Below are 129,748 nucleotides of genomic sequence, written 5' to 3' on the forward strand. Positions count from 1 at the left end.
GGACCACAAGCATTCACTCAGCAAAGTCTAAATCACTGTGCATTTACAGGCCTAGGGAATTGTTTGGCTCAGAGAGACATGGTGGGTTGATTCTCACCTCTGAACTGTAGCAAAGCAGATACAGACTCTTCATGACAGATGGCCAAGGAAGATGAGGAAAGGCTGCTGCCCTTTCATAGAATCACAAGGTTGGAAAGGACCTACAAGATCATCTACTCCAACCATCCTCCCTTTACCATATCTACAGAAAAACACTAAACCGTATCTCCTAGCTCCCTATCTAGATGCTTCTTGAACACTGCCAGGGATAGTGACTCCACCACCTCCCTGGGCAGCCATTTCAGTGCCTGACCGCTCTCTGAGAGAGGAAGTTCCTTCTTATGTCCAGTCTAAAGCTCTTCTGATACAACTTGTGGCCATTTCCTCGGGTCCTTTTTGTTGCCTGGGAGAACAAGAAAAGCTCCTCCTCATCACAGTCTCCCTTCAGGAAGTTGTAGGGTGCAATGAGGTCTCCCCTGAGCCTCGTCTTCTCCAGGGCAAACAATCCCAGTTCCCTGAGCCACTACTCATAAGACGTGTGTTCCAGACCCCTCACAAGTTTTGTTGCCCTTCTCTGGACACATTCCAGCGCTTCAGTGTCTTTCTTGTAGTGAGGAGCCCCAAACTGAACACAGTACTCAAGATGCGGCCTCACCAGAGCTGAGTGCAGAGGGATGATCACTTCTCTGCTCCTGCTTGCCACACTATTTCTAATACAGGCCAGGATGCTGTTGGCCTTTTTGGCCACCTGGGCACACTGTTGGCTCACGTTCAGCCAAGCATTGACCAATACCCCCAGGTCCCTTTCCTCTTCACAGTCATCCAGCTACTCTGCCCCAAGCCTATAGCACTGTATGGGGTTTTTGTGGTCAAAGTGCAGGACCTGGCACTTGACCTTGTTGAACCTCATCCCATTAACCTCATCCCAGTGATTCAGCCTATCCAGAATCCTTTGGAGGGCCTTTTTACCCATTGGGCAGATCAACACCAGCTCCCAGCTTGGTATCATCTGCAAACTTACTTAGCTTGCACTCAATTCCCTCATCCAGGAAGGATGGGATATGGGTTTCCAAAGAAAGGGCATTTTGAGCCACTAAGAGATGGGATTTGGGGGACCCTGAGAAAAAATGAGTAGGGTGCAAATGGAAGAAATTTGGTTATGCCAAGTAGAGGGGTGGCCTCTACCAGGCTGGGACAGACCCCACCTGCTACTGCAGAGCTCCCTGCAAGTCTGCCCTTGGGCACAATCAGAGTGGCTACCTGGGCACTCACCACAGCATATTCCAAGTATGGAACTTGCACAAGTGGCTGTGGAGAGAGGAGTAGGAGAGAGTGAGAGAGACACGCAGTGGGGACCCCCACTGCCAATCACCTCCAGCCCCAGTCCACATCCCCCACAGATGCTTCACCTGAGCTTCCACTGTGTAGCACAGGGCAGCAAGGAGCATCATGAGGCTGATCACAGCTGCCTTCACCTTCCTCTGTGCTCCAGGAGGTGGTGAGGCTGAAGGAGGCAAGGTCTTCATTTATCCTCCCACAACCCCTCCCACTCCCCAAGTGCCCATGGGCTTGACAGACTCCCCTGGCATGGACTGGACCAGCATGCAGCCATCCCCTTCCCCAGCCCCAGGAAACAGGAGGAAGCCAAGGATCAGAAGAAGAACACTGAGTGTTGGGATCCCAATGGCATTGAGCCCAAAGCCCCCAGGTCCCAGCACTCAGCACACTTGGACTTTTTGTCCTCCAGGACCACCCAGAGATGACACTATCCCCATATCAAGGCTTTGTCCAAGGACTCATCCCTGAGTCCTGTCCAGTCCTGTGAGGCTGCATGGTGTGATGCTGATCCTTTGGGGAACTGTGACACAGCATTTGGGGACACTGGGAGGTAAAAGACTAATAGGGACATGGGCAGTGATGAAATTATAGAGATACTTCGAAGACAAGGGGTCACAGGGATATGGGGACATGAAGATACAGGAACATCATGGGGATATGAGTATATCATGGCAGTACGGAGACATCATGGAGATATGGGGAAATGGGGACATGCGGCCAAATTGGAGATGCTTGGTGACAGGGACCTGGAAGTTTGTAGATGGGGCAATCAAGGCCAGGCTGGACGTGGCACTGGACAGCCTGGTCTGGTGGCTTGTGACCCTGCACACAGCAGGGGTGTTGAAGCTAGGTAATCACTGTTGTCCTTTTTAACCCAGGCCATTCCGTGGTTCTATGTGGATAGTGGGTACAGGTGGGTGACAAGGACACATAGGGAGGTTACCAGTGTTCACTCAGTGCCTTTGTTGTCATGCTGAAGCTCAGGAGTGAATAACAGACCATGGCTATGGCTGATGGGTTTCCTCCTCATTTACTGCTGGAAAACCCAAAGACCACGACTTTTAGGATTGTGGAATCTCAAAATCATGGAATACCTGAACCACAGAGTCACAGACTCATAAAAATCAGTGAGTCATGGAATCACAGAATGTGAAATCACAGCACTATAGAACTACTGAATCATGGAATCATTTAGGTGGGACAAGACCTCTTAAGTCTCATCCGGAGATGTGTCATGTATTTTCTGCTCTGTTTACATAGCCATGAGCAGAAGTCTCCATGCTAGATCCAGATATTTGTATCTCATAACTCCGATGGCAGTAGTGCTGCTTCTGTCCTCGAGGACAGTTTGCCATTAGGTCATGCAGGCAGGAAATCCAAGGCTGGGGGTGAAAATCGGCTGGAGGTACCTGAATAGGTTCTGAAGTCACTGGGCTGTGTGCCTGAGCTTCAGCAGATCAAAGGTGGCCTATGGGTTTTGTTCCTGTGGTGATTCAGCAGCCAGTCATGGCTTCAAAGAGAATGAGTCGATGTATCCAGAAGAAAGAGAAGAAATAATAGAGTGCTGATAAATGTCTTAGAACTACAAACAACTCAAGGATTCTAAAAGGAAACACGATATGCCAATTTGAAATGCTTCATCTGACAGAACAGCCAGCTGGTCACAGCTTTCAGGGGGCATTTGCCATAAACAGGAGAGCTGCTGTAGGTCAGCTCTGAGAACAACACTTGAATGTTTACTTTGGAAATTGCGTGGGGAGCAACCAGCTGGAAGAGCTTCCCTTTCCTGACCTCCTCATATCAGTCATCTCATTAGGGGCAGCTTTCTGCCTAACAGCCTATGCTCCAGAATGGCTCCTGTAGGTGCTGGGTAAATTTTATCAGACCTTTGTGCAGGATTCCTCTGCCACAGACCATCCTGGAGGCAGCGACCACCTCTTTGTACAAAATGGAAGAATCCCTGAAGGAAGCTTGGTAACTTCTGACCTTATAACTCATATCTAAGAATTTGTCTAGTGCAGGGTCTCACAGGGAATGAGGAAGTGGGAACCTGACAACCATCGTGCAAACCGGCTGCTGCTGCTGGCTTCTCAGAGGCACTGACAGATGTGAGCCTGAAAGCACAGACCCCAGCCAGGAGCCCAGGGATGGCCCGTCAACTGTTGCAAGCTGAAGTCAGCTCACAGTTTGATGATCAGCCATGGGCTTCCTGCTGGACTGTGTGTTTCTGAGAACATCCAACCCCAACAGCTTTAGAAATGTCTCACAAGAAGGAGGAAAGACAGAGTGACTGCACGTCCTTTATTCTGTTAAGGTTCACAGAGAGTCCAGTTCATTATGTACAGTACGTCTGCGCTACACTACAAAGTTACAAGCTAAAGAAGAATTGGTACGTGTAATGATATTTTAGTGAAAAACATTACAATATTAAAAAAAAAAAAAAAGATTTAATACATTTCAGTTATAAAAACTGAACAAAACAAAACAACAAGAGCATGCATCAGTAAAACCTGCATTACATACCATAAATTCCAAAAGATAGGCAGCTCAGTGTTTTTGAAACACATTTGATCATCACTTTTTTCACTGCGTCCTTGACTTCCTGGTTTCTCATGCTGTAGATGAGGGGGTTCACTGCTGGAGGTACCACGGAGTACAAAACTGCCACCATCAGGTCCATAGAGGGGGAGGAGACGGAGGGGGGCTTCAGGTGGGCAAAAAAGGCAGTACTGAGTATTAGGGAAACCACAACCAGGTGAGGGAGGCACGTGGAGAAGGCTTTGTGCCGTCCATGCTCAGAAGGCATCCTTATCACGGCAAGGATGATCTGTACATAGGACACAACTATGAAAACAAAGCACCCAAGGACTAAACAGACACTAAAAATGATAAGCGCAACTTCCCTGAGGTAGGAGGCTGAGCAGGAGAGCTTGAGGATCTGGGGGATTCCACAGAACAACTGGTTCACAACATTCCCATGGCAGAGAGGCAGTGAAAATGTACTGGCAGTGTGCAGCAGGGAATTGAGAACACCAGTGCCCCAGGCAGCTGCTGCCATGGTGGCACAAGCTCTGCTGTCCATCAAGGTTCCATAGTGAAGGGGCTTGCAGATGGCAACGTAGCGGTCATAGGACATGACGGTGAGAAGGGAATACTCTGCTGACATGAAGAAGAGGAAGAAAAAGAACTGTGCAGCACATCCTGCGTAGGAGATGGCCCTGGTGTCCCAGAGGGTGTTGGCCATGGCTTTGGGGAGAGTGGTGGAGATGCAGCCCAGGTCGAGGAGGGCCAGGTTGAGGAGGAAGAAGTACATGGGAGTGTGCAGGCGGCGGTCGCAGGCTACGGCTGTGCTGATGAGGCCGTTGCCCAGGAGGGCAGCCAGGTAGATGCCCAGGAAGAGCCAGAAGTGCAGGAGCTGCAGCTGTCGCGTGTCTGCCAACGGCAGCAGGAGGAACTTGCTGATGGAGCTGCTGTTGGGCATCTACTTCTTTTCCTGGCCTTGGAGTCCTGTATCAGAAGTGAATGACAAGTAAAGACCGTTTTCAGAGACACTCCTTCTGCTGTAGTATGAAATGTTTTCATTCTCTTATGACAATGTTCATTCAGTTCTATTACATGAATTTTATTACATGGAGTTCTTCATTTCACAAGTAAAAGAAGCATATGGGGCTGTAACCTTCCTATCATCTTATATTCTTATCCCATCTCCCTGGATATTTTCATCAGTTTCATGTCTCATAACTTTACCCCAATGCTATTAGAGCCCCCAATCCCAGACTCTGTGTCTTTCAGTATCTGAAATATAAACATGCAGGATAAGTGAATTATTAATGCCCAAACAAAATTATGATAATTTCAAATAATTTCACAATTCGAGAGAAAAGAAGCTGAAAGAACATCATGTGTGAATGTTCACAAAAAAATCAATAGACTAAAGAATAATTCAGGAATCTCTGAGCTGTGTACAAATTTAACAGCCCCTTTTAGATGTCAGCCTCCAGTTCTTTCTGCTTTCCCTAAGAACAGGAAATGGAAAATCCCTGCCTTGGTTCTCCTCTCACAGAGGGCCCTCAGAAACATTTAGTTGTGCAGTGGAGCTGTGATCCCCTGCCCCAGGCAGCAGCTGTGGCAGCACAAGCCCTGCCGGGGGGCTCCTTCCCCCCACACATCTGTGTGCAATGCTCCTGCAGTGAGCTCACAGCCTGCTCACACCTCACGCATCCTGGAAGCTCTCTCCCCTTTCTCTCCTCTCCTTCTGTCACCTACATTCTATGCTGTGCACAAAAGCTGCTCCTAGGCACAGCTGTCTCTCTGCAGCACCGTCCAGTTTAATAAGCTCCCTGTATCCCAGGAGCCCGACCCAACTCAGCTCAACAGAGGATTTGAGTTTCTCTTCCTCACTGCTTCCTCTGGAGATTTCCCAGGGGCTGAAGAGCTGAAAGCTCCTGATAGACAGCAGGGTCATCTTTGAAAAAGGCACTTGGATGTCAGATAAATTATTCACCACTGGACAGGCTGATTCCAGATGCGCTGTTTTTAGTTGCAGAATTAAACTCTATAACCCGAGCTCTTGTGAGGCCCCATCTGGAGTACTGTGTCCAGGTGTGGAGCCCTCAGTACAAGAAAGACATAGAGATTTTGGAAAGGGTCCAGAGGAGGGCCACAAAGATGATCAGGGGGCTGGAGCACCTCCACTATGAGGACAGGCTGAGGGAGTTGGGCTTGTTCAGCCTGGAGAAAAGAAGGCTGCGGGGTGACCACATTGCAGCCTTTTAATACCTGAAGGGAACCTACACCCAAGAGCGGAGTAAACTCTTCAAAAGGGCTGACAATAGCAGGACTAGGGGAAATGAATCCAAGTTGAAGGAGGGAAGATTTAGGTTGGATGTTAGGGGGAAGTTCTTTACTAGGAGAGTGTTTAGGCCCCAGAACAGGCTGCCCAGGGAGGCTGTGGATGCCCCGTCCTTGGAGGTGTTCAAGGCCAGTTTGGACAGGGCTCTGGGCAACCTGATCTAGTAAATGTGTATGTTTGGTGGCCCTGCTAGGCAGGGGGGTTGGAACTACATGATCTTTGAGGTCCCTTCCAATGCAGGTCATTCTGTGATTCTGTGATTCTGTAATGAATGTATTTGGCACTGGGTGCACAACGGGTCACTCCTATCTTGCACACCAGCAAACAGAAGTATTATATATTTAAAAGCCAAGCCTATACATATTCAACCAATTTCCTGGAACTCATCTTCATATTCATTATTTTCCAGGAACTCATTTACATTCTGTCCCTCTGTTGCAGAATGGCTGCATGAACATGGCAGCCACAAAGATGTGTATGAGCATAGCCTGTATCGCAATACAGACTTTGTACTCATGGAAAAGTACTAAGCAGTAAGCAAAGGACACAATGTCCTTGAAGCAAGCTGTAAACAACTAAAAATGGAATTTGTATCCGCTAATCTAAGGAAGCCGTCGAGTGTCCTAACTGCAGTAGCCCACACATGGGTCTTGCTTGATAATTGCTTCATATGGCTATTCCGCCTAGCTTCTTATGGCTATTCTGTCTGGTAACTATAGGCTACTCACCAGTGAACAAATGACACATGTATTAGGAGCACTATATAAGCTGTGTAAGAGTCACAATAAAGTTGAAGCTTTATCACTCATATTGAGTTCGTATTGCTTCCCCATTCGATGGCAATCGCACAGTGAACCCCATCAGCAACACCCCTCCGTCTGGCATATGCGCTGTTTCTAGCTGGGTTCTTCCTGCAGTGGTCATGGGGATGAAATCAGACATCTTCCTTGCAAAGGCTCAAAGTCTTCCTCACTCTGTCCTTTTTACCTCATCATGTTTGATAGAAGTAGTCTGGTTCTGGTTGGCTTCTTCCATTTAGTGTGCAGGAAACTTCTCCCTTATCGTAACCTCACATCCTACTTGGTTATGGGCCCCGGTACCTAACTTCTAACTTTGAGATGCACTCTTTTACTATATTAGGTTGTCCTAACAGATCGTGTTTGCCTAGCAGAAATGTAAATGCCTTATCTGGAAAGCTCTGCTCCTGGCCCTTAATAAAAAAGACACACAGACAGGACAGGGACAATCTGACTTCCCCTTTGCAGGGCTGTCATTCAGCTGGGGCAGTCAATGCAGGTGTCTCATCTCCAGATGTAAAAGCCTGGGGTTGAATTGAGATTCAGTTCAGCACAGACCTATGGGAGATGGGACTAATCTTGGCTTGGAGCAGATGAGCACAAGGCGTTGCCTGAATGCGTGAGCCCATGGTCTGAATCCTTGGTGTTTCTTAAGGTGGAAGTTACTTGCTCAAAAACAGACACTCAATGAGCACAAGGTGCCTGTGGTACTCATGGATGTATGCAACAGTGCCTGCAATCTGTAGTAGACAAGATCTGTGAGAGCCACCTACTCCCTGAGCATCAGATGGGGGCCAGACAGGGCATGGGAGTATTCTTGGCCATCCTAAATGACATCAGATGTTTGAGTAATGGGCACCTGAAAATGCAGCGTTATTCAGCAAATTCCAGAGCTTAAGGCATTCTGAAGCTGTGACACAAGTACATTCTTTCACTGATGATGTTTGTTTGTTTTGGGCTCATGTTTGAATGGCAGTTCCCTGGAGTCTCCAGCACACCCCCAGCCAGCTGGAAAATGCAGCTGAGGACCTTCAGGAAAGCCATGCCCCTGGTAGCGTCAGCGCTCACTGTACAACTGTGAGTCCCACAATGGGTCTCGTGCCTGTGTGCCACTTTCTGAACACCAGTACCACGGTGTAGATCTGAGGCCCAGCCAGGCTAAATCAAATCATGCTCCTGGAATGGGATGCTTTCGGAAGAGTCTTTTCATTAATGAGAGGACCACAAGCATTCACTCAGCAAAGTCTAAATCACTGTGCATTTACAGGCCTAGGGAATTGTTTGGCTCAGAGAGACATGGTGGGTTGATTCTCACCTCTGAACTGTAGCAAAGCAGATACAGACTCTTCATGACAGATGGCCAAGGAAGATGAGGAAAGGCTGCTGCCCTTTCATAGAATCACAAGGTTGGAAAGGACCTACAAGATCATCTACTCCAACCATCCTCCCTTTACCATATCTACAGAAAAACACTAAACCGTATCTCCTAGCTCCCTATCTAGATGCTTCTTGAACACTGCCAGGGATAGTGACTCCACCACCTCCCTGGGCAGCCATTTCAGTGCCTGACCGCTCTCTGAGAGAGGAAGTTCCTTCTTATGTCCAGTCTAAAGCTCTTCTGATACAACTTGTGGCCATTTCCTCGGGTCCTTTTTGTTGCCTGGGAGAACAAGAAAAGCTCCTCCTCATCACAGTCTCCCTTCAGGAAGTTGTAGGGTGCAATGAGGTCTCCCCTGAGCCTCGTCTTCTCCAGGGCAAACAATCCCAGTTCCCTGAGCCACTACTCATAAGACGTGTGTTCCAGACCCCTCACAAGTTTTGTTGCCCTTCTCTGGACACATTCCAGCGCTTCAGTGTCTTTCTTGTAGTGAGGAGCCCCAAACTGAACACAGTACTCAAGATGCGGCCTCACCAGAGCTGAGTGCAGAGGGATGATCACTTCTCTGCTCCTGCTTGCCACACTATTTCTAATACAGGCCAGGATGCTGTTGGCCTTTTTGGCCACCTGGGCACACTGTTGGCTCACGTTCAGCCAAGCATTGACCAATACCCCCAGGTCCCTTTCCTCTTCACAGTCATCCAGCTACTCTGCCCCAAGCCTATAGCACTGTATGGGGTTTTTGTGGTCAAAGTGCAGGACCTGGCACTTGACCTTGTTGAACCTCATCCCATTAACCTCATCCCAGTGATTCAGCCTATCCAGAATCCTTTGGAGGGCCTTTTTACCCATTGGGCAGATCAACACCAGCTCCCAGCTTGGTATCATCTGCAAACTTACTTAGCTTGCACTCAATTCCCTCATCCAGGAAGGATGGGATATGGGTTTCCAAAGAAAGGGCATTTTGAGCCACTAAGAGATGGGATTTGGGGGACCCTGAGAAAAAATGAGTAGGGTGCAAATGGAAGAAATTTGGTTATGCCAAGTAGAGGGGTGGCCTCTACCAGGCTGGGACAGACCCCACCTGCTACTGCAGAGCTCCCTGCAAGTCTGCCCTTGGGCACAATCAGAGTGGCTACCTGGGCACTCACCACAGCATATTCCAAGTATGGAACTTGCACAAGTGGCTGTGGAGAGAGGAGTAGGAGAGAGTGAGAGAGACACGCAGTGGGGACCCCCACTGCCAATCACCTCCAGCCCCAGTCCACATCCCCCACAGATGCTTCACCTGAGCTTCCACTGTGTAGCACAGGGCAGCAAGGAGCATCATGAGGCTGATCACAGCTGCCTTCACCTTCCTCTGTGCTCCAGGAGGTGGTGAGGCTGAAGGAGGCAAGGTCTTCATTTATCCTCCCACAACCCCTCCCACTCCCCAAGTGCCCATGGGCTTGACAGACTCCCCTGGCATGGACTGGACCAGCATGCAGCCATCCCCTTCCCCAGCCCCAGGAAACAGGAGGAAGCCAAGGATCAGAAGAAGAACACTGAGTGTTGGGATCCCAATGGCATTGAGCCCAAAGCCCCCAGGTCCCAGCACTCAGCACACTTGGACTTTTTGTCCTCCAGGACCACCCAGAGATGACACTATCCCCATATCAAGGCTTTGTCCAAGGACTCATCCCTGAGTCCTGTCCAGTCCTGTGAGGCTGCATGGTGTGATGCTGATCCTTTGGGGAACTGTGACACAGCATTTGGGGACACTGGGAGGTAAAAGACTAATAGGGACATGGGCAGTGATGAAATTATAGAGATACTTCGAAGACAAGGGGTCACAGGGATATGGGGACATGAAGATACAGGAACATCATGGGGATATGAGTATATCATGGCAGTACGGAGACATCATGGAGATATGGGGAAATGGGGACATGCGGCCAAATTGGAGATGCTTGGTGACAGGGACCTGGAAGTTTGTAGATGGGGCAATCAAGGCCAGGCTGGACGTGGCACTGGACAGCCTGGTCTGGTGGCTTGTGACCCTGCACACAGCAGGGGTGTTGAAGCTAGGTAATCACTGTTGTCCTTTTTAACCCAGGCCATTCCGTGGTTCTATGTGGATAGTGGGTACAGGTGGGTGACAAGGACACATAGGGAGGTTACCAGTGTTCACTCAGTGCCTTTGTTGTCATGCTGAAGCTCAGGAGTGAATAACAGACCATGGCTATGGCTGATGGGTTTCCTCCTCATTTACTGCTGGAAAACCCAAAGACCACGACTTTTAGGATTGTGGAATCTCAAAATCATGGAATACCTGAACCACAGAGTCACAGACTCATAAAAATCAGTGAGTCATGGAATCACAGAATGTGAAATCACAGCACTATAGAACTACTGAATCATGGAATCATTTAGGTGGGACAAGACCTCTTAAGTCTCATCCGGAGATGTGTCATGTATTTTCTGCTCTGTTTACATAGCCATGAGCAGAAGTCTCCATGCTAGATCCAGATATTTGTATCTCATAACTCCGATGGCAGTAGTGCTGCTTCTGTCCTCGAGGACAGTTTGCCATTAGGTCATGCAGGCAGGAAATCCAAGGCTGGGGGTGAAAATCGGCTGGAGGTACCTGAATAGGTTCTGAAGTCACTGGGCTGTGTGCCTGAGCTTCAGCAGATCAAAGGTGGCCTATGGGTTTTGTTCCTGTGGTGATTCAGCAGCCAGTCATGGCTTCAAAGAGAATGAGTCGATGTATCCAGAAGAAAGAGAAGAAATAATAGAGTGCTGATAAATGTCTTAGAACTACAAACAACTCAAGGATTCTAAAAGGAAACACGATATGCCAATTTGAAATGCTTCATCTGACAGAACAGCCAGCTGGTCACAGCTTTCAGGGGGCATTTGCCATAAACAGGAGAGCTGCTGTAGGTCAGCTCTGAGAACAACACTTGAATGTTTACTTTGGAAATTGCGTGGGGAGCAACCAGCTGGAAGAGCTTCCCTTTCCTGACCTCCTCATATCAGTCATCTCATTAGGGGCAGCTTTCTGCCTAACAGCCTATGCTCCAGAATGGCTCCTGTAGGTGCTGGGTAAATTTTATCAGACCTTTGTGCAGGATTCCTCTGCCACAGACCATCCTGGAGGCAGCGACCACCTCTTTGTACAAAATGGAAGAATCCCTGAAGGAAGCTTGGTAACTTCTGACCTTATAACTCATATCTAAGAATTTGTCTAGTGCAGGGTCTCACAGGGAATGAGGAAGTGGGAACCTGACAACCATCGTGCAAACCGGCTGCTGCTGCTGGCTTCTCAGAGGCACTGACAGATGTGAGCCTGAAAGCACAGACCCCAGCCAGGAGCCCAGGGATGGCCCGTCAACTGTTGCAAGCTGAAGTCAGCTCACAGTTTGATGATCAGCCATGGGCTTCCTGCTGGACTGTGTGTTTCTGAGAACATCCAACCCCAACAGCTTTAGAAATGTCTCACAAGAAGGAGGAAAGACAGAGTGACTGCACGTCCTTTATTCTGTTAAGGTTCACAGAGAGTCCAGTTCATTATGTACAGTACGTCTGCGCTACACTACAAAGTTACAAGCTAAAGAAGAATTGGTACGTGTAATGATATTTTAGTGAAAAACATTACAATATTAAAAAAAAAAAAAAAGATTTAATACATTTCAGTTATAAAAACTGAACAAAACAAAACAACAAGAGCATGCATCAGTAAAACCTGCATTACATACCATAAATTCCAAAAGATAGGCAGCTCAGTGTTTTTGAAACACATTTGATCATCACTTTTTTCACTGCGTCCTTGACTTCCTGGTTTCTCATGCTGTAGATGAGGGGGTTCACTGCTGGAGGTACCACGGAGTACAAAACTGCCACCATCAGGTCCATAGAGGGGGAGGAGACGGAGGGGGGCTTCAGGTGGGCAAAAAAGGCAGTACTGAGTATTAGGGAAACCACAACCAGGTGAGGGAGGCACGTGGAGAAGGCTTTGTGCCGTCCATGCTCAGAAGGCATCCTTATCACGGCAAGGATGATCTGTACATAGGACACAACTATGAAAACAAAGCACCCAAGGACTAAACAGACACTAAAAATGATAAGCGCAACTTCCCTGAGGTAGGAGGCTGAGCAGGAGAGCTTGAGGATCTGGGGGATTTCACAGAAAAACTGGTTGACAACATTGCCTTGGCAGAGAGGCAGTGAAAACGTACTGGCAGTGTGCAGCAGGGAATTGAGAACACCAGTGCCCCAGGCAGCTGCTGCCATGGTGGCACAAGTTCTGCTGTTCATCAAGGTCCTGTAGTGAAGGGGCTTGCAGATGGCAATGTAGCGGTCATAGGACATGATGGTGAGAAGGGAATACTCTGCTGAGAGGAAGAAGAAAATGAAAAAGACCTGTGCAGCACACCCGGAGTAGGAGATGGCCCTGGTGTCCCAGAGGGTGTTGGCCATGGCTTTGGGGAGAGTGGTGGAGATGCAGCCCAGGTCGAGGAGGGCCAGGTTGAGGAGGAAGAAGTACATGGGAGTGTGCAGGTGGTGGTCGCAGGCTACGGCTGTGCTGATGAGGCCGTTGCTGAGGAGGGCAGCCAGGTAGATGCCCAGGAAGAGCCAGAAGTTCAGGAGTTGCAGCTGCTGCGTGTCTGCCAACGGCAGCAGGAGGAACTCGCTGATGGAGCTGCTGTTGGGCATCTACTGATCCTGGACATGAGCAATCACTCCAGCAGAAAGAAAGGCAAGTTAGGTGAGAGTTCTCTTGGCACAAACCTGTACTGTTTCTTAGTGACCTTCCTCCTGCCGTATGATCCTATCCTTTCTCTTCCTCTGAGGGTAATATTGGTTCAGATCCACGGCCTAAGATTGTTGTCATGAGTTGGAATGTGGATGGAAGAGGAGAGACCTCTGCCCGTGGGCTCTGGAGAAGACGATCCTGAGCCACCCAGGTGGGTACACTGTAAAGTGGCAGGAGTGCTCAGATTTACTTGTAGAATGTGACATGTCACTTAGCATCTCACCACATCATCTCCCTGGGCTTTCAGGTAACAGAGAGATGCTAAGGCAAAGATTTGCATCCTACAGGGCAGCTCGCAGCTTGGAAGGACATCTCTCTGAGAGAGAGAGACAAGTGTCCTAATGATGGAGTCTCATTAAAAGAAATTCAGCAAGTTTTCCAGCCGCACAGAGTGTGTTGTCCACAGCCCTGAGTAGCCGCTCTCAGACCTTGTGCTGCAGAAGGAAATGAGCTCACGCCTGGAGAGATGCAGCCCTGCTCTGCTGGAGCTCTGGCTGCAGAGGAGGCAGTTCAAACCTGCCCAAGTACGCAGTGCAGCTGTGAGCCTCCAGCCTCATGCAGCACCCCGAGCAGCAAAAGGCCCCTGTGCTGCTGGAGGTCTCCTTCCCCCGCCACATCTCCCTACAGATGCCTGTTCAGCTCCTCGGGCAGGCTGAGTGCTGAGCCTGGCTGGCGGTTGAGTCCCTGACCAGGCACACTGCCCTGGGATGCAGGGATTTTGGCTCTGCAGGACACCTTTACACTTCCATAGGGAAGGGATTCAGCTGAATCCATCTTATCCTGAGGTTGTAGTCCTGGCTCCTGGAGGAGACTCAGCTCCCTCCCATGCCTCCCACACACCCAGCTGGACCAGCACTGACCACATATCTGGCCACAAGCAACTGCCCACTTGCATCCCTCCTCTTGCACGGCCTTCTTTCACCTCCATCACCATTCATTCCCATCTTTGCCTGTTGCAGTCACTCTCCAGTTATCAGCTCCCATGGACTACATTTCCCTCTTGGATCCCCAGTGCTACCCCCATGCTGGCTGTACCTCCCTCTCCCTGACAGAGCTGCCATCTGTGTCACACGGGTTGTGCTGCGCTCGGTGACATCTTGGTGACTACTGTAAGACAAAATACCCTTAAATAGGACATCTCCTTTTTTGGATAGCAGTCTTTGAAACCTTCATTTGCAACACTGAGACCTCCCTAAGGAGCAGTTCAGGTCTTGAAGACTTGAGGGAAATTGCTCGTTAGGTCTTTCTGCACAGTAATGAGACCCACAGCATATGTGGTGTACGTGAACTTTGGGGGCCGAGAGAAGACTGCTGTAAGCAAATGACGGAGGTGCAGTCAAAATGTGGTCCAGAAATGTTCAAGAGTGTTGGAGCTGCAATTGGTCCCTGTGGAGCCATTACCAACAAAGCTTCCCCACAGCCATATTAGAGCAGATAATTGGAGGCTGTAATTACAGGCAGGCCTTCATCTTTTTGCTTAGCACCACTACTATGGGGAAGTGGGCTACAAACTTCAGTTCAAGATGATGAGCACAGCACCAAGAGATGGTAGCCTGGCAATCACACCTGGTTTGACTGTGATGTTGTTGGCTATTCTCTCTTCTCAGTTGGCAAAGTACGAAGAGAAGTTTGTTACTGTCAGACCTTCATGCTTTCTACTGCTACTGTTGATGAAGGGTAGTAAGTTACACCAGACACTCCTTGAATCACTTCTCATTTTGCAGTTTTTCATATACAGTCAGTTGGCCATGAAAACCATGGAGCCCACTGTCTGTGTGCTACACCATGTCAATTTCTAGGAAGCTGGTGAAATGTTAGGGCAAGTGAGGCTCTTCTTGAGATAATCCTTTAAAGAATTAAGAATAATTGGTATCGTTGTCCAGTCTGAGCAGCTTATAGTAGACTCCCACAGTGATGTCTACTTTATTTCTTTGTCCCTTAATCCGTATGAAAGTAGGAATCAGGTAAATAGGGGCCTTTCTTGAAGATTAAGTATCCTAGGCTTTGGGGAATGTCAGAACAAAAGGACCAGTGGGACACGTCAACATTCCTATAGTTACAATACAGCTGAGTCTATAGTTAAGACAATACAGCTGGGTATAAATAAAGGAAAGGTAGCCAAAGAAACTGTTTTTGACTGATTGAGTGGAGGAGCTGGGTCAAAGCAACCTGAGGAAAGCAACCTGACTTCATCCCAACGACCACCAGAGTGAGACACCCACTGTGGACTGCGCACGTGACAGTAGGAGGGACAGCATGATAAATGAGTTCCCTGAAAAACAATGAATGTGTTAATGATATCTTGGAAATCTGTTAAATATGTATACACTTGCTCTGTAACTTTCTAACGCTTCTGTCCACTGATGTGCATGATAGGAGGATTGATCCCCATGTGCCCACTGCTGAATAAACACGTACCTGCTTTATAACCTAATTCTGGATATAGAGTTTGATTCCACATGTCACAACCTCTACAGCCACATCTCCTACATCCGCCTCTGATCTTATGGCCCAGGTAATACAAGAGGGGGCACTGCATTTGAAGCAGATCTTATCTGACTTAAAAGTTGGATGGCCTGAGAGGTCACTTCTAACATAAATGATGCCATGATGGGGAGATCTCTGCAGGGGAGGCTGTTGGTTGAGCAGCCGGAGAACTCAGACCTCATTACATTTCAGTTGCTCAGAGTTTGACTGTTACAAAAGCCTGAGTATTTCTTTTTAGATGTCATCAAACCAACCAAGGGGGTTTCCTGAGGAGAACCTTTCATATGAAATTGCTACCAAGTGTCATCCACCTGCTTTGCACTGATCTCAGAGAATATTAGAGGTGATCATGGACTGGCCTGAAGGTAAAAAATTTGGAACATCACCAGAAGAAGCGGTGTCACATGCTAAAGAGGCCCTACCATTCAGTGAACTACTAGAAAATGAAAAGAAATATGCCCTTGAAACATACGCAGTACCCCATGCTACCGCACAAAACACCATATTGGGTCTTGAGAAACAAGAAACAAGACATTGCACCCCAGAAAGAACTGAGTCTGATAATGGGTCTTCTTTCAAACATTCCCTTATAAAAACTTGGGCCAAAAATTATGGCATTGAGTGGGTTTATCGTATACCCTACCATGCACCAGCCTTTGGTAAAGTTGAATGATACAATGTGTTGTTGAAAGCTATGTTGAAAACAATGGGTGGTGGAACATTGAAGCACTGGGAGAAGCATTGGTCAGAAGCCACTTGGTTGGTCAGTACTAGAGGATCTGTCACTTGTGGTGGTCCAACCCAATCCAGCCCCCTGCATACTGCAGAGGGAGATGAGGTCCCTGCAGTGCATGTAAAGAAAATGTTGGGAAAAGCAGTTTGGGTCTTTCCAGACTCTGGAAAGGGCAAATCTCTCCATGGAACTGCTTTCACCCAAGGAGCTGGGTGCACTCGGTGTGTGCTGGAGAAACACAGGGACGTCCAGTGTGTACCACAAGGGAATTTGATGCTGGGGGAGTGCAGTCAGTGATTCCATGTATATATATGCATACAGATGTGTGTATATGTAACACACGTTAATTATTGTTCCTTCCTATACAGATAGCCAGTTGAGGTAAAAGAAGCTCAGCAACTTCTCTCTTTGGATCATGACATCTCCTTTAAAATAAGGGGCTTTGGAAGAAGATCTGTGACCCCAAATTTGCCCAGATGACCCCAGAAGTCCCTAAATGACCCAAAAATGACCCCATAACTGCCCCCAAATGACCCTAAAGCCATGGCCACGGTGAAGCTGAGAAAACCAACACAGGAATGTGACACGCCAATAGATTCTGTTCCCTTTATTGCGGCGCTGGGTGCATGGGGATCGCTGCACCAACCCACACATCCAGAGAAAAAGCGAATACCCATAGATAGGCATAGCCTATTTGTGGTCATTCATTCCATTGATAGGCATAGCCTATCTGTGGTCATTCATTCCAAGGACATGGGCAGAAATTCTAAGCATTCTTGCTATAAATGCCCAACCAATTAAGGGGGGCTGCCCAGGCTGGTTTTCACTGATGCTGCCTCCAGCTGAGGCATCTGTTCTGCCATCTTATCTTCAACAGCAGCACATCTATTCTACTTTCTAATCTTCCCTTGAAAGCAAACTCTGTGACCCACTCCCAGTTCTGTTCCTTAGCTGACATTCACACCAGCCCCTTGTCCCCCAAGCTGTATCTGCTTAAGTTGTGCAAGAGGCTGTTCTCAAAATGTAGAACAGCTGCTCTCGTGATTCACAACCCTAAACCTGACCAAAACACTATCCCAAACCCCACACCAAACCCTAACCCTAATTCATTGCCGAAGCCTAACCCAAACCCAACAGAAACACATATCCAAACCCCAAACCTAAAACCAACCCTAAAGAAACCAAACCCAACAGAAACACATATCCAAACCCCAAATCTAAAACAAACTGTAAAGAACCGAAACCCAAAAGAGGCACAAACTCAAACCCCAAACCCAAAACTAACCCTAAAGAAACCAAACTCAACATAGACACAAACCCAAACCCCAAACCTAAAACCAACCCTACCCCAAACCCAACATAGACACAAACCAAAACCCCAAGCCTAAAACCAACCCTAAAGAACCCAAACCCAACATAGACACAAACCCAAACCCCAAACCTAGAACCAGCCCTAAAGAACCCAAACGAACAGACACAAACCCAAACCCCAAACCTAAAACCAACCCTACCTGAAACCCAAACCCATCAGAGAAGCACACCCTATACCCCAAAACTAAAACTAACCCAACCCCAAACCCAAAACAGCATAGACAAAAACACAAACACCAAACCTAAAACCAACGCAACCCCAAACATAAAACCAACTTTAAAGAACCCAAACCCAACATAAACACAAAACCAAACCCCAAACATAAAACCAACCCTAACCCAAACCCAAACCAACATAGACACAAACCAAAACCCCAACACTAGAACCAACCCTAAAGAACCCAAACCCAACATAGACACAAACACAAACTTCAAACCTAAAACCAACTCTAAAGAAACCAAACCCAACAGAGACACAAACCCTAAACCCCAAATCCTAAAACCAACACTACCCCAAAACCAAAACAACACAGACACAAACCCAAACCCAACAGAGACACAAACCCAAACCCCAAACCAAAAACCAAACCAAGACAAAACCCAAACCCAGTGGAGACACAAACCCAAACCTCAAACCTAAAACCAACCTACCCCAAACCAAACATAGACACAAACCTAAACAACAAACATAAAACCAAACCTATTCCAAATCCTAACCCAACATAGACACAAACCCAAACCCCAAACATAAAACCAACCCTAAAGTACCCAATCCTAACATAGACACAAACCCAAAACACAAACCTAAAACCAACCCAAAAGAAACCAAACCCATCAGAGACACAAACCCAAATCCCAAACCTAGAACAAACCCTGAAGAACCCAAACCCAACATAGACACACACCCAAACCTAAAACCAACCCTACCCCAAACCCAAACCACACACAGACACAAACCCTAAACCCCAAACCTAAAACCAACCCTACCCCAAACCCAACAGAGACACCATCTTAAGGTGCAAGTCCATCTGTGTTTCATCAGTCCAAAGGAATCGTTCTCTGATGGTCCTAGAGGCTTAGAATCTTAAGGAGAATAATACAAATGCTTCAAAGGTACCTGGAGAGGAAGATCCGCCCTCCAGGGCAAGATACAGGCCATATTCTTATTTTGGGTCAATACTTCTGCTTGTACTGGATTGTGTCCCGGCTTCCGATACCATACCCTCTGGCCAGATATCTGCGGCCGTATAACTATATTTGGCACCAGAGGAGGAGTCTTGATCTGCCATAGGGACATGATAGGTGTCCCTTTAGCAATAAAGACCGGAGTATTGACCACGATGTCAGTAGGCCACGTACCTATCACCGAGGGGGTGACTGAACCTCCCACCTCCAATAATCTCCCCCAAGGTGCAAGTAGGCCACACCACTTGGGTCCTACCTGCACCTTCCAGGGCCAATTTATCTTATGGATTCCCAGTTTTAAATTCTCAGGGGCAGGGAGCAGAAGATTATTTTCATTACCAACCTGCGGTTTTACCTCACTATCAGTACCTGTAATTTGGATCCTTAGAGGGGAGGTCCATATAGTTTGTAACATTTTCAGGTCACTGGGTCTGCCATCCCGAGGTCTTTCATTCAGGTCCCGCAGGGTTTCATATAATGTTTTCGTCCACCCCTGCAGGGACTGGGAGTCTGTCTTCAGGGCAGTCTTGAGGATACCATTGTAACATACAGTAAGGCCTGCCCCTGTTGGATTATATGGTAGGTGGAATCGCCATTCAATGTTATTTTCTTCTGCCCAGCGCTGTATCATTGCACCAGTAAAATGAGTCTCTTGGTCACTCTCAATAACTTGAGGTGTCCCATAGGTAGACATCAATTTAGTAAGTGCCTTGATGGTATACGCCTGATTTGCTTTTGGCACTGGATAGGCTTGCAGCAGTCCTCTTACGGTGACAACGCAGGTCAGGGCATATCTCGCCCCCTCAGATCGAGGGAGGGGCCCAATGTAATCAACCTGCCATCTTTGGAGAAGACTGTATCCTCTAGCAATGTGGGATGTTGTTTTGGGCAATGGTCTTGGTCTCATCTTTGAGCAAGCGTCGCAATCCTGACATGCTTGAATGATATCAGATAGTTGTACAGGCAGCCCGCATGCTTTAGCGGCTGCCCACATTATCTTCTGTCCAACATGCCGTAGCTTCTGATGTAACCAACGGGCAACATTTTCAGACTGTGAATTCTCAATCCATCGGATTTGGGCCAGTGTGTCAGCTTCATCGTTTCCTGGTGACTGCAGGGGTTGATGACCAGAGACATGGTAGACACGTACCATCCTGTGTTTGACTGTATTCCAAATGTCTACCCACATGTCTTCACCCCAAATCGGTCAGGTGTGGATAGTCCATTCCTGGGTAGCCCACTGTGTAATCCACAGAGTAAGTCCCCGGTACACAGCCCAACTATCTGTACAGATGTTCAGGACGCCGTCACCAGGTTCTTTAGTTATGACCATCCACACGGCTCGCAATTCTGCCCATTGGCTGCTCTGACCATCCCTCTCATCAAACCAGATGGTCTCAGTAGAGGGATGATATGCTATTGCTCGCCACTTGCTCGGGTTGCCTCTGCTGGACCCATCCGTATACCAGGCATCTTCAGGAATAGGATATCTTCCTTCCTGAACAGGTCTCTTCTCTGGTGGAGCAACCATCGGTTCTTTTGGTGTATCACTGTGATACGTCACTGGGCCTAGGATCTTCTGTAATTCTTCTTTAAGTGGAGATGAAGACAGGCTGCTTCTCTGGCTTAGATAGGCGACCCATTGTGCTACTGTTTGTGCTTGGGCCACCCCTGTCTTAGGAAGGTGAGTCAAATCTCTTACACACCCCTGGATTGGTAATGTAGTTTTAACTATGACCTCTGCCATTTGTGTTATCTGTTCTACCGCTTGTAATGCCGAATAGGCAGCCAATAACTGTTTCTCGATCATGCTGTATCTTTCTTCTGCTCCGTGCCAAACCTGAGACCAGAATCCAATGGGGGTTCGAACAGAACTCTGGCATTGCCACAGGCCCCAGACAAAACTATCCTGGGTAACATGAACATCTAGTTCAGCTGGGAGGGTCGGATCAAATATACCCAGTGCCTGAGCTTGTTTAACTGCCAGTTTTGCCTGTTGGAAAGCATCCTGTTCTACCTTCCCCCAATTCCATGATTGACCCTTCTTCATAAGCTTATACAATGGCCTCAATATCTGAGCTAAATGAGGTATAAAGGAGCGCCAATACCCCAATATACCCAAGAATTCTTGCAACTGTTTTGATGTTGTAGGAACTGGAAACGCTTGGACTTTATCTACTACCGCACTGGGTAGTACTTTGGTTTTCCTGGACCAAATTACTTCCAGGAATTTTACAGATAACCCCGGACCTTGCACCTTCTGTGGGTTTATAGCCCACCCTCTTTTCTGCAGATAAGCTGCCAACAAATCTGCTGCTTGTCTCACTGCCTCTAATGAATCAGATGTTAACAGGAGGTCATCAATCTAATCATATAAATTGACATTATTTGGTTTTTCCTACTTAGCCAGATCACGTGCCACTAAATTATGACAAAAGGTGGGCGAATGCACGTACCCTTGTGGTAGGACCTGGAAAGTCCATTGCCTATCCTCCCATGTAAATGCAAACTGATCTTGCGATTCTTCACTGATTGGAATACTGAAGAATGCATTCGCTAAATCTAGGACACAGTGATATGTTTTAATTTCCCTGCTTAGTGTGTCCATTAGGGAGGCAATATTGGGTATGGCCACATGAACAGGCAGCGTGACCTTATTCAATTCCCTGTAGTCTACTGTCATCCTCCGTGTTCCATCCGGCTTTTGCACTGGCCATATTGGGGAGTTGTATGGGTTATGTACAGGCCTTATAATACCCACTCTTTCTAATTCCTGTACCATTTTTGTTATTTCATTCTGCCCACCCGGAAGTCTGTACTGTTTTACATTAATAATCCGGCGTGGCTTCGGCAGACAAATAGGCTCATGTTTTGCATGGCCTCTCAATATTGTCTGAATTGCCCGGATACTAGTGTATCTCTGCTGCAGCTGGAACTCTCCCACTTTTGTGTGGAGAGCCAGACCCCACAAGATATCAATTCCTAACATATACTCTGGAATTAGAGCAATGGATACCTTGTACTCCCGTGGTGGGAGGTGCCCAACCCCCAATTTTACCCAGGTTTGGGTGACTGGAATGGTCTGTCCCCCAAAGCCTCCAATCATCATTCTATTACCTTTGAATTTGTTTGGGTCTTTATATATTATAGATGTCTCTGCCCCAGTGTCAACTAGGGCCATAACCTTGTGTACATTCTTTCGGGACTAGTATATCGTCAGCTCTACATAGGGTCTCCGGTCCCGTCTGGAGGCCCTAGGGGGACTGCCGTCCCTCGTCACACAGTGAACTGAGCCAGGTTCAAGTCTTATACCTCTGATGCCTCTGGTATCGTGACCCGAGGCACCTGAGGCGGCTTATTTTTCCTACTCAGAACTACAAAGTCTTCTAAATTCCATGTTGTTGTTGGTCGCCGCTCTATAAGTCTTATCCTTGGTCTTTTGGGGTTGATCTGAAATTTTTGTTCATCCTTCAGCTGCTTCCACAGCTGAAGGAGAACGTGATTAGGCTGACCATCAGTTTTTGAAAATTGAATGCCTGCCCGGAGTAGATCATTGAACATTTGTTTTCGGGACACTCTAACAGGTCCTGCCGAGGGGTTTGAGGGGCTGATCTTCTGGCTCACACTATTGGAAAAGCCTCGGCATCCTCAATCACCCTGATATTGCACTTAGTTCGTAGGCGCTCAGTTTCCCCAAGGTCTGCTACCAATTGGGCAGCTTGTTGGACTGCTGCTTCTGCGGCTACTAATGGGTTAAGTATGGAAACCAGTGTTCCATACATATGTGAGGGAGCATGTTGTAAAATTAGGTCCCTCATTCCTGCGGAGAATCTTACCATATCAGGGCTATCAAATGTATCTTCGTAGATAGCCTCTCACATGCCTAATCCTTGTATATAGTTTTGAAGGTCTTTCATAGAAGACAACATCCCCTTATTTACTGGCATATCCGTTTTATTCGGCCACACCATGCAGCAGGCAGCCATTATCCAGTCTACGATTGAATGATTTTCCTCTGGGAACTGGGTCCCTGCATACAATCTCTTCCTAAGGGCAGGATGGACTGTTATCATTGCCAACTTGGATACTTCGGGGCCACTAACCAGTACACTTTCTGCCCCCGAATCCCATAACTGTAATAACCAAGCTGGAACACTTTCCCTCGGCCTTTGCTTGAATTGTTGCACTAGGTCCATGAGTTCAGCGGGTGTGTATGGACAGGCTGTTACATGTTAATAAGACTCAGCAGGGGGCCATTGTTCGGGGGGCACCCCTGCTGGTCGATCTTGAGTTTTCTTTGTTTTTCGAGTTACTACCGGATGGACTTCTAGTAAGTCCGTCTTAGGTGGCTCCTCTAGGACAGATTTAGTAATCTTATTTTGATCCGTTCTTTCAGGATCCTGATTGTCATTTAACAAAATATATCTAATTTGAGGGTTGGATGAAAAAAATGATGGATTCTTCCCTGTCAACAGATTGATCTCGCCCTCCAGTTTTTCAATGCGGGCCTTTAATAATATATTTTCATGTTCAATATTGTTTGATTTTATCTCTGCCTGATTTAAGGCATTTAGTAATGTCCAGGCTGCCATAGATGCAGCCATTCGTCTTTCTTTTGCAATCAAAATATCTTTTTGCGGTCCCTGGAAATATGCAGTTAGATGGTAGGGGCCCATATTATTTATTACTCGTAAAGAGTCCCATTGCTCAATAATTGTTGCCAGTTGATAATATGGGGATGCCTCAAACCCTGGGATTTGTCCAGGGAGGATATTTCCTAAAGGAGTGATCTTCTCCCCCTTGAACCAACTAAAGATATTCAAGACAAAAGACATTTTTTCTCTTATATTTATAGGTGCTGAGTCAGTGACTACTGGCTGGCTCACCAAATGTATAGGTGTTAACCATACGGATGTTTACAAAGATGGTAAGAAATGTACAGAAGGTATAAGCAAGAGAGGAACTCACCAGTGGTGATGCCTTTGCTGAAGAAGCTGGGGCGAGCTTCACTGATGAGCAAACTCCAACAGATGCTGCCTCAGTGAGGGTCAGCCATTAAATGAGGTCTCAGAGGAGGTGGAGTCAAACTCCACCCCTTCCAGAAGCACAGCTACATTACTCTCACCTGTGCTCTTGCAGCTGACCCAACACTTGCCTCAGCTGATTAATCAGTGGTTCAGGCTGTGATTACCAATCTCCCATACAGAGGGTAACCTGCACATGCCATGGCAGCATTGGGTTGAGCTTCAGCTGGCTGGAGGGCACCCTGCACATAGCATGGCAGCATTGTGATGAGCTGCAAAGGGAGAGCATCCTGCCCATGGCATGGCAGCATTGGGTCACAAGTTACTTAGATTTACCTATGCCCGTGACAGGGGAAGCCACCCCATAGGGCCCCCCGGGGCCCGGAAAGGAGGGGGAAAAGGGAAATGGGATAAAAACAGCGGCAATCTAAGGAGGAAAAAACTTATTTTACTAAATATGATATCAGAATACAAGATAACACAATATAATTGAGGCTAATAAATCAAACGAAACACAGAGAGAGAGTCCCCGAAAACAGAGAGGCCTACTGTGAACTCTAGGTGACATGGCTGGAACGCTTCCCACTCTCCGAGAAGTTCGAGAGAAGAAGGAGGGCACTCCAGCCTGGGAACAAGATTATATAGCGTCCTGGTCCCGTGACTTATCACTGACCATGTTGTTCTCTGGGATATGTAGTCTTCTTCTGTGGACTGCACATTCAATTGAAGTATCCATGCTTTACATGATGTTATGTTGTGGAATAGTGATAGCAAAATTACAAATTACAAAACCATGACATTCCACCCCTTATTCTACATTATTACATCATGGTTAATATATACACACATATATACACATATGTAAAACTATGATAGCTAAATAGTAGAATTGCGTGTAACATAACTAAATGTATAACTATAATAACTAAAATACACCACACATGCAAACATATATATATAGATACATAAAATTATTGACTGCACTCCCCCAGCATCAAATTCCCTTGTGGTACACATTGAACATTCCCATCCTTCTGCATTACCCACCAAGTGCACCCAGGTCCCTGGGCAAAGTCAGTTCCACGGATAGGTTTGCCCTTTCCAGAAGCTGGAAGGACCCAAACAGTTTTTCCCAACATGTTCTTTACATGTACAACAGGGACCTTATCTCCTTCTATAGTGTATAGGGGGCTAGATTGGCTAGGACCATCATGACTGACAGATCCTCTAGTATTGACCAACCAAGTGGCTTCTGCCAGATTCTTCTCCCAGTGCTTAAATGTTCCACCACCCATTGCTTTCAACATAGTTTTCAACAAACCCATTATATCATTCAGTTTTACCAGATGCTGGTACATGGTAGGGAATATGAAAAATCCACTCAATGCCATGATCTTTGGCCCAAGTATTTATAAGGGAATTTTTGAAATGTGTCCCATTATCAGATTCAATTCTTTCTGGGGTGCCATGTCGCCATAGGACTTGTTTATCAAGACCTAATATGGTGTTTCGAGCAGTAGCATGGGGTACTGCGTATGTTTCGAGCCACCCAGTGGTTGCCTCTACCATAGTGAGTACATAATGCTTACCATTGCGAGATCGTGGCAAGGTGATATCATCAACCTGCCACTCCTCCCCATATTTATACTTTTGCCATCGCCCTTCCTCCCAGAGAGGTTTCATCCTTTTGGCTTGTTTAATTACAGCACATGTTTCACAGTCATTAATAATCTGCGCAATAGCGTCCATGGTTAAGTCCACCCCTCAGTCTCTGGCCCACTTATATGTCACGTCTCTTCCTTGATGACCTGAGGTCTCATGGACCCATCGAGCTAGAAATAATTCGCCCTTATTCTGCCAGTCCAAGTCGATTTGAGCCACCTCAATTCTGGCAGCTTTATGTTTTGTTGCATGTTGCATGTTTTGCATGTTTTGCTGTGCTTCAGTAGCCCGACTTTTGGGCAAATGTGCATCCAGGTGACACACCTTTACAACCATATTCTTTGTTCGGGCAGCAATGTCCTTCCATAGTTCAGTTCCTTCATAGTCCAATTTTGTTCCTGCTCACCTAGGTTTGTTTCCACTGTCCCGGAGTGAGCTCTAAAGAAAACTCCGTGGCATTTTTGGTGGAGGATGCGGGCAATGCTCTGGGCAATATTTTGGGCAGTAATTAGGTGGCTTTTTCAGCAGCCCTGTATGTAGGACTGACGGTCCTTATGTTCCTGTGGTCCCGGTTTCAGAGCATCGTGTTGGTAGGGATATGTGTAGATGTATTAAGCCAACGGCTGCCAGGGATAGGGATACCTGCCTGGCTTCCTTCCAGACTAACGAACATCACTGTGCTTTAACTGGCTCACGAATGCTCTGAATTCCTTAAGTATGACTGGGGTGTCAAATTGGATACTGTGTTGTTAGTCTCTCTAATTGTAGTAGTTTACTATAAAGTGCAGAGAGACTTGCAAAGAATAGTGCAGAGAGACTTAGGAAAAGGGGCAGAAGCATCGGGACCCCCGGTATCAGGCAATCTCACCCTTGAACACCAGAAGGACCTTGGGAAATTAATAGAACTTTTGAGTGAGGGATTAAAAGAACTGGTGAGTGAGGGTCGAAGATCGGGGGGATCTCAGAACGAACGGCTTATGAAGAAGATAGAGAGTCTCGAGAATGATATCCAAACCCTAAGGGGAAGGCGCCAGGTTAATCTCAGCCAACCACAGGAAGCACCAGCATCAGTGTCAGTCGCCCCAGTGGAAGGCCAGAGATGGGAACGTGTGTCCTCACGTCTGCAACGGACGGAGGAAGTAGAGGAAGATCCGGGGGAGGGACCCTCCACAAAACCACCAAGGAAGACAACTCAGAAGACTAACAGACATGGAGAAGATAGTGACGATGAAGGCCAGAGATGGGAACGTGTGTCCTCACTTATGGAACGGAAGGAGGAAGTAGAGGAAGATCCTGGCGAGGGACCCTCCCCAAAACCACCGAGAAAAGCAACTCAGAAGACTAACAGACGCGGAGAGGATAGTGATGATGAGGAAAAAGTCACTGCTTCCTCTACTCGTAAACCTATGAAAATTACTGAAATTGAAGGTACGAGAAGGGAGTTTACCCGACTCCCAGGTGAGCGCCTTGTCACTTGGCTACTCCGGTATTGGGACAGTGGGGCTGCCTGCATGTCTTTCCTGGGTGTAGTAGGCTTCTGGAGGATGCACATCCCAAATTATAGCCTCATTGTGAGCCCCCTCTATCAGGTGACCCAAAAGAAGAATAACTTTGCGTGGGGCCCTGAACAGCAGCAGGCCTTTGAGCAAATCAAGCAAGAGATAGCCCGTGCTGTGGCCCTGGGGCCAGTATGGATGGGACAGAATGTGAAGAACATCCTTTACACTGCTGCTGGGGAGAAAGGTCCCACTTGGAGCCTGTGGCAGAGAACCTCAGATGAGACCTGAGGCCGACCCCTAGGATTCTGGAGTAGAGCATACAGGGGGTCGGAAGAGGGCTACACTCCAACTGAGAAGGAGATCTTAGCCACATATGAAGGGGTTCGGGCTGCCTCTGAGGTAATTGGCACCGAAACACAGCTTCTCCTGGCACCTCGACTTCCAGTGCTGAATTGGATGTTTAAAGGGCAGGTTCCCTCCACTCACCATGCCACAGATGCCACATGGAGTAAGTGGGTTGCACTAATCACACAGTGGGCCCGGATGGGGAACCTCAGCCGTCCAGGGATCCTAAAAGTGATCATGGACTGGCCCGAAGGTAAAAAGTTTGAAGCACCACCAGCAGAAGAGGTGTCACACACCAAAGAGGCTCCACCATACAATGATCTTCCGGAAAACGAAAAGAAGTTCGCCCTGTTCACTGATGGATTGTGCCGCATTGTTGGGAAACATCGCAGATGGAAAGCTGCAATGTGGAACCCCACACGACAAGTTGCAGAGGCCGCAGAAGGAAGAGAAGAATCAAGTCAATTTGCGGAGGTAAAGGCTGTCCAGCTGGCCCTAGACATTGCTGAGCGGGAGAAATGGCCAGTGCTTTACCTCTATACTGACTCATGGATGGTGGCCAATGCCTTATGGGGGTGGTTGCAGCAATGGGAGCAAAACAACTGGCAGCGGAAGGGTAAACCTGTTTGAGCCGCTGAAGTATGGAAGAACATTGCTGCCTGAATAAAGAATATAGTCCTAAAGGTGCGTCATGTAGATACCCACGTGCCCAAGAGTCGAGCGACAGAAGAGCAACAAAATAACCACCAGTCAGATCGAGCTGCCAGAATTGAGGTAGCCCAGATAGACCTGACTGGCAGAATAAGGGAGAGCTATTCCTAGCTCGGTGGGCCCACGAGACCTCAGGCCATCAAGGCAGAGATGGAACACATAAGTGGGCTAGAGACTGAGGGGTGGACATAACTATGGACGCTATTGCGCAGATCATCCATGATTGTGACACCGGTGCCATGATCAAACAGGCCAAGAGGATGAGACCTCTCTGGGGGGAAGGGTGATAGCAAAAGTATAAATATGGGGAGGCATGGCAGATTGATTACATCACCCTGCCAAGGACTCGTAATGGTAAGCATTATGTACTCACCATGGTGGAGGTAACCACCTGGTGGCTTGAGACATATGTGGTGCCCCATGCCACTGCCAGAAACACCATATTAGGCCTAGAGACACAAATCCCGTGGCGACATGGCACCCCAGAGAGGATCGAATCAGACAATGGGACTCATTTCAAAAATTCACTGGTGAGCACTTGGGCCAAAGAACATGGCATCGAGTGGATCTACCACATCCCCTATCACACACCAGCCGCTGGTAAGATCGAGCACCACAATGGTTTGCTGAAAACCACGCTGAAAGCGATGGGTGGTGGAACATTTAAGAACTGGGAGAAACATCTAGCAGAAGCCACCTGGCTGGTAAACACCCGAGGATCAGCCAACCGAGACGGCCCTACACAGTCCAACTCCCTGCATACTGTGGAGGGAGACAAGGTTCCTGTGGTGCATGTAAAGAATATGCTGGGAAAAGCGGTTTGGGTCCTCCCAGCCTCTGGAAAGGGAAGGCCCCTCCGCGGAACTGTCTTTGCACAGGGACCTGGTTGCACCTGGTGGGTGATGCAGAAGGATGGGGATGTTCAGTGTGTGCCACAGGGAAATCTGATGCTGGGGGAGTGCAGCCTGTGATTCCATGTGTGTATATATATATATATCTGTATGTACATATGTAATGCATGTTAACTACTGTTCTGTTTATATGTTGATAAAAGTTAGGCATGATGTAGTGATGTGTAATAAGGGGTGGAATGTTACGGTTTTGTAATTTGGTTGGTGTTGGTATTCCACATCAGAACACCATGCCTAATAATGGGAATAAAGGGGACAAGTTTTTTTTCTGTGGACTGCCTTAAATGGGCATGTGGGGAGTGGCACCGGAGGGGAAGTGGGGAAGGGGACGGGGTTGCTGGCCAGACTCCCTGCGAGGAGACAACGTGGTCGTAGCTTCCCGCCTTCCACAGTTCCATCGGTGAGACTGGGGACTTGGTATTCTCTTTGTTGAAACTCTCTTCTTCTTGTTTAGAGTTATTAGGTTATTAAACTGCCGTTCGTTCTCAGATCACCTTTTTCCTCCTTCATTTTTTGTTAGACCCAATCGCAATCTCCCTTCCCTTCCCCTCTCCCGAAGCGCATGTGGCTGGGCCGCGCAGCACCGCGCCGTGCCATGCCGTACAGTGCTGCTAGAGAAAGGGGGGCACTTTTGTTCCTGCTCCCCTGGGTTTGTTCTCACTGTCCCAGAGTGAGCTCTAGAGGGAACTCCGTGACAAGCTGCCACTGTTCCTAACTCCCCCCCTACAATTCCCCCTCAATACGATTTCCAAGCGCCATCAACAAGTCCTTCCAAGTCCCCTACCCTAGTTCCCTAAATGTGTATATTATTGGGAGAAATTGAAGACATTCTTGCCTGGACTAGCAGGAGATCTTCAGAGATGCAAACAGTTCTGCAGACAAGGAGGGAGAAAAACCAAAAGACTGTATCAATTCCTGCCAGACAGACCATCTTGGCATGATCACGGGACGTCTAGCTCGTGCGCCTGGCATAGGTGTGAGCAGATACTATAAAGACCATTGGCAAGACCCGCCAAACCTGAGGCAGCTTGGAGTGAGTGACAAGAGACCATGGGTTCCCGTATGAGCAAGGACCAAATGACGAATACAGAAGAGCATACAGCGGATAGCCAAATCATAGAAGAGGAGCAGAGGGAGCAGACCGCAGATTTTCAAATCATGGATGCCCCCATAACCTACGCGTGGAACCCGCTCTATGACGTCCCAGCCTGGAACAGACAGGGGAGACGACCTGCGCAGAGGGAGATGAGTGCCAACATCAATCTGCATCTGACCCAGGAATGGTTCCATGGCAGGATGGGAGCAGGACGCAGTGGGAGGCACATTGCTGAGCAGCTGATGACGCCGTACTGCACTGTGATGAGGGCTCCCGATGGCTCCTTCCTTGTTAGGGAGAGCGGGACATTCATTGGGGACTATGTCCTGTCCATCTGGAGAAATGGAGAGGTGCAGCACTGTCGCATCCAATGGTGGCAGGATGCCAGCAGCCACAGGTACTTTCTCATTAATAACCGAATATTTGACAGCCTTTACGACCTCATCTCCTATTACCGGGAGACACCGCTGAGGTACAACAACACGGAGATGAGACTGACAGAGCCTGTGCCTCGTTCCAATGCTTGTAACAAAGACTGGGTGCCACGGGATGGCACCGGATGCACGAGCGCAGCTGGGGTCCCACTAATGGGTCACACATATGGGACTGTGTTCACAATTATGGGATTGGGGTCACACTTATGGGGCTGGAGATGCAGTTATGGATCTGAAGCCCCACTTATGGGGCTGGGGTCACATTAAGGAACACAGTTATGGGGTTTTAGGTCCCACTTATGGGTCCAGCCCCCCAACTTATGGGTCCAGCCCCCCACATATAGGCCTGGGTCCCCACTTATGGGTCTGTGGTCCAACTTACGGGTCTGTCGCCCCACTTATGGGTCCCACTTATGGGTCTCAGGTCTCACTTATGGGTCCAGCCCCCCACTTATGGGTCCGATCCCCCCCCCATCTTATGTGTCCCACTTATGGGTTTGATCTCCCACCACTAATGGGTCCCACTTATGGGTCCAGTCCCCCACTTATGGGTCATACTTATGGGTATAAGCCCCCCCCACCACTGACCCATCCCACTTATGGGTCTATGGCCCCACTTATGGGTCCGGTCCCACTTATGGGTCTGATCTCCCACTTACGGGTCTGTCCCCCCACTTGTGTGTCCGACGCCCCACTTATGGGTCTGTGTTCCCATTTATGGGGCTGGGGACACTCCCAAATGGTTTTAGGGTCCCACTTATGGGTCTGGGGCCCCACTTATGGGTCTGCCCCCCCAATACTTATGGGTCCCACTTATGGGTCTGGCCCCCCCACTTATGGGTCCCACTTATGCCTCCGTGGCCCCACTTATGGGGCTGGCCCCCCACTTATGGGTCCCACTTATGGGTCCAGCCCCCCACTTATAGGGCTGGGGTCCCCATTTGCCTCTATGGGATCACAATTATGGGTCACACTTATGGGGTCTTAGGCCTTACTTATGGGTCTGGATCCCCACTTACGGGTCTGTGTTCCCACTTATGGGTCTGGAGACTCATTTATGGGTCACACTTATGGGGCTGGGGATCCACTTAGGAACGCAGTTATGGGTCTGGGGACCCACTAATGGGGTTAGGGATGCACTTATGGGGCTGGAGTCAAACTTATGGGGCTGGGGATGCAGTTACGGGTCACACTTATGGGTCTAGGGCCCTAGCTTATGGGTCTGGCCCCACATACCCGTCGTTACCCTCCAGGTTCATCTTCTGCTCCAGCTCCTTTGTGTCGGGCCCCCCGACCCTGTCCAGGAAGCACAGACTGGGGTCAGCCCTCATCGTGTTGTACCTCTCATACCCTACAAATAAACCCCCCAAAACCACCCAAAATGACCCAAAATCCATATTTTTAAGCCCAAAATCAGCTTCCCCCCCACCCCCTTATTAAATACCCCCTTTTGAAACACAAAAAAGACCCAAAAATGCCGTTTTTAAGCCCAAAATAAGACCCCCCCCATATTACATATGGTGTTTGAAGACTCCCAAAACCCCATTTTTAAGCCCAAAAAAACCCAAAAATCCACATTTTGAAGCCCAAAATCCACTGTCCCCCTATACTATATATAACCCCTTTTGAAGCACAAAAAAGCCCCAAAAACCCTGTTTTTAAGCCCAAAATACAACCTCAGCCCTCATCATGTTGTACCTCTCGTACCCTGCAAAAAACCCCCCAAAAACCACCCAAAATGACCCAAAATCCACTCCCCCCCCATATTATATACCCCCTTTTGAAGCACAAAAGAAGACCCCAAAATGCCATTTTTAAGCCCAAAATACAACACCGTCCCCCCCCCCCCATTAGATATGGTCTTTGTAGACCCCAAAAACCCCACTTTTGGGCCCCAATAAAGCCCCCAAATCTGTTTTTAAGACCAAAATCCCGTTTTTCTGCTCAAAATCCACACCATATTTCATATCATATTTAAAGACACCAAGATGACCCAAAATCTCTGTTTTTCAGCCCAAAAATACTGTGTTTGAAGACCCCGATGAGGAGGGACTTGTCGGCCTCTGTGTCCCACCAGGACGTGGGGGGCTCCAGTTGATCCAGCAACGGGAACAAGATGGACACGGCGCTGTGGGGAACAGTGTGGGGCACAGTGTGGGGCAGAGGGATCTATGGGGCTGGAGTGGGAATCTATGGGGCTGGAGGATCCTAATATGGGAATCTATGGGGCTGGAGGGGCTTAATGTGGGGCTGGGGTGGGAATCTATGGGGGGCTCCAGTTGATCTAGCAACAGGAACGAGATGGACACGGCGCTGTGGGGAACATTGTGGGGCACAGTGTGGGGCAGGGGGATATATGGGGCTGGAAGGGCTTAATATGGGAATCTATGGGGCTGGAGGACCTGAATATGGGGCTAAAGGGGTTCAGTGTGGGGCACGGGGGGATCTATGGGGCTGGAGGACCTTGATATGGGAATCTATGGGGCTGGAGGAGCTTCATGTGTGGGTGGAGGGGCTTAATGTGGGGCAGAGGGGGGATCGATGGGGCTGGAGGACCAGAGGGTGGGAATCTATGGGGCTGGAGGGGTTTCATATGGGGAGCTATAGTGCTGGAGGGGCTTAATACAGGGATCTATGGGGCTGGAGGGGTTTAATGTGGGGCTGGAGGTCCTCAATATGGGGCTGGAGGACCTTAATGTAAGGCAGGAGGGGGAATCTATGGGGCTGGAGGACCCTAATATGGGGATCTATGGAGCTGGAGGGGATTAATATGGGAATCTATGGGACTGGAGGACCTTAATATGGGGCTGAGATGGGAATCTATGGGGCTGGAGGGGGTTAATGTGGGGCTGGAGGACCTCAATATGGGGCTGGAGGACCTTAATATGGGGCTGGATGGGCTTAATGTGGGGTGAGGGGGGGGAATCTATGGGGCTGGAGAATCCTAATATGGGAAACTATGGGGCTGGAGGAGCTTAATGTGGGGCGGGGGGGGAATCTTTGGGGTTGGAGGAGCTTAATATGGGGCAGGAGGACCACACTATGGGGCTGGAGGACCTTAATATGGGAATCTATGGGGTTGGAGGACCTCGCTATGGGGCTGGAGGACCTTAATATGGGGGTGGAGGACCTTAATATGGGGGTGGAGGACCAGGGGGTGGGAATCTATGGGGCTGGAGGACCTTCATATGGGGCTGGAGGACCTCAGAGACGCCTATATTTGGTCTGGGGGATCCCAAATGACCCCAATGTGGGGCTGGAGGACCAGAGGGAGGGAATCTATGGGGCTGGAGGACCTTAATATGGGGCTGGAGGACCCCAAAATGGGTCTACAAGGGTCTGGAAGACCCCCAAAATGGGGCTGGAGGACCTCACTATGGGGCTGGAGGACCTTAATATGGGGCTGGAGGACCCCAAAATGGGTCTACAAGGGTCTAGAAGACCCCAAAATGAGGCTGGGGACACCAATATGGGGCTGGAGGAACTAAATATGGGGCTGGAGGACCTACATATGGGGCTGGAGGACCTTAATATGGGGCAAGGGAGTGAATCAGTGGGGCTGGAGGACCCCAATATGGGGCTGGAGGACCTCGCTATGGGGCTGGAGGACCCTAATATCGGAATTTATGGGGCTGGAGGACCTTGCTATGGGGCTGCAGGAACCTAATATTGGAATCTATGGGGCTGGAGGACTCGCTATGAGGCAGGAGGACCTCAATATGGAGCTGGGGGATTCCAAATGACCCCAATATGGGCCTGTGGTCCCCAATATGGGGCTGGAGGACCCTAATATCGCAATCTATGGGGCTGGAGGACCTCGCTATGGAGCTGGAGGACCTAGTTGTGGGGCAGGAGGACTCACCTGGCTATGGCTTCAGCCAGCACCTTGTCGGCCTGGTTCCCCATCACCTCCTGCCTCAGGTTATAAAACATACGACCTGGAGCAGAACCCTATGGGACCCATAAGTTATGGGTCAGGAATGGATGGGGCCTCATAGGCAACCCCATAAATTGTGGGTCAGAAAGGAAGGGACCCCATAAGAAAACCCATAAGTTGGGACTCATAAGTTATGGGTCAAAAAGGATGGGACCCCATAGGAAACCCCATAAGTTGGGCCCCATATGTTATGGGCCAGAAATGAGGGACCCCATAGGAAACACCATAAGTTGGGCCCCATAAGTAACCCCATAAGTTGGGCTCCACAAGTAACCCCATAAGTTATGGGTCAGAAATGAAGGGACCCCATAGGAAACTCCATAAGATGGGCCCCATAAGTTATGGGTCAGAAATGAAGGGACCCCATACGAAACTCCATAAGTTGGGCCCCATAAGTTATGGGTCAGAAATGAGGGACCCCATAGGAAACCCCATAAGTTGGGCACCATAAGTTGGGCCCCATAAATTGGACCCCATAAGTAACCCTATAAGTTGGGACCTATAAGTTATGGGTCAGAAATGAAGGGACCCTATAGGAAACCCCGTAAGTTGGGCCCCATAAGTAACCCCATAGGTTGGGCCCTGTAAGTTATGGGTTAAAAATGAGGGACCCCATAGGAAACCCCATAAGTTGGGCCCCATAAGTTATGGGTCAGAAAGGAAGGTGCCCCATAGGAAACCCCATAAGTTGGGCCCCATAAGTTGGGGGTCAGAAAGGAAGGGACCCCATAGGAAACCCCGTAAGTTATGGGTCACTTATGGGGCAATTTGTCACTTATGGGGCGATTTGGGACCCACTTATGGGGCTGGAGGTCACTTATGGGGCACTGTGTGCTCCTCAAACTCACTTATGGGGCCCATTGGGACCCATTGAGACCATCAGAACTCAGTTATGGGGCAATCTGTGCCCCCCAAACCCACTTATGGGGCAATTTGGTACCCCAAACCTTAAGAAATGGGGTTTATGGGGGGATTTGGGACCCACTTATGGGGTGATTTTGACCCACTTATCGGGCTGGAGGTCACTTATGGGGCACTGTATGCCCCCCAAACTCACTTATGGGGCCCATTGGGACCCATTGGGACCATCAAAAGTCAGTTATGGGGCAATCTGTGCCCCCCAAACCCACTTATGGGGCAATTTGGTACCCCAAACCTTAAGAAATGGGGTTTATGTGGGGATTTGGGACCCACTTATGGGGTGATTTTGACCCACTTATGGGGCTGGAGGTCACTTATGGGGTTAAGTGCCCCTCAACTCACTTATGGGGCAATTTTGAACCCACTTATGGGGCTATTTATCACTTATGGGGCGATTTGGGACCCACTTACTGGGCTGGAGGTCACTTATGGGGCGATCTGTGCCCCCCAAACTCACTTATGGGGCAATTTGGGACCCCCAAACTCACTTATGGGGCAATTCTGACCCATTTATGGGGCGATTTGGGACCCCAAAGACCCCAACCCTTAAGAAATGGGGTTTATGGGGGGGTGATTTGGGACCCACTTATGGGGTGATTTGCCACTTATGGGGCAATTTGGGACCCACTTATGGGGCGATTTGTCACTTATGGGGCGATTTGGGACCCCCTAAACTCACTTATGGGGCGATTTGTCACTTATGGGGCGATTTGGGACCCCCTAAACTCACTTATGGGGCGATTTGGGACCCCAACTCATAAGAAATGGTGTCTATGGGGGGATTTGTGCCCCACTTATGGGGCTGGAGGTGACTTATGGGTTAATATGGGACCCCCAAACTCACTTATGGGACCCATTAGAACCCCCCAGAACTCACTTATGGGGCGATTCTGATCCACTTATGGGGCTGGAGGTCACATATGTGGTGATTTGGGATGTCCTAACCCACTTATGGGGCGCTATGGGACCCACTTATGGGGCTGGAGGTCACTTATGGTGCGATTCTGACACACTTATGGGGAGATTTGACACTTATGGGGCAATTTGGACCCGAAAGACTCCAACCCATAAGAAATGGGGTCTATGGGGGATTTTGTGACACACTTATGGGGCTGGAGGTCACTTATGGGGCGATCTGTGCCCCCCAAACTCACTTATGGGGTGACTGGGGACCCCCAAACTCACTTATGTGGCGATTTGGGACCCACTTATGGGGCGAGTTGTCACTTATGGAGCTGGAGGTCACTTATGGGGCAATCTGTGCCCCCAACTCACTTATGGGACCCATTAGGACCCCCAGAACTCACTTATGGGGCGATTTCAGACCTCCCAACCCCCAGAACACACTTATGGGGCAATTTATGACCCCAAAAGACACTTATGGGGCGATTTGGCTCCCACTTATAAGTCTGGAGGTGACTTATGGGGCGCTCTGTGCCCCCCAACGCACTTATGGGGCGATTTGGGACCCCAACCCATAAGAAATGGGGTCTATGGTGGGATTTGGGACCCCCAAACTCACTTATGAGGCGGTTTGGGACCTCAAAGACCCCAACCCTTAAGAAATGGGGTTTATGGGGCGATTTGGGACCTACTTATGGGGCTGGAGGTGACTTATGGGGAGATTTGTTCTTCCCAAACTAACTTATGGGGCAATATGAGACCCCCTGACTCCCCAGAACTCACTTATGGGGCGATTTGGGACCCAATTATGGGGCAATTTGTCACTTATGGGGCGATTTGGGACCCATTCAAACCCCCTAAACTCACTTACAGGGCAATTTGGGACCCACTTATGGTGCGATGTGTCACTTATGGGGCGATTTGGGACCCCCAAACTCACTTATGGGGCGATTTGGGACCCACTTATGGGGTGATTTGGGATCCACTTACGTGGCTGGAGGTCGCTTATGGGGCCATTTTTACCCACTTAGGGGGCGATTCTGATCTACTTATGGGTCTGGAGGTCACTTATGGGGTGATCTGTGCCCCCCAAACTCACTTATGTGGCAATTTGTGACCCCCAACTCACTTATGGGGTGATTTCGGACCCACCTATGGGGTGATTTGTCACTTTTGGGGCTCTGTGTGCCCCTCAAACTCACTTACTGGGTAATTTGTGACCCCAACCCATAAGAAATGGGGTTTATGGGGGGATCTGTGCCCCACTTATGGGGCTGGAGGTCACTAATGGGGCGATCTGTGCCCCCTAGACTCACTCATGGGGTGATTCTGACTCACTTATGGGGCGATTTGGGACCCCCAAACTCACTTATGGGGCGATTCTGACCCACTTATGGGGCTGGAGGTCACTTATGGGGCGATTTGTGACCCACTTATGGGGTGGTTTTGACCCACTTATGGGGCAATTTGGGACCCAATTATGGGGCGATTCTGACGCCCAAACTCACTTATGGGGCGATTCTGACCCACTTATGGGGAGGTTTTTACCCACTTATGGGTGCTTTGGGAGTCACTTATGGAGCTGGAGGTCGCTGAAGAGGTGATTTAGGACCACCAAAGTCACTTATGGGGCGATTTTGACCCACTTATGGGGCTGGAGGTCACTAATGGGTCAATCTGTGCCCCTCTGACCCCCCAGAACTCACATATGGGGCGATTTGGGACCCCCTAAACTCTCTGTCATGGTTTTGTAATTTTGTAATTTTGCTATCAGTATTCCACATCATAACATCATGTAAGGTATGGATACTCCTACTGAATGTGCAGTCCACAGAAGAAGACTAAGACTAAGAATACTAAGTCATGGGACCAGGACGCTATATAATCTCGTTCCCAGGCTGGAGTGCCCTCCTTCTTCTCTCGAACTTCTCAGAGAGTGGGAAGCGTTCCAGCCGTGTCGCCTAGAGTTCACAGTAGGCCTCTCGGTTTTCGGGGACTCTCTCTCTCTCTGTTTCATTCTATTTGTTAGCCTCAATTATATTATATTGTGTTATCTTGTATTTCGATATCATATTTAGTAAAATAAGCTTTTCCTCCTTAGATTGCCACTGTTTTTATCCCATTCCCTTTTTCCCCCTCCTTTCCGGGCCCCGTGGGGGTGGGCCCACGGGGTGGCTTCCCCTATCACGGGCATAGGTAAATCTAAGTAATCCATGACAGATTTTTTTGGAGGAGAATGTGGGCATAGAGCTTTTTAGCTTTTAGAACGACTCTCTCTTTGCTCTTAAAGAGCTTCGTTAGCTTCGTTACGGGAGTGTTATCTTTTTTTTAGCTGCTCACTGAGAACGTGACCTTGAAATACCAGACAAATTGTCAACATTAAGTGCAGCTGCACATTCTCAGCATTGCTATCTAACTTTTGTGTAGAAAACAAAGGGATTTTTTTCTCCCTTAGAGCAAAGCTAGCTAGCTCTGACTTTTACAGAGCCTGCCAGCTATGAATCCACTCTTCATCCCAGTTGCTCTGTTTAAGGGATTGAAAGCAATTATGATCTTCTCAAAGTACTGGTCAACTATTAACACCATAATTTGGTGTTGTGGAATTGTGCAGGTATATGGCATAATAAGGTGGATACTGATGGAGACACCTGCCTGGTACTTTTATGAGATGTGGTATGGTCCGAATTTTGTCATCTACACCCCAGATGGAATTGCGAATCTTACAAACACTTGCATCCCAGATGGAATTGGGAATCTTACAAGTACTTGCATCCCAGATGGAATGGGCAATTTTACAAACACCACCATGTTTAATCCATTGTACAGGCTAAAAATACCTGCTTTTTTTAGGTTGTACTCTCAGATTTCCTTTCAATAACTGAGATAGCGCTCATACTTGTATCCATGTTATCACTATCAATGAATGCATATGTATTCCTATGCATTCGTTCTATGCGGAAGTCTCCTCCAGAACCAGAGAAACCAGAGAATGATGACTGGCAGGGAATATGGAAAGGTTTAGGAAAAGTCTTAGAAGCATGGGGACCCACAGTGTCATGGGATTTCACGTTTGAACACCTAAGAGGTATCTATGGGCCTTTGGAATAGCTGCTGTAGATATGGACAACATTAAGCAGCTGTCTGTTTTGCCTGGCCTGTCAGAGGACCCGTCTGTTGTGGGGCTGCTACGAGTAAAAGAGCAGCAGGTACCGATTACTACAAAGACAGTGCACAGATGGCAGTATCGCACCAACAGGGATTCCTTGCTCCCCATTCATGATTTGATTCGCCAGTTGGAGAATCAGGAAGTGATCAGTAAAACTCACTCACCTTTTAACAGTCCCATATGGCCAGTGCGTAAAGCCAGTGGAGAATGGAGGCTGACAGTAGACTACCGTGACCTGAATGAGGTCACACCTCCATTGAGCGCTGCTGTGCCGGACATGTTGGAACTCCAGTACGAGCTGGAATCAAAAGCAGCCAAATGGTATGCCACCATTGACATTGCCAATGCCTTCTTCTCTATTCCTTTGGCTGCAGAATGTAAGCCACAGTTTGCCTTTACCTGGAGAGGTATTCAGTATATTTGGAACCGTTTGCCCCAGGGGTGGAAACAAAGCCCAACCATTTGCAATGGGTTGGTCCAAACTGTACTGGAACAGGGTGGTGCTCCTGAACACCTGCAGTACATTGATGACATTGTTGTGTGGGGTGATACAGCAGAAGACGTTTTCACAAAATGAGAGCAGATAATCCAAATTCTTCTACAAGCTGGCTTTGCTATTAAGCGAAGCAAAGTAAAAGGGCCTGCCCAGGAAATTCAGTTCTTAGGTATAAATTGGCAGGATGGACGTCGTCACATGCCAACAGATGTGATCGACAAAATCACTGCCATGTCTCCACCAACTAGCAAGAAAGAGACACAGTCTTTCCTGGGTGCAGTGGGCTTTTGGAGGATGCACATTTCAAACTACAGCCTCATTGTAAGCCCCCTTTATCAGGTGACGCGGAAGAAGAATGATTTTGCATGGGGCCCTGAGCAGCAGCAAGCTTTTGAACAGATTAAACAAGAGATAGCTCGTACTGTAGCCCTGGGGCCAGTACGGACTGGACAGGATGTAAAGAACATCCTCTATACTGCTGCTGGAGAGAAAGGCCCCACTTGGAGTTTGTGGCAAAGAGCCTCAGGAGAGACCTGAGGCCGACCCCTGGGATTCTGGAGTCGATCATATAAGGGGTCTGAAGAGTGCTACACTCCAACTGAGAAGGAGATCTTAGCCGCGTATGAGGGTGTTCAGGCTGCTTCCGAAGTAGTTGGGACTGAAACAGAGCTCCTTTTGGCACCTTGACTGCCAGTGCTGAACTGGATGTTCAAAGGACAGGTTCCCTCCACCCATCATGCTACCGATGACACCTGGAGCAAGTGGATTACGCTGATTACACAGTGAGCGTGAATGGGAAACCTCAATCGTCCAGAAATCCTAGAGGTAATCATGGACTGGCCTGAAGATAAAAAGTTTGGAACATCACCAGCAGAAGAGATATCATGTGCTAAAGAGTCCCCACCATAAAACGAATTACCAGAAAATGAAAAGAAATATGCCCTATTCACTGACGGATCATGTCGCATTGTAGGGAAGCATCGCAAATGGAAAGCTGCTGTGTGGAGCCCCACACAACAGGTTGCAGAGGCCACTGAAGGTAACGGAGAATCAAGTCAGTTTGCAGAGGTAAAAGCTGTCCAGCTGGCCTTAGATGTTGCTGAACGGGAGAGGTGGTCAATGCTGTATCTTTATACTGACTCATGGATGGTGGCAAATGCCTTATGGCGCTGGTTACAGCGGTGGGAACAAAATAACTGGCAACGGAGGGGTAAATCTGTTTGGGTCGCTGAACTATGGAAGGACATTGCTGCCCGAACAAAGAATATGGTTGTAAAGGTGCGTCACGTGGATGCACATGTGCCCAAAAGTCGGGCTACTGAAGAACAACAAAACAACCATCAGGTAGATAAAGCTGCCAGAATTGAGGTGGCTCACATCGACTTGGACTGGCAGAATAAGGGCGAATTATTTCTAGCTCGATGGGCTCATGAGACCTCAGGCCATCAAGGAAGAGACGCAACATATAAGTGGGCCAGAGACCGAGGGGTGGACTTAACCATGGACGCTATTGTGCAGATTATTCATGATTGTGAAACATGTTCCATAATTAAACAAGCCAAAAGGATGAAACCTCTCTGGGAGGAATGGCGATGGCAAAAGTATAAATATGGGGAGGAGTGGCAGGTTGATTATATCACCTTGCCATGATCTCGCAGTGGTAAGTATTATGTACTCGCCATGGTAGAGGCAACCACTGGGTGGCTTGAAACATACGCAGTACCCCATGCTACTGCTCGAAACACCATATTAGGTCTTGAGAAAGAAGTCCTGTGGCGACATGGCACCCCAGAAAGAATTGAATCTGATAATGGGACACATTTCAAAAGTTCTCTTATAAATACTTGGGCCAAAGATCATGGCATTGAGTGGATTTTTCATATTCCCTACCATGTACCAGCATCTGGTAAAATTGAACGAAATAATGGGTTGTTGAAAACTATGTTGAAAGCAATGGGTGGTGGAACATTTAAGCACTGGGAGAAGAATCTGGCAGAAGCCACTTGGTTGGTGAATACTAGAGGATCTGTCAATCGTGATGGTCCTAGCCAATCTAGCCCCCTATACACTATAGAAGGAGATAAGGTCCTTGTTGTACATGTAAAGAACATGTTGGGAAAAGCTGTTTGGGTCCTTCCAGCTTCTGGAAAGTGCAAACCTATCCGCGGAACTGTCTTTGCCCAGGGACCTGGGTGCACTTGGTGGGTAATGCAGAAGGATGGGGATGTTCAATGTGTACCACAAGGGAATTTGATGCTAGGGGAGTGCAGTCAATAATTTTATGTATCTATATATATATGTTTGCATGTGTAGTGTATTTTAGTTATTATAGTTGTACATTTATTTATGTTACATGCAATTCTACTATTTAGCTATCATAGTTTTACATACGTGTATATATATATGTATATATATATTAATCATGATGTAATAATGTAGAATAAGGGGTGGAATGTCGTGGTTTTGTAATTTTGTAATTTTGCTATCAGTATTCCACATCATAACATCATGTAATGTATGGTTACTTCTATTGAATGTGCAGTCCACAGAAGAAGACTAAGACTAAGACTAATATCCCAGAGAACAACAGGGGTAATAATAAGTCACGGGACCAGGACGCTATATAATCTCCCAGGCTGGAGTGCCCTCCTTCTTCTCTCGAACTTCTCAGAGAGTGGGAAGCGTTCCAGCCGTGTCGTCTAGAGTTCACAGTAGGCCTCTCGGTTTTCGGGGGCTCTCTCTCTCTGTTTCATTCTATTTGTTAGACTCAATTATATTATATTGTGTTATCTTGTATTTCGATATCATATTTAGTAAAATAAGCTTTTCCTCCTTAGATTGCCGCTGTTTTTATCCCATTCCCCTTTTCCCCCTCCTTTCTGGGCACCGAGGGGGGGCCCACGGGGTGGCATCCCCTGACACGGGCATAGGTAAATCTAAGTAACCCGTGACAAAGTGTCCCATAGCTGCACCATAAATGCCCCATAGCTGCCTCATAAGCGCCCCATAGCTTCCCCATAAGTGCCCCATAGAAACCCCATAAGTGCACCATAGCTGCCCTATTGCTGTACAATAGCATACTTATAAGTGCCCAATAACTGCCCCATATTTGCCACATATAAGCCCCATAGCTGCCCCAGAGCAGCCCCATAAGTGCCCCATAACTGCCCCATAAGTGTCCGATAGCTGCCCCATAAGTTCTCCATAAGTGCCCCATAGCTTCCACATTAGTGCAAAATAAGAGCCCCAAAGCTGCCCCATAGCTACCACATAAGTGCAAAATAAGAGCACCATAAGTGCCCCAAAGCAGCCCCATATGAGCCTCATAAGTGCCCCATAGCTGCCCCATAGTAGCCCCATATGTGCTCCATAGTAGCCCCATTACTGCCTCATAGCAGACCCACAACTGCCCCATAGCTGCCCCATAAGTGCCCCATAGCTGCCCCATAGATGCCCAGTATGTGTTTCATTGACGTCCCATAGCAGCTACATAAGTGCCCCATATCTGCCCCATAAGTGCCCCATAGCTGCCCCATAAGTGCCCCATAGCTGCCCCATAGATGACCAGTAAGTGTCCCATAGACGTCCCATAGCAGCTACAAAAGTGCCCCATAGCAGCCCCATAAGAGCCCTATAGCTGCCCCATTACTGCACCATTGCAGCCCCATATGTGCCCCATAGCAACCATAGGCTGGGAGATGAGCTGCTGGAGAGGAGCTCTGCTGAGAGGGACCTGGGTGTCCTGGTGGATGACAGGTAGGCCATGAGCCAGCAGTCTGCCCTTGTAGCCAAAAAGGCCAATGGCATTCTGGGGTGCATTAAGAAGAGCGTGTCCAACAGGTAGAGGGAAGTGATCCTCCCCCTCTATTCTGCCCTGGTGAGGCCTCATCTGGAGTAGTGTGTCCAGTTCTGGGCTACCAAGAACAAAAAAGACAGGGACCTCTTGGAAAAAGTCCAGTGAACTAAGTTTGTTTAGCCTTGAGAAAAGAAGACTGAGAGGGGACCTGATCCAGGTCTACAAATATCTGAGGTGTGGGGTACAAAGGGGCGAGGCCAGACTCTCTTCAGCAGTGTTTGGAGACAGGACAAGGGGAAATGGCCAGAAAAAAAGAGCATAGGAAATTCTGCACAAATATGTGCAAGAACTTCTTTATGGTGAGGGTGACGAAGCACTGGAACATGATGCCCAATTGGGTTGTGGAGTTTCCTTCTCTGGAGAAATTCAAGACCCACCTGGATGCCTACCAGTGTAACCTGGTGTAGGGAACCTGATTTGGCAGGGGGGTTGGACTCAAGTATCTCTGGATGTCCCTTCCAACCCCTACGATTCTGTGATTCTGTATATATCACAGTTATAGTCTTCAATGCATCGTTTAAACACCACCGATTACCTGACATGCCATGACCCTTGGCGAGCCCTCATTTGCACCTACTCTGTGGTTGTGTTGTACAACATGACTGGAGTGGTTTGAGTACTGGCAGATGAGGAGGATGAGGAAGAGGAGGAACTTCAGAGGAGCTGCACCCTCCATTGGCCACTAACCAAGGTCACCGGGATAGCAGTAATGACTGAGGTTCTTAGCATGCTCAAAAGGAATAGAACCTCTGACGGGAAAAAGAAAACTACTACTGCCCGGCAGCGAGTGAAGGATGCTGTGCAGAGGCACGTAGGGTACATCATTCGCGACTTCTGGGGCAGCAAGGTGGATATCTCTGAATTCTGGAATTAATTGTGGTTCGGCGGTGAGATCTGAAGTTCAGAGTTTCACTAGGATTGACTGCTTGTTCAGACTGGGCCCTTCTCATATCCTACATCTTGCGATGAGACACAGGGCACATGTGGGATATGAACTTCACAGAATGCTTGCACCGCATGTAGAGCCTGGGATCTTCTGTCCCCATGTCTTTCATTTAACATCATACAGATCTCCATCCCACTGCCCCAGGAAGGGTCCTGAGCCAACGTGAGAGACAGGATCTCTCTACCACTGGTCTTGCAATCAGGGCTTGACCTGTCTGCTTCGTAAGGCAAAGATGAGGTTTCTTAGCATGCCAGTGCCTTTCCCTGCCTGTAGTCATGGCTTCCAACTACCTTCTCTAACAAGTCCCTTGGGAAGCTTGCATGATAATGGCCTTCAGTGGGCCCATTAATACTCCAAGATACTTCACTGTTACTTCTGACTTTGTCTTGCTGAGCACTTTGTGCAAACTTCTCTCTGCACTGGAGGTTGATGGACTCAGCATCTAAAGCGCCCTGGGGTCCATTATAACCTAAAGAGTCTCCTGTGCTTTGTGCCTTCCTGTCATCTTCTCCAGGTTTTCAGAACTTATTCAGCAAAAAGGTGGGATATCTGGAGAGAGCTTAAAGAGAAAGTATCCATTATAAATTTATTGTCTATTTATTTATAGTTGGGTTTAAAGAAGACATTAAAGCAGCACTGTGCAAGTGATACCAATCCAGGATGTCCCAATGAGTTCTGTACTGTTACTGTGTTGACAAAGGTCCTTCTCAACCTCCCTACCCAATTTCTGCTCACAATGTACCTATGGGACTTGCATCACTTTTCCTCACATCACTCTTCTCCTCTGCAGTCACCCGTTCAGTGTTAAAACTGCTTTGCACCAACTCCCACTGACTTTCCTCAGAGAACCAGCTACACATGGAAAAGGAAAGATTTCTCTTTTTTATCTGGCCAGCAAACGGAAGGAAAGGTGATGCAATTGAATGAACAGTAAAACACAGTGATCAACTGCATGCCATGTTCAAGCTGCATCTATTGAAGTTTGTCTTTCATATGGAATACTTTTAAAAGAAATGATTTAGACTGAGATAGGAAGGGATAGATTAAATCACAGTGAAGGAGTTGACAACAGAGGCCATCAGACACTGGGAGATGGAGCAAATTCCAGTAATCTCCCTGGGATAGATCAGCCAGGTAGTTGAGAGGTATCAACTTAAAATTGATCAGGACTTGTGAGTATTTCACACATTGAGACGGGTTAACACATTCTCATTGATTTCTATCTTTGTCTCCAACTCTGTTTTTCACTTTTGCTGACATTAATGAACATCTTTCAGACTTCGTGCCCTAATAAAAAAGAGACAGTGATTGAGAAAAAGTATAAGAAGAAAAAGAAAAAGAATAGATAGGAAGGGATAGATCAAATCACAGTGAAGGAGTTGACAACACATTCCATCAGACTTTGGGGAGATGGAACAAATTCCAGTAATCCCCCTGAAAGTCAGAAATCAGACAGATAATTGGGAGGTATCTGACTGAACAAAGAGCAAGGGATGGAGAAATCTGGAGGGCAGTGGGAGTAGTGTTTGCCCAGATGGCCTGCTGAAAACATGCCCTTAACCATGGCCATTTATTTAGGAGAGCTGAAGACACCTGGAGGATGAGACACATCAAATAGGCAGCAGGAAAGATCAGCGGTGGCACTGGGATTTAGTCACAGGGCATTGGCACTGGCACCACTGTCTGTGCCCCTGAACCTGAAGGCATTTGTTGTAGAGAGTGTTTTTTACAGTTAGTTAGCTGAGAAGGGTCGTAAACATGTTGCAGTTAATCTGACAGTCATGCCACCTGCAAGGGCAGCGAGAATAACAAGATGCCCTGGGATGGTGAGAAACTAGCCATGGTTCTGGGAACTCAGCAAGGGAGCAGCTTTCAGTTGATAACAACAAGCCATTAAGATACTCAGGGATGGTATGTAATTGGGAACCAATGATAAACTCAACTTTTGCAATATGTATGAGCTAATTATCTGTATTATAAATGTACATGCAGACAAGGAATAAATGAGATTAGCTGATCGTATGTCAATGACAGGTGTGGTCGTTTGCTTTTCTCCTGCCGTTCTGCAACAATTTCTGACCAGCAAACACAGTCCTGAAAAACACTGTAGTTACAGAAAAAGAAAAAAAGAAAAAAAAAAAAAGAAAAAAAAAGACATCAAATCACCTCAAAGATTTATATTTACAACTTAAAATGGAACAAGACTCATGAGAATTTCTCATGTTGAGGAGGGTTAAAAAGTTTTCATTGATTTCCATCTTTCTCTTCAATTATTTGTTTCAGATTTATGGACATTTATGATCAACTATTAAGCTTACAGCCTCAAAATAAATAAATAAATAGAAAGAGATACATTCGCATCTTGCACATGGCCTGATGCCCCTTTGACATTCACAGTTCCCAAAAGTCCTTCCGTGCCGGAGAGTATGAGATCCAGCAGAGCACCTCTCCTCTTGGTTCCTCCACTGCTTGGTCAAGAAGCTGCCATCTGTGCTCTCCAGGGATCTGCTGGATGCCACATGCCCTGCTGTGCTGTCCCTGCAGCAGATACTGGAGTGAAAAAGTACACCAAATGGGACAAGGGACAGACAACATCAGATTCCTATCTGTCTGCAGAGGGCACCTTCCATTTACTCTCCCTGATCAGGAAGACAGGAAAAGACACTGATGGTCTCCTCTGTTTGCCATTTCCATTAGCTCTGACCTGTCTGCTCTTCCATCCCCAGGCAGAGCTCAGTGCACTCTCACAGAGGGCAGTCGCCCTTCTTTGTCTCCTCGCCCATCCATCCTAAAGACTCGGTATCCCCCTTGTGCTACAGTGCAGTTGTGGAAGCCATTAAACTGTGTCCCCATGGTCCAAACAGGAGCTCAGGCCAGCAGCTCTACCAAGATTTCTAGCTTCTCGTGTGTTGGTGTTTGCATTAGTGCAAAACCACAGAAGTAAACATCCTCACTGAAAAGCATCACTGGACATAGCTGGACTGGATAGCTCATCTATGGTATCAGTGTGCAGAAGGTGGCACACAGACATTAGACCGATCGTGGGTCTTGGAGGTGACGTAGCAGCACAGACACACCATGGGCAAGGCTTTCCTGAAGGCCCTGTGCTGCTTTTGAAGCAGCATGTGAATTCACCAGACAGCTGGTGCTATCTGCTCTCTGGACCTCAGCTGATGCCCAGGAAGGAGGTGTCTATCTCAGGGACTTCCCACACAGTTTAGAAGCAATGGCACACATCAGGAGCAGCCCAGGCACCTTGGGAATCACCCAGAGTCTGTGTGTGAGCAGCTGCCTCCCCGCTGAAGGACTGAGGACCCAGAGCAGGAACTCACATGCAGGCAACTCCTTGTTCACTTCTTAAATGAACCAGAGGAATCCCAGGTCCTGTGGTTCTGTGGGGAGCTGAATCCCATTTCAGCTCCAGGATTTCTGTCAAGGGATGAGACTCCTGCACTGCCTCAGCTGGATCACTGTCCTGCACAGGGCAAGTCCAAACCTCACCTTCCTTGTCTGGGTGCCCTTATTGTTTCATCAAATGATCTCTGGGAGCACTCCCCATATGTCTCCAATCAGTCACTGACCACTGGACATGTGGTGGTTAATTGAGGAAATTTCAACACACAGTCACGATGCTGTTGTCTTTCAGGAGCTATTGGCTACGAGGACCGAGGGACATGTCAGGGAAGGTGACTGGGAAGGATAAAAATGACTTCATCTGTTGCTGAGCTGGGCCGGGCTCCTGGGACACATGGAGCACATAAAAGTGGGCAGAGCTGCAGAGAGACAGCTGTGCCCAGGAGCAGCTCTCGTGCACAGCACAGCCTGCAGGTGACAGAAGGAGAGGAGAGAAACTGGAGAGAGCTTGCAGGATGTGGGTGGTGTGAGCGGGCTGCGAGCTCTCTGCAGGAGCATTGCTCAAAGACCATGACAAGGTAAGTCTCACTGCAGACCGTGAGCTGCTTTTCACAGAGGGTTAACTTAATTTGGAATATCCCATAGCAGATCTGGATGTAGGCACTGCATGTTTCTTTACTGTTTTAAAAGCCTTCTGCTCTAGCCGAGGGCTTCCGTGCTGCAGTGTCAGAGCACAGCCCTGAGGGCTGCGTGTCCCAGCACGGCTGCAGGCTGTGCAGCCGGGGCTGCAGGCGGGTGCCCAGGGCTGTCCTGCAGAGCAGGGTCCCTGCTGTGCCCCAGGGGCTGTGTGCCGGGTATGGGACTCAGCCACCTGCCCGGCTCAGCACTCAGCCTGCCCGGGGAGCTGCCCAGGGTGCTGTGGGGAGTCGTGTGGGGGGAAGGAGCCCTCCGGCAGGGCTTGTGCTGCCACAGCTGCTGCCTGGGGCAGGGGATCACAGCTCCACTGCACAACAGTATGTTTCTGATGTTGCTTTGCCGGAGGAGATCCAAGGCAGGGGTTTTCAATTTCTTATTCTGGGGGAACGCATAAAGGATTGGAGGCAGAAATGTAAAAGGGGCTGTCACAGCTCTGAGAAATTTTCTTCAATCAATTCCTTGTTTCCTGAACAGTCACACATGATGTGCTCTCAGTCTCCCATTTCTCGAAGGATGGAACCAATTGAAAATATCCTCATTTTCTGTAGACATGAATAATTCACTTAACCTGCAAACAGGCACCTTTTTAGAATTCACACTGAATAGCACAGAGGCTGTTTTTGGGGCTCTAAGAGCAGTTGGGTTAAAGATATGAGACATTAAACAGATGAAAATATCCAGGGAGGCAGGATAAGAAAATAAGTGGAAGGTTAGAGCTCCATATGCTGCTTCTGCTTAAGGAATGCTGAAATACATGAAATTAAATGCAAGTAATGGTGCTAAGTGTACACTTTTGTAGGAGAACGAAACATTTTATATTATAGCAGGAGGAGTGTCTCTGAGAATGGTCTGGACATATCATTATCTTCTGCACTCTGAGCAGGACTCCAATCCCAGGAACAGCAGATGCCCAACAGCAGCTCCATCAGCGAGTTCCTCCTGCTGCTGTTGGCAGACACGTGGCAGCTGCAGCTCCTCCACTTCTGGCTCTTCCTGGGCATCTACCTAGCTGCCCTCCTGGGCAACGGCCTCATCAGCACAGCCATAGTATGCAATACTAGGAACAGCTACAGGACCTGTAGCAGGAGTGACTGCAGAGCTCTTTATAAGAAGTGGAGTGGCAGCGGGTTCTGTCAGCAGATCCAGCTCTCTTCCCATTGATGATGCTGAAGAATGTTAAACACAGCTCAGCAGGTGTGAGCCAGGCCCTCGCACACTGCAGTTATTTGTGCCTGTTTGAGATCTCCAGGGTTTCATCAGACCTGCCCCCAGTATTCTACCAGTTTATCAGGATCCTGCAGTTGCTCAGGGATGAAGTTCCAAAGCCCTGGGGGTGCCCACCACTCCAGGCAGCTGCCTAGATCATCCCACACCCCCTGCCATGCAGAGCCTTCTCACCTTGGGGCAGATCTCTCACTGATATTCCTGAATAATTGTTTAACCTCAATAATAGATTCATAAAATCACCAATGTTGGAAAATGCCTAAAAGATCATCCAAACCAACCATTCACCTATTACCAATAGCTCCCACTACACCATGTCCCTCAGTGCAATATCCAATCACTCCTTGAATACCTCTGGGCTTCAGCTGCCAATTTTATCGTGGTACAAACTGAGTTCAAACAGCATAGCAAAATAAATACCCTAATCCAGCATCCAGAGTTCACAAATAATGCAGCAGGGAAAACTAGCAGCAAGCAAGGAGCTGTGCAATGCAGCTTCATGAGAAGACTCAGCATGCTCCACACATAGGGAAACAATCAGCATCATGGCCAGCAGTTCTCCAACTCCCACGAAGCCCTGTCCGCTCTGGATAGATGTGCTGTTATCTCAACCCTTGGAGACTCACATCAGGCACCAAAATGATGGTGGATGTTGAACCAAACATGTGGCTCAGCAGCACACAGTGCTTTGTGCACTGCCCCATTCCTAATGGGATGGGGATGAGAACTGGGAAAAAAAAAACAACTTGTGGGTTGTAACAAAGCAATTTACTAAGAGAGATAAAAGCAGACATGTAATAGTTATCACTATATATCTGTTGATATGGAATTGTATGTAACAACTGATGCACAAGCACTTGCTCAGCACCACCAGACTGATGCCCAGCTGGGCCCTGGGCAGTGAAGAGACTGAGATTATCTCCCACCCCTTTCAATACAATTTCTGCTTGCTGTCAGGTGATAGAGAACGTCCCTTTGGCCACTTTCAGTCAGCTGTCCTCACTCTGTTCCCTCCGAGCTCCACGTGCCCTCCACTGACCTTGGCCTTGGCTCCGTACAACACTGCTTAGCAGCAGCTGTAAACATCAGAGTGTTATCAGTGGTTTTCTCAAAGAACCAAAACACTGCACCGTAGCGGACAGTCTGAAGAAAACAATTCCATCCCAGCTGTAACTCAGATTCCTGCCTGTCCTCCTTCTCTTGTTCTTCCTGATCAGGAAGCAAGGAACAGAATCTGCTGCTATCCTCTTTGTACCTTTTCCATAAGTTCTCAGCTGGCTCCTCTGCCATTCCTAGGCAGAGCTCAGCGCACTCTCAAGAAGGGCAGCAGCCTTTCCTCATCTTCCTTGCCCATCAATCATGAAGTGTCAGTACCTGCTTTGCTACAGTTCAGAGGTGGGAACCATTCCACCATGTCTCTGTGAGACAAGAAAGACCCTAGGCCTGCAAATGCACAGTGATTTCGAGCTCACTAAGTGAATGTTTGTGGTCCTCCCATTAGTGTAAAGACTCTTCAGAAAGCATCCCTTCCAGAAGCATGTTTTTATTTTGCCTGGCTGGGCCTTGCATCTACACTGTGGTACTGGTGTTCAGAATGTGTCACACAGGTACAAGACCCATTGTGGGGCTCAAAGTTTTCTGTCAAGCACTGACACTACCAGGACATGGCTTTCCCGAAGGTCCTCAGCTGCATTTGCCAGCTGGCTGGGGGTGTGCTGGAGATCCCAGGGAACTGCCATTCTGTTGTTATACAAGAAGAATTTTACAGAACATCAGCCATGGATCAAGATAAGTATTTAACAGAGCAGCAGCTGCAGAGCAGGATAAACAGCATGAGAACCAAGGACACCTCTAGGAAAAGAATGAATGGCTTGTGGCTTTAAAGCAGGGTTTTAGGGTTCTTACTGCAGATGCTTCCCTCCTATTAGTGTGTGTGATTTCTGAACGCCCTTGTCTGTGTACTATAAAAGTACGGCACTTCGGGCAATAGATGGACGCAGCTATATTTCACCATATCTGTGTGTGGCTGTTTGTCCTAGAACACTGACCCTTGTCTTCAGGTTCACCAACAAGTGGGGGCCTGCAATGTCATGGGATTTCACTCCTGAACACCTGTGGGATCCCAAGAAACTAAGCCAGTATTTGAGTCAGGGAGGCTGCAGCCTAGATAGGTCTGAGTACTACTTATTTGGGGCTTGGCTTGTGCTTACCGTGCTCTATATAACACTGTTCTGGAAAGAGAGTTTCCAAGCTGAGGTTCAAGCCAAAAAGGGAAATCCCCAAGTCAATTCTGATCAGTCACAGGAGGCACCAGTAACAATATAAGTTGCCCCTGTGGAAAGCAAGAAATGGAAATGGGTGTCCTCATGTCTAGGACGGAAAAAAGAAGCAGAGGAGGAGGCAGCAGAAGATCCCAGTGATGGGTCTGGATCAACACCGAGAAAGGCAAAAGGAAAGTTAAGAAACACAAAGAAGAGAGTGATGAGGAGGAAATCTCTATTACTGTTTGTTGACCCATGAAGATGACTGAAATCCAAGGCATAAGAAAGGAGTTTACGTGCTGCCAGAACGAATCTCTTGTTACCTGTTTGCTTTGCTGTTGGAACAGTGGAGCCGGTAGCTTGTTTCTAGATGGTAACGAAGGTCGTCAACTAGGAGGCATTTCCACAGACCAACTATTGACAGATGGATGAACAGATGCATGGATGGGGCTGCCACCATCTGGGAGTGACCACGGGGAAGACATGAAGAAGTGGCATGATCAGCCTACACTTGTACTATGAGGACGGGTGAGGGAACTACAAAACAGACCAACCATTAGTACGGCTGCTCCTGTTATCACAGGTAATGAATAGAGGGACCTTGCCCTCAGTCAGGGGAGGGAGAGGGATAATAGAGTTTATTGGACTGTGTGGATTCTATGGCCTGGCACATCAGTACCACAGGAATATAAGTCGCTGGTGGATGCCGGCGCACAGTGCACCCTAATGCCCTCCAGTCATGAAGGGACAGTATCAGTCCATATTTCTGGAGGGACTGGGGGCTCTCAAGAATTGACTGTGCTGGAGGCTGAAATAAGCCTCACTGGTAAAGACTGGCAAAAACATCCTATTGTGACTGGCCCAGGGGCTCCATTCATACTTGGTACTGATTAGCTCAGAAAGGGGCATTTCAAGGATCCCAAGGGGTAACGATGGGCCTTTGGAATAGCTGCTGAAGATATGAACAACATTAAGCAACTGTCTGTTTTGCCTGGCCTGTCAGAGGACCCGTCTGTTGTGGGGCTGCTACGAGTAAAAGAGCAGCAGGTACCGATTACTACAAAGACAGTGCACAGATGGCAGTATCGCACCAACAGGGATTCCTTGCTCCCCATTCATGATTTGATTCGCCAGTTGGAGAATCAGGAAGTGATCAGTAAAACTCACTCACCTTTTAACAGTCCCATACAGCCAGTGCGTAAAGCCAGTGGAGAATGGAGGCTGACAGTAGACTACCATGGCCTGAATGAGGTCACACCCCAATTGAGCGCTGCTGTGCCGGACATGTTAGAACTCCATTGTGAGCTGGAGTCAAAAGCAGCCAAATGGTATGCCACCATTGACATTGCCAATGCCTTCTTCTCTATTCCTTTGGCCGCAGAATGTTGGCCACAATTTGCCTTCGCCTGGAGGGGCATTCAGTATACTTGGAACCGTTTTCTTCAGGGCTGAAAACACAGCCCAACCATTTGCCATGGGTTGATCCAAACTGTATTGGAACAGGGTTATGCTCCTTAACACCTGCAGTACATTCATGACATTATTGTGTGGGGTGAAATAGCAGAGGAAGTTTTCACAAAATGAGAGCAGATAATCCAAATTCTTCTACAAGCTGGCTGTGCTATTAAGCGAAGCAAAGCAAAAGGGCCTGCCCAGGAAATTCAGTTCTTAGGTATAAATTGGAAGGATGGACGTCGTCAAATCCCAACAGATGTGATTGACAAAATCGCTGCCATGTCTCCACCAACTAGCAAGAAAGAGACACAGTCTTTCTTAGTTGCAGTGGTCTTTTGGACAGCATGTTCCAAACTTCAGCTTCATTGTAAGCCCCCTTTATCAGGTGACACGGAAGAAGAAGAATGATTTTGCATGGGGCCCTGTGCAGCAGCAGGCTTTTGAAGAGATTAAACAAGTGATACCCCGTGCCGTGGCTCTGGGGACACTACGGACGGGACAGGATGCATCCTCTACATTGCTGCTGGAGAGAAAGGTCCCACTCAGAGTTTGTGGAAAAGAGCCTCAGGAGAGACCCGAGACCGACCCCTGGGATTTTGGAGTTGAGCATACAAGGGGTCTGAAGAGTGCTACACTCCAACTGAGAAGGAGATCTTAGCCATGTATGAGGGAGTTTGGGCTTCTTCCGAAGTAGTTGGTACTGAAACGCAGCTCCTTTTGGCACCTGGGCTGCCAGTGCTGAACTGGATGTTCAAAGGACAGGTTCCCTCCACCCATCATGCTACCAATGTCACCTGGAGCAAGTAGATTATGCTGATTACACCACGAGCGTGGATGGGGAACCTCAATCTTCCAGGAATTTTAGAGGTGTTCATGGACTGGCCAGAAAGTAAAAAGTTTGGAACATCACCAGCAGAAGAGGTGTCACGTGCTAAAGAGGCCTCACCATACAACAAACTACCAGAAAATGAACAGAAATATGCCCTGTTCACTGACGGATCATGTCGCATTGTAGGGAAGCATAGCAAATGGAAAGCTGCTGTGTGGAGCCCCACACGACAGGTTGCAGAGGTTACTGAAGGTAAAGGAGAATCAAATCAGTTTGTAGAGGTAAAAACTGTCCAGCTGGCCTTAGATGTTGCTGAACGGGAGAGGTGGCCAATGCTGTATCTTTATACTGACTCATGGATGGTGGCAAAAGCCTTATGGGGGTGGTTGCAACAGTGGGAAAGGAGGGGTAAACCTATTCGGGCTGCTGAACTGTGGAAGGACTTTGCTTCCCAAGCAAAGAATATGGTTATAAACGGCGTCATAAACATGCCCATGTACCCATGTGTTGGGCTACTGAAGAACTGCAGAATAACAATCAGGTAGAAAGAGCTGCCAGAATTGAGGTGGCTCAAATTGGCGTGGACTGGCAGAACAAGGGAAAGCTATTTCTAGCCCTCTGGGCCCATGAGACCTCGGGCCATCAAGGAAGAGATGAGACATATACATGTGCTAGAGACTGAGGGGTGGATTTAACTATGGACGCTATTGCACAGATTATTCATGACTGTGAATCATGTGACGTAATTAAACAAGCCAAGAGGATGAAACCTCTCTGGGAGGAAGGGCGATGGCAGAAGTATAGTTATGGGGAGGTATGGCAGGTTGATTATATCACCTTGCCATGATCTCGCAATGTTAATTGTTATTTGCTTACAAGGGTGGAGGCAACCACTGGGTGGCTCGAAACATATGCAGTACCCCATCCTACTGCCAGAAAAACTATACTGGGTCTGGAGAGGCAAATCCTGTGGTGACATGGCACCCTAGAAAGAACGGAGTCTGACCATGGGATTCATTTCAAAAATTCACTTGTGGATACCTCGGCCAGAGAACATGGCATTGAGTGGATTTATCATATCTCATATCATGCACCAGCCTCTGGTAAGTTTGAATGCTACAACGGGTTGTTAAAAACCATATTGAAAGCAATGTGAGGTGGAACATTTAAGAACTGGGAGAAGCATTTGGCAGAAGCCACCTGGATAATTAACACCAGAGGATCTGTCAATCGTGATGGTCCTACCCAATCCAGCTCCCTACATACTGTAGAAGAAGATAAGGTCCCTGTTGTACATGTAAAGAGCATGTTGGGAAAAGCTGTCTGGGAGCTTCCAGCCTCTGGAAAGTGCAAAACCTGTTCATGGAACTGTCTTTGCCCAGGGACCTGGATTCACTTAGTGGGTGATGCAGAAAGATGGGGATGTTCAATGTGTACCACAAGGGAATTTGATGTTGGGGGAGTGCAGTCAGTAATTCCATGTGTATAAATACCTTCGTGTTTAATGCATTTTAATTACTGTTTATGTGCATACAGATATGTTTTCTAAGCATGATATAGTGATGTTGAATAAAGGGTGAAATGTCTTGGTTTTGTCATTTTTCCTATTGGTATTCCACATATCGTAGTTAGTAAAACAAGTTTTCCTCCTTAGGTCGTTGCTGCTGCTCTGTTTCTTTCCTTGAGCCCAGCTCCCATCTCCCTTTTCCCTTTTCCCTTCCCATTTCTTTAAGGCCAAGTGGCCCACGGGTCTACTGCCCCCCCTGTCATGGATGCAGACTGATCTAGATAACTCCATGACAGTGCCAGCAAGGAGACCAGCCCTGATACAGCCATTCATATTGCTGGCTACTGATTGCTGTCCTGAAGTGCTGCTGTAGAGACAACAGGACTGTTGTGAGACATGCAAAACCTTCAGGACTGCACAAATGTGAGGACTTGAGAGCACTGTGGCAGAGAAAACAGATCAGGATTGAAAAGAGCACATTGTGCTGCAGTCTGTGGCTGTACCTCCCCCAAACCTAGTGTCATGGTTTTGTAATTTTGTAATTTTGCTATCAGTATTCCACATCATAACATCATGTCAAGTATGGATACTTCTGTTGAATGTGCAGTCCACAGAAGAAGACTACATATCCCAGAGAACAACAGGAGTAACAATAAGTCACGGGACCAGGACTCTATATAATCTCGTTCCCAGGCTGGAGTGCCCTCCTTCTTCTCTTGAACTTCTCGGAGAGTGGGAAGCGTTCCAGCCGTGTCGCCTAGAGTTCACAGTAGGCCTCTCGGTTTTCGGAGACTCTCTCTCTCTCTGTTTCGTTCGATTTGTTAGCCTTAATTATATTATATTGTGTTATCTTGTATTTCGATATCATATTTAGTAAAATAAGTTTTTCCTCCTTAGATTGTCGCTGTTTTATCCCACTCCCCTTTTCCCCCTCCTTTCCGGGCCCCAGGGGGGGGGCCGTGGGGTGGCTTCCCCTGTCACGGGCATAGGTAAATCTAAGTAACCCGTGACAGATTTTTTGGTGGAGAATGCGGGCATAGAGCTTTTTAGCTTTTAGAACTACTCTCTCTTTGCTCTTAAAGAGCTTCGTTACGGGAGTGTTGGGAGTGCTATCTTTCCGTAGCTGCTCACGGAGAACGTGACCTTGAAATACCAGAAAAATTGTCAACATTAAGGGCTGCTGCACATTCTCAGCATTGCTATCTAACTTTTGTGTAGAAAACAAAGGGATTTCTTTCTCCCTTAGAGCAAAGCTAGCTAGCTCTGACTTTTACAGAGCCTGCCAGCTATGAATCCACTCTTCATCCCAGTTGCTCTGTTTAAGGGATTGAAAGCAATTATGATCTTCTTAAAGTATTGGTCAACTATTAACACCATAATTTGGTGTTGTGGAATTGTGCAGGTATATAGCCTAATAAGGTGGATACTGATGGAGACACCTGCCTGGTACTTTTACAAGATGTGGTATGGTCAGAATTTTGGCATCTACACCCCAGAAAGAATTGAATCTGATAATGGGACACATTTCAAAAATTCTCTTATAAATACTTGGGCCAATGATCATGGCATTGAGTGGATTTATCATATTCCCTACCATGCACCAGCTTCTGGTAAAATTGAACGATATAATGGGTTGTTGAAAACTATGTTGAAAGCAATGGGTGGTGGAACATTTAAGCACTGGGAGAAGAATCTGGCAGAAGCCACTTGGTTGGTGAATACTAGAGGATCTGTCAATCGTGATGGTCCTAGCCAATCTAGCCCCCTACACACTGTAGAAGGAGATAAGGTCCCTGTTATACATGTAAAGAACATGTTGGGAAAAGCTGTTTGGGTCCTTCCAGCTTCTGGAAAGTGCAAACCTATCCGTGGAACTGTCTTTGCCCAGGGACCTGGGTGCACTTGGTGGGTAATGCAGAAGGATGGGGATGTTCAATGTGTGCCACAAGGGAATTTGATGCTAGGGGAGTGCAGTCAATAATTTTATGTATCTATGTATATATATATATGTTTGCATGTGTAGTGTATTTTAGTTATTATAGTTGTACATTTAGTTATGTTACATGCAATTCTGCTATTTAGCTATCACAATTTTACATACGTGTATATATATGTATATATTAACCATGATGTAATAATGTAGAATAAGGGGTGGAATGTCATGGTTTTGTAATTTTGTAATTTTGCTATCAGTATTCCACATCATAACATCATGTCAAGTATGGATACTTCTGTTGAATGTGCAGTCCACAGAAGAAGACTACATATCCCAGAGAACAACAGGAGTAACAATAAGTCACGGGACCAGGACTCTATATAATCTCGTTCCCAGGCTGGAGTGCCCTCCTTCTTCTCTCGAACTTCTCGGAGAGTGGGAAGCGTTCCAGCCGTGTCGCCTAGAGTTCACAGTAGGCCTCTCGGTTTTCGGAGACTCTCTCTCTCTCTGTTTCGTTCGATTTGTTAGCCTTAATTATATTATATTGTGTTATCTTGTATTTCAATATCATATTTAGTAAAATAAGTTTTTCCTCCTTAGATTGTCGCTGTTTTATCCCACTCCCCTTTTCCCCCTCCTTTCCGGGCCCCAGGGGGGAGGCCGTGGGGTGGCTTCCCCTGTCACGGGCATAGGTAAATCTAAGTAACCCGTGACACCTAGACAAGGTAAGAAGAGAGTAGAGAGAAGGAAAAGTCTATTTTGAAAGCCTGTTATGAATCTTTTAACCAATTCAGGGAATCTGGTTCCATGTTTGCATGAGCATTTGAAGTGAGAAAATGGAAAGAGGATTGGAAAGAAGTAGTGAAATAAATTGCAAAAATACAAACAATAATAAATTATAAAGAACCATCACAGGTAATAACGTGAGGAAGTTGTCCACTTTATTGAGGCTGGAATAGTGCGTATTGCAGCACCTTCCTGAGAGCGTGCTTGATCTCCATGTTCCTCATGCTGTAGATAATAGGGTTCAGTGTTGGAGGAACCACTGCATACAGAAGTGCCATTGTTAGATCCAGGAGTGGGGAGGAAATCAACGGGGGCTTCAGGTAGGCATAAAAGCCAGTGCTGACAAATAGGGAGACCACAGCCAGGTGAGGGAGGCATGTGGAGAAGGCTTTGTGCCGTCCCTGCTCAGACGGCATCCTCAACACGGCAAGGAAGATCTGCACATAGGACACAACTATGAAAACAAAGCAACCAAAGCCTAAACTGACACCAAAAAAGAGAAACACAATTTCCCTGAGATAGGAGGCTGAGCAGGAGAGCTTGAGGATCTGGGGGATTTCACAGAAAAACTGGTTGACAACATTGCCTTGGCAGAGAGGCAGTGAAAACGTACTGGCAGTGTGCAGCAGGGAATTGAGAACCCCAGTGCCCCAGGCAGCTGCTGCCATGGTGGCACAAGCTCTGCTGTCCATCAAGGTCCCGTAGTGCAGGGGCTTGCAGATGGCAACGTAGCGGTCATAGGACATGATGGTGAGAAGGGACAACTCTGCTGAGACGAAGAAGAGGAAGAAAAAGAGCTGTGCAGCACATCCTGTGTAGGAGATGGCCCTGGTGTCCCAGAGGGCATTGGCCATGGCTTTGGGGAGAGTGGTGGAGATGCAGCCCAGGTCAAGGAGGGCCAGGTTGAGGAGGAAGAAGTACATGGGGGTGTGCAGGCGGCGGTCACAGGCTACGGCTGTGCTGATGAGGCCGTTGCCCAGGAGGGCAGCCAGGTAGATGCCCAGCAAGAGCCAGAAGTGCAGGAGCTGCAGCTGCCGCGTGTCTGCCAACGGCAGCAGGAGGAACTCGCTGATGGAGCTGCTGTTGGGCATCTGCTGTTGTTGGGCTTGGAGTCCTGTTCAGAGTGCAGATGATAATGACAAGTCCTGACGACTCTCTGAGACTTTCCTCCTGCTATACTATAAAAGTCCTCCTTTCTGATTTCTGCTGTACTGTAGATCATTTCATTTACCTTTGGGAAAAGTTCATTTAACTCCAGAACTTGAAGCTTAGGGAGATATTACTTTCTTCTCATTTCCTAATCATATCCCGGCCTCCTAGATATTTTCCTCTTTACTCCAACTGCTCTTTGAGACCCCAGCTCCTAGCCTCTATGTACTTCAACTTCTCTTATAGAAATCAGCCTGTTTGCAGGATAAGTGAACTATTAATACCTGCAGGAAACCAAGAGAATTGAAAGTGGTTTTATCCTATTAGGAAGGAGAGGCTGAAATTACTTTCTATGATACTGTTTGGAAAACAACAAAAGAATTGCAGAAATATTTGGGAGACTCAGAGCTGTGTTCAAATTTGACAGCCCCTTTTAGATATCTACTGCCAGTCCTCTTTCCTTCCCTCAGAATAGCTAATGGAAAATCCCTGCCTTGTTTCACCGCTTGCAAAGTATCCTTAGAAACGTTCAGTTGTGCAGTGGATCTGTGATCCCCCTGCCCCAGGCAGCAGCTATGGCAGCACAAGCCCTGCCGGAGGGCTCCTTCCCCCCACACGACTCCCCACAGCACCCTGGGCAGCTCCACGGGTAGGCTGAGTGCTGAGCCGGGCAGGTGGCAGAGTCCCATACCCGGCACACAGCACCTGGGGCACAGCAGGGACCCTGCTCTGCAGGACAGCCCTGGGCACCCGCCTGCAGCCCTGGCTGCACAGCCTGCAGCCGTGCTGGGACACGCAGCCCTCAGGGCTGTGCTCTGACACTGCAGTACAGAAGCCCTCAGCTGGAGCAGAAGGCTTTTCCATAGTAAAGAAAAATGCGGTGCCTGCAGCCAGATCTGCTATGGGATGTCCCCAGTTTGGTGATCCCTCCAGGAAAAGCAGCTGCATTGAATACTTCAAGACACTTACCATTCTGTTGATCTGTTATCAGTGCTCCTGCAGTCAGCTCACAGGAGGCTCACACTGTACAAACACTGTAAGCTCTCTCTCCCTTCTCCTCTATCCTCTTGTGAACTGCTGCTCAAGCTCCAGCCCTGCTGTGCTGTGCACAAGAGCTGCTCCTGGGCACAGCTGAGCACTACAACTACAACACTTTCCACTTTTATGAGCTCCCTGTTTCCCAGAAGCCCAGCCGAGATCAGTAACAGATGATGTCATTTTTTATCCTTCCCACTCATCTCCCCTGTGGTGTCCCGATGTCCTCATGGCCAACAGCTCCTGAAAGACAACAGCATCATGACAGTACATTAAAATCTGTTGAATTAAACTCCAGATTTCTAGTGGTCAGTGACTAATTCCAGACATGTGCTGAGTCCTCCCAGAGAGTGTTTGCTCAAAGAGGGCACTCATACAAGGACAGGATATCATAGAATCATAGAATCACCAAGGTTGGAAAAGACCTAAAAGATCATCCAGTCCAGCTGTTCACCTATCACCAATAGCTCCCACTAAACCATGTCCCTCAACACAACATCCAATGATTCCTTGAATGCCTCCAGGGTCAGTGAATCCACCACCCCCCTGGGCAGTCCATTCCAGGTCCAAAAGTTCAGGACGTGTCACTTGGTCTTGGTGAACCTCATCCCATTGGCTTCAGCCCAGCTCTCCAGCCTGTCCAGATCCCTCAGTAGGGCCTTGCTAACTCCAGGCACATCCACACTCCCAGCCAATTTGGTGTAATTTGCAAACCTACATAGGATGCACTCAGTGCCCTCATCCAGGTCATCAATAAAGATACTAAAGAGAACTGGCCCCAGCACAGACCTCTGGGGAACACCAGGTAGGCACACAGGTGGGTGTCCAGGCTGGTCTTGAATATCTCCAGAGAAGGAGACTCCCCAACCCCTTGGGCAGCCTGTTCCAGGGCTCCATCACCCTCACTGTAAAGAAGTTCTTGCACACATTCGTGCAGAACTTCCTATGCTCCAGTTTCTGTCCATTTCCCCTTGTCTTGTCTCCACACACTGCTGAAAAGAGCCCTGTCTCTCCACTTTGACCCCACACCTTAAATATGAGCACTGATATGAGAGCAATGCCCTGCACCTTTCCCCTGTGAGCAGAGCATAGCAGAGCAGAGACACAGTCTCCATGTATCACACAGTGTTATTCTGCTTACCAACAGAAGAGACCAATCTTTTTCTATGCTCCATCTGTGGCATACTCCAGAGTTCAATAAACTGCAAAGCTATGGCACATTTATGTTCTTGCAGTGATGACACCTTAGTATGCTCTGGGCTCTCATTTCAATGGCATCTAAATAAATCTAGGGTCATACCAGTTGATGGGAAGCTGGCAAATGTTGTCTCATTGTAAAGAAGAGCAAGAAAGATGACAGGGGTAATTATAAACCTGTCAGTCTCACTCCAGTGTCTGGTAAAATTATGGAGAAAATGATGGTGGGAGTGATAGAAAATCACCTGATGGACAATTGTTTCATTGGTCACAGCCAACACAAGTTCCCGTGGGGAAGGTCCTGTTTAACGATAGGTCTTTTTATGACAGTGTTAGTGAATTGGTTGACCAAGAGTTGACAGTTGATGTTATACTTGAGAATTTTAGTAGAGCTTTTAAGACTATTTCTCACAGCACCCTTCTGGACAGAATGTCCTGCATACGGCTAGACAGAAACAGAACATGGTGGGTGAGCTGTTGGCCAGTAGGTCAGCCCCAAAGGATTACAGTCAATGGGTTCCATCAGGCTGTTAGATGGTCACTATCAGGGTTCCCCATGGCTCCATTTTAGGGCCACTTCTCTTTCATGTTTTTGCGGATGACTTGCATGCAGGACTTTTTGCTGATGTTCACTGATGATACCAGATGAGGAGGTGCTGCTGCCTCCACTAAGGGTGGAGAGGACTTGCAGAGAGATGTGGACAAGGCAGAGAAGATGGTGCCAGTTGGTACTAAGCACCAAGTCAATAACGTCTAACAAGAACAAGTGCCTGATTGTGCACCTGGGTAGGGGCAACCCTGGACATAAACACAGAATGTATACGGGACACTGGAGAGAGGTCTGACTGAAAAGGACTGGGGGTCCTGGTCAACATCAAATTGAATGTGAGTCAGCAGTGTGCCCAGGCAGCCAGGAAAGCTAACGTTCCCCTGAAGTGCATCAGGCAATTTATTGCCATCTGGGTGAGGGAAAGGATTGTCCCTCTCTTCTCTCCACAGCTCCAGCCTCACCCGGAGAACTAGGTGCACTTCTGGGCAATGCAGAACATAATGGAAATCAAATGATGGCTGTGTGTGCACAGGAGGGCACTGGAACTGAGAGATCTGAAGTTCAGAATTTCACTGTGATTGACTGCTTGTTCAGACAGGGCCCTTCTCACATCCCATATCCTGCAATGAGACACAGGGCACACATTGGACATGAACTTGACAGTATCATTGCACCCAATGCAGAGCCTGGGATCTCTGTCCCCATGTATTTCATTTAACATCATACAGACCTCCATCCCACTGCCCCAGGAAGGGCCCTGAGACAACATGAGAGACAGAATCTCCCTGCCAAGGGTCTGGGAATCAGGGCTTGTCCTGTTTGCTTCTTAAGACAAAGGAAGATTTTCTTAGCATCATAGCCACCATGCCAGTGCCTCTTCCTGCCTGTAGTCATGGCTTCCAATTATCTGCTCTAACAAGTTCCTTGGGAAGCTTGCTTGTTAATGGCCCTCATTGGGCCCATTAATACTCCAAGAAACATCAGTGTTGCTTCTGACTTTGTCTTGCTGAGTTCTTTGTGCAAACTTCTCTGGAGGTTGACGGACTTAGCAGCAAATACGCCCTGGGGCCCATTCTAACCTAAAGAGCTTCCTGTGCCTTGAGCCTTCCTGTTCTCTTCTTCAGGTTTTCAGAACTTGTTCAGCAAAATGAAGACAGCTTAAAGAGCAAGAATCAAGAAAGCATTTATTTTCTATTTATTTATAGATTGTTTTATACAAGAAGTAAAAGAAGCATTTTGCAACTGATGTCAATCCAGGATGTCCCTAATAATTTCTGTTCTGTTTCTGTGTGGACAAAGTTCCTCCTCAACCTCCCCACTTCACTTCTATTCACATTGGCCCCATGGGACTTGCATCACTTTTCCTCACATCACTCTTCTTCTCTGCAGTCACCCGCTCAGTGTTAAACCTCCTTTGTATCAGCTCCCACTGGCTTTCCACAGAGAACCAGCTGCACAGGGAAAAAGAAAGAATTCTCTTTATTTATGTCCAACAAACAGAAGGAAAGGTGATGCAATTGAATGAACAGTAAAACACAGTGATCAACTGCATGCCATGTCCAAGCTGCTTCTATTGAGGTTTTTGTTTCATAGGGAGTATTTGCACAAGAAATGAGTTAGACACAGATAGGATGGGATAGATAGAATCACGGTGAAGTATTTGACAACAGACTTTTGAGGAATGGAGCAAATTCCATTAATCTCCCTGGGATAAATCATCCAGGGAGTTGGGATGTATCAACTTAAAACTGAACAGGACTCATGAGTATTTCACACTTTGAGATGGGTTAACACGTTCTTATTGATTTCTATCTTTGTCTTCAACTCTTTTTTTCACTTTTACTGACATTAATGAACATCTTTCAGAATTCATGCTTTTTTTAAAGCATGAAAAATTAAAAGAGAGAAAGAGAAAATTTAAAAAAAAAAGAAGAGAAATAGAAAAAGGAAAAGGGAACGGAAAAAGAAAAAAAAAAGTATATGGAAAGGGAAATGGAAAAAGGAAAGAAAAAAGAGAAGAAAACGACATAGAAAAAGAAAGAGAAAGAGAAAAGATAGGAAGGGATAGATCGAATCCCGATGAAGAAGTTGACAACCCAATCTATCAGACTTTGGCGAGAAGGAGCAAATTTGAGTCATCCTCCTAAAAGTCAGAAATCAGACAGATAATTGGGAGGTATCTGACTGAACAAAGAGCAAGGAACGGGGAAATCTGTCAGGCTGCGGCAGGAACGTATGTCTAAATGGCCTGCTGAAAACATGCCCTTAACCACGGCCATTTATTTAGGAGAGCTGGAGACATCTGGAGGATGAGGGACATCAAATAGGCAGCAGGGAAGAGCAGTGCCGGGTGCCGGGATTTAGTCTCAGGGCATTGGCATTGGCATGCTGTCTGTGTTTCTGAAACTGAAGGTATTCGTTTCCAGCAAACACAGTTCTGGAAATCATAGTAGTTAAGACATCAAATCACCTCAAAGACTCATATTTACAACTTAAAATGGAACAAGACTCATGAGAATTTCCCATTTTGAGAAGGGTTAAAACATTTTCATTGATTTCGTTCTTTGTCTTCAAAGCCTTGTCTCAATTTTATTGATATTAATGAACATCTTTTAAGCTTACAGCCTAAAGATTAATAAATAAATAAATAAATAAACAAATAGATAGATAAATAAATAAATAAATAACAAGAGATCCATTTGTGTCTTGTACTTGGCCTTATGCCCCTTTGACCTTCAAAGTTCAAATGAGACCCTCATTGCCAGAGAGTATGAGATCCAGCTGAGAACCTCTCCTCTTTGGTTCCTCCACGGCTTGGTCAAGAATCCGCCATCTGTGCTCTCCACAGATATGCTGGATGGCACATGCCCTGCTGTGCTGTCCCTGAAGCAGATACTGGAGTGAAAAAGGCTCCCAAAGGGGACACAGGTCTGACAACATGCGTCTCCCATATGCCTGCAGAGGGCGCATTCCACATGCGCTCCGTGATCAATAAGCCAGGAACAGACACTTATGGTCTCCTCTGTTGGCCATTTCCATTAGCTCTGACTTGGCTGCTCTTCCATCCCCAGGCAGAGCTCAGTGCACTCCCACAGAGGACAGTTGCCATTCCATGACTACTCATCCAACCATACAATTTTACCAACATTGTAAACACTCTGTATCCCCCTTGCGCTACAGTGAAGTTGTGGAAGCCATTTAACTGTGTCCCTGTGGTCCAAACAGGAACTCAGGCCTGCAGCTCATCTACGGTATAAGTGTGCAGAAGGTGGCACACAGACATTAGACCAATCGTGGGTCTTGGACTTGACGTAGCAACATGGACACTCCTAGGGCATGGCTTCCCTGAAGGCTCTGTGCTGCTCTTGCAGCTGCATGTGAATTCACCAGACAGCCAGTGCTATCCTCTCTCTGGCCCTCTGCTGATGCCCGGGAAGGAGCTGTCTATCTCAGGGACTTTACACACAGTTCACAAACACTGGCACACATCAGGAGCAGCCCAGGCACCTTGAGCATCACCCAATGTCTGTGTGGAAGCAGTTGCCTCCCAGCTGAAGGACCGAGGACTCAGAGCAGGAGCTCACATGCAGGCAACTCCTTGTGCACTTCTGAAGTGAACCAGAGGAATCCCAGCTCCTGTGGTTCTGTGGGGAGCCCATTTCAGCTCCAGGATTTCTGTCAAGGGATAAGACTCCTGCACTGCCTCAGCTGGATCACTGTCCTGCACAGGGAAAGTCCAAACCTCCCCGTCCTTGTCTGGGTGAGCTTTGTGCTTCATCAAAGGAACTTTGATAGCACTCTCTATATGTCTCCAATCAGTCACTGACCACTGAACATGTGGTGGTTAACTGAGCAGATTTCAAAGCACAGTCATGATGCTGGTGTCTTTCAGGAGCTGTTGGCCATGAGGACCCAGGGACATCTCAAGGGAGATGAGTGGGAAGGATAAAAATGACATCATCTGCTGCTTCCTTGTCCTGGCTCCTGGGACACAGGGAGCTCATAAAAGAGGGCAGAGCTGCAGAGAAATCTGTGCTCAGGAGCAGCTCTTGTGCACAGCACAGCCTGCAAGTTACAGAAGGAGAGGAAAGAAACTGGAGAGAGCTTGCAGGATGTGTGAGGTGTGAGTGGGCTTCGAGCACACTGCAGGAGCTTTGCTCACAGACCATGAAAAGGTAAGTCTCACTGCAGACCGTGAGCTGTTTTCATAGAGGGTTAACAATCTGGGATACCCCATAGCAGATCCAGCTGCAGGCACTGCATGTTTCTTTACTATGGAAAAAGCCTTCTGCTCCAGCTGAGGGCTTCCGTGCTGCAGTGCCGGAGCACAACTTTGAGGGCTATGTATCCCAGCATGGCTGCAGGCTGTGCAGCCGGGGCTGCAGGCGGGTGCCAAGGGCTGTCCTGCAGAGCAGGGTCCCTGCTGTGCCCCAGGGGCTGTGTGCCGGGTATGGGACTCTGCCGCCTGCCAGGCTCAGCACTAAGCCTGCCTGGGTGTCACGGGTTACTTAGGGGTGTCATGGGTTACATTTACCTATGCCTGAGACAGGGAAAGGCACCCCGTGGGGCCCCCCCGGGGCCCAGAATGGAGGGGGAAAAGGGAAATGGGATAAAAACAGCGGCAATTTAAGGAGGAAAAACTTATTTTACTTAATATGATAACGAAATACAAGATAACACAATATAATATAATTGAGGCTAACAAATGGAACGAAAAGAAAGAGAGAGTCCCCAAAAACCGAGAGGCCTACTGTGAACTCTAGGCGACACGGCTGGAATGCTTCCCACTCTCTGAGAAGTTCAAGAGAAGAAGAAGAACACTCCAGCCTGGGAACAAGATTATATAGCGTCCTGGTCCTGTGACTTATCATTACCCCTGTTGTTCTCTGGGATATGTAATCTTCTTCTGTGGACTGAACATTCAATAGAAGTATCCATACTTGACATGATGTTATGATGTGGAATACTGATAGCAAAATTACAAAACCATGACATTCCACCCCTTATTCTACATTATTACATCATGGTTAATATATATACATATATATACACATATGTAAAACTAAGATAGATAAATAGTAGAATTGCATGTAACATAACTAAATGTACAACTATAATAATTAAAATACACTTCACATGCAATCATATATATATAGATAGATACATAAAATTATTGACTGCACTCCCCCAGCATCAAATTCCCTTGTGGTACACATTGAACATCCCCATCCTTCTGCATTACCCACCAAGTGCACCCAGGTCCCTGGGCAAAGACAGTTCCACGGATAGGTTTGCACTTTCCAGAAGCTGGAAGGACCCAAACAGCTTTTCCCAACATGTTCTTTACATGTACAACAGGGACCTTATCTCCTTCTATAGTGTATAGGGGGCTAGATTGGCTAGGACCATCATGACTGACAGATCCTCTAGTACTGACCAACCAAGTGGCTTCTGCCAGATTCTTCTCCCAGTGCTTAAATGTTCCACCACCCATTGCTTTCAACATAGTTTTCAACAAACCCATTATATCATTCAGTTTTACCAGATGCTGGTACATGGTAGGGAATATGAAAAATCCACTCAATGCCATGATCTTTGGCCCAAGTATTTATAAGGGAATTTTTGAAATGTGTCCCATTATCAGATTCAATTCTTTCTGGGGTGCCATGTCGCCATAGGACTTGTTTATCAAGACCTAATATGGTGTTTCGAGCAGTAGCATGGGGTACTGCGTATGTTTCGAGCCACCCAGTGGTTGCCTCTACCATAGTGAGTACATAATGCTTACCATTGCGAGATCGTGGCAAGGTGATATCATCAACCTGCCACTCCTCCCCATATTTATACTTTTGCCATCGCCCTTCCTCCCAGAGAGGTTTCATCCTTTTGGCTTGTTTAATTACAGCACATGTTTCACAGTCATTAATAATCTGCGCAATAGCGTCCATGGTTAAGTACACCCATCAGTCTCTGGCCCACTTATATGTCACGTCTCTTCCTTGATGACCTGAGGTCTCATGGACCCATCGAGCTAGAAATAATTCGCCCTTATTCTGCCAGTCCAAGTCGATTTGAGCCACCTCAATTCTGGCAGCTTTATCTACCTGATGGTTGTTTTGTTGTTCTTCAGTAGCCCGACTTTTGGGCACATGTGCATCCACGTGACGCACCTTTACAACCATATTCTTTGTTCGGGCAGCAATGTCCTACCATAATTCAGCGGCCCAAACAGATTTACCCTTCCGTTGCCAGTTATTTTGTTCCCACCTCTGTAACCACCCCCATAAGGCATTTGCCACCATCCATGAGTCAGTGTAAAGATACAGCATTGGCCACCTCTCCCGTTCAGCAACATCTAAGGCCAGCTGGACAGCGTTTACCTCTGCAAACTGACTTGATTCTCCCTTACCTTAGTGGCCTCTGCAACCTGTCGTGTGGGGCTCCACACAGCAGCTTTCCATTTGCGATGCTTCCCTACAATGCGACATGATCCGTCAGTGAACAGGGCATATTTCTGTTCATTTTCTGGTAGTTTCTTGTATGGTGGGGCCTCTTTAACACGTGACACCTCTTCTGCTGGTGATGTTCCAAACTTTTTACAGGAGGGAACCTGTCCTTTTAACATCCAGTTCAGCACTGGCAGTCCAGGTGCCAAAAGGAGCTGTGTTTCAGTCCCAGCTACTTCGGAAGCAGCCCGAACCCCCTCATACGCGCCTAAGATCTCCTTCTCAGTTGGAGTGTAGCACTCTTCAGACCCCTTATATGATCGACTCCAGAATCCCAGGGGTTGGCCTCGGGTCTCTCCAGAGGCTCTTTTCCACAAACTCCAAGTGGGGCCTTTCTCTCCAGCAGCAGTATAGAGGATGTTCTTTATATCCTGTCCTGTCCAAACTTGCTACAGGACCATGGCACAGGATATCACTTGTTTAATCTTTTCAAAAGACTGTTGCTGCTCAGGGCCCCATGCAAAATCATTCTTCTTCCGCGTCACCTGATAAAGGGGGCTTACAATGAGGCTGTAGTTTGAAATGTGCATCCTCCAAAAGCCCACTGCACCCAGGAAAAACTGTGTCTCTTTCTTGCTTGTTGATGGAGACATGGCAGTGATTTTGTCGATCATATCTGTTGGGATGTGACGACGTCCATCCTGCCAATTTATACCTAAGAACTGAATTTCCTGGGCAGGCCCTTTTACTTTGCTTTGCTTAATAGCAAAGCCAGCTTGTAGAAGAATTTGGATTATCTGCTCCTCTTTTTGTGAAAACTTCTTCTGCTGTATCGCCCCACACAACGTCATAAATGTACTGCAGGTGTTCAGGAGCACCATCCTGTTCTAGCACAGTTTGGACCAACCCATTGCAAATGGTTGGGCTTTGTTTCCACCCCTGGGGCAAACGGTTCCAAGTATACTGAATGCCCCTCCAGGTGAAGGCAAACTGTGGCCAACATTCTGCGGCCAAAGGAATAGAGAAGAAGGCATTGGCAATGTCAATGGTGGCATACCAATTGGCTACTTTTGACTCCAGCTCATACTGGAGTTCCAACATGTCTGGCACAGCAGTGCTCAATGGAGGTGTGACCTCATTCAGGCCATGGTAGTCTACTGGTCAGCCTCCATTCTCCACTGGCTTTACGCTCTGGCCATATGGGACTGTTAAAAGGTGAGTGAGTTTTACTGATCACTCCCTGATTCTCCAACTGGCGAATCAAATCATGAATGGGGAGCAAGGAATCCCTGTTGGTGCGATACTGCCGTTTGTGCACTGTCTTTGTAGCAATCGGTACCTGCTGCTCTTTTACTCGTAGCAGCCCCACAACAGACGGGTCCTCTGACAGGCCAGGCAAAACAGACATCTGCTTAATTTTGTCCATATCTTCAGCAGCTATTCCAAAGGCCCATCAATACCCCTTAGGATCCTTGAAATGCCCCCTTCTGAGGTAATCAGTACCAAGTATACATGGAGTCCCTGGGCCAGTCACATAGGATGTTTTTTCCAGTCTTTGCCAGTGAGGCTTATTTCAGCCTCCCACACAGTCAATTCTTGAGAGCCCCCAGTCCCTCCAGAAATAGGGATTGATTCTGTCCCTTCATGACTGGAGGGCATTAGGGTGCACTATGCACCAGTATCCACCAGCACCTTATATTCCTGTGGTTCTGATGTGCCAGGCCATAGAATCCACACAGTCCAATAAACTCTATTATCCCTTTCCCTCCCCTGACTGAGGGCAGGGCCCCTCCATTGGTTACCTGTGATGACTGGAGCAACTCCACTGGTGGTTGCTATGTCTAGTAGTTCCCTCACCCATGCTTGTAGTGCAGAAGTAGGCTGATCATGCCACTTTCTCATGTCTTCTCCGCAGTTACGTAGGTAGCGCCACATGGAAACACGTGGTGCAATCGTACTGTTGTTCCTAGCATGAGTTGGGAAGTTTAACAGCTGAGACTTTTGATGATGCAGGTGAGGAGTAGGACTGGAATACTTTGATCAGATCCTTCATTAGACCTGCTGGCTTGTATGAGGATTGACCTTCATCAGTTGTTTCTGATACTATTACGGAATCATTACGATTAGTTGATGGAAACAATTTCTTGTACATTTCATCTAGTCAGTCTTCTAGCCATGAGATGGCAGAAACTGCGGCACGCAGTTGGAGGAGCTGCTGATCAACGGTTTGAAGTATTATAATCAGCTCAACAACTCGGGGCCGTCTGTCCTCGAATCCTCTACATGCTGTTACCAATGACTGTGCAATTCTCTCTGGTGCTGTACTTGTGATTTTCTGCCACATGTCAGGATCGGCCCTCACTCTCTCAGGATCATGTTCGAGTGCTTGGATCAGGGTTGTACAACATTTCCACCATGGCCAATTCCCTCAGGTACTGGATACCTTTTTTGGACAGTATTCCAACTAGTAATTTTAGGCTTCAAAGCATCCTTGTAGGGGTACCTTTCTCTCACGGCTTCTAACAGCCGCAACCAGAGAGTGGCAGCTCCATCCGAACATCTGCTAATCCCTCTGTCGATACCTGCATCTTGGGCAATGCTTCCTAGTTGGCGAGCTTCATTACCATCTAGAGACAAGCTGTTGGCCCCGTTGTCCCAGCAGCGAAGCAACCAAGCAAGGATACCTTCATCTTGACGCCGTGTAAACTCCTTTCTTGAGCCTTGGATTTCAGTCAGCTTCAGAGGTTGATGATAAGTAATTTCCTCCTCATCATCAGTCTCTTCTTCATGCCTCTTGGTTTTTCCCTTTGATTTTTTCGGTACTGCTCCATGCCTGGCACCTGGGTCTTCTGCTGCCCCCCCATCTGCTTCTCCTTCTTTTCATTCTAGATGCATGGATACCTGTTTCCATTTCTTGCCTTCCACAGGGGCAACTGATATTGCTACTGATGCCTCCTGTGACTGATCAGAATTAACTTGGGCTTGAATCTCAGATTGGAAACTCTCTTTCTCCAGAATAGTATGATACAAAGCACGGTATGCATAAGCCAAACCCCACATAAGGTTTACCTCCTTAGATCTCTGACCCAAATACTCAATTTCTCAGGGTCCCTTAGGTGTTCAAGAGTGAATTCCCATGACACTGCGGGTCCCAATGCTTCTAAGACTTTTCCTAAACCTTTCCATATTCCCTGCCAGTCATCATTCTCTGGTTCTGGAGGAGACCTCTGCATAGAACGAATGTATAGGATTACATATACATTAATTGATATTGATAACATGGATGCAAGTATGAACCCTATCTCAGCTATTGAAAGGCGTGCAGAAATCTGAGAGTACAGCCTAAAAAAGCAGGTTTTTTTAGCCTGTACACTGGATTAAACATGGTGTTTGTAAAATTGCCTATTCCATCTGGGATGCAAGTGTTTGTAAGATTCACAATTCCATCTGGGATGTGCATGCCAAAATTCGGACCATACCACATCGCATATAAGTATAAGGCAGGTGTCTCCATCAGTATCCACCTTATAAGGTCATATACATACACAATTCCACAACACCAAATTACGGTGTTAATAGTTGACCAATACTTTGAGAAGATCATAATTGTTTTCAAACCCTTAAACAGAGCAACTGGGATGGAGAGTGGATTCATAGCTGGCAGGCTCTATAAAAGTCAGAGCTAGCTAGCTTTGCTCTAAGGGAGAAAGAAATCCCTTTGTTTTCTATACAAAAGTTAGATAGCAATGCTGAGAATGTGCAGCTGCCCTTAATGTTGACAATTTGTCTGGTATTTCAAGGTCACGTTCTCTGTGAGCAGGTACAAAAAGATAACACTCCCATAACGAAGCTAACAAAGCTCTTTCAGAGCAAAGAGAGAGTCATTCTAAAAGCTAAACAGCTCTATGCCTGCATTCTCCACCAAAAATCTGTCACGGGTTACTTAGATTTACCTATGCCTGTGAGAGGGGAAGCAACCCCATACGGCCCCCCAGGGCCCAGAAAGGAAGGGGAAAAAGGGAATGGTATAAAAACAGTGGCAATCTAAGGAGGAAAACTTATTTTACTAAATATGATATCGAAATACAAGATAACACAATATAATACAATTGAGGCTAACAAATCAAACGAAACAGAGAGAGAGAGTCCCCGAATACCGAGAGACCTACTGTGAACTCTAGGTGACACAGCTGGAACGCTTCCCACTCTCTGAGAAGTTCGAGAGAAGAAGGAGGGCACTCCAGCCTGGGAACAAGATTATATAGCGTCCTGGTCCCGTGACTTATCACTGACCGTGTTGTTCTCTGGGATATGTAGTCTTCTTCTGTGGACTGCACATTCAATAGAAGTATCCATACTTTACATGATGTTATGATGTGGAATACTGATAGCAAAATTACAAAATTACAAAACCATGACAGTGTCTATGTTGGGTTTTGGTTCTTATAGGGTTGGTTCTAGGTTTGGGGTTTGGGTTTGTGCCTACGTATGTTTGGGTTTGGGGTAGGGTTGGTTTTAGGTTTGGGGTTTGGGTTTGTTAGTGCATTGGTTTGGGTTTGGGTTGGTTTTAGGTTTGGGGTTTGTGTCTATGTTGGTTTGGGTTAGGCTTTGGCACTGGATTAAGGTTTGGGTTTGGTGTAGGGTTTGGGATAGCGTTTGTGTCAGGTTTAGGGTTGTGAATCATGAGAGCAGCTGTTCTACACTTTGAGAACAGCCTCTTACACATCTTTAGCAGATACAGCCTGATTGACAAGGGGCTGGTGTGAATGTCAGCTCAGGAACAGAACTGGGTGTTGGTCACAGAGTTTGCTGTCAAGGGAAGATTAGAAAGTAGAATAGATGTGCTGCTGTTGAAGATATCATGGCAGTACAGATGCATCAGCTGGACGCAGGATCAGTGAAAACCAGCCTGAGCAGCCCCCCGTAATGGTTAATGGGTTGGGCATTTACAGAGCAATGGCTATTAGCCTTCCTGCCACCACCACACGAGATGTGAATTAATGCTTGGAATTTCTGCCCATGTCCTTGGAATGAATGACCACGGATAGGCTATGCCTATCAATGTGTAGTCGCTGCTTCTCTGGCTGTGTGGGTCAGTGCAGCGATCCCCATGCACCCAGCGCCGCAATAAAGGGAACAGAACCCATTGGCATGTCACATTCCTGTGTTGGTTTGCTCAGCTTCACCATGGCCATGGCTTTAAGGTCATTTGGGGGCACTTATGGGGTCATTTTGGTTCATCTGGGATCGTTTGGGGTCATTTGGGGGGATTTGGGGACACTTATGAGGTCATTTTGGGGTCATTTGGGGTCTTTAGGTGTCATTTGAGGGGTTTTGGTGGCACTTATAGTGTCATTTTTGGGTCGTTTGGAATCTTTTTTGGTCATCGGGGGGATTTGAGGTCACAGATCAGCTTCCAAAGTCCCTTATTTTAAAGGAAATGCCATAATCCAAAGAGAGAAGTTACTGAGCTTCTTTTACTTCAACTGGCTATCTGTATAGGAAAGAACGATAATTAACGTGTGTTACATATACACACACCTATATACATATGTACACATGGAATCACTGACTGCACTCCCCCAGCTTCAAATTCCCTTGTGGTACACACTGGACGTCCCTGTGTTTCTCCAACACCCAACAAGTGCACCCAGGTCCCTGGGCAAAAGCAGTTCCATGGAGAGTTTTGTCCTTTCCAGAGGCTGGAAAGACCCAAACTGCTTTTCCCAACATGTTCTTTACATGCACTACAGGGACCTCATCTTCCTCTGCAGTATGCAGGGGGCTAGATCAGGTAAAACCATCACGACTGACAGTTCCTCTAGTATTGACCAGCCAAGTGGCTTCTACCCAATGCTTCTCCCAGTGCTTCAATGTTCCACCACCCATTGCTTTCAACATAGCTTTCAACAACCCATTGTATCATTCAACCTTACCAGAGGCTGGTGCATGGTAGGGGATACGATAATCCCACTCAAGGCCATGATCTTTGGCCCAAGTATTTATAAGGGAATGTTTAAAAGGAGAACCATTATCAAATTCAGTTCTTTCTGGGTTGCCATGTCGCCACAGGACTTGTTTCTCAAGACCCAATATGGTGTTTTGGGCGGTAGCATGGGGTACTGCGTATGTTTCAAGCCACCCAGTGGTTGCCTCCACAGTGGTAAGCACATAACACTTACCATTGTTAGATCGTGGCAATGTGGTATCATCAACCTGCCACGCCTCCCCGTATTTATACTTTTGCCATCTCCCTTCCCCACAGAGAGGTTTCATCCTCCTGGCTTGTTTAATTACGTCACATGATTCACATTCATGAATAATCTGTGCAATAGTGTCCATAGTTAAATCCACCCCTCAGTCTCTGGCCCACTTATTTGTCCTTGATGGCCCGAGGTCTCATAGTCCCAGCGGGCTAGAAATAGCTCTCCCTTGTTCTGCCAGTCCAAGTCTATTTGAGTCACCTCAGTTCTGGCAGCTCGATCTACCTGATGATTATTCTGCAGTTCTTCATTAGCCCAACACATGGGTATATGGGCATGTTATGACGCCATTTATAACCATATTCTTTGCTTGGGAAGCAAAGTCCTTCGACAGTTCAGCAGCCCAAATAGGTTTACCCCTCCATTCCCACTGTTGCAACCACCCCCATAAGGCTTTTGCCACCATCCATGAGTCAGTAGAAAGATACAGCATTGGCCACCTCTCCCGTTCAGCAGCATCTAAAGCCAGCTGGACAGTTTTTACCTCTGCAAACTGTCTTGATTCTCCTTTACCTTCAGTGACCTCTGCAACCTGTCGTGTGGGGCTCTACACAGCAGCTTTCCATTTGCAATGCTTCCCTACAATGCGACATGATCCGTCAGTGAATAGGGCATATTTCTTTTCATTTTCTGGTAGTTTGTCGTATGGTGGGGCCTCTTTAGCACGTGACACCACTTCTGCTGGTGATGTTCCAAACTTTTTACTTTCTGGCCAGTCCATGAACACCTCTAAAATTCCTGGAAGATTGAGGTTCCCCATCCACGCTCGCTGTGTAATCAGCACAATCCACTTGCTCCAAGTGGCATCAGAATCATGATGGGTGGAGGGAACTTCCCCTTTGAACATCCAGTTCAGCACTGGCAGTCCAGGTGCTAAAAGTAGCTGTATTTCAGCACCAACTACTTCGGAAGCAGCCCGGACCCCCTCATATGCGGCTAAGATCTCCTTCTCAGTAGGAGTGTAGCACTCTTCAGACCCCTTATATGCTCAACTCCAGATTCCCAGGGGTCGGCCTCGGGTCTCTCCTGAGGCTCTTTTCCACAAACTCTGAGTGGGACCTTTCTCTCCAGCAGCAGTATAGAGGATGTTCTTTACATCCTCGCCTGTCCATACTTGCTACAGGACAATGGCACAGGGTATCTCTTGTTTAATATTTTCAAAAGCCTGCTGATGCTCAGAGCCCCATGCAAAATCATTCTTCTTCCGCGTCACCTGATAAAGGGGGCTTACATTGAGGCTGTAGTTTGGAAAGCCCAGTAATAGTTCTCTCACCTGTGCTCATAGTACAGGAATAGGCTGGATCCTTGAAATGCCCCCTTCTGAGGTAATCAGTACCAAGTATACACGGAGCCCCTGGGCCAGTCACATAGGATGTTTTTGCCAGTCTTTACCAGTGAGGCTTATTTCAGCCTCCAGCACAGTCAATTCTTGAGAGCCCCCAGTCACTCCAGAAATATGGATTGATTCTGTCCCTTCATGACTGGAGGGCATTAGGGTGCACTGTGCACCGGTATCCACCAGTGTCTTATATTTCTGTTGTTCTGATGTGCCAGGTCATTGAATCCACACAGTCCAATAAACTCTATTATCCCTCTCCCTACCCTGACTGAGGGCAGGGCCTTTCTATTGGTAACCTGTGATAACTGGAGCAGCCCTACTGGTGGTTGGACTGTTTTGTAGTTCTCTCACCCATGCTTGTAGTACAGGTGTAGGCTGGCCATGCCACTTCCTCATGTCTTCTCCGCAGTTACGTAGGTAGCGCCACATGGAAACACATGGTGCAATCATACTGTTGTTCCTTGCTCGAGCTGGAAAGCGCGTGTGTCTAATAGCTGAGTTTTTAATGATAAAGGTGACGAGTAGGACTGGAATATTTTTATCAGCTCCTTCATTAGACTTGGTGGCCCGTAGGGGGACTGACCTTCATTAGTTGCTTCTGATACTAAATGGGATCATCATGATTAATGAACTGAACCATTTGCTCTTCCACTTCATACAGTCTGTTCGTTACTTCTGAGATCTCTGAAATGGAGACGTGGGTTGGAGGTAACTGCTGTTCAAAGTTTTGCAGTGTAAGAACCAATTAGAAAACTAGGGGTCTTCCATCTTGTTCCTCGTACCTTTGAATTGTTGCTGCAAAAGTAATGGCGTACCTTTCTGGTGCTGTTTTGGTGAGTTTCTGCCATATGTCGTCCTCACTCTCTCAGGATCATGTTCTTGGCAGAGGTAGCTAGGATCAACATTAGGGTTATACAACATTTCCACCACAGCTATTTCCCTCAAGTACTGGATGCCGTTTTCAATTGTATCCCACTTTTTCATCAAAGGCTTCAGAATGTCTCTGAAGGGAAGCTTTGCTCACACAGCCACTAACATTTGCTCCCAGATGGTGGCAACTCCATCCATACATCTGTTAATCCCTCTGTCCATAGTTGGGTCTCTGAAAATGCCTCCTCGTTGACAACCTTTGTTACCATCTAGAAACAAGCTACCAGACCAGCTGTCCCAATAGCGAAGCAACCAGGTAGCAAGAGATTCGTTCTGGCACCATGTAAACTCTTTCTTGTGCCTTGGATATCAGTCATCTTCAGGAGTCAAAAAAAAGTAATAGAGATTTCCTCCTCATCACTCTCTTCTTTGTGTTTCTTAACTTTCCTTTTGCCTTTCTCGGTGTTGATCCAGACCCGTCACCTGGATCTTCTGCTGCCTCCTCCTCTGCTTCATTTTTCCGTTCTAGACATGAGGACATCCATTTCCATTTCTTGCCTTCCACAGGGGCAACTGATATTGTTACTGGTGCCTCCTGTGACTGATCAGAATTGACTTGGGGATTTCCCTTTTTGGCTTGAACCTCAGCTTGGAAACTCTCTTTCCAGAACAGTGTTATATAGAGCATGGTAAGCACAAGCCAAGCCCCAGATAAGTTGTACCTCCTTAGATCTATCTAGGCTGCACCATCCCTCACTCAAATACTGGCTTTATTTCTCGGGATCCCACAGGTGTTCAAGAGCGAAATCCCATGACATTGTAAGCCCCCACGTGTTGGTGAACCTGGTCTTAGGCCCCACTTATGGGTCTGGATCCCCACTTATTTGTCTGGCCCCCCACTTATGGGTCTGTGTTCCCACTTATGGGTCTGGAGACTCATTTATGGGTCACACTTATGGGGCTGGGGACCCACTTAGGAACACAGTTATGGGGCTGGGGACCCACTTATGGGGCTAGGGATGCACTTATGGGGCTGGAGTCAAACTTATGGGGCTGGGGATGCAGTTATGGGTCACACTTATGGGTCTAGGGCCCCACCCCACTGACCCATCCCACTTATAAGGCTCTATGTGTCCCAATTATGGGTCCAGCCCCCAACTTATGGGTCTGGCCCCACATACCCATCGTTGCTTTCCAGGTTCATCTCCTGCTCCAGCTCCTTTGGGTGGGGCCCCCCAACCCTCTCCAGGAAGCACAGACTGGGGTCAGCCCTCATCGTGTTGTACCTCTCATATCCTACAAAAAATCCCCCAAAAAACTGCCCAAAATGACCCCAAATCCACATTTTTAAGCCCAAAATCCGCTTCCCCACACCCCCTTATTAAAACCCCCTTTTGAAACACAAAAAAAATTGCAAAAATGCCATTTTTAAGCCCAAAATAAGATCCCCCACCCCACCCCACATTACATATGGTGTTTGAAGACCCCAAAAACCCCATTTTTAAGCCCGAAAAAGCACAAAAATCCACGTTTTTAAGCCCAAAATCCACTGCCCCCCTGTATTATATATAACCCCTTTTGAAGCACAAAAAAACCTCAAAAACCCTGTTTTTAAGACCAAAATCCAACCTCAGCCCTCATCATGTTATACCTCTCGTACCGTAAAAAAAGAAAAAAAACAAAAAAACCACCCAAAATGACCCAAAATCCACGTTTTTAAGTCCAAAATCCACTGCCCCCCCACCCCTATATTATATAACCCCCTTTGAAGCACGAAAAAAGACCCAAAACTGCTGTTTTTAAGCCCAAAATACACCCTCCCCCCCCATATTAAATGCCATATTTGAAGACCCACAAAAAACCACCAAAACCCTGATTTTAAGCCCAAAATCCACCCTCCCCTCATATTAAATACCATATTTGAAGACCTCCAAACCCCCATTTTGGAGCCCAAAAAAAGACCCCAAATCCCCATTTTTCAACTCCAAATCCACCCTCCTCCCCCCCCCCCCATATTAAATACCCCATTTTGAAACCCCTAAAATGACCCAAAATCCCCGTTTTTAAGCCCCAAATCCACCCCTCCCATATTAAATATCATGTTTGAAGCCCCCAAAAACCCCATTTTTGAGCCAAAAAAGGCCCCCAAAACCCGTTTTTCTGCTCAAAATCCATACCATATTTCATATCATATTTAAAGACACCAAGATGACCCAAAATCACCATTTTTCAGCCCAAAAATACTGTGTTTGAAGACCCCGATGAGGAGGGACTTGTCGGCCTCCGTGTCCCACCAGGACGTGGGGGACTCCAGTTGATCCAGCAACGGGAACAAGATGGACATGGCGCTGTGGGGAACAGTGCGGGGCACAGTGTGGGGCAGAGGGATCTATGGGGCTGGAGTGGGAATCTATGGGGCTGGAGGATCCTAATATGGGAATCTATGGGGCTGGAGGGGCTTAATGTGGGGCTGGGGTGGGAATCTATGGGGGGCTCCAGTTGATCCAGCAACGGGAACGAGATGGACACGGCGCTGTGGGGAACACTGTGGGGCATAGTGTGGGGCAGGGAGGATCTATGGGGCTGGAGGTGCTTAATATGGGAATCTATGGGGCTGGAGGAGCTTCACGTGGGGCTGGAGGGGCTTAATGTGGGGCAGAGAGGGGATCGATGGGGCTGGAGGACCAGAGGGTGGGAATCTATGGGACTGCAGGACCTTAATATGGGAATCTATGGGGTTGGAGGACCTTCATATGGGAAGCTATGGGGCTGGAGGGGCTTAATACGGGGACCTATGGGGCTGGAGGGGATTAATACGGGGATCTATGGGGATGGAGGGGTTTAATGTGGGGCTGGAGGGGTTTAATATGGTGCTGGAGGGCCTTAATGTAAGGCAGGAGGGGGAATCAATGGGGCTGGAGGACCCTAATATGGGGATCTATGGGGCTGGAGGGGATTAATATGGGAATCTATGGGAGTGGAGGACCTTAATATGGGGCTGAACTGGGTTAATGTGGGGCTGGAGGACCTCAATATGGGGCTGGAGGACTAGAGGGTGGGAATCTATGGGGCTGGAGGACCTTAATATGGGGCTGGATGGGCTTAATGTGGGGCGGGGGGGAGGATCTATGGTGCTGGAGGATCCTAATATGGGAAACTATGGGGCTGGAGGAGCTTAGTATGGGGCAGGGGGGGGAATCTAGGGGGTTGGAGGAGCTTAATATGGGGCAGGACGACCTCACTATGGGGCTGGAGGACCTTAATATGGGAATCTATGGGGCTGGAGGACATTGCTATGGGGCTGAAGGACCTTGCTATGGGGCTGGAGGACCTTCATATGGGGCTGGAGGACCTCAGAGACCCCTATATTGGGTCTGGGGGATCCCAAATTACCCCAATGTGGGGCTGGAGGACCAGAGGGAGGGAATCTATGGTGCTGGAGGACCTCTCTGTGGGGCTGGAGGACCCCAAAGGACTCCAATATGGGGCAGGAGGACATTAATATGGGGCTGGAGGACCATAGAGAGGCAATCTATGGGGCTGGAGGACTTTCATATGGGGCTGGAGGACCCCAAAATGGGTCTACAAGGGTCTAGAAGACCCCCAAGATGGGGCTGGGGACACCAAGATGGGGCTGGAGGACCTAACTATGGGGCCGGAGGACATTCATATGGGGCTGGAGGACCAGAGGGTGGGAATCTATGGGGCTGGAGGACCTTCATATGGGGCTGGAGGACCCCAAAATGGGTCTACAAGGGTCTAGAAGACCCCCAATATGGGGCTGGGGACACCAATATGGGGCTGGAGGACCTCGCTATGGGGCCGGAGGACCCTAATATGGGAATTTATGGGGCTGGAGGACCTTGCTATGGGGCTGCAGGAACCTAATATAGGAATCTATGGGGCTGGAGGACTCACTATGAGGCAGGAGGACCTCAATATGGAGCTGGGGGATTCCAAATGACCCCAATATGGGCCTGTGGTCCCCAGTATGGGGCTGGAGGACCCTAATATGGCAATCTATGGGGCTGGAGGACCCCGCTATGAGGCTGGAGGACCTAGTTGTGGGGCAGGAGGACTCACCTGGCCATGGCTCCAGCCAGCACCTTGTCGGCTTGGTCCCCGATCACCTCCTGCCTCAGGTAATACAACATAGGGACCCGGAGCAGAACCCTATGGGACCCATAAGTTATGGGGCAGGAATGGATGGGGCCTCATAGGCAACCCCATAACTTGTGGGTCAGAAAGAAAGGACCCCATAAGAAAACCCATAAGTTGGGACCCATAAGTTATGGACCAGAAATGAGGGATCCCATAGGAAACCCCATAAGTTATGGGTCAGAAAGGAAGGACCCCAGAGGAAACACCATAAGTTGGGCCCCATAAGTAACCCCATAAGTTGGGCTCCACAAGTAACCCCATAAGTTGGGCCCCATAAGTAACCCCATAAGTTATGGGTCAGTAAGGAAGGGACCCCATAGGAAACTCCATAAGATGGGCCCCATAAGTTGGGGGTCAGAAATGAGGGGACCCCATAGAAATCCCCATAAGTTGAGCCCCATAAGTAAACCCATAAGTTAGGTCCCATAAATTGGACCCCATAAGTAACCCTATAAGTTGGAACCCATAAGTTATGGCTCGGAAATGAAGGGACCCCATATGGAACCCCATAAGTTGGGCCCCATAAGTTGATCCCCATAAGTTACGGGTCAGAAAGGAGGGGACCCCATAGGAAACCCTATAAGTTGGGCTCCATAAGTAACCCCATAAGTTGGGCCCCATAAATTGGACCCCATAAGTAACCCTATAAGTTGGGACCTATAAGTTATGGGTCAGAAATGAAGGGACCCTATAGGAAACCCCATAAGTTGGGCCCCATAAGTAACCCCATAAGTTGGGCCCCGTAAGTTATGGGTCAGAAATGAGGGACCCCATAGGAAACTCCATAAGTTGGGCCCCATAAGTTATGGGTCAGAAAGGAAGGTGCCCCATAGGAAACCCCATAAGTTGGGCCCCATAAGTAACCCCATAAGTTGGGCCCCATAAGTTGGGGGTCAGAAAGGAAGGGACCCCATAGGAAACCCCATAAGTTATGGGTCACTTATGCGGCAATTTGGGACCCACTTATGGGGCAATTTGTCAATTATGGGGCAATTTGTCACTTATGGGGCGATTTGGAACCCACTTATGGGGCTGGAGGTCACTTATGGGGCACTGTGTGCCCCCCAAACTCATTTATGGGGCCCACTGGGACCCATTGGGACCATCAGAACTCAATTATGGGGCAATCTGTGCCCCCCAAACCCACTTATGGGGCGATTTGGTACCCCAAACCTTAAGAAATGGGGTTTATGAGGGGATTTGGGACCCACTTATGGGGCTGGAGGTCACTTATGGGGTTGGGTGCTCCCCAACTCACTTATGGGGCAATTTTGAACCCACTTATGTGGCTATTTGTCACTTATGGGTCGATTTGGGACCCACTTACTGGGCTGGAGGTCACTTATGTGGCGATCTGGGACCGCCAAACTCACTTATGGGGCAATTCTGACCCATTTATGGGTCGATTTGGGACCCCAAAGACCCCAACCCTTAAGAAATGGGGTTTATGGGGGGGTGATTTGGGACCCACTTATGGGGTGATTTGCCACTTATGGGGCAATTTGGGACCCACTTATGGGGCTGGAGGTCACTTATGGGGAGATTTGTTCCCCCCAAAACTAACTTATGGGGCAATATGAGACCCCCTGACCCCCTAGAACTCACTTACGGGGCAATTTTGGAACCATTGGGACCCCCAGCACTCACTTATGGGGCAATTTGGGACCCAATTATGGGGCGATTTGTCACTTATGGGGTGATTTGGGACCCATCGAGACCCCCTAAATTCACTTACAGGGCAATTTGGGACCCAATTATGGGGCGATGGGCCACTTATGGGACAATTTGGGACCCCCAAACTCACTTATGGGGCGATTTGGGGCCCACTTATGGGGTGATTTGGGACCTACTTATGGGGCAATTTGTCACTTTTGGGGCTCTGTGTGGCCCTCAAACTCACTTACTGGGCGATTTGTGACCCCAACCCATAAGAAATGGGGTTTATGGGGGGATTTGTGCCCCACTTATGGGGCTGGAGGTCACTAATGGGGCGATCTGTGCCCCTCAAACTCACTCATGGGGTGATTCTGACTCACTTATGGGGCGATTTGGGACCCCCAAACTCACTTACGGGGCAATTCTGACCCACTTATGGGGCTGGAGGTCACTTATGGGGTGATTTGGGACCCACTTATGGGCTGGAGGTCGCTTAAGGGGCAATTCTGACCCCCAAACTCACTTATGGGGCAATTTGGGACCCACTTATGAGGGTGATTCTGACCCCCAAACTCACTTATGGGGTGATTCTGACCCACTTATGGGGCTGGAGGTCACTTATGGGGCAATTTGTGACCCACTTATGGGGTGGTTTTGACCCACTTATGGGGCTATTTGGGACCCACTTATGGGCTGGAGGTCGCTTAAGGGGCAATTCTGACCCCCAAACTCACTTATGGGGCGATTCTGACCCACTTATGGGGTGGTTTTTACCCACTTATGGGGCGCTTTGGGACTCACTTATGGGCTGGAGGTCGCTGAAGAGGTGATTTGGGACCACCAAAGTCACTTATGGGGCGATTTTGACCCACTTATGGGGCTGGAGGTCACTTATGGGGCGATTTTGACCCACTTATAGGGCTGGAGGTCACTTATGGGTCAATCTGTGCCCCTCTGACCCCCAGAACTCACATATGGGGCAATCTGTGCCCCCCAAACCCACTTATGGGGCAATTTGGGACCCCAAACATTAAGAAATGGGGTTTATGGGTCAATTTTGACCCACTTATGGCACGATTTGGGACCCCAAACCTTAAGAAATGGGGTTTATGGAGGGATTTGTGCCCCACTTATGAGGCTGGAGGTCACTTGTGGGGCCATTTGGGCCCCACTTATGGGGCTGGATGTCACTTATGGGGCCGTGCCCCCCAACTCACTTGTTGTTCTGATGTTTGAGGTGTTTCTTGTAGGTCTCGTCCTGGAACAAGCTTTCCGGGTTGTACTTGTGGCTCCAGTTGTTTCTATGGGGCTTGAAGCCGCCGTGGGACTTCACCTTCTTCCCTTTGCGACCCCTAGAAATGGGGACAGAAAGGCCTGAATTGGGTTAAAGGAAAGAAAACTTATTATTGTTACTTATGGGGCTGGGGATGCACTTATGGGTCCCACTTATGGGGCTGGGGACATCTTGAAGTCTTTAGGCTCTGAGTTATGGGGACAAGGTCACAGTTATAAGGCTGGGGTCCCCATTTGCCCCTATGGGGTCACACTTATGGGGCTGGGGATGCACTTATGGGGCTGGAGATGCAGTTACGGGGCTAGGGATGCACTTATGGGGCTGGGGATGCACTTATGGGGCAGGGGAGGCACTTATGGGTCTGGGGTCATACTAATGGGGCTGGGGAGGCACGTATTGGGTTTGTGGTGTCACTTATGGGCTAGAATCATATTTATGGGGTTTGGGGTCACACTTACGGGTCTATGTTCCTACTTATGGGGCTGGGGTCCCCATTGACCCCTATGGGGTCCCACTTATGGGTCGCACTCACCTTGTTGCTTGCCGGCCTTCCCGTTGTCATTGGGGTGAATGAGGTCCCATATAAATGGGGTTTGGGGTCACACTTATGGGTCTGTGTTCACACTTATGGGTCTCGAGCCTCACTTATGGGTCTGGAGACCTCTCCAAGTCTATAGTTATGGGGCTGGGGCCACACTTATGGGTCTGAGGACCCACTTATGGGGCTGGAGCTTCACTTATGGGTCCCACTTATGGGTCTGGAGCCTCACATATAGGTCACACTTATGGGGCTGGGGACACAGTTATAGGGCTGGGGAGGCACTTATGGGGCTCGAATCATAAGGTTTGGGGTTTCACTTATGGAGCTGAGGTCATACTTATCGGTCTAGGGACCAACTTATGGGACTGGAGCCTCACTTATGGGTCACACATATGGAATTTGGGGTCCCACTTATGGGTCTAGGGACCCACTTATGGGGCTGGGGTCACACTTATGGGGCTTGGGGTCCCCATTGACCCCTATGGGGTCACATTTATGGGGCTTGGGGCACCTCCATCGCTTTAGGGTAACACTTAGGGGCTGGAGCCTCACTTATGGGGCTGGTGGTCCCCATTGGCCCCGTATGAGGTCACACCTATGGGTCTGTGTTCCCACTTATGGGTCTGGTAACCCACTGATGGGTTTGTGATCCCACTTATGGGTCACACTTATGGGACTGGGGACCCACTTATGAGGTGGGGTCACACTTATTGGGACCCCATTAGGGTTTCTGGGGACCCTATTAGGGTTTATGGGGACGTCATTAGTGTTTGGGGTCACAGCTATGGGGCTGCAGCCTCACTTATGGGTCCCACTTATGGGGCTGTGTTCACACTTATAGGGCTTGCGGTCCCCATTGGCCCCTATACACCACTGATAGCACTCTGATGTTTACAGCTGCTGCTAAGCAGTGTTGTACAGAGCCAAGGCCATGGTCAGTGAAGGGCACATGGAGCTGGGAGGGAACAGAGTGAGGACAGCTGACTGAAAGAGGCCAAAGGGACATTCTCTATCACCTGACAGCAAGCACAAATTGTATTGAAAGGGGTGGGAGTTCATCTCAGTCTCTTCACTGCCCAGGGCCCAGCTGAGCATCAGTCTGGTGGTGCTGAGCAAGTGCTTGTGCATCAGTTGTTACATACAATTCCATATCAACGAATATATAGTGATATCTATTACTCCTCTCCTTTTATCTCTCTTAGTAAATTGCTTTGTTACAACCCACAAGTTGTACTTTTTTCACATTTCTCTTCCCCATCCCACTGGGAATGGGGCAGTGCACAAAGCACTGTGTGCTGCTGAGCCACATGTTGGGTTCAACAACCACCATCATTTTGGTGCCTGATGTGAGTCTCCAAGGGTTGTGATAACAGCACATCTATCCAGAGTGGACAGGGCTTTGTGGGAGTTGGAGAACTGGTGGCCATGATGCTGATTGTTTCCCTATGTGTGGAGCTTGCTGATTCTTCTCATGAAGCTGCATTGCACAGCTCCTTGCTTGCTGCTTGTTTTCCCTGCTGCATTATTTGTCAACTCTGGATGCTGGATTAGGGTATTTATTTTGCTATGCTGTTTGACCTCAGTTTGTACCACGATAAAATTGGCAGCTGACAAAGTGAAGTTTTGTGCACATTCAGCTCTGTGGTCATCTTTGGGCTTTGGAAGTAATATTGTTGGTATGATTAGGAATTACACATTTTACATTGTCTTCTCTGGGCGCCCGGAGGTATTCACGGAGTGAATGGATATTGTGTTGAGGGACATGGTTTAGTGGGAGCTATTGGTAATAGGTGAACGGTTGGACTGGATGATCTTTTAGGCCTTTTCCAACAATGGTGATTCTATGATTCTAGGACTGAGGTTAAACAATTATTCAGGAATATCAGTGAGAGATCTGCCCCAAGGTGAGAAGGTTCTGCATGGCAGGGGGTGTGGGACGGTCTGGGCAGCTGCCTGGAGCAGTGGGCACCCCCAGGGCTTTGGAACTTCATCTCCAAGCAACTGCAGGATCCTGAGAAACTGGTTGAATATTGGGGGCAGGTCTGCTGTGGCTCTGGTAACCCCCAAGAAACACACATGACTGCAATGTGCCAGATCCAGAGAGCTGGAAATGCTGACAGTGCTGCAGCCTCTGCAACACCTGGCACAGACCCTGCAGCAGCTCCAAGGTTTTGCTACACGTCCTGCAGTTGCTCCAAGCTCTGGAGCAGATCCCCAGATCCACCCCTCATAATGAGCTCTGCAGTCACTCCTGGTACAGGTCCTGTAGCTGTTCCAAGTATGGTAATAAGAAAATGCAACAAATTCATCACAAGGGAGGTAGTACAGCCCTTTGGTGGCTGCAACCCCTCCAATGAGCCCAGTGTCCGCTCCAACTTAGTCACATGTCCTGTGGTGATTCCAGCTCTGGCAATGGACTCTGAGGTAACTTCAACTCCTGCAACAGCCCGACAGTCACTTCAGCTCCTACAGTGAACCCTGTGGCTGTTAAAAACCCTGAAACTAGTCCTGGACTTGCAAACAGATATGCATATGTATTAGTATCTGTGCATATATGATTGCAACTGCGTATGTTGTATATGTGTGAAAATTTACTAAATATATATGTATAAATACATTTGTCATAATTATTATCCTTTTCTTTTTCTCTTTGTCTCAACCCATAAACTTTAAACAACAGCACTGCCCTGAGACTCTTACGGATTTCCTTGGGACTATTCAATTTGATCCGGTCACGCAATGAAGAGCACCAGAAGATCTCGAGGACTTCTCAGGGAGCAGCTCCTGAGGTATATTCCTTACACCAGTTTTGGAAGAGGCCTCCCTCCAGTTCTCTGGTCGTGCTCTAAAGGGGCCCACTTGTTATGGCAGTGCCAGCAAGGAGACCAGCTCTGACACAGCCGTTCGTATTGCCGGCTATTAACTGCAGCCCTGGGCTGCTGCTGTAGAGGCAACAGGACTGTCATGAGACACTCAAGACCTTCAGGACTGCACAAATGAGTGGACTTGAGAGCAATATGGGTGTTTAAGGAGATCAGAAATGAAAAGAGCACGTTGAGCTGCTGTCTGTGGCTGTACCTCCCCAAATCCAGATAAAGTAGGAAAAAAGAAAAGCTAAGTAGAAGTCTATTTTGAAACCTTTTTAGGTATTTTTTAACATATTCGGGGAATCTGGATACATGTTTACATGAGCTCTTGAAGTGAAAAAAAATGGAAATTATGTAGGAAAAAGTGTAATACATATTTATTTATAAGTTCAATAATATATATATATTTTTTTCCACGTTGCTATATCTCACATAGTCAAACAATCAAAGATGCATAAAAGATGAAGAACCATCACTGGGAATCCTATGAGGAAGTTGTGCATTTTATGGAAGCTGGAATAGTGTGTATTACAAGATCTTCCTGAGAGCGTGCTTGATCTCCCTGTTCCTCATGCTGTAGATAATAGGGTTCAGTGTTGGAGGAACCACTGAGTAAAGAAGTGCCACTGTCAGATCCAGGACTGGGGAGGAAATGGTTGGGGGCTTCAGGTAGGCAAAAAAGCCAGTGCTGAGAAACAGGGACACCACAGCCAGGTGAGGGAGGCATGTGGAGAAGGCTTTGTGCCGTCCCTGCTCAGAGGGCATCCTCAGCACAGCCATGAAGATCTGCACATAGGACACAAGTATGAAAACAAAACACCCAAAGGCTAAACTGATAGTAAACATGAGAAACACAATTTCCCTGAGGTAGGAGGCTGAGCAGGAGAGCTTGAGGATCTGGGGGATTTCACAGAAAAACTGGTTGACAGCATTCCCTTGGCAGAGAGGCAGTGAAAACGTACTGGCAGTGTGCAGCAGGGAATAGAGAACCCCAGTGCCCCAGGCAGCTGCTGCCATGGTGGCACAAGCTCTGCTGTCCATCAAGGTCCCGTAGTGCAGGGGCTTGCAGATGGCAACGTAGCAATCATAGGACATGATGGTGAGAAGGGACAACTGTGCTGACATGAAGAAGAGAAGGAAAAAGAGCTGTGCAGTACATCCTGTGTAGGAGATGGCCCTGGTGTCCCAGAGGGTGTTAGCCATGGCTTTGGGAAGAGTGGTGGAGATGCTGCCCAGGTCGAGGAGGGCCAGGTTGAGGAGGAAGAAGTACATGGGGGTGTGCAGGCGGCGGTCGCAGGCTACGGCTGTGCTGATGAGGCCGTTGCCCAGGAGGGCAGCCAGGTAGATGCCCAGGAAGAGCCAGAAGTGCAGGAGCTGCAGCTGCCGTGTGTCTGCCAACGGCAGCAGGAGGAACTCGCTGATGGAGCTGCTGTTGGGCATCTGCTGTTGTTGGGCTTGGAGTCCTGCTCAGAGTGCAGAAGATAATGACAAGTCCAGATCATTCTCAGAGACACTCCTCCTGCTATACTATGAAATGTTTTTATTCTCTTACAACAGTGTACATTTAGCACCATTATATGCATTTAATTTCATGTATTTCAGCTTTTGTTAAGCAGAAGCAGCATATGGAGCTCTAACCTTCCTCTTCTTTTCTCATCCCTTCTCCCTGGATATTTTCACCTGTTTCATGTCTCATATCTTTACCCCAACTGCTCTTAGAGCCCCCTACCCCAGCTTCTGTGGCATTCAGTTTCAGTTAAAAAATGCTGCCTGTTCGTAGGATAAGTGAATTATTCATGCCTACAGAAAATGATCATAATTCCATCCTTCAAAGGGAGGACTGAAGGGGATACTGAAAGCACATCATGTGTGACTGTTCGCAAAACAAGCAATTGATTGACGAAAAAATCTTAGAACTCTTATTGCGCCTTTTATATTTCTGACTCCAAATCTCTTTGCCTCAGAACATGAAATTTAAACCCACTGCCTTGGCTCTCCTCTTGCAAAGTGCCCTCAGAAACACTCAGTTGTGCAGTGGAGCTGTGATCCCCCTGCCCCAGGCTGCAGCTGTGGCAGCACAAGCCCTGCCGGGGGGCTCCTTCCCCACACACGTCTCCCTGCAGCGCCCTGGGCAGCGCCCCGGGCAGGCTGAGTGCTGAGCCTGGCAGGTGGCGGAGTCCCATACCCGGCACACAGCCCCTGGGGCACAGCAGGGACCCTTCTCTGCAGCACAGCCCTGGGCACCTGCCTGCAGTCCCGGTTGCACAGCCTGCAGCCATGCTGGGACACGCAGCCCTCAGGGCTGTGCTTTCATACTGCAGCACAGAAACCCTCAGCTAAAGCAAAAGTACTTTTCTCAGTAAAGAAACTTGCAGTGAGTGAAAGCAATCTGCTGTTGCATGTCCCACATTTATATAACCCTCTATTAAAACAGCTGCATAACCTACTGCAAGAGAGTTACCGTGTTGTTGTCTGTGAGCAATGCTCCTTCAGAGAGCTCACAGCCCCCTCACACCGTACACATCTTTCAAGTTCTCTCCAATTTCTCTCATCCCTGTCTTTCACCTGCTGACTGTGCTGTGCACAAGAGCTGCTCCTGGGCACAGCTGTCTCTCTGCAGCACTGCCCACTTGTATGAGCTCCCTGTGTCCCAGGAGCCCGGCCCTGCTCAGCAGCAGAGAATGTCATATTTTATCCTTCCCACTCGTCTCCCCTGAGATGTCCCGGCGTCCTCATGGCCAAGAGATCCTGGAAAACAACAGCATCATGATTGTATTTTGAAATCTGATGAATTAAACACCAAATGTACAGTGGTCAGTGACTGATTCCAGTCCTGATACCTGAGATCCTGTGATGAAACAAAATAGGCATACAGGCAAGAACAGAAAGAGGTGGACTTCCCCTGTGCAGGGCAGTGATTTAGCTGAGGCAGTGCAAGAGTCTCATCCCTAATGGGAAACCCTGGGGCTGAAATGGGATTCAGCTCCCCATGGACACACAGTATCCACTGAGAATGCAGAGTTACACAGCTGACTAAATGGATGAGCTCACAAAAGAAGAGCCAGATCTTTCTCTGTTCTCCATCTGCGGCATATTCTGGAGCTCAAGGCTATACAAAGATAACATACGTCTTTATTCTTCAACAGACATAACCTCAGTTTTCAGTGGGCTCTCAAGTGAACAGCTTCAGAAGCAGCCTAATGTCTCTGGGCTCTCCCACACACTCACATCCAACTATAAATGCAGCACAGGGCTTTCAGGAAAGCCATACCCATGGTGTATCTGTGCTGCTGTGTCAACTCCAAGACCCACAATGGATCTAATGCCTGTATGCCACTTTCTTCACAGTAATACCATAGATGAGCTATCCAGTCAGGCTATGTCCAGTGATGCTTTCCAATGAGGATGTTTACTTCTGTATTATTGCACTAATGAGAACAACAAAACTTGATGAGCTAGAAATCTTTGTAGAGTTACATGCCTGAGTTTGGACCACAGTGGCACAGTTGAATGGCTTCTACAACTGCACTGTAGCACAAGGGGTATACAGGGGTAGCACTGGGGTATACATTCTTAATGATGGATTGGTGAGGAGACAAGGAAAAGAGAGTGCACTGAGCTCTGCCTGGGGATGGCAGAGCAGCCACGTCAGAGCTAATGGAAATGGCCAATGGAGGAGATCAACAGTGCCTGTTCCTGTCTTCCTGATCAGGGAGAGCAAGTGGAAGGTGCCCTGTGCAGACAGATGGGAGTCTCATGTTGTCAGGCCCTTTTTCCCTTTGGGAGCCTTTTTTACTCCAGTATCTGCTGCAGGGACAGCACAGCAGGGCATGTGCTATCCAGCAGATCCTTGGAGAGCACAGATGGCAGCTTCTTGACCAAGCCATGGAGGAACCAAAGAGGAGAGGTGCTCTACTGGATCTCATATTCTCTGGCATGGTAGGTCTGGTGGGAATTGTGAAGGTCAAAGGGGCATCAGGCCACATGCAAGATGCAAATGGGTATATTATTTATTTATTTGTTTGTTTGTTTGTTTATTTATTTTGTGTCTGTAAGCTTAAAAGATAATCATTAATGTCAATAAAACTGAAACAAAGAATTGAATACAAAGATAGAAATCAATGAAAATGCATTAACCCTTCTGAAGATGAGAAATTCTAATGAGCCTTGTTCCATTTTTAGTTGTAAATATGAGTCTTTGATGGGATTTTGTGTCTTTTTTTTTTTTTTTTTCCTTGCTATTCAGGTGTCTTCAGGTTCAGGGACACAGACAGCAGTGACATTGCCAATCCCCTGTGACTAAAGCCTGGTGTCTGCCGCTGTTCTTCCCTGCTGCTTATTTCATGTCCCTCATCCACCAGGTGTCTTCAGCTCTTCTAAATAAATGGCCGTGGTTAAGAGCATGTTTTCAGCAGACCATTTGGGCACAAGCTCCTGCCACTACCCTCTTGATTTCCCCATCCCTTGCTCTTTGTTCAGTCAGATACCTCCCAATTATCTGTCTGATTTCTGACTTAGAGGGAGATTACTGGAATTTGCTCCATTCCTCAAAAGTCTGATGGACTGCTTTGTCAAATCCTTCACCGTGATTCTATCTATCCCACCCTTTCTTCGTCTAAATCATTTCTTGAACAAACATTCCCTATGAAAGAAAACCTCAGCAGACGCAGCTTGGACATGGCATGCAGTTGATCATTATGTTTTACTGTTAATTCATTTGCATCATCTTTCCTTCAGTCTGATGGCCAAAAAAAAAAAAAAAAGAGAGAGAAATTTTTCCTTTTCCATGTGCAGCTGGTTCTCTGTGGAAAGCCAGTGGGAGTTGGTGCAAAGCAGGTTTAATGCTGAGCAGGTGATGGCAGAGGAGAAGAGTGATGTGAGGAAAAGTGATGCAAGTCCCATGGGGCCAATGTGAGTAGAAAGGGGTGGGGATGTTGAGGAGCTTTGTCAACACAGTAACAGAATAGAACTCCTTGGCACATCCCGGATCACTATCAGTTGCAAAGTGCTGTTTTAATGTCTTGATCAAACCAAAATATAAATAAACAGACAAAAAATGTCTGCTGGATTCTTCCTCTTTAAGCTCTCTTCAGATATCTCTCCATTTTGCTGAACAAGTTCTGAAAACCTGAAGATAACAGGAAGGCACAAGGCACAGGAGGCTCTTTAGGTTATAATGGGCCCCAGGGCGCATTTGCTGCTGAGTCCATCAACCTCCAGTGCAGAGAGAAGTTTGCACAGAGTACCCAGCAAGACAAAGTCAGAAGTAACAGTGAAGTTTCTTGGAGTATTAATGGGCCCAATGAGGGCCATTAACAAGCAAGCTTCCCAAGGGACTTGTTAGAGCAGATAATTGGAAGCCATGACTACAGGCAGGAAGAGGCACTGGCATGGTGGCTCTGATGCTAAGAGACCCCTCCTTTGTCTTATGAAGCAGAAAGGCCAAGCCCTGATCCCCAGACCCTTGGCAGGGAGGACCTCATGCTGACTAAGGATTCTTACTGGGGCAATGAGTTGGAAGTCTGTATGATGTTAAATGAAAGACATGGGAACAGAAGATCCCAGGCTCTGCATGGGGTGCAAGGACAGTGGGAAGTTCATGTCCCATGTGTGCCCTGTGTTTCATTGCAGGATGTGGGATGTGAGAAGGGTCCCGTCTGAACAAGCAGTCAGTTCGAAGGAAACTCTGAACTTCAGACCTCTCATTTCCAGTGCCCTCCTGTGCACACTCTCCCATAGTTCGATGTTTTCTATGTTCTGCATTGCCCAGAATTGCACCCAGTGCTCCAGGTAAGGCTGCAGCAGCGCAGAGCAGACAGGGACGATCCTTTCCCTCACCCAGCTGGCAATAAATTGCTTGATGCACTCCACGGGACCGTTGGCTTTCCTGGCTGCCTGGGCACACTGATGACTCATGTTCAATTTGATTCTGACCAGGACCCCCAATCCTTTTCAGTCAGACTTCTCTCCAGTGTCCTGTATGCAGTCAGTGTGTATGTCCACTGTTGCCCCTGCCCAGATACACAATCAGGCACTTGTTATATTTTCTGCACTTTGTGCTTAGTACCAACTGGTACCCACTTCTCTGACTTGTCAACATCTCTTTGCAAGTTTTGTCCCCCATCAGTGTAGGCAACAGCACCTCCTCATCTGGGCTAGTCAGCAAACTTGCTGAGAACATCTTCTAGTCCTGCATGCAAGTCATCCACAAAAACATGAAAGAGAAGTGGCCCTAAAATGGAGCCATGGGGACCTCTGATAGTGACCATCTAACAGCCTGATGGGGCCCAATGACTATACTCCTTTGGGCTTGACCTACTGGCCAACTGTTCACCCACCATGTTATGGAGTGCATGCGGCTGGGCTGCCACACAACGTTGTTAGAGAGGGGAGGGACTTTGTTCCTTCTCTCCCCGGGTTTGTTCCCACTGTCATGGAGTGAGCTCTAGAGAGAACTCCATAACAAAACGCAGCAATCGTGTCTCAGCTTCAACTATGGCACTTAGGACTCTTGGTTTGCAAGAAGCACATACTGTGTGGCCATCACCTGCCTCCTGATGAGGCCTTGGAAGAGCAGGAGAAAAGTTAGTGCAAAGCATAAGATCACAGAGCCAATTCCCAGCCACGTGAGCACAGTGCCATGAACACCGCCGAACCACAGCCAATTCCAGAAGTCAGAGATACCCAGCTTGCTGCCCTTCCAGTCGCGATTGATGTACCCTTTCTTATCTCAGGGCAGCTGCACAGCATCTTTCACTCGCTGCAGGGCAGTAGTAGTGTACTTTTCCCCAATGGAGTTTCTGTTCCTTTTGAACGTGTTAAGAACCTCAGTCATTACCACTATCCTGGTAACCTTGGTTAGTGGCCAATGGAAGTTGTGGCTCCTCTGAAGCTCCTCCTCTTCCTCATCCTCTTCATCTGCCAGCACTCAAAATGCCCCTGAAGTGTTGCACAACAAGGTGCAAATGAGGGCTCGCCAAGAGTCATGGCATGTTATGTAGTTGGTGTAAGGTAGCAGTGTTTACCGATGCACTGAAGGTCATAACTGAGATATTAAGTCTAGTGATGTAGTTCCCTGGTTTCAAGAAATACCCAGGGAGGGGAACCTCTAACAGGCAGAGGGAGAAAGGGTCCCCTACAGTTGATAAGGCCCAGCATATCACGCCATTCTCCCAGTGGGATGTCAGAGTGGCCAACTCTTTCCAGAAATTAGATGCCACTTGGTTGAGCAGAAGTGAAAGAAGCAAGAACAGACACTGTAAAGGTCCTACCCTAGAGTTCTTGGAATAGTGTATTTCAGGACTTAACAAATCTAGTCTTGAAATGAAACATCTTTGTCTGGAGAATATGACTCCCTGGTTGTCCAATCTGACCTGATTCTGCAAACACAATGACAATGCAAAGCACCAGCGAGTCACTGCTGTCCTTGCTAATTCTATAACAGTGACAATAAATGAAAAGCAGATGTATCCTTCTATTCAGGCTAAAATATGGGGAAGTCTTGAACAGATCACAGATCTCCTTGATGTAATGCTGGACAGTTTCATCAAAACTGGTGCCACAGTGGATTTAGGATCCATTAAGGCTGAGGTTACAGCAACCACCGTGGACCTTCTTAAACCGTTCTCCTCCGACTTCTTTGTCTCCTCTCCTCCCACCCCAAGTGCATTTAGCAGAGATGAGCCTGCTGTCTATCAAGAGCTTTCAGCCATGGATCCCCAGGGAAATCTCCTGGGGAAGCAGTGAGGAAGAGAAACTCCAATCCTCTGGTGTGCTGATCTGGGCCAGGCTCCTGGGACACAGGGAGCTCATACAAGTGGGCAGTGCTGCAGAGAGACAGCTATACCCAGGAGCAGCTCTTGTGCACAGCACAGCCTACATCTCCAGAAGGAGAGAAGAGAAAGGGGAGAGAGCTACCAGGATGCGTGAGGTGTGAGGAGGCTCTGAGTATGCTGCAGGAGCATTGCGCACAGAGCATGACACAGTAAGTCTCACTTCAGACCATGCAGCTGCTATTGACAGAGAGTTATCTCTATGTGGGACATCCCATACAAGACATGGCCGCAGGCACTGCATGTTTCTTTACAGTGGAAAAAGCCTTCTGCTCCAGCTGAGGGCTTCTGTGCTGCAGTATGAAAGCACAGCCCTGAGGACTACATGTCCCCGCACTGCTGCAGGCTGTGCAGCCGGGGTTGCAGGCGGGTGCCCAGGGCTGTGCTGCAGAGAAGGGTCCCTGCTGTGCCCCAGGGGCTCTGTGCCGGGTATGGGACTCTGCCGCCTGCCAGGCTCAGCACTCAGCCTGCCCGGGGAGCTGCCCAGGGCACTGCAGGGAGACGTGTGTGGGGAAGGAGCCCCCCAGCAGGGCTTGTGCTGCCACAGCTGCAGCCTGGGGCAGGGGGATCACAGCTCCACTGCACAACACTATGTTTCCTAGGGTTCATTGCAAAAGGAGAGCCAAGGTAGCAATTTTCTATTTCTTGTTTGGATGGAAAGGGAAAGGACTGGAAGCAGATATCTAAGAGTCTGTCAAATATAAACACAGCTATGAGACTCCCAATTCTTCTTCAGTCAATTGCTTGTTATGTGAACTGTCACATGTGAAGTGTTTTCAGCCTCTACTTTCACGAAAAGGAACCTTTCCAGGGGTGCAACTATTTGAAATTATCAATTTTGTTGAGAAGAATAATGCACTTATAATGTAAATATGCATGTTTCCTGTACAGAAAGTGAAGGGCACAAAGGTTGGGACTGAGGATTTCAACAGCAGTGAGAATAAAAATATGAGACATCAAACAGATGAAAAAGTCCAAAGAGATAAGATAAGATAAGAAGATGAAAGGAAAGATGAAGCTGCATATACTTCTTCTGCTAATAGAATGGTGAACTTAATGAAGTTAAATTCAATTAGTGTTCCTAAATGAATATTGTCATAGGAAAATGAAAACTTTTCAAAGTATAGTAGGAGGAGTGTCTCTGAGAATGGTCATGACTTGTCATTATCTTCTGCACTCTGAACAGGACTCAAAGACAAGGAACAGCAGATGCCCAACAGCAGCTCCATCAGTGAGTTCTTCCTGCTGCTGTTTGCAGACACGCGGCAGCTGCAGCTCCTGCACTTCTGGCTCTTCCTGGGCATCTACCTGGCTGCCCTCATGGGCAACGGCCTCATCAGCACAGCCGTAGCCTGCGACCGCCGCCTGCACACTCCCATGTACTTCTTCCTCCTCAACCTGGCCCTCCTCGACCTGGGCAGCATCTCCACCACTTTCCCCAAAGCCATGGCCAATGCCCCCTGGGACACCAGGGCCATCTCCTACACAGGATGTACTGCACAGCTCTTTTTCCTTCTCTTCTTCATGTCAGCACAGTTGTCCCTTCTCATCATCATGTCCTATGATCGCTACGTTGCCATCTGCAAGCCCCTGCACTACGGGACCTTGATGGACAGCAGAGCTTGTGCCACCACGGCAGCAGCTGCCTGGGGCACTGGGGTTCTCAGTTCTCTGCTGCACACTGTCAGTACATTTTCACCGCCTCTCTGCCAAGGCAATGTTGTCAGCCAGTTTTCCTGTGAAATCCCCCAGATCCTGAAGCTCTTTTGCTCAGAATCAAATCTCAGTGAAGTTGTGTTTCTTATTTCTGGTTCCAGTTTAGCCTTTGGCTGCTTTATTTTCATAATTGTGTCCTATGTGCAGATCTTCGTGGCTGTGCTGAGGATGCCCTCTGAGCAGGGACGGCACAAAGCCTTCCCCACGTGCCTCCCTCACCTGGCCGTGGTCTCCCTATTTGTCAGCACTGGCGTTTTTGCCTACCTGAAGCCCCCAACCATTTCCTCCCCACTCCTGGATCTGACAGTGGCACTTCTGTACGCAGTGGTTCCTCCAACACTGAACCCTATTATCTACAGCATGAGGAACAGGGAGATCAAGCAGGCTCTCAGCAAACTGGTGCAATACTCACTATTCCAGCTTCCATAAAGTGCACATCTTCCTCACAAAACTCCCAGTGATGGTTCTTTATGTTCCATTATTTTTATATTTTTGATTTTTTGTAAGACTGTAATCTGCAAATAAGTTGCAGTTTATTTAACTACTTCTTTCCTACCTAATTTCCATTTTCTTACTCCAGGAGCTCAAAGAACCATGGAACCATATTCCATGAATAGGTTAAGAGATAAATAAAAAGCTTTAATAATAAACTTTTCCTTAGCTCTTCTCTCTTCCTACCTTGTCTGTGTCATGGGGAGGTACAGCCACAGACAGCAGCACAACGTGCTGTTTTCAGTCCTGCTCTATTTACACTGCCACAGTGCTCTCAAGCCCTCTCATTTGTGCAGTCCTGAAGGTCTTGTGTTTCTCACAACAGTCCTGTTGTCTCTACAGCAGCATTCCAGCACAGCAGTCAGTAGCCAGCAATATGATCGGCTGTGTCATGGAGTTATCTAGAGCAGTCTGTATCCATGACAGGGGGGGCAGTAGACCTGTAGTCCACCTGGGCCCAAACATATGGAATGGGGTAGGGAGATGGGAGCTGGGCTCAAGGAAACAATCATAGCAGCGGCAACGACCTAAGGAGGAAAACTTTTTTTACTAACTGTGATACGTGGAATACCAATAGGAAAAATTACAAAACCATGACATTCCACCCTTAATTGTACATCACTATATCATGCTTAGAAAACATTTCTATACAGAAAGAAACAATAATTAAAATGCATTACACACATGTCTGTATACATATATATACATGGAATTACTGTCTGCACTCCCCCAACATCACATTCCCTTGTGGTACACATTGAACACCCCCATTTTCTGCATCACCCACCAAGTGCACCCTGGGTAAAAATGGTTCTAAGGAGAGGTTTGCCCTTTCCAGAGGCTGGAAGGACCCGAACAGCTTTTCCCAACATGTTCTTTACATGCACTGCATGGATCTTACCTCCCTCAACAGTATGTATGGAGCTGGATTGGGTAGCACCATCTCTACTGACAGATCCACTTGTGTTAACTAGCCACATTCTTAATTCTTAAGTATTCAGCCTCCCATTGCTTTCAATATGGTTTTTCAACAACCCATTGTAGCATTCAATCTTACCAGAGGCTTGTGTGTGATAGGGTACATGAGTAATCCACTCAATGCCATGTTCTCTGGCCGAGGTTTCCAGAAGTGAATTTTTGAAATGAGTCTCATTATCAAACTGAATTCTTTCTGGGGTGCCATGTCACCACAGGATTTGCCTCTCCAGACCCAGGATGGTGTTTTGGATAGTAGCATGGGGTACTGCATATGTTTCGAGCCACCCACTGGTTGCCTCCACTGTGGTAAGCACATAACATTTACCATTGCGAGATCGTGGCAAGGTGATATAATCAACCTGCCATACCTCCTCATATCTATAATTCTGCCATCTCCCTTCCCCCCAGAGAGGTTTCATCCTCTTGGCTTGTTTAATTATGGCACATGTTTCACAGTCATGAATAATCTGTGCAATAGCGTCCATAGTTAAGTCCACCCCTCAGTCTCTGGCCCACTTATATGTCGCTTCTCTTCCTTGATGGCCCGAGGTCTCATGGGCCTCATCGAGCTAGAAATAGCTCTCCCTTATTCTGCCAGTCCAAGTCTATTTGAGCCATCTCAATTCTGGCGTATCAATCTACCTGACTGTTATTCTGCTGTTCTTCAGTAGCCCGACACTTGGGTGCATGGGCATCTACATGATGCACATTTATAACCATATTCTTTGTTCGGGAAGCAATGTCCTTCCTAAGTTCAGCAGCCCAAATATGTTTACCCCTCTGCTGCCAGTTATTTTGTTCCCACTGCTGTAACCACCCCCATAAGGCATTTGCGAACATACATGAATTAGTATAAATATAAAGCATTGTCCACCTCTCCTACACAGCAACATCTAAGGCCACATGGACAGCCTTTACCTCTGCAAACTTGACTTGATTCTCCCTTACTTTCAGTGGCCTCTGCAACCTGTCGTGTGGAGCTCAATACAGCAGCTTTCCATTTGCAAATCTTCCCTACAATACGACATGATCCGTCAGTGAACAGGGCATATTTCTTTTCATTTTCTAGTAGTTCGTTGTATGGTGGGGCCTCTTTAGCACATGACACCTCTTCTGCTGGTGATGTTCCAAACTTTTTATCTTCAGGCCAGTCCATGAACACCTCTAAAATTCCTGGATGATTGAGGTTCCCCATTCGTGCTCATTGTGTAATCAGCGTAATCCACTTGCTCCAGGTGACATTGGTAGCATGATGGGTGAAGGGAAACTCCCCTTTAAACATCCAGATCAGCACTGGCAGTCGAGGTGCCAAAAGGAGCTGCTTTTCAGTCCCAACTACTTTGGAAGCAGCCCAAACCCCCTCATAGGCAGCTAAGATCTCCTTCTCTGTTGGAGTGTAGCACTCTTCAGACCCCTTAAATGCTTGAATACAGAATCCCAGGGGTCAGCCTTGACTGATAATGCACTAAACATAAGGTTACATGTAAGGTCATAATTTTTTGAGTTGACATGTACACAGTCATTCGAGCATTCATTTTAGACAATTCTATAAATGGAAATTTCTAAGCTAATGTATTATTACTTATCGACAACTATGAGATGACAAACCACCAAAAGGAGAGAGAAGGAACACAGTACTGGTGGATGTGATAGGCAGGGCCAGCAGGGCGTCCCCTGCTTCAAAGTGCACTTTGCCTTTCTCACCCATCACAGATTCTCTCCTGTTTTAATTCTTGCTAGAGGCTGCAAGTTTTTTTTTTCACATGTGCTCCATATCAGCATGGCCAGTGCATGATACAGAGCCCAGGTGGATCACCTGCTCATAAAACAAAACATAACACTATATTAGATCTCCCTACAATACAAACTACTCAGAAAAAGTTATTTACAGCTATAGTCACTTATTGCCATTGTTACTTGCTTTACCCTTACCTTCCTTCTTTTTTTATTTAATTGGTAAGATTTTTCTTGTTGATCTACTCCTACTATTGTTACAAAAATCATCTATGGGTAGTAATTCTTGATGCAGTACAGAGTGAGATGCACCTGTATCTGCCAGAAAACAAATTCCTTTGCACTGCTGTGTGCACACTGCGTTCAGACCACTGGGGGTAAAACTCATCCTGGGATCTTCAGGTCCCGCTCCAGTACAGCTGCCACTGTTCCTAACTTCCCCACTACAATTCCCCCTCCATACAATTTCCAAGCTCCATCAACAAGTCCGTCCAAGTCCCCTACCCTAGTTCCCTAAATGTGTATATTATTGGGAGAAAATGAAGACATTCTTGCCCAGACTAGCAGGAGACCTTCAGAGGTGCAAATAGTTCTGCAGACAAGGAGGGAGAAAAACCAAAAGACTGTATCAATTCCTGCCAGACAGACCATCTTGGCATGATCACGGGACGTCTAGCTTTCTGCCTGGCATAGGTGTGATCTGCTACTATACTATAAAGACCATTGGCAAGACCCGCCAAACCTGAGGCGGCTTGGAGTGAGTGACAAGAGACCATGGGTTCATGTATGAGCAAGGAGCAAATGACGAATACAGAAGAGCATACAGCGGATAGCCAAATCGTGGAAGAGGAGCAGAGGGAGCAGACCGCAGATTTTCAAATCATGGACGCCCCCATAACCTACGCGTGGAACCCGCTCTATGACGTCCCAGCCTGGAACAGACAGGGGAGATAACCTGCGCAGAGGGAGATGAGCGCCAACATCGATCTGCATCTGACCCAGGAATGGTTCCATGGCAGGATGGGAGCAGGACGCAGTGGGCGGCACATTGCTGAGCAGCTGATGACGCCGTACTGCACTGTGATGAGGGCTCCCGATGGCTCCTTCCTTGTTAGGGAGAGCGGGACATTCATTGGGGTCTATGTCCTGTCCATCTGGAGCAATGGAGAGGTGCAGCACTGTCGCATCCAATGGTGGCAGGATGCCAGCAGCCACAGGTACTTTCTCAATAATAACCGAATATTTGACAGCCTTTACGACCTCATCTCCTATTACCGGGAGACACCGCTGAGGTACAACAACACGGAGATGAGACTGACAGAGCCTGTGTCTAGTTCCAATGCTTGTAACAAAGACTGGGTGCTGCAGGATGGCACTGGATGCACGAGCGCAGCTGGGGTCCCACTAATGGGTCACACATATGGGTCTGTGTTCACAGTTATGGGACTGGGGTCACACTTATGGGGCTGGAGATGCAGTTATGGATCTGAAGCCCCACTTATGGGGCTGGGGTCACACTAAGGAACACAGTTATGGGGTTTTAGGTCCCACTTATGGGTCCAGCCCCCCAACTTATGGGGCCAGCCCCCCACTTATGGGTCAGAGTCCCCAATTATGGGTCTGGGTCCCCACTTATGGGTCTGTGGTCCAACTTATGGGTCTGTCCCCCCACTTATGGGTCCCACTTATGGGTCTCAGGTCTCACTTATGGGTCCAGCCCTCACTTATGGGTCTGAGTCCCCACTTATGGGTCCAGCCCCCCACTTATGGGTCTGTCCCCCCACTTATGGATCCCACTTATGGGTCTCAGGTCTCACTTATGGGTCCAGCCCCCCACTTATGGGTCCGATCCCCCCCCATCTTATGGGTCCCACTTATGGGTCTGATCTCCCACCACTTATGGGTCCCACTTATGGGTCCAGCCCCCCATTTATGGGTCATACTTATGGGTCCAAGCCCCCCCCACCACTAACCCATCCGACTTATGGGTCTCTGGCCATATCATATAACACATTTTGAAGCACAAAAAAGCCCCCAAAATGCCGTTTTTAAGCCCAAAATCCACCCTCAGCCCTCATTGTGTTGTACCGCTCATACCCTACAAAAAACCCTAAAAAACCCACCCAAAATGACCCAAAATCCACGTTTTAAAGCCCAAAACCCACTGTCGCCCCTATATTTTATACCCCCTTTTGAAGCACAAAAAAACCCCAAAAATGCCGTTTTTAAGCCCAAAATTCACCCTCCCCCCCCCCCATATTACAATGGGTGTTTGAAGACCCCAAACCCCCCATTTTTTAGCCCAAAATGACCCCAAATCCCCGTTTTTAAGCCTAAAATCCACCTTCCCCCCCCACCAATATTATATACCCCTTTTGAAGCACAAAAAAACACCCCAAAATGCCGTTTTTAAGCCCAAAATAACCCACACACACACCCTCATATTACATACGGTGTTTGAAGACCCCCAAAACCCCATTTTTGAGCCCAAAATAAACCCCCAAATCCACGTTTTTAAGCCCAATCCACTGCCCCCCCTATATTATATAACCCCTTTTGAAGCACAAAAAAGACACAAAAATGCCATTTTTAAGCCCAAAATCCACCCTCAGCCCTCATTGTGTTGTACCTCTCGTACCCTACAAATAAAAACCAAAAAGCCCGCCCAAAATGACCCAAAATCCACGTTTTTAAGCCCAAAATCCACTCCCCCCCCCCCCCCCCCCAATATTATATACCCCTGTTTGGAAGTACAAAAAAGCCCCAAAAATGCAGTTTTTAAGCCCAAAATAAGACCCCCACCCCCATATTACATACGGTGTTTGAAGACCCCAAAAACCCCATTTTTGAGCCCAAAAAATCCCCAAAATCCCCTTTTAAAAGCCCAAAATCCACTGCCCCCCCCCACCCCTATATTATATAACCCCTTTTGAAGCACAAGAAAGACCAAAAAACCCAGTTTTTAAACCCAAAATAAGAACCCCCCCATAATATATACCATATTTGAAGGCCCCCAAATCCCCGTTTTTAATCCCAATATCCACAGCCCCTCACCCCCCTTTTTAAATACCCCCATTTGAAGCACAAAAAAAAGCCCCAAAAATGCCATTTTTAAGCCCAAAATCCACCCTCAGCGCTCATTGTGTTGTACCTCTCGTACACTACAAAAAACCCAAAAAATCCCACCCAAAATGACCCAAAATCGTGGTTTTTAAGCCCAAAATCCACTGCTCCCCACCCGCATATTAAATACCTCATTTTGAAACCTCCAAAAAGCCCCCAAATCCCTGTTTTTCAGCCCAAAATCCACCTTCCCCCCCCATATTAAGTACCATATTTTAAGACTCCAAAAAGCCCCAAAAACCCCATCTTTCAGCCCAAAATCCACCCTCCCCCCCACCCCGATATTAAATACCATATTTGAAGGCACCAAAAAGCCCCCAAATCCCTGTTTTTAAGCCCAAAATCCACTCCACCCCCCATATTAAATACCATATTTGAAGACCCAAAAAATACCATTTTTGAGCCCCAAAAAGCCCCAAAATCCCCGTTTTTAAGCCCCAAATCCACCCTCCTACCCCATATTAAATACCCCATTTTGAACGCCCCAAAAAGCCCCAAAATCCCTGTTTTTCAGCCCAAAATCAACCCTCTCCCCCCCATATTAAATACCATATTTTAAGACCCCAAAAATCCCCCAAAACCCTATTTTAAAGACCCAAAAACCCATTTTTAAGCCCAAAATCCTCTGCCCCCCCCCCCATATTAAAAGCCCCCTTTTGAAGGCCCCAAAATGCCCCAAAAACCCTGTTTTTAAGCCCAAAAAAGCCATTTTTAAGCCCCAAATCCACCCATCCCCCCATATTAAATACCCCATTTGGAAGCCCCCAAATTGACCCCAAATCCCCGTTTTTAAGCCCAAAATCCACCCTCACCCCCCTATTAAATATCATTTGAAGACCCCAAAAACCCCATTTTTGAGCCAAAAAAAGCCCCCAAAACCCATTTTTCTGCTCAAAATCCATACCATATTTCATATCATATTTAAAGACACCAAGACGACCCAAAATCACCATTTTTCAGCCCCAAAATACCATGTTTGAAGACCCCGATGAGGAGGGACTTGTCGGCCTCCGTGTCCCACCAGGACGTGGGGGGCTCCAATTGATCCAGCAACGGGAACAAGATGGACACAGCGCTGTGGGGCAAAATGTGGGGGAGGGGGGAGGTATGGGGCTGGAGTGGGAATCTATGGGGCTGGAGGATCCTAATATGGGAATCTATGGGGCTGGAGGGGCTTAATGTGGGGCTGGGGTGGGAATCTATGGGGTCTCCAGTTGATCCAGCAATGGGAACGAGATGGACACGGCGCTGTGGGGCACAGTGTGGGGCACAGTGTGGGGCAGGGGGGATCTATGGGGCTGGAAGGGCTTAATATGGGAATCTATGGGGCTGGAGGACCCCAATATGGGGCTAAAGGGGTTCAATGTGGGGTGGGGGGGGGGGGATCTATGAAGCTGGAGGACCTTAATATGAGAATCTATGGGGCTGGAAGACTTTCATATGGGAATCTATGGGGCTGGAGGAGCTTCATGTGGGGCTGGAGGACCTTAATATGGGGCTGGAGGGGCTTAATGTGGGGCAGGGGGGGGGATCTATGGGGCTGGAGGGGCTTAATATGGGAATCTATGGGGCTGGAGTGGGGATCTATGGGGCTGGAGGGGCTTCATATGGGGCTGGGGAGGAAATCTATGGGTCTGGAGTGGGAATCTATGGGGTTGGAGGAGCTTCATATGGGAATCTATGGGGCTGCAGGAGCTTCATGTGGGGCTGGAGGGGCTCTATATGGGGCTGGAGGGGCTTAATGTAGGGCAGAGGGGGGATCGATGGGGTTGGAGGACCCCAATATGGGGCTGGAGGACCAGAGGGTGGGAATCTATGGGGCTGGAGGACCTTAATATGGGGCTGGAGGGGCTTAATATCAGAATCTATGGGACTGGAGTGGGGATATATGGGGCTGGAGGGGCTTAATGTGGGACTGGGGTGGGAATCTATGGGGCTGGAGTGGGAATCTATGGGGCTGGAGGACCCTAATATGGGAATCTATGGGGTTGGAGGACCTCGCTATGGAGCTGGAGGACCAGAGGGTGGGAATCTACGGGGCTGGAGGGTCTCTATATGGGGCTGGAGGGGCTTAATGTAGGGCTGGAGGACCTTAATATGGGGCTAAAGGGGCTTAATATCAGAATCTATGTGGCTGGAGGGGCTTCATGTGGGGCTGGGGTGGGAATCTATGGGGCTGGAGGAACATAATATGGGGCTGGACAACCCCAAAATTGGTCTAGATGGGTCTAGAAGACCCCCAGTATGGGGCTGGGGACACCAATATGGGGCTGGAGGACCTCACTATGGGGCTGGAGGACCTCGCGATGGGGCTGGAGGACCTTAATATGGGTCTGTGGTCCCAATATGGGGCTGGAGGACCCTAATATGAGAATCTATGGGGCAGGAGAACCTCGCTATTGGGCTGGAGGACCTCAATATGGGGCTGGAGGACCTTAATATGGGGCTGGGGGATCCCAGATTACTCCAATATGGGGCTGAGGTCCCCAGTATGGGGCTGGAGGACCCTAATATGGCAATCTATGGGGCCGGAGGACCTCGCTATGGGTCTGGAGGACCTAGCTGTGGGGCAGGAGGACTCACCTGGACATGGCTCCATTGGGACGCATTGGGACCCTCAGAACTCACTTATGGTGCAATCTGTGCCCCCCAAACCCACTTATGGGGCGATTTGGGACCCACTTATGTGGTGATTTTGACCCACTTATGGGGCTGGAGGTCACTTATGGGGCGATTTGGGACCCCAACCCATAAGAAATGGGGTTTATGGGGGAATTTGGGACCCCCAGAAATCACTTATGGGGCAATTTGGGACCCCCAAACTCTCTTATGGGGGGACATATCACTTATGGGGCGATCTGGGACCCACTTATGGGGTTTCAGACCCTCTAAACTCACTTATGGGGAGATTTTGACCCACTTCTGGGGCTGGAGGTCACTTATGGGGCAACCCGGGACCCACTTAAAGGGTGACTTGTCACTTATGGGGCGATTTTGGACCCCATCCCATAAGAAATAGGGTCTATGGGGGGATTTGGGACCCCCAAACTCACTTATGGGGTGATTTGGGACCCACTTATGGGGCTGGAGGTCACTTATGGGGCGATCTGTGCCCCCAAACTCACTTATGGGGTGATCTGTGCCCCCCAACTCACTTATGGTACCCATTAGGATCCCCAAGCCCACTTATGGGGCCATTTGGGACCCACTTATGGGGCTGGATGTCACTTATGGGGCTGTGCCCCCCAACTCACTTGTTGCTCTGATGTTTGAGGTGTTTCTTGTAGGTCTCGTCCTGGAACAAGCTTTCCGGGTTGTACTTGTGGTTCCAGTCGTTTCTATGGGGCTCGAAGCCGCCGTGGGGCTTCACCTTCTTCCCTTTGCGACCCGTAGAAATGGGGACAGAAAGGCCTGAATTGGGTTAAAGGAAAGAAAACTTACTATTGTTACTTATGGGGCTGGGGATGCACTTATGGGTCCCACTTATGGGGCTGGGGACATCTTGAAGTCTTTAGACTCTGAGTTATGGGGCCAGGGTCACAGTTATGGGGCTGGGGTCCCTATTGGTCCCTATGGGGTCACACTTATGGGGCTGGGGAGGCAGTTATGGGGCTGGGGACACACTTATGGGGCTGGGGAATCACTTATGGGTCTGGGGTCCCACTTATGTGTCTGAGGAACCACTTATGGGGCTGGAGCCTCACCTATGGGTCACACTTATGGGGCTGAAGTCACACTTATGGGGCTGGGGACTCAGTTATAGGGCTGGGGATGCAGTTAAAGGTCACACTTATGGGGCTGGGGACCCACTTATGGGGCTGGGGACACAGTTATGGGGCTGTGTTCCCACTTATGGGGCTGGGGATGTAGTTATGGGGCTGAGGACGCACTTATGGGGCTGGGGTCACACTTATGGGGCTGGGGACTCAGTTATGGGGCTGGGGACCCACTTATGCGGCTGGGGACACAGTTATGGGGCTGTGTTCCCACTTATGGGGCTGGGGATGTAGTTATGGGGCTGAGGACGCACTTATGGGGCTGGGGTCACACTTATGGGGCTGGGGACTCAGTTATGGGGCTGGGGACCCACTTATGTGGCTGGGGATGCAGTTATGCGGCTGGGGATGCAGTTATGGGGATGGGAACTCAGTTATGTTTCTGTGTTCCCACTTATGGGGCTGGAGAGGCAGTTATGGGATTGGGGATGAAGTTATGGGGCTGGGGAGGCATTTATGGGGCTGGGGAGGCAGTTATGGGGCTGTATTCCCAGTTATGGGGCTGTGTTCCCACTTATGGGGCTGGGGATGCAGTTATGGGTCACACTTATGGGGCTGGGGATGCACTTATAGGGCTGGGGACTCAGTTATGGGTAACAATTATGGGGCTGGGGAGGCACTTAGGAACACAGTTATGGGGTTTGGGTCACACTTATGGGGCTGGAGCCTCACTTATGGGTCACACTTATGGGGCTGGGGAGGCACTTATGGGGCTGGAGATGAACTTATGGTGCAGGGGATGCACTTATGGGGCTGTGTTCCCACATATGAGGCTGGGGATGTAGTTATGGGTCACACTTATGAGGCTGGGGAACCACTTATGGGGCTGGGGACACACTTATGGGACTGGGGATGCACTTATGGGGTTGAGGATGCACTTATGGGGCTGTGTTCCTACTTAGGGGGTTGGGGACTCAGTTATGGGTAACACTTATGGGGCTGGAGTCACACTTATGGGGCTGGGGAGGCACTTATGGGGCTGGGGACCCACCTATGGGGCTGGGGATGCAGTTATGGGTCACAGTTATGGGGCTGGGAACATCTCTAAATCTATAGTTATGGGGCTAGGGACACAGTTATGGGGCTGGGGTCCCCATTGGCCCCAATGGGGTCACACTTATGGGTCACACTTATGGGGCTGAGGATGCAGTTATGGGGCTAGGGAGGTGTTGGAAGTAACCGCGGGAGACAAGTCTCATGCTATCATGGTCAACAAGCCTCGTTTATTAGGTGTTACAGCATCTCATTTATACAATCAGTAATAAGTTCATGCATATTGCAAAAGTAAAGCTCAGGATTGGTGAATTAGACATTACTTCATCTGACCTTTGTGGTTAGTCTTATGGATACTTTTTCTTTGCAGCTCTGTCTACACCTTGCTACACATCTTGCTTTTCCCTTAGGCCGTCCTTGCTTCTAGATACATATTTCATCTTTAGCTACATACCCTGTCTTTTCACATACTGATTTCTTCTCAGCTGCCTAGCCCGTGATCGGCCCTAGGATAGACCGTCTTTGTCTTTAATCACGTTCATTCTTTTACAATTTAACTAGTGGAATCTCTTCATGTCCTTTCTCATGAAGCCATTCTGCATAAACACTCTCCACATTTCCCCCGTTTTCTTTTAAAATGAAAAGGCTCAGTTCAACGACCGATTAATCATATTTAACAAGCAGTTCAGTTCATTTGTTCAATCAGTTCTCAAGTAGTTTTATCCTGCTCCATAGCTGCTGCTCTGTTAACTCCTCATCTCGATCCATGGCTGCTGCTCCGTAGAATTCTTCTTGTATTACAACAATTCCAAGATACTGCCTATAGAATAACAACACTACTTATATTAATAACGTAACTATTATAACTCAATCAAGACCTCGATTGACAATACTCTAAAAGTGAAAAAAGAGACAAGTCAAATACAACACAACAACATTACTGTTAAACCTACTAAAAAGAACAAACATGTTTGTACTGCAACCTAAGTTTCTGCAACCTAAAAATAAATCCGTGAGGGTCCCATTGTGTTAATCTGTAACTGATCAGGAAAAGTCTTCAATTTTTGTATACTCTGATATATTGATTTTAATGACCACTAAAATTTGTGCAATAAATGCTTTTAAGATGTTCATAACCATGCTCTACCAACTGAGTTATCCGGGCTAATAATTGATTAATGATTGTGCAATTTTATGAAGTAGCATGTCAAATAGAACCAATTTTAGAGGACAAATGTACTAGAGTATCACTAGGGGCATTAATACTTATTGACCCTTGAGAAACAGCAAGCTGTGTTGGTGGTGGATGCGACAGGTAGTGCCAGCAGGGCGTCCCCTGCTTCAAGGTGCACATTTCCTCTCTCACCCATCACAGATTCTCTCCTGCATTCAGAGTCTGAAGGATTTCTTCCAGTTGTACACCACATCCGCATGGCCAGTGCGTGATATAGAGCCCAAGTGGAACACCTGCTTGGAAAACAGAATAAACTATCAAATTTAGTTCTATTAGCGTGCACTTTTGTCTAAAATGATGCATGGTTATATTTTCAGATCCCAATTAATTGGATGTAAAATAGGTATCCGTTATATGATACAGGGTCATCTCTTTGACTAGAATTCCTTTCCAGGTTTTGTCTTTGCAAATTAAGAACATCTAATTAATAGGCTAATAACATCATAACCAAACAGTACTAAAACATTAAAAGAGCTATTCCTGTAGATTCTAGCATTGATTACATCAAATCCTGTTTAATACACATCTGATCTATTACTAAAATAGAAGAAGCACACAACATCCTAGCTAATGCCTTAAACTCCAAATCTTGAGACTGCATTGGTAAAACAGAAAATCACACACTATGTCAAACTATTACTAATATTATCTATAACACAGCAAGTTACAAAGCAATACCACTAAGTAAGAAACACACAATCACAATTACTATAAAGGCTGGATGCTATTTTCTGCCTTCAGATGAGACCGAAGATATCATGCTGGAACCCACATAGGGCCAGTCCCTGTGGAAATATGAGCATATTCACGACCCCAAGTTGTCAGTGGTAGAGGACAGTCCCAAAGTCCTGTGGCCATATTCCAAACATTAACCATAGGCTGTTCCTTTAGCACTGGGGAAGCCTCAAAATGACGATCCACATAAGCTGTATCTCTATGAATACAATTCAAAAAATTCAGCACAAGCAAAACAAGCAAAACCTTACATAATATTTTCAAAAAATTCAGCACAAGCAAAACAAGCAAAACCTTGCATAATATTTCTTGCAGTGTGTCTCCCATATTCCCCCTTTTTTGTTTAATAATAAGAAGAATGGATTTCAATGTTTGATAAATGTGCTCAGTGATAGCTTGTCCAGTGGGAGAATGAGCAATGGCTGTAGTATGTTTAACACCCCCTTCTTGGAGGAAAGTTCGAGTGGCCTTAGAGGTATACGCAGGCCCAATATCTGTTTTTGTAGTATGTTTAATTCCCATAGCAGCATAAGTAGATAACCAGGGTTTACGGGTGTCATGACTGCGTTCACCTGTATGTGCTGTGGCAAATATGTAAGAAGAGTGAGTATTTATCATTACATGTGCATATTTTAGACGGACAAATTCAGGAACGTGAGTGACATCTGTCTGACACAGTTGAAGAGGTGCTGGGCCACATGGATTTGTCCGAGTCTGAGGCAAAGAGCTATCAGTCAAATTATGTAGCTGATATTCAGTCATAAACACGGTGTATTGCGTAGGAGAGAGGATCATTCTTAACACAATTTTCCAGTCGTGAGGGGTCATAGCGTAACTGTCACTGTTTACAGCCAAAAGATTGTATGTAAAGGCTGACTGAACTCCGAATGTTCTCACTGACTCCCTTAGCTCCTTCACTGCCTCATAAGGCAGGGATTCCCAACGGGGGGGCTGATTCAACGCAGGAAAAGTTTGCAACGTGTCAGCATCACCCCTTAATATTGTTTCTTTTCTGCATTGCTCTAAGACATCACAGTACGCTGTAGGGAAATTTGTCATTCCTGCTCCCTTCAAAGTATCATCAGGAGGAAATGCGTCCGATTCGCTTTCTGGATCTACAGGACCGGGGTCACAACGATTCCCTGGTTTCGGTCCATCCGTGTCTTTAACCACATTACATGCAGGCTGCACAGATGCAGCCACGCACAACGGGGGGGGGTGGGGGGGGGGGCGGCATGGCGAGGCGCAGAGAACGACGTGAGCGAAGCAGAGTGCGGGGGCGCCGTAGAGGCCGACAATGCAGCAAGCGATGTGTGCGGGGCGGCAGACGGCCACTGGCTGGTAATGGTTGGTTGTGTCGGAGCGCGGCCTCTGTTCTTTCTTGCCCTGGGCTAGAGGTTTCCCAGTCGGTGTCGGCAGGTGATGGTGTTGTGGTTGTCCAACCGGCAGTTCTGGCACCATACACTGGTAGCTTGGCAATTCCATCGCAAATGTCCCTTAATGCTGCACTGGAAACATTTTAAAGAGGTGCTTGGGCCTGAATTGGTTACCACAGACGCTTGTAAGGGTGCAAGAGCTGCTAACACTTGATTCTGAGAAGCCTCAGCCTGTGCCTTTAATCCTGCCCCTAGCTCTTTAATAGCCTCAACTATGAAAGCCTGTGGGCACACTTGATAATCTGTCTAACGCCTCCTCTATTGTCCATTTACTCCTCAAAGTACTTAGAATGCCACGAGCTGTAGCATTACAATTCTGAAGTACACAATGTTTTAGCATTATTTCCCTCATGTACTCTGGTACTCCAGCCTTCTCTATGGCTCCAGCTACCTTATCTATGAAGGCTCCAAACTCCTCATTTCTTCCCTGCTGGATTCCCATATAAGACGGCAGCCCACCTGGTGCCTTGATCTTATCCATAGCCTGTCTGGCCAGATACATTGACATTTAACTGGTCCTAGTAAAGCCTGGGCCTCCGTCCGGATGAAAGGACCCACCCCTAAAAGTTCTTCAATGGTTACATTATACAAGGGAGCTCCGGGCTGCCTAACTATCACAACACTCTGTTGGCACATCTCTTCCCAATAAGCATTAAATAGCAATTGTTCATGCTGCGAAAAAATCAACCTAACTATAGCCCGACAATCAGATGGCAACAAAACCTGAGTACTCCAGATATAATCCAGTATCTGTCTCACTGGCTCACTTTTTACTCCAAACTGACTGACCGTAGACTGCAATTGTGACAACAACTTCCAATCTAAAGCACTGATAGTAGACTGTGTCCCGCCTGAAGGATCAGGCGAATACCCCACCGACAGCACCATGTGTTGCACCGCTTCCAACCCCTCACCGTCTCCCGCCTCTAAACAAGCCCGCGCCAGCGCAGCCCAAGCCCCCCCCGCTCCCGCGTGACGGCCTCCGCCAGGTCACTCTGTGCCCCAGGGAGCGGCTCATTGCAAAAGGGGGTCGAGGGGGCCGGCTGTAGCGCCATGGTCGATGCAGGCGGCTCGTCTGATACAGACGTGCCGGGAGACGGAGACGGGGCCCTCGGCTCCACAACCGCTGGCAATGCAGGCTCGGAGGCCGGCGGCAACTTTACAGTGGACACAGCAGGGGGCCCCGGGCAATCTGACCATTCATTATAATTCTTATTCCTCCCCTGCACAGCACTAGCTTGCTCTGCCGCTTCCTTTTCTGCCTGATATTGCAACAAATCATTATAAACCACACGCCACCACTTCCCGCATTTTTTAGCCATTTTCTCCCCATCTATCATTCCCTGAAAAATTGTATCCCCAAATTTACGCCACTCAGCAAGATCATGCACTAAATGCGGATTCTGAAATAACCCTTTAGCATACCCATACACTAATAACTTAGGGAGTTCCTTTTCCAAGTCTGCCCCCTTAAACTGTCTCCGCTTAAGAAAAGCGGAAAATAAATCATATGCTGCTTGCCTGTCCATATTTACTCACGTCGGTACCGTTGCAGCCCTCCAGGCTTCGGCAGCACGTATCGGTCGAGCCCACCTGTGTGGTCACTCAAGACGCGGAGCTCCAATTTTAGCTCTTTCGTCGTCCGTCAAGCTGCGAAATCCGGACCCGAACCCAACGCAGTTCTTCACCCGTGGCAGCCCTTTTTTCCTTATCACGTCGAGGGTCACCATTTGTTGGAAGTAACCGCGGGAGATAAGTCTCATGTTATCATGGTCAACAAGCCTCGTTTATTAGGTGTTACAGCATCTCATTTATACAATCAGTAATAAGTTCATGCATATTGCAAAAGTAAAGCTCAGGATTGGTGAATTAGACATTACTTCATCTGACCTTTGTGGTTAGTCTTATGGATACTTTTTCTTTGCAGCTCTGTCTACACCTTGCTACACATCTTGCTTTTCCCTTAGGCCGTCCTTGCTTCTAGATACATATCTCATCTTTAGCTACATACCCTGTCTTTTCACATACTGATTTCTTCTCAGCTGCCTAGCCCGTGATCGGCCCTAGGATAGACCGTCTTTGTCTTTAATCACGTTCATTCTTTTACAATTTAACTAGTGGAATCTCTTCATGTCCTTTCTCATGAAGCCATTCTGCATAAACACTCTCCACATTTCCCCCGTTTTCTTTTAAAATGAAAAGGCTCAGTTCAACGACCGATTAATCATATTTAACAAGCAGTTCAGTTCATTTGTTCAATCAGTTCTCAAGTAGTTTTATCCTGCTCCATAGCTGCTGCTCTGTTAACTCCTCATCTCGATCCATGGCTGCTGCTCCGTAGAATTCTTCTTGTATTACAACAATTCCAAGATACTGCCTATAGAATAACAACACTACTTATATTAATAACGTAACTATTATAACTCAATCAAGACCTCGATTGACAATACTCTAAAAGTGAAAAAAGAGACAAGTCAAATACAACACAACAACATTACTGTTAAACCTACTAAAAAGAACAAACATGTTTGTACTGCAACCTAAGTTTCTGCAACCTAAAAATAAATCCGTGAGGGTCCCATTGTGTTAATCTGTAACTGATCAGGAAAAGTCTTCAATTTTTGTATACTCTGATATATTGATTTTAATGACCACTAAAATTTGTGCAATAAATGCTTTTAAGATGTTCATAACCATGCTCTACCAACTGAGTTATCCGGGCTAATAATTGATTAATGATTGTGCAATTTTATGAAGTAGCATGTCAAATAGAACCAATTTTAGAGGACAAATGTACTAGAGTATCACTAGGGGCATTAATACTTATTGACCCTTGAGAAACAGCAAGCTGTGTTGGTGGTGGATGCGACAGGTAGTGCCAGCAGGGCGTCCCCTGCTTCAAGGTGCACATTTCCTCTCTCACCCATCACAGATTCTCTCCTGCATTCAGAGTCTGAAGGATTTCTTCCAGTTGTACACCACATCCGCATGGCCAGTGCGTGATATAGAGCCCAAGTGGAACACCTGCTTGGAAAACAGAATAAACTATCAAATTTAGTTCTATTAGCGTGCACTTTTGTCTAAAATGATGCATGGTTATATTTTCAGATCCCAATTAATTGGATGTAAAATAGGTATCCGTTATATGATACAGGGTCATCTCTTTGACTAGAATTCCTTTCCAGGTTTTGTCTTTGCAAATTAAGAACATCTAATTAATAGGCTAATAACATCATAACCAAACAGTACTAAAACATTAAAAGAGCTATTCCTGTAGATTCTAGCATTGATTACATCAAATCCTGTTTAATACACATCTGATCTATTACTAAAATAGAAGAAGCACACAACATCCTAGCTAATGCCTTAAACTCCAAATCTTGAGACTGCATTGGTAAAACAGAAAATCACACACTATGTCAAACTATTACTAATATTATCTATAACACAGCAAGTTACAAAGCAATACCACTAAGTAAGAAACACACAATCACAATTACTATAAAGGCTGGATGCTATTTTCTGCCTTCAGATGAGACCGAAGATATCATGCTGGAACCCACATAGGGCCAGTCCCTGTGGAAATATGAGCATATTCACGACCCCAAGTTGTCAGTGGTAGAGGACAGTCCCAAAGTCCTGTGGCCATATTCCAAACATTAACCATAGGCTGTTCCTTTAGCACTGGGGAAGCCTCAAAATGACGATCCACATAAGCTGTATCTCTATGAATACAATTCAAAAAATTCAGCACAAGCAAAACAAGCAAAACCTTACATAATATTTTCAAAAAATTCAGCACAAGCAAAACAAGCAAAACCTTGCATAATATTTCTTGCAGTGTGTCTCCCATATTCCCCCTTTTTTGTTTAATAATAAGAAGAATGGATTTCAATGTTTGATAAATGTGCTCAGTGATAGCTTGTCCAGTGGGAGAATGAGCAATGGCTGTAGTATGTTTAACACCCCCTTCTTGGAGGAAAGTTCGAGTGGCCTTAGAGGTATACGCAGGCCCAATATCTGTTTTTGTAGTATGTTTAATTCCCATAGCAGCATAAGTAGATAACCAGGGTTTACGGGTGTCATGACTGCGTTCACCTGTATGTGCTGTGGCAAATATGTAAGAAGAGTGAGTATTTATCATTACATGTGCATATTTTAGACGGACAAATTCAGGAACGTGAGTGACATCTGTCTGACACAGTTGAAGAGGTGCTGGGCCACATGGATTTGTCCGAGTCTGAGGCAAAGAGCTATCAGTCAAATTATGTAGCTGATATTCAGTCATAAACACGGTGTATTGCGTAGGAGAGAGGATCATTCTTAACACAATTTTCCAGTCGTGAGGGGTCATAGCGTAACTGTCACTGTTTACAGCCAAAAGATTGTATGTAAAGGCTGACTGAACTCCGAATGTTCTCACTGACTCCCTTAGCTCCTTCACTGCCTCATAAGGCAGGGATTCCCAACGGGGGGGCTGATTCAACGCAGGAAAAGTTTGCAACGTGTCAGCATCACCCCTTAATATTGTTTCTTTTCTGCATTGCTCTAAGACATCACAGTACGCTGTAGGGAAATTTGTCATTCCTGCTCCCTTCAAAGTATCATCAGGAGGAAATGCGTCCGATTCGCTTTCTGGATCTACAGGACCGGGGTCACAACGATTCCCTGGTTTCGGTCCATCCGTGTCTTTAACCACATTACATGCGGGCTGCACAGATGCAGCCACGCACAACGGGGGGGGGGTGGGGGGGGGGGCGGCATGGCGAGGCGCAGAGAACGACGTGAGCGAAGCAGAGTGCGGGGGCGCCGTAGAGGCCGACAATGCAGCAAGCGATGTGTGCGGGGCGGCAGACGGCCACTGGCTGGTAATGGTTGGTTGTGTCGGAGCGCGGCCTCTGTTCTTTCTTGCCCTGGGCTAGAGGTTTCCCAGTCGGTGTCGGCAGGTGATGGTGTTGTGGTTGTCCAACCGGCAGTTCTGGCACCATACACTGGTAGCTTGGCAATTCCATCGCAAATGTCCCTTAATGCTGCACTGGAAACATTTTAAAGAGGTGCTTGGGCCTGAATTGGTTACCACAGACGCTTGTAAGGGTGCAAGAGCTGCTAACACTTGATTCTGAGAAGCCTCAGCCTGTGCCTTTAATCCTGCCCCTAGCTCTTTAATAGCCTCAACTATGAAAGCCTGTGGGCACACTTGATAATCTGTCTAACGCCTCCTCTATTGTCCATTTACTCCTCAAAGTACTTAGAATGCCACGAGCTGTAGCATTACAATTCTGAAGTACACAATGTTTTAGCATTATTTCCCTCATGTACTCTGGTACTCCAGCCTTCTCTATGGCTCCAGCTACCTTATCTATGAAGGCTCCAAACTCCTCATTTCTTCCCTGCTGGATTCCCATATAAGACGGCAGCCCACCTGGTGCCTTGATCTTATCCATAGCCTGTCTGGCCAGATACATTGACATTTAACTGGTCCTAGTAAAGCCTGGGCCTCCGTCCGGATGAAAGGACCCACCCCTAAAAGTTCTTCAATGGTTACATTATACAAGGGAGCTCCGGGCTGCCTAACTATCACAACACTCTGTTGGCACATCTCTTCCCAATAAGCATTAAATAGCAATTGTTCATGCTGCGAAAAAATCAACCTAACTATAGCCCGACAATCAGATGGCAACAAAACCTGAGTACTCCAGATATAATCCAGTATCTGTCTCACTGGCTCACTTTTTACTCCAAACTGACTGACCGTAGACTGCAATTGTGACAACAACTTCCAATCTAAAGCACTGATAGTAGACTGTGTCCCGCCTGAAGGATCAGGCGAATACCCCACCGACAGCACCATGTGTTGCACCGCTTCCAACCCCTCACCGTCTCCCGCCTCTAAACAAGCCCGCGCCAGCGCAGCCCAAGCCCCCCCCGCTCCCGCGTGACGGCCTCCGCCAGGTCACTCTGTGCCCCAGGGAGCGGCTCATTGCAAAAGGGGGTCGAGGGGGCCGGCTGTAGCGCCATGGTCGATGCAGGCGGCTCGTCTGATACAGACGTGCCGGGAGACGGAGACGGGGCCCTCGGCTCCACAACCGCTGGCAATGCAGGCTCGGAGGCCGGCGGCAACTTTACAGTGGACACAGCAGGGGGCCCCGGGCAATCTGACCATTCATTATAATTCTTATTCCTCCCCTGCACAGCACTAGCTTGCTCTGCCGCTTCCTTTTCTGCCTGATATTGCAACAAATCATTATAAACCACACGCCACCACTTCCCGCATTTTTTAGCCATTTTCTCCCCATCTATCATTCCCTGAAAAATTGTATCCCCAAATTTACGCCACTCAGCAAGATCATGCACTAAATGCGGATTCTGAAATAACCCTTTAGCATACCCATACACTAATAACTTAGGGAGTTCCTTTTCCAAGTCTGCCCCCTTAAACTGTCTCCGCTTAAGAAAAGCGGAAAATAAATCATATGCTGCTTGCCTGTCCATATTTACTCACGTCGGTACCGTTGCAGCCCTCCAGGCTTCGGCAGCACGTATCGGTCGAGCCCACCTGTGTGGTCACTCAAGACGCGGAGCTCCAATTTTAGCTCTTTCGTCGTCCGTCAAGCTGCGAAATCCGGACCCGAACCCAACGCAGTTCTTCACCCGTGGCAGCCCTTTTTTCCTTATCACGTCGAGGGTCACCATTTGTTGGAAGTAACCGCGGGAGATAAGTCTCATGTTATCATGGTCAACAAGCCTCGTTTATTAGGTGTTACAGCATCTCATTTATACAATCAGTAATAAGTTCATGCATATTGCAAAAGTAAAGCTCAGGATTGGTGAATTAGACATTACTTCATCTGACCTTTGTGGTTAGTCTTATGGATACTTTTTCTTTGCAGCTCTGTCTACACCTTGCTACACATCTTGCTTTTCCCTTAGGCCGTCCTTGCTTCTAGATACATATCTCATCTTTAGCTACATACCCTGTCTTTTCACATACTGATTTCTTCTCAGCTGCCTAGCCCGTGATCGGCCCTAGGATAGACCGTCTTTGTCTTTAATCACGTTCATTCTTTTACAATTTAACTAGTGGAATCTCTTCATGTCCTTTCTCATGAAGCCATTCTGCATAAACACTCTCCACAGGGAGGCACTTATGGGGCTGGGGATGCAGTTATGGGTCACACTTATGGGGCTGGGAACATTTCCAAGTCTATAGTTATGGGGCTGGGACACAGTTATTGGGCTGAAGATTCAGTTATGGGGTTTTAGGTCACACTTATGCGGCTAGGGAGGCACTTATGGGGCTGGGGTCCCCATTGGCCTCTATGGGGTCACACTTATGGGGCTGGGGACATCTCAAAGTCTTTAGGGTCACACTTATGGGGCTGGGGAGGCACTTATGGGGCTTGGGAGGCAGTTATGGGGCTGGGGTCCTCATTAGCCCCTATGGGGTCACATTTATGGGTCACACAGATGGGGCTGGGGAGGCACTTATGTGGCTGGGATTATAGTTATGGGGCATCTCCAGGTCTTTGGGGTCACACTTACGGGGCTGGGGATGCACTTATGGGGCTAGGGTCACAGTTATGGGGCTGGGGAGGCACTTATGGGTCACACTTATGGGTCTGTGTTCCCAGTTATGGGGCTGGGCCCCTAAGGGGTCACACTTATGAGGCTGGGGACATCTCGAAGACTTTAGAGTCTCAGTTATGGGGTTGGAGTTACAGTTATGGGGCTGGGGATGCAGTTATGGGTCTGGAGTCTCACTTATGGGTCACACTTATGAGGCTTGGGACCCACTTATGTGGCTGGGGATGCAGTTATGGGGCTGGAGTCCCCATTGGCCCCTATGGGGTCACACTTATGGGTCTGTAGTCCCACTTATGTGTCTGGAGCCTCACTTATGGGTCTGGAGCCACACTTAGGAACGCAGTTATGGGGTTTTGGGTCCCACTTATGGGTCTGGAGACCCACTTATGGGGCTGGGGACATCTCCAAGTCTCTAGTTATGGGGCTGGAACCACACTTATGGGTCTGAGGACCCACTTATGGGTCTGGAGCCTCACTTATGGGTCACACTTATGAGGCTAGGGTCCCCATTGGCCCCTATGGGGTCACACTTATGGGTCTGGAACCTCACTTATGGGGCTGGAGACTCACTTATGGGGCTGGGGACATCTCCAAGTCTATAGTTATGGGGTTTGGGGACCCAATTATGGGTCTGTGTTCCCACTTATAGGGCTTGGGTCCCCATTGGCCCATATGGGGTCCCACTTATGGGGTTTGGGGTCACACTTATGGTGCTGAGGACGCAGCTATAGGGCTGGGGAGGCACTTATGGGGCTAGAATCATAAGGTTTGGGGTCTCACTTATGGAGCACTTATGGGGTCATACTTATGGGTCTAGGGACCCACTTATGGGGCTGGAGCCTCACTTGTGGGCCACACACATAGAGTTTGGGGTCCCACTTATGGGTCTAAGGACCCACTTATGGGGCTTGGGGTCCCCATTGGCCCCTAGGGGGTCACACTTATGGGGCTGGGGGCACCTCCAGCGCTTTAGGGTCACACTTATGGGGCTGGAGCCTCACTTATGAGGCTGGGGGTCCCCATTGGCCCCTATGGGGTCACACTTATGGGTCTGTGTTCCCACTTACGGGTCTGGTGACCCACTTATGGGTCTGTGTTCCCACTTATGGGTCACACTTATGGGGCTGGGGACCCACTTATGGGGCAGGCGTAACACTTAAGGGGTTTTGGGTCACACTTATGGGGCTGGGGATGCAGTTATGGGTCCCACTTATGGGTCCGGTGACCCACTTATGGGTCTGAGGACCCACTTATGGGGCTGGGGTCACACTTATTGGGACCGCATTAGGTTTTATGGGGATGTCATTAGGGTTTGAGGTCACAGCTATGGGGCTGGAGCCTCACTTATGGGTCCCACTTATGGGGCTGTGTTCACACTTACGGGGCTTGGGGTCCCCATTGGCCCCTATGGGGTCACACTTATGGGGCTGGGGGCACCACCAGCACTTTAGAGTCACACCCCAGGTCCCATCTGGGGTGCCAAATTGACTTGTGGAATCAAACTCCATAACCACAAAGTAGTTATAAAGCAGGTATGTTTAATGAGTGATGCGCACACACCCTGGTGCAAGGGGGAGAGCTCCACCTCACTTGCACACCGTCAGGAGGAAGCGTGCAACAGATATAGGCTGAACTAATACATCATCAGTAGTTGGCAGGAATTTGGATACATATTCATTACATTCCTGAGACCCCATTAGCATGCAGTCCCTCCCCCCTTGCGCATGCATAGTGAGTTGTGGGGGTGGTGGTGGGATGAAGGCTCATCATCTTCCTCCCCGTAAACTTTCGACTCTTCAGGAGGGGCACCCCCCAACCTGGTTCCAGTTGCTCTGTGGACATCTAATCACCACACTGTTCTCAGGCTGTTCCACCCTTCTCTTCATGGCCTTCATCCCCTTGTTTTCTCAAACTAAGTGTCTGCAATTCCCCCTCTCTCTGACCCCCTTAACATAAACTATCTATCTGTAACTACCCTTTGCCTTAGTGAGGCCCCCTTTCCCTTTCTGTAGCAAAGTGTTCTCTTTTCATCTACTATGGGGTTCCCTTTCACTATTCACTGACACTTCATGATGGATGGGCAAGGAAGATGAGGAAAGGCTGCTGCCCTTTGTGAGAGTGCACTGAGCTCTGCCTGGGGATGGCAGAGGAGCCAGCTGAGAACTGATGGAAAAGGCACAAAGAGGGGAGCAGCAGATTGTGTTCCTTGCTTCCTGATCAGGAAGAACAAGAGGAGGAGGACAGGCAGGAATCTGAGTTACAGCTCAGATGAATTTTTTTTCTTCAGACTGCCTGCTATGGTGCAGTGTTTTGATTCTTTGAGAAAACCACTGATAACACTCTGATGTTTACAGTTGCTGCTAAGCAGTGTTGTACGGAGCCAAGGCCATGGTCAGTGAAGGGCACATGGAGCTCGGAGGGAACAGAGTGAGGACAGCTGACTGAAAGTGGCCAAAGGGACGTTCTCTATCACCTGACAGCAAGCACAAATTGTATTGAAAGGGGTGGGAGTTCATCTCAGTCTCTTCACTGCCCAGGGCCCAGCTGAGCATCAGTCTGGTGGTGCTGAGCAAGTGCTTGTGCATCAGTTGTTACATACGATTCCATATCAACGGATATATAGATATAACTATAACTCCTCTCCTTTTATCTCTCTTAGTAAATTGCTTTGTTATACTCACAAGTTGTATTTTTTTCTCCACTTCTTTTCCCCATCCCATTAGGAATGGGGCAGTGCACAAAGCACTGTGTGCTGCTGAGCCACATGTTGGGTTCAGCAACCACCATCATTTTGGTGCCCAATGTGAGTCTCCAAGTGTTGAGATAACAGCACAACTGTCCAGAGTGAGATAACTCAGGACTTTGTGGGAGTTGGAAAAGTGCAGGCCATGATGCTGATTGTTTCCCTATGTGTGGAGCTTGCTGAGTCTTCTCATGAAGCTGCATTGCACAGCTCCTTGCTTGCTGCTTGTTTTCCCTGCTGCATTATTTGTCAACTCTGGATGCTGGATTAGGGTATTTCTTTTGCTATGCTGTTTGACCTTGGTTTGTATCACGATAAAATTGGCAGCTGACAAAGTGAAGTTCTGTGCACATTCAGCTCTGTGGTCATCTTTGGGCTTTGGAAGTAATATTGTTGATATGATTAGGAATTTCACATTTTACATAGTCTCCTCTGTGAGCCCGGGGGTGTTCAAGGAGTGACTGGATATTGTGTTGAGGGACATGGTTTAGTGGGAGCTATTGGTAATAGGTGAACGGTTGGACTGGATGATCTTTTAGGCCTTTTCCAACCTTGGTGATCCTAGAATTCTAGGATTGAGGTTAAACAATTATTCAGGAATATCAGTGAGAGATGTGTTTCAAGGTGAGAAGGCTCTGCATGGCAGGGGGTGTGGGATGGTCTGGGCAGCTGCCTGGAGCGGTGGGCACCCACAGGGCTTTGGAACTTCATCTCTGAGCAACTGCAGGATCCTGAGAAACTGGTAGAATACTGGGGACAGGTCTGATGAAACCCTGGAGATCTCAAACAGGCACAATTTACTGCAGAGTGCCAGGGCCTGGCCCACACCTACTGAGCTGTGTTTAACATTCTTCAGCATCATCAATGGGAAGAGAGCTGGATCTGCTGACAGATCCCGCTGCCACTCCACCCCTCATAATGAGCTCTGCAGTCACTCCTGCTACAGGTCCTGTAGCTGTTCCAAGTATTGTGATAAGAAAATGAAACAAATTCCTCCCATGTGAGGTGCAGTGTGCCAGGAGGTACAGCCCTGTGGTCACTCCAACCCCTCCAATGAGCACAGTGGCTGCTAAAACTTTAATCCCAGGTCCTGCAGTGATTCCAGCTCTGGCAATGCGCTCTGCAGTTGCTACAACTCCTGCAGTAGGAAAACAGCCTCTCCAGTTCCTACAGTGAACCTTGAGGCTCTTAAAACCCCTGCAACAGGTCCTAGACTTGAATACAGATATGCATACAAACTATTATCATCTATGTATCATATGTATATGTATTAGTACATGCACATATGTTAGCAACTGCCTATATTATATATATGTGAAAATATACTACATATATAAAATATGTATATATGCATTTATCATATTTTTAATTGTTTTCTTTTTATCTTGACCTTAAACCACAGATTCTAATCCTCAGCACTGCCTTGAGTCCCTTACAGATCTCCTTGGGACTTCTGAAACTATCCCTGGCAGTCAGTGAAATGCACCAGAATATCTTGAAGTCTTCTCAGGAAGCAGCTCCTGAGGTATATTCCTTAAACCAACTTTGGAAGAGGCCTCCAGTTCTCTGGACCTGCTCCGAAGGGGCACTCTTCTTATGGCAGTGACAGCAAGGAGACCAGCACTGACACAGTCGTTCATATTGCTGGCTACTGACTGCTGTCCCGGAGTGCTGCTGTATAGACAACAGAACTGTTGTGAGACACACAAGACCTTCAGCCTGCACAAATGAGAGGACTTGAGAGCACTGTGGCGATGTAAAGAGATCAGAAGTGAAAAGAAAACGTTGAGCTGCTGTCTGTGGCTGCACCTCCCCAAATCCAGAAAAAGTACGAAGAAAGAAAAGCAAAGCAAATGTCTTTTTAGAAACCTTTTTAGGTATCTTATAACATATTCAGGGAATCTGGTTACATGTTTACATGAGCTCCAAAAGTGACAAAATGGAAAGAATTTAAATTCATTTTTATATATAAGTTCAATAACATATTTCTTTTCTTTTTTTTTTTTTTTTTTGCGCATTCCTAAATCTCACGTAATCAAACAACCAAAGATGCATAAAACATAACGAACCATCACTGGGAATCCTATAAGGAAGTTGTGCATTTTATGGAAGTTGGAATAGTGTGTATTGCAACAACTTCCTGAGAGCGTGCTTGATCTCCCTGTTCCTCATGCTGTAGATAATAGGGTTCAGTGCTGGAGGAACCACTGCATACAGAAGTGCCACTGTCAGATCCAGGAGTGGGGAGGAAATGGACGGGGGCTTCAGGTGGGCAAAAAAGGCAGTGCTGAGAAACAGGGAGACCACAGCCAGGTGAGGGAGGCACGTGGAGAAAGCTTTGTGCCGTCCCTGCTCAGAGGGCATCCTCAGCACGGCCACGAAGATCTGCACATACGACACAACTATGAAAATAAAGCAGCCAAAGGCTAAACTGGAACCAAAAAAGAGAAACACAACTTCCCTGAGATTTGATTCTGAGCAGGAGAGCTTGAGGATCTGGGGGATTTCACAGAAAAACTGGTTGACAACATTGCCTTGGCAGAGAGGCAGTGAAAATGTGTTGGCAGTGTGCAGCAGGGAATAGAGAACCCCAGTGCCCCAGGCAGCTGCTGCCATGGTGGCACAAGCTCTGCTGTCCATCAAGGTCCCGTAGTGCATGGGCTTGCAGATGGCAACGTAGCGGTCATAGCACATGATGGTGAGAAGGGACAACTCTGCTGAGCTGAAGAATAGAAAGAAAAAGAGCTGTGCAGCACATCCTGCATAGGAGATGGCCCTGGTGTCCCAGAGGGCGTTGGCCATGGCTTTGGGGAGAGTGGTGGAGATGCAGCCCAGGTCGAGGAGGGCCAGGCTGAGGAGGAAGAAGTACATGGGGGTGTGCAGGCGGCGGTCGCAGGCTACAGCTGTGCTGATGAGGCCGTTGCCCAGGAGGGCAGCCAGGTAGATGCCCAGGAAGAGCCAGAAGTGCAGGAGCTGCAGCTGCCGCGTGTCTGCCAACGGCAGCAGGAGGAACTCACTGATTGAGCTGCTGTTGGGCATCTGCTGTTCCTGGGATTGGAGTTCTGTTCAGTGTGCAGAAGATAATGACAAGTCCAGACCATTCTCAGAGACACTCCTCCTGCTATAATATAAAATGTTTTCATTCTCCTACAACAGTGTACATTTAGCACCATTACTTGCATTTAATTTCATGTTGTTCAGCATTCCTAAAGCAGAAGCAGCATATGGAGCTCTAACCTTCCACTTATTTTCTTATCCTGCCTCCCTGGATATTTTCATCTGTTTCATGTCTCATATCTTTACCCGAGGTGCTCTTAGAGTCCCAATAACAGCCTCTGTGCCATTCAGTGTGAATTCTAAAAGACTGCTTGTTTGCATTTTAAGTGAATTATTCATGTCTACTGAAAATGAGGATATTTTCTGTAGGTTCCATCCTTCAGGAAATGGAAGACTGAGAGCAGACCATGTGTGACTGTTCTGTAAACAATCAATTGAGTGAAGAAAAATTCTCAGAGCTGTGACAGCCCATCTTACATTTCTGCCTCCAATCCTTTCTACGTTCCCTGAGAACAGGAAATGGAAACCCCCTGCCTTGGCTCTCCTCTTGCAAAGTACCCTCAGAATCATACTGTTGTGCAGTGGAGCTGTGATCCCCCTGCCCCAGGCAGCAGCTGTGACAGCACAAGCCCTGCCCGGGGGCTCCTTCCCCCCACACGTCTCCCTGCAGCACCCTGGGCAGCTCCCAGGACAGGCTGAGTGCTGAGCCGGGCAGGAGGCAGAGTCCCATACCCGGCACACAGCCCCTGGGGCACAGCAGGGACCCTGCTCTGCAGGACAGCCCTGGGCACCTGCCTGCAGCCACGGCTGCACAGCCTGCAGCCGTGCTGGGACATGCAGCTCTCCCCCCCAGCTCTTATGCTGCAGCACGGAAGCTCTCAGCTGGAGCAGAAGTCTTTTTTCCACTGTAACGAACATGCATTACCTGCAGACAATCTGCTATGGAATATCCCAGATTTAGTTAACCCTCAATTAAAAGCAGCTGCATTGCCTACTGCATGAGACTTACCGTGTCGTGGTCTGTGAGCAATGTTCCTGCAGAGCTCGCAGCCCACTCACACAGTACATATCTTGTAAGCTCACTCCAATTTCTCTCCTCTCCTTCTGTCACTTGCAGGCTGTGCTGTGCACAAGAGCTGCTCCTGGGCACAGCTGTGTCTGTGCAGCACTGCACACTTTTATGAGGTCCCTGTGTCCCAGGAGCCCGGACAAGTAAGCAGCAGGTGATGTCACTTTTAACCTTCCCACTCATCTCTCCTGACATGTCCCTGGGTCCTCATGGCCAACAGCACCTGAAATACAACAGCATCATGACTGTGCGTTGAAATTTCCTCAGTTAACTACCACAAGCCAATGGTCAATGACTGATTGGAGACATATAGAGAGTGCTCCCAGAGTTCATTTGATGAAGCAAAAAATGAAAGCAACACCCACCACGTGCACCCAGGTCCCTGGGCAAAGACAGTACCCCGGAGAGGTTTGCCCTTTCCAGATGCTGGAAGGACCCAAACCGTCTTTCCCAACACACTCTTTATGTGTACTACAGGAACCTTATCTCCCTCCACGGTACATAGGGAGCTGGATTGGTTAGGACCATTACGATTACTAGATCCTCGAGTGTTGACTAACCAGGTGGCTTCTGCTAAATGGTTCTCCCAGTTTTTATATGTTCCGCCACCCATTGCTTTCAACATAGTTTTCAACAACCCATTGAATCATTCAATCTTACCAGAAGCTGGTGCATGATAGGGAATATGGTAAATCCACTCAATGCCATGATTTTTGGCCCAAGTGGTTACAAGAGAATTTTTAAAATGGGTCCCATTATCTGATTCAATTCTTTCCGGAGTGCCATGCCGCCACAGGATTTGCTTTTCCAACCCTAATACGGTGTTTCGGGCGGTAGCATGGGGTACTGCGTATGTTTCGAGCCACCCACTGGTTGCCTCCACCATGGTGAGTACATAACGCTTACCATTGCGAGATCGTGGCAAGGTGATAAAATCAACCTGCCATGCCTCTCCATATTTATACTTTTGCCATCGCCCTTCCCCCCAAAAAGGTTTCATCCTCCTGGCTTGTTTAATTATGGTGCATGTTTCACAATCATGAATAACCTGAGCAATAGCGTCCATAGTTAAGTCCACCCCTCGGTCTCTGGCCCACTTATATGTTGCATCCCTTCCTTGATGACCTGAAGTCTCATGGGCCCACCGAGCTAGGAATAATTCACCCTTGTTCTGCCAGTCCAAGTCTATTTGAGCTGCCTCAATTTTGGCAGCTCGATCAACCTGATGGTTATTTTTATGTTCTTCAGTAGCCTTACTTTTAGGCACATGAGCATCTACATGGCGCAACTTTACAACAATGTTCCTTATTCGGGCAGCAATGTCTTTCCACAGTTCAGCAGCCCAAACAGGTTTACCCTTTCGTTGCCAATTATCATCTTCCCACTGTTGCAACCACCCCCATAAGGCATTGGCCACCATCCATGAATCAGTATAAAGATGAAGCATTGGCCACCTCTCCCGTTCAGCCACATCTAAAGCCAGCTGGACAGCCTTTACCTCTGCGAATTGACTTGATTCTCCTTTACCTTCAGTGGCCTCTGCAACTTGTCGTGTGGGGCTCCATACAGCAGCTTTCCATCTGCGATGCTTCCCTACAATACGACATGATCCATTTGTGAATAGGGCAAATTTCTTTTCGTTTTCTGGTAGCTCATTGTATGGTGGTGCCTCTTTAGCACGTGATACCTCTTCTGTAGGTGGTGTTTCAATTTTTTTACTCTCAGGCCAGTCCATGATCACTTCTAGAATTCCAGGACGGCTGAGTTTTCCCATTCGAGCTCGTTGAGTAATTAATGAAATCCACTTACTCCAAGTGGCATCAGTAGCATGATGGGTGGAGGGAACCTGTCCTTTAAACATCCAGTTTATTACTGGCAAGCGAGGTGCTAGAAGAAGCTGAACCTCTGTCCCAACTACTTCAGAAGCAGCCCGAACCCCCTCATACACGGCTAAGATCTCCTTCTCAGTCGGAGTGTAGCGCTCCTCAGACCCTTTATATGCTCGACTCCAAAATCCTAGGGGTCGGCCTCGGGTCTCTCCTGAGGCTCTTTGCCACAAACTCCAGGTGGGACCTTTCTCTCCAGCAGCAGAGTAGAGGATGTTCTTCACATCCTGTCTTGTCCGTACCGGCCCCAAGGCCACGACACGGGCTATTTCTTGTTTTATCTGCTCAAAAGCCTGCTGCTGCTCAGGACCCCATGAGAAATTATTCTTCTTCCGTGTTACCTGATAGAGAGGGCTCACTATGTGGCTGTAGTTTGGGACATGCATTCTCCAAAAGCCCACTTCTCCCAGAAAAGATTGGGTCTCTCTTTTATTTGTGGGCGGAGAAATAGCAGTGATTTTGTCAATCACATCTGCTGGGATGTAACGACGTCCATCTTGCCATTTTATACCTAAGAACTGGATTTCCTGGGCAGGCCCCTTCACCTTGCTGCGCTTAATGGCAAAACCAGCTTTCAAAAGAATTTGGATTATCTGTTTCCCTATCTTGAAAACCTCTGCTGCTGTATGGCCCCACACTACAATGTCATCAATATACTGCAAGTGTTCAGGAGCATTACCCTGTTCCAAAACAGCTTGGATCAATCCATGGCAAATTGTTGGGCTATGCTTCCACCCTTGAGGTAAACGGTTCCAGGTATACTGAATACCTCTCCAGGTAAAAGCAAACTGTGGCCTACATTTTGCAGCCAATGGGATGGAAAAGAAGGCATTAGCAATATCAATGGTGGCATACCACCTAGCTTCTTTTTACTCCAGTTCATACTGGAGTTCTAGCATGTCTGGTACAGCAGCACTTAATGGAGGTGTGACTTCATTCAGGCCACGGTAATCTACCGTCAGCCTCCATTCCCCACTGGTTTTACGCACTGGCCATATGGGGCTGTTAAAAGGCGAGTGCGTTTTGCTAATCACTCCCTGATTTTCTAATTGGCGAATT

At 47.8% G+C, this 129,748-nt stretch overlaps 3 protein-coding genes across 3 annotated transcripts; all 3 read right to left on the bottom strand.

Moving 5' to 3' along the window:
- Window positions 1-3,892: 3,892 nt before the first annotated feature.
- LOC146754742 (olfactory receptor 14J1-like) lies at window positions 3,893-4,867 on the bottom strand. The gene has a single exon (XM_085527429.1). It carries the CDS (start codon window positions 4,856-4,858, stop codon window positions 3,893-3,895), a length of 966 nt encoding a protein of 321 aa, XP_085383555.1. The 5' UTR covers window positions 4,859-4,867.
- Window positions 4,868-12,136: 7,269 nt separating this feature from the next.
- Window positions 12,137-13,325, bottom strand: LOC146754743 (olfactory receptor 14C36-like). Its single transcript, XM_085527430.1, has 2 exons — window positions 13,311-13,325; window positions 12,137-13,111 (listed from the first exon to the last, which is right to left on the bottom strand). Exon 2 carries the CDS (start codon window positions 13,100-13,102, stop codon window positions 12,137-12,139), a length of 966 nt encoding a protein of 321 aa, XP_085383556.1. The 5' UTR covers window positions 13,103-13,111; window positions 13,311-13,325.
- A 45,763-nt stretch (window positions 13,326-59,088) lies between these two features.
- LOC107321475 (olfactory receptor 14J1-like) lies at window positions 59,089-101,829 on the bottom strand. Its single transcript, XM_085527431.1, has 5 exons — window positions 101,702-101,829; window positions 84,817-84,951; window positions 80,006-80,130; window positions 78,964-79,078; window positions 59,089-59,893 (listed from the first exon to the last, which is right to left on the bottom strand). Exons 1-5 carry the CDS (start codon window positions 101,827-101,829, stop codon window positions 59,089-59,091), a joined length of 1,308 nt encoding a protein of 435 aa, XP_085383557.1.
- Window positions 101,830-129,748: the final 27,919 nt, after the last annotated feature.

The sequence above is a fragment of the Coturnix japonica genome, chromosome 38 (genome assembly GCF_054131305.1).
Source record: "Coturnix japonica strain WE chromosome 38, WE-NBRP24, whole genome shotgun sequence".
Classification (NCBI taxonomy): domain Eukaryota; kingdom Metazoa; phylum Chordata; class Aves; order Galliformes; family Phasianidae; genus Coturnix; species Coturnix japonica.

Excerpts from the sequence above, each read along its gene's own strand:
- LOC146754742 (XM_085527429.1), bottom strand. The coding sequence starts at position 4,858 with ATGCCCAACAGCAGCTCCATCAGCAAGTTCCTCCTGCTGCCGTTGGCA.
- LOC146754743 (XM_085527430.1), bottom strand. The coding sequence starts at position 13,102 with ATGCCCAACAGCAGCTCCATCAGCGAGTTCCTCCTGCTGCCGTTGGCA.
- LOC107321475 (XM_085527431.1), bottom strand. The coding sequence starts at position 101,829 with ATGGTCTCTTGTCACTCACTCCAAGCCGCCTCAGGTTTGGCGGGTCTT. Across the intron at positions 84,952-101,701 it reads CCCGTGATCATGCCAAGATG|GGGTCGCAAAGGGAAGAAGG; the intron begins GTCTGTCTGGCA and ends CCCCATTTCTAG. Across the intron at positions 80,131-84,816 it reads CTCAAACATCAGAACAACAA|CGCCATGTCCATCTTGTTCC; the intron begins GTGAGTTGGGGG and ends TGTTCCCCACAG.